The sequence below is a fragment of the Pecten maximus genome, chromosome 7, assembly GCF_902652985.1.
Source record: "Pecten maximus chromosome 7, xPecMax1.1, whole genome shotgun sequence".
NCBI lineage: Eukaryota > Metazoa > Mollusca > Bivalvia > Pectinida > Pectinidae > Pecten > Pecten maximus.
This window is the reverse complement of record NC_047021.1, coordinates 13,529,288-13,673,466: the sequence shown is the minus strand read 5'-3', so window position 1 is coordinate 13,673,466 and position 144,179 is coordinate 13,529,288. Positions and strand designations below refer to the sequence as shown.

General features: G+C 36.2%; 4 protein-coding genes across 6 annotated transcripts; 2 read left to right on the top strand and 2 right to left on the bottom strand.

The window, feature by feature from the left end:
* The first annotated feature begins 24,505 nt into the window (after positions 1-24,505).
* On the top strand, positions 24,506-65,569 carry LOC117331673. Of its 2 annotated transcripts, none has more exons than XM_033890504.1 (8): positions 24,506-24,689; positions 40,755-40,897; positions 41,213-41,427; positions 43,755-43,963; positions 44,501-44,644; positions 46,195-46,335; positions 46,832-57,051; positions 63,778-65,569. In XM_033890504.1, the coding sequence occupies exons 1-8, from the start codon at positions 24,579-24,581 to the stop codon at positions 65,015-65,017; spliced, it is 12,423 nt and encodes a 4,140-aa protein (XP_033746395.1). In that variant the 5' UTR covers positions 24,506-24,578; the 3' UTR covers positions 65,018-65,569. The 2 variants fall into 2 exon arrangements, with proteins under 2 accessions (XP_033746395.1, XP_033746396.1); XM_033890505.1 differs by having other exon boundaries at positions 46,832-57,011; positions 63,778-63,913.
* A 15,884-nt stretch (positions 65,570-81,453) lies between these two features.
* LOC117331672 (dolichyl-diphosphooligosaccharide--protein glycosyltransferase subunit 1-like) lies at positions 81,454-90,190 on the bottom strand. Its single transcript, XM_033890503.1, has 10 exons — positions 89,848-90,190; positions 87,722-87,777; positions 87,165-87,477; positions 86,155-86,361; positions 85,806-85,998; positions 85,231-85,330; positions 84,755-84,893; positions 84,265-84,384; positions 83,594-83,839; positions 81,454-81,790 (listed from the first exon to the last, which is right to left on the bottom strand). The coding sequence occupies exons 1-10, from the start codon at positions 90,094-90,096 to the stop codon at positions 81,608-81,610; spliced, it is 1,806 nt and encodes a 601-aa protein (XP_033746394.1). The 5' UTR covers positions 90,097-90,190; the 3' UTR covers positions 81,454-81,607.
* Positions 90,191-90,570: 380 nt separating this feature from the next.
* LOC117331671 (importin-9-like) lies at positions 90,571-122,933 on the top strand. 2 transcript variants are annotated; one of them, XM_033890502.1, is made up of 24 exons: positions 90,571-90,727; positions 94,114-94,262; positions 94,529-94,730; positions 95,439-95,527; positions 96,208-96,294; positions 96,532-96,651; positions 100,982-101,082; positions 102,464-102,522; positions 104,487-104,641; positions 105,003-105,101; positions 105,660-105,766; positions 106,260-106,399; positions 107,252-107,330; positions 109,468-109,696; positions 110,155-110,233; positions 110,505-110,650; positions 110,938-111,066; positions 111,387-111,662; positions 112,037-112,203; positions 112,757-112,833; positions 116,016-116,143; positions 119,226-119,343; positions 119,760-119,836; positions 121,395-122,933. In XM_033890502.1, exons 1-24 carry the CDS (start codon positions 90,580-90,582, stop codon positions 121,509-121,511), a joined length of 3,078 nt encoding a protein of 1,025 aa, XP_033746393.1. In that variant the 5' UTR covers positions 90,571-90,579; the 3' UTR covers positions 121,512-122,933. The 2 variants fall into 2 exon arrangements, with proteins under 2 accessions (XP_033746393.1, XP_033746392.1); XM_033890501.1 differs by having other exon boundaries at positions 90,572-90,727; positions 112,757-112,890.
* A 3,175-nt stretch (positions 122,934-126,108) lies between these two features.
* On the bottom strand, positions 126,109-128,707 carry LOC117331670. The gene is made up of 3 exons (XM_033890500.1): positions 128,498-128,707; positions 127,991-128,197; positions 126,109-127,737 (listed from the first exon to the last, which is right to left on the bottom strand). Exons 1-3 carry the CDS (start codon positions 128,649-128,651, stop codon positions 126,620-126,622), a joined length of 1,479 nt encoding a protein of 492 aa, XP_033746391.1. The 5' UTR covers positions 128,652-128,707; the 3' UTR covers positions 126,109-126,619.
* Positions 128,708-144,179: the final 15,472 nt, after the last annotated feature.

The following is a 144,179-nucleotide window of genomic DNA, read 5'->3' as shown; positions in this document are numbered from 1 at the left end:
TACTGTGACCCTCCATGCCACACAATTCTTATGTAAAAATAGGCCCAAGGGTATTTCCTCCCCCTAAGGGACTAAGGGACACAAGTATGTTGTAAAAATCATCCGTAGGGTCTTTCAGTCCCTTTGAGAGTATATGTATTAACAAATTGAACATGAACATTATTTTGACATTTGGTCAAATCCAACCAGATGAGCGATACAGGCCCCATGGGCCTCTTGTTGTATATTACTTTGAAATGTTAAACTACAAGTACCTACATTTGTATACACATTTCCCGGTATGTGTGTATTGCTCATTCTCAGACATTTTCTAGAGTACATGTGTCCCAGTTATTCACTAAAGTTAACTGTGTGGTTGAAGTTGAAGTAAATTCTATTTAAATTAATCTTAATTTGATGTGGAATTATCAACTGACGGATAACACATAAAACGGTAGGTCAAAACATGACCATTGTCAACACTTGATTCCAGTTACAATGCTTATTCAGAATACTGGTGGATTCTATGGAATTTGGGGGGAATATGATAAGGAGGTGATATATCATGTTATTCTATTATCTCCGTATGAGTTTATAGAATTTAACGGGTTTTGTACATTAGGGTTATTATTTTCAAAAGCACAATGAAAATTTCTATAAGCTATGACTGAATTCCCACTTCCACAGTCGAAAAAGAGAGAACGATCATTCCTGAGGATGACAGGATATCACAGGAAATTTGTCAACAGCTACGCACACATAGCGGAACCTTTGTTGAGCATGTTAAAGTCAAAGGAACCAACAAAAGTCATTTGGACAGAAAATCGCAAAAAACAATGGTGATGAGGAACAATTAGTCGCTTACGTGAGTCTGAAGTTACTTCTGCATGAGAGGAACTATTCCACAATGGAGAAGGAATGCTTTGCTATTGTTTGGAGTGTGAAATAATCGGATATTACGTGAATGGTTTGCAATTCAAGGTGGAGACGGATAAACAACCCTTTAGTTTGGCTAGAGAAAAGAAAACTTCAGATATTGATGCGATGCATCATTTGATAGGAAAGGTTCAAACACGCGGACGGGTTATCGCGGCTTTGAATGAATAAAGATCGCGTACAAGTGAAGCGAGATGGCTTTTAGTTCAGTGTATATATATGCTGTATAAAGAACTCGCGTGTAGTCACATATATAATTAATGGACAGTTGTAAACAGTGTAGTAACATTCTTGCGTAAATTCCTATATATTACAAAAGTTTACATTATAAATGGACATGAACAGCTTATCATGCAGTTGATATGATGCTATAAGAACAGTGTGGGAATTAGCAACTGAACTTCATCTTAGGGGGTGTTAAGAGCAAAAGTTGACCCCTTAGGTTAAGCTCATTTTCATTGATGTTGCATACATCTTTAAAGTTGATGTCTATGCCAACGCAGTCAGTGTGATCAATTTAACAGCTGTCAGGACACCTAGCTTTGTGACCACAGAGGATATCAGATACTTTACCTTATAACTGCTTAGGGATTCCTTTGTGTTGTAAATGGTATATTGAGTAAGTTTTGTATTTCAATTTCAGTTCCATTGTAAACATCTAAGCTAAGCACACGTCTACGTTTACCTTTAAGTCTAACACAAAATATGATTAGAAGATTGGAGTTAATTGTGAAATTTATTCGGGAATTTGAGGGTAACATGCACTATATTGAAGATATTCAATTTCTTCATAATGCTCATATAGGAAATAGTGTGCCTAGTTACTGATAAATCATACAATTTGCTCAGATATAACGTCTTGATGTAATTTCTCTGTATTGTGTGGTTTGTAACAGCCTTACACTTCACTTTCGTACCATAAAATGCCAACAAGGTTTGTATCAAATACAAACAATGGTTCAGGCTACACACATTTATTTCTACCATACATTTGATACTGATCAGAAACCCTATCATGTGCTTTTTCTGAACCATTAGAATTAAATAGAATACCCAAATATTATAGTGTTGGAAATATTCGTGGGGCTGGTGATGGGGGCGGTATTTTCTCTATAGTCATTAAATACCTACGAACTAGGTCAGACAGGGACTACGGCCAAACATTAGCCCTGGGAAAAAAATTGTTCACATTTTCTAGGTTACAACCATTATATGATTAAATTATATGATTATAACTTGGATACGCTCTATTTAACATGCATACTTACTTCTGTATGGTACTATACGCACGCATTGTCATTTAAAAACATATTGCTATATATAAAATTGATTATGAATAACAGAAAATTTCAAAATAGATGCTTCTTACTCATAATCAATATGCGACAATCAAACTTTCATATAATTCAGTGTCAATTGCCAACTTTGCAAAAATCGTATTTCCTTAATTCTTAGTATGAACATTTGAGTTGATATTAGTGGTACACCTCAAATACATTATAAACTTTCCTTCATTACGACTTTGTATGTTATCGCGTTTCGGTTCATATAAGTTTATAAATAGTGAAAATTGATTTGTAGCTTCTATAGCCGACTCAAGTAAGAATGTGTTTACAATTCGAACTGTTCTATGTTAGAGGTATCTGCCATTACTTACCTGAATTCTGCCATGACCTTCGCCAAACCCGAGTGTCTGCATTTGTGTGAACGGTGACTGAACTACCTCTATATTAAAGTATGTTATTCGAGTGATCTGAAGCGTAAAGGAGTTATCGTGTTGAAGGTACATTGATATTCTCCCGATCACTTATTCTTCATTGCGTCTGTATTCAGGGGCGTAGCCAGGCGCACAGGGGCTTGGCACGATTTTCCAAATGATAGTCTATATATATATGTATATAGTATCAAGGGTAGTAACTACAAAGAGGGGGAAGACGAACGTATTTAAAAAAAAAAAAAAATTTGTCGTATTCTGCGGGTCAAAAATCTTAGTGACACATACATTACCTTAAAGAGAAATGTTTTATCTTTCCAATGAGTGTTCGATGAACACAATTGGCCAAGTATTATCCAAGTTATGACCTGACGAATTTGGAAATAGATGCTGAAATGGCTAGGTCGGAATCTCCCTGTCCGGTTGAATAGTCGCCTCGCCTCTAATGGGTACCTCAATAACCATTCAGAAATCGAAAAAATCGACGCTTGCAGCGGTATACAGTAACCATAACTATGTCAATATAGGATGTCGGTTGGTTATGTTATCCGTCATGTGCCGTAGCCAATTCCATATTACATCACCGAGCTTACCGTCTTCAAAAAGAACGGCCATCTTTCCCTAACCTTTCGTGACTTTGTTTATGTCGTTACAGTGGTCGTACAGCCAAGAAGCGTTCCGAATGAAGGGAAAGATGGCCGTTCTTTTTGAAGACGGTAAGCTCGGTGATGTAATATGGAATTGGCCCATTAGAGGCGAGGCGACTATTCAACCGGACAGGGAGATTCCGACCTAGCCATTTCAGCATCTATTTCCGAATTCGTCAGGTCATAACTTGGATAATACTTGGCCAATTTTGTTCATCGAACACTCATTGGAAAGATAAAACATTTCTCTTTAAGGTAATGTATGTGTCACTAAGATTTTTGACCCGCAGAATACGACAAATCTTTTTTTTTTTTAAATACGTTCGTCTTCCCCCTCTTTGTAGTTACTACCCTTGATACTATATACATATATATATAGACTATCATTTGGAAAATCGTGCCAAGCCCCTGTGGCCAGGCGTACGCCAGCACGCCCGGGCTTCCACATAATTTTGTCAAGATAACTTTTTTTTCATTAGATAATTTTCAAACAAATATTGTCTTAATAATATGATATGAAAATGTTGAAATTCCTGTGGATGGTTTCCCATCAAACCCTACATTAACCTGCAATTAATGTAGGCCTATTCATCGGCGTCTGTTTGACACTGTACGTCTCCAGGTGTCTAGATATTCTACATGTATGTGTATGTTACGTCTTCAGCATCATGCGTCGGCTAAAGACATACGAGGACTGATTGATATGTTGTGAGCCTCATATTGAAAGAGGCACTCAAGGATGTTCTTTTTAAGTCCCACTATTCTCTGATTATAGAGGGCCGTGTACTCAAGGACTGGTCTCATTTTGTTAGTTTATATCGACAAGGTAGCACTCTAAATTAAACAAGACAAACGGTTTTTGCAAAATGGACAAAATTGGTTAAAGAGCAGTGATCCAATATTTGCATAAAAATGGTTTAATACCTAAGGATATCCATAATGATATGCAAGCAACACTACGGAAATAAGCCCCTTCATATGCTTCAGTGAAAAGGTGGTTGGCGAAATTTAAGCTCGGCCGACAAAGCCATGTGGGTGACCCGTCCTGGATGGCCTGTCAATGTTGCAACCCCAGAAATGGTCAATAATGTTCATGATATTGTTATGACTGAAAGACGAGTCACAGAAAGATATATAGCTAGTATGATTGGTATTTCACAAAGAGGAGTACATTCCATTCTGACAAGGATCTTGCAATGAAAAAGCTTTCGACCCGAAGGGTACCAAGACTTCTGACAGTTGATCAGAAGCACACCAGACGCATTTCATCGCATGCTAATGTTAACCTTTTCGAGGAAGATCCTGCCAACTTTCTTCAGAGATTTGTCACTATGGATGACACATGGATCCATCATTTTACCCTAGAGGCCAAACAACAATCGAAACAATGGAAACACCCTGGCTCTCCCACCGCCAAAGAAGGCAAAGACTGTTCGATCAGCTGGAAAGGTTATGGCCCCGGTTTTCTTGGATGCGAATGGTATTCTGCTTATATAGTATTTCCGAAATGGACAAACAATCAAAGACACAAACTACGCTTCATTCTGAAGCAGTTACGGGAAAATATTAAACTTAAGTGGCGCGAAAAGCTCACTAAATGTGTGCTATTCCATCAGGACAATGCTCCTGTTCAAAAGTCTGTTATTGCCATGGCTGCCATTGACGATTGTGGCTTTAAATTGATTGAGCATCCGCCTTATTCATCTGATCTCGATTCGTCAAACTTTCATCTATTTCCAAAACTGAAAACAGCTATTTCAGGCACCCACTTTCAGTCCGATGATGACGTTATGCATGCAGTGGATGGTTCTTTCTGAACAGCCAAGAAAATGAGATATATAAAAGTTGCATTGAGGCCCTTAAACACCGCTGGTAAACCTGTATAGATGCAGATGGGGATTTCGTTGAAAAATAATACAATATGAGGCTCACAGCGTATCAATCAGCCCTCGTACCTGAGATCAACCATGGACGGAGAACGAATGCCTCTCTGACATTGTTGCATGTGTGCTGCAATTTTGTAGATTTAGACACAGTGGTGACCATGTTTGTTAATTATTTATGAAAGCTATTAATCCAATATACAATATTAATTGTGCGTATATGTTTCTCGTAAAATATGCTAATCAACTTCTGTCTATCTAGAAATACAATGTACCAAAAAATCCCAGGGGGATATCCCCGTAAGCCTATGTCCTTCCGTCGGACTGTTTGTCCGACTGGGCTTCCACTTTCATTTAGGTCTGGCTACGCGCCTGGTATTCTTCATTCTTCATTTAGGACGAGCAAAATAAACATAGCTGTTATGGTAAGTTAGTCATATGGAAAATTATAAGATCAAGATGTGTGGATATTATCCAATATTATTGTGATACAAATGCGAATATATTTGGTAAGTAAAAAGGTAACCTCATATGACTACCCTCAGGGATGTTATCCTTACAGAGGAACTTGCCAATCTACAAATGAAAAGTTGCAATGTTGACAGTTTCTCTTTCAAATCCAATGATACTGCCAATGATTACATAGTGTATGTTGTGAGTCATGCTATACGAATTGGTAATAGACTTCTGTATATCACGACCATTATCGAATTGTATTCGTAACGTTTCGGTAATGACAATTCTGTCTATTTATAATGAAGGTAACAGAGTGGCCATTACCGCCACACATAACTCCAATACTGACCAGGTTACACGAAAGGCTATTCCTTAGCGAGTGAACTAATCACGAGCATCTACTCAGTCCGTAGAATTTGTCAATATATATCAAAATTTTTTATATGATTTCAATTTCCCGGTTATGAAGTTTCGTTTTCAAAATAAAATACGATATATTGTTCTAAACAATCCGACTGCAACAGTTAACTCGATACATATATTGTTTCAAACATCGAGATTTCTCCACAGTACAAAAAAAAAAGTTGTTGGCTAAAGTTAAAGTTTCAATGAACAATTACTTTATAATATAAAAATATATTAAATAGTTAGAATATTGAGCATAAACAAATGAAGTGAGGAAATGTTTGTAGAATTTGAAATTGGCCCTTTTCCTTATATGGAAAATCTGACCTAAGATGAATCTACAACATCAGCACGTGCTGTAGCACGTGGCAAGTGATTACACATACAGAAGGTCTCACTTACCTTTGACCTGGGCAGTAATTAAATTACAACAGAGTATATCCCAAAATGTGTATTCCAACTTAAAATGTACTAAATGCCCAACACACTACTTGTTTTATATATATTCCATTTATGGCCCATTTATGGTTTACTGTCAAGATTTAGGTACATGTATACATAGTTTTCCCACATGTCACGTAACATTTCTTTTTCTTTCTTTCTGGGACATAGCCATGTTTCTGTAGAAATGATAATTAGGGTATACAAAAACAATGCACACATTCAACATGTTCTAAACCCTCCATTTGCTCCATAAAAGGGATTACATAACACTTCCTGCCAATCCTCTGGAAATAGCAGTGCCAGGGCTACTGCCCTGTACCTGTGGTCAGAATGTGTTCCTCACTGTTTACACTTTCTGATTTATCATCAATGACCCACTGTTTCTCCACAACTGCAAAAACAAAGTTTCTATTGTTTCACTTCCTCTGTAACATTTATCAGTAGATTTTGTTTATAGCCATTCCCTGATTCTTGGTAATCCAAATGGGCAGAAAGCTGCTGACACTGCATGTGGTCATCAAAAATCGGGGATAACATGCCCTAGATCAGATCAGAGGGTACCCACCATATAAAACCGAAAATGTAGGTGTCAGAGGATACTATTACCTTGGACATCACTTCAATAGTCAACATTCTGGAATAATTGAAGTAACAAGAAATTTGTTATCAATTAAAAAAACATTGTATCATTTAAACGTAAAGAAATATGCCTTAAGTGAGCTGTATCTGTATTTTAACCTATTCAGTTACATAACATATACCAGCTTCCCCTATAAAGTGACTATTCCAGAGGAGTCCATCCTTGTAGTATATGAATAGTCAAAGAAGGGTGCAGAAGGATGATATTGCATTACATGCATTTACATTTATAATTTGTTTTGTAAATATTTACAAAATAGTAAAGTTAAATGCAACTCTATAATATGGAGGTGTGAAAATGATATCCATGATAAAACAAAACATTTTTTATTCGTATGTTATATAGGAAATTACTCAACCTACAATCCCTGCCTTTCAAGTAATATTGAAATAACCCAGCCATAATATAGTTAGGTTCAGAAAAGTTGGTCACTTTCAATTTTTTCACAGATAAAGCTGAAACAAATTATATAAGCACTATAATTATTTTATCATTATGGAGGCACAATGTGTATCAAGAATGAGAGATAACCACAGGAAAGACAATATGAGAACCCCAAGGCCATCTGACTCTGGTGACGGAATGAAACAAAGAAATCAGAAAAGATAAGGAAGTACAGGCCATGACGGGGGTAATACGGGTCAGTGCTTATACAGTGCTGACAAAAATGTGTTGTTACACAAAAAGGATTCGATAAAACTATCAATGAAGGGACAACTATATCATGTAAATAAAAGAGAACTTCTAGATGAGGTTTTTGATTTTTACCTTCATTCACACCAGTCAAGTACAATGGATGTAAAGGTTGATGACCATCACGTGACATACTCACCATGTGTGTATTGTGAGAGGGAGCATGCAGCTAATGAACAGTTATACAGGTGTACATTATCTGGATTACGATACATCACCTGTGCAATTCAGAACCACACAAGTCAATGTGAACATTTTCTGGACATCAGTGACCTTACATATGAAGGTCACTGCTGGAAAGATTACTTTTAAATGTGACACCTCACCACATATATCTGGGGGTAGCATGTTGGTCAACATGAGGTTTGCCCACGCTCTTATGGCAACAGGTATGAGGTATGTCCAATACGAAAGGCTCTGTGGTGACATCAATAGGAATACGTGCCTCATCCTTTTCTGAAGGAAAGCATGAGATGTTCTGTGAGGAGACTTGCTGACTCCAGTATCGATGATGCTCTCAATGAAGAAGTTACTGCTACACTGCTGATCATATAAAAATCAGGACAATGGGAATGAGGATGACATCGAAGAACATAATAACTATTACAAAGGGATCTCAGTATTATCAGATACTAGACATGGATGGCGAAAGAATGCTAAGCAGAGTGATGTCATTGCTATTGGATCCAAGACCCACAAAGTTGTTGCTGCTGTGACTGTCACTCGCGCAGATGACCCTGTAAGTCAGCGCCATGAGCTGTTTGCTGCTAAGAAAATATATGAGCATTTTGACTCTAAAAATATCAACATTGATGTTCATGGTCATGACAGAAATTACTCGATAAAAACATATTTGGCAGTAGAACATCCTTTGGTATCTAATGCTAATGACACCTGGCGTGCAACCAAATGAATATCAAAACAATTGAAGGAAATAACAACTGGGCCAAAAATAAATCATTGGCGTTACGTGGCATCCTCAGTTATCAGATAAATTAAAACTCACTGCTATTACGCCATGAAAAACTGTGATGGTTCTTAAAAAGAATTTAGACAATATTGTGAACCACTACAAAGGACTTCATTACAACTGTTCTATTAAATCAAGATGCAGGTATGATGAGCTGTATCAGCCAACGGAAGATCAATTGACTGATTCTGATGCAGTATGTATTTTGGAAAAGGCAATTCATCATTGCAAATATATAAAACTCCACAGGAGTATGTACAATGTTTGGATACTCATTATGTAGAGTCATTTAGCAATGCCATTTTGTTGCACCACGATAAAATAATTGTTTTTTCGGATATTGAATATAAAAGACGTACACATCTTGCAGTATTAGACCACAGGTGCCTGACTCGTTTTATGAAATAATAACATATAAGAGTACATATCAATTTATATGTACTCTTATATGTTATTATTTTATAAAACGAGTCAGGCACCTAGCTGTGATTAGACTGGAACGAAAATGTTGATAGGGAGTAAACATCTGTAAGTGAGTTTGAAGATGCAAGAAATCCCAGAGGAAAAACAGGACATACGAATTTAAAACCAAAAGGACTTTGGAGGAATATCCTGGATCATCTGTACTCTTAAGAAATAAGTGAGTTTTTTCTTAACATCTTTAATAAATTAACTAAACTGAACTTATGTTTCTGAAATAATAATTATTATGTTAATATAACACATCATACGTATATATGAAACTGTGTGTGATGGTCAAGCCCACTGACCAGAGGTCGTTTACATCACAGCAGCAGTGACTTAAAAATATCACTGATAACAGTAATGTCCAGCCTCATCAAGAGGACCAAAGGTCTGCGATAGTAACTAATATCCCGACAGCAAATACGATTTTTTGTTCTAAACATCCCGATTTCCCCACAGCAAATACGATATATTGTCCTTAACATCCTGATTCCCTCACACCAAATACGATATATTGTCCTTAACATCCTGATTCCCCCACAGCAAATACGATATATTGTCCTTAACATCCTGATTCATCCACAGCAAATACGATATATTGTCCTTAACATCCTGATTCCCCCACAGTAAATACGATATATTGTCCTTAAGGACTCACACAACTAAATCAGCCAATCAGCTGGTGTTTCACCTGAACCAAGTCCCTGAGGAAAATGTATTTCTTAGGTTTGTAGCTGTTTTCCTGAGTAAATAACATATGAATGGGTATTTTCTATATACGAGAATAAAGTGTAGGGTCTTGAGGTTTGGAAAATCAAAAATGTACACTCCTACTGAAAATAGAATGGCATAGGATTCGAGGTGTAAAAAGGCGGGAATTCCCCAGGTGGGGGTACCCCAGTGTATTGTTAATGTCAGGGTTACTGTCTTTCGAGTACCCGTGTGCTCTAATATGCCATTAAACCTATACAATAACAACATTTATCCGATAGAAAAAGAACTTCAAACTTTAACTTGATATAAGTTTCACATCATTTGAACTTCAAACGAGCGAACAAATGGATGAGGTCACTAGTAATAACATATAGTAAATTATTTAGTTGTCTGATTCCCCCACAGCAAATACGATATATTGTCCTTAATGATTCCCCCACAGCAAATACGATATATTGTCCTTAATGATTCCCCCACAGCAAATACAATATATTGTCCTTAATGATTCCCCCACAGCAAATACAATATATTGTCCTTAATGATTCCCCCACAGCAAATACAATATATTGTCCTTATCATCCGGGATTTCCCCACTGTAAATACGATATATTGTTCCAACCATCCGGATTTCTCCACAGTAAATACAATATATTGTCCCAACCATCCGGATTTCTCCACAGTAAATACGATATATTGTCCCTAGCATCCGGATTTCTCCACAGTAAATACAATATATTGTTCCAACCATCCGGATTTCTCCACAGTAAATACGATATATTGTCCGAACCATCCGGATTTCTCCACAGTAAATACGATATATTGTCCCTAGCATCAGGATTTCTCCACAGTAAATACAATATATTGTTCCAACCATCCGGATTTCTCCTCAGTAAATACAATATATTGTCCCAACCATCCGGATTTCTCCACAGTAAATACGATATATTGTCCCTAGCATCCGGATTTCTCCACAGTAAATACAATATATTGTTCCAACCATCTGGATTTCTCCACAGTAAATACAATATATAGTCCCTAGCATCCGGATTTCCCCACTGTAAATACAATATATTGTCCCTAGCATCCGGATTTCTCCACAGTAAATACGATATATTGTTCCAACCATCCGGATTTCTCCACAGTAAATACGATATATTGTCCCTAGCATCCGGATTTCTCCACAGTAAATACGATATATTGTCCCTAGCATCCGGATTTCTCTACAGTAAATACAATATATTGTCCCTAGCATCCGAATTTCTCCACAGTAAATACAATATATTATCACTAGCATCCGGATTTCTCCACAGTAAATACGATATATTGTCACTAGTATCCGGATTTCCCCACTGTAAATACAATATATAGTCCCTAGCATCCGGGATTTCCCCACAGTAAATACGATATATTGTCCCAACCATCCGGACTCCTCCACAGTAAATACGATATATTGTCCCTAGCATCCGGGATTTCCCCACAGTAAATACAATATATTGTCCCTAGCATCCGGGATTTCCTCACAGTAAATACAATATATTGTTCCAACCATCCGGATTTCCCCACAGTAAATACGATATATTGTCCCAACCATCCGGATTTCTCCACAGTAAATACAATATATTGTCCCTAGCATCCGGATTTCTCCACAGTAAATACAATATATTGTTCCAACCATCCGGATTTCTCTACAGTAAATACAATATATTGTCCCTAGCATCCGGATTTCCCCACAGTAAATACAATATATTGTTCCAACCATCCGGATTTCCCCACAGTAAATACGATATATTGTCCCAACCATCCGGATTTCCCTACAGTAAATACAATATATTGTCCCTAGCATCCGGGATTTCCCCACAGTAAATACGATATATTGTTCCAACCATCCGGGATTTCCCCACTGTAAATACGATATATTGTCACTAGCATCTGGATTTCCCCACTGTAAATACAATATATTGTCACTAGCATCCGGATTTCTCCACAGTAAATACGATATATTGTTCCAACCATCCGGGATTTCCCCACTGTAAATACAATATATTGTCACTAGCATCCGGATTTCTCCACAGTAAATACGATATATTGTCACTAGCATCCGGATTTCCCCACTGTAAATACAATATATTGTCCCTAGCATCCGGATTTCCCCACTGTAAATACAATATTTTGTCACTAGCATCCGGATTTCCCCACAGTAAATACGATATATTGTCCCAACCATCCGGATTTCCCTACAGTAAATACAATATATTGTCCCTAGCATCCGGGATTTCCCCACAGTAAATACGATATATTGTTCCAACCATCCGGGATTTCCCCACTGTAAATACGATATATTGTCACTAGCATCTGGATTTCCCCACTGTAAATACAATATATTGTCACTAGCATCCGGATTTCTCCACAGTAAATACGATATATTGTTCCAACCATCCGGGATTTCCCCACTGTAAATACAATATATTGTCACTAGCATCCGGATTTCTCCACAGTAAATACGATATATTGTCACTAGCATCCGGATTTCCCCACTGTAAATACAATATATAGTCCCTAGCATCTGAATTTCCCCACTGTAAATACAATATTTGTCCCTAGCATCTGAATTTCCCCACTGTAAATACAATATATAGTCCCTAGCATCCGGGATTTCCCCACAGTAAATACAATATATTGTTCCAACCATCCGGATTTCCCCACTGTAAATACAATATATTGTCACTAGCATCCGGGACTTCTCCACAGTAAATACAATATATTGTTCCAACCATCCGGATTTCTCCACAGTAAATACGATATATTGTCCCTAGCATCCGGATTTCTCCACAGTAAATACGATATATTGTCCCTAGCATCCGGGATTTCCCCACTGTAAATACGATATATTGTCCCTAGCATCCGGATTTCTCCACAGTAAATACAATATATTGTTCCAACCATCCGGATTTCCCCACAGTAAATACGATATATTGTTCCATCCATCCGGATTTCTCCACAGTAAATACGATATATTGTTCCAACCATCCGGATTTCCCCACAGTAAATACGATATATTGTCCCTAGCATCCGGATTTCTCCACAGTAAATACGATATATTGTTCCAACCATCCGGATTTCTCCACAGTAAATACAATATATTGTTCCAACCATCCGGATTTCTCCACAGTAAATACAATATATAGTCCCTAGCATCCGGATTTCCCCACTGTAAATACAATATATTGTTCCAACCATCCGGATTTCTCCACAGTAAATACCATATATTGTTCCAACCATCCGGATTTCTCCACAGTAAATACAATATATAGTCCCTAGCATCCGGATTTCTCCACAGTAAATACAATATATTGTCCCTAGCATCCGGATTTCTCCACAGTAAATACAATATATTGTTCCAACCATCCGGATTTCCCCACAGTAAATACAATATATTGTTCCAACCATCCGGGATTTCCCCACAGTAAATACGATATATTATTCCAACCATCCGGATTTCCCCACAGTAAATACAATATATTGTTCCAACCATCCGGGATTTCCCCACAGTAAATACGATATATTATTCCAACCATCCGGATTTCCCCACAGTAAATACAATATATTGTTCCAACCATCCGGATTTCCCTACAGTAAATACGATATATTGTCCCTAGCATCCGGATTTCCTCACTGTAAATACGATATACACTGTATTGTCCCTAACTTCTTAATTTTTCTCACAATATATGCAAGATATTCTCTCTAACATTAGTATTTCACCTAAGTAGATATGACTTTTGTTCAAACATCCTGATTTCCCAACTTTTAATATGATAGTGTTCCAACAATCCTGATTTCCCCGACAATTAACGCGATTTATAATCTATGTCTTCGCTGTCGTTAAGTTCAGTCCCAATACCACTGGTGCTCAAACAAATCGCAAATCAGCTTCATTCAAGTCAGGTGTTTTCTGTGCGTTTTTACTCGACAGAAAAGACTTGACCGTAGTTACCATGTCACTGGACCATCACTACACCGCTCGAAGAATTAGTAATGTATAGACTGTCGATTTATTTTAACTAAAAGGTTTCCCTATTGACGATGATTTTAGCAGGAATGGGATATTTCCTATATGTGTTCAAAAAACATGTGTTTTATAAAAAAGTCTTTATGGTCCTAGAACTGATAAATACTAGAAGGACGAAACAGCTATATGATGCAGTTAATTTTGCTCTGCTGTATCTAGCTCTTGATTTGTATTGAAATGCTCTAATAACTTGTTAATAACTTGTATGTCTTTAGTATCATTCTTCCCGAGGTGAAGGTCATTGACGTTTGTTGTGAATCAGCGTCAGGTGTTAATGTGATATCCTGTCATGCCTGTCTGGTTACGTACCGGGGGTATTACTCTCGCGCTACAGAGGTCATAAAAGTATACAGTTTTTTAAAGTGAAATTTGATCTATATACCACGAAGATTCTTTTTCTTAGCCTCACTTATAAAGACGCAGCTTAATATATATTTGGCTCTACTGTCTCAATCTCTCAATTTGTTTTGTAGAATTCTAATATCTTGTTTTTGTGTCACAATTAATTAATGTTCTTTTAAGTGGTAATATTGTGTCCGTTTTGATATCAACACTAATTTTATTTGATGATATTAGCTTACGATAATCGTAGTACAGAGTAATATTGGGTCTCATAGTCTACAAAAGCTATGGATAGATTCATCACAAAGAAGCATGCTTTGCCAGCATTAACCAACTATTGCACAGAAGAAATCGAACGTAAACATGATATATCCAAACAGCATACTATTTAAGCATTGAACTGCTTTCAGTTGGAAGTGATGGGCTGATGAATGCCAACTGGACAAAGGCAAATTTAATGTAGCGCGCTTCATGTTGAATTTGCCTTTGTCCAGTTGGCATTCATCATCCCATAATTCCCAATGAAAGCAGTTCAATGCTTATATTTAAAGTTGACAACGATTTTTAAATTTATTATCGTCAAAGACGGAACAGCTTTTCAACAGCCATCTTTCGTTATCGCCGACGTGACAATTATTTGAAAGTTATGGACTCGTAACCTTCAAGTGAGCTTGGTAAAGTTATATAGTGAGGCTGAAGTGTAAAAAATGTAAATATCAACAAATAAACAACGCCTTTGTTTGATATGTATGTGATATATTAAGGTCTGACGTCAGGAATATAGAATTACATCCACAGACGTCTGTGATAGACAACTCTCTATTGTCAATCGGTCTAGGGGAGGTAATGGTAAATCAGGAGATGTTTTAGTGGTGGTTTATGTCTTGTCAATCAGTCTAGGGGAGGTAATGATAAATCGGAAGATGTTTTAGCGGTGGATTATTTCCCTTAATTCGGGTGACTCGTTCTATCTTACCATGTATCAAAGGTAAATGAACAGTGTGTGAACATCTGGAGTTGAGCATGTACAGTGAAATAAAAGTACAGCTGTAATCACGAACCAGTAAACTGAAGAAAGCAATCCCGAATGTTCTTTACCCGGACAATCGTTAAAACAAGACTGAGAGGCTAATACTCTCAGGTAACAATATCTTTAGTAACATATTGAGCCTCCACATGTGTATAACAGTCTCCTGAAGACAGGAGAGGATTCAGCATTTCTTACGTTGTTTATAGACTTTCCCACACCGGACTGCCCCCAGTCAAAATGATCTCTCGTCATACCTAGTTACCTTCACAGGTCTGTGTTTCAGCAGCAGCGAAATGTCGCCAGAAATTGTAAGTTGAAAGTTGAAATTCACTAAAGCTGACATATACTGTAGAGTTTAGATTGGCCACCAGCCCCTAAGGCAAATGCATTTTGTTTACATATTCATTTCTAACATTTTTAACATTATGAATTTTAGAATTTCTCAAATTTTCTTTGCCGAAAACGCCATCCATGCCTAATCCAGTGAGTAATGCAAATTATTTTGAAATTACACATTTATACCAATTTTTAAGGTAATTTATCTTGATTTATCATCCAATAAAGAAGGTATTATAATTAATATTAAGCTTTTAAGCTAATATGGATTTGGCGATAGGAAAAAAGGAATACATTTTACGAAGTTACTAGGTCATTGCACTTCCATAAAATATAGCTTAGTCGGTGAAAGTCAGTCAAATGTTGCTGACCAGGGCCGGAAAAATCCAATTAGGAAATTATGAAGACTTTTTTTTTCGATTTTGAATCTGAAATGGTTGAACTTAACATTATGTTAGAATAACCTTGAGTTATGGAGCGAACTTTTACGGCATAACAGAGCACTGGACAAAAAATCACTAACCTACACAATCTACGTGAAAATAACAACAATTGAGATAGTTTTAACTTCCGGGTTACGTTGGAAACTACAGATTAACGTATATCATGTAAGATGTTATTTAAGCAGCGCGCTTCATGTTGAATTTGCCTCTGTCCAGTTGGCATTCATATTGACTATGAATGCCAACTGAAAGCCGTTCAATGCTTATATTTACCATCTGCGATTTTTTATTTGTCGTGCTGGTGAACTCGCAACTGAATTGGTAGGGTTATATAGTGGCAGTGCCATACAATGGTAAATATTGTGAAATCAAAGATAACGGAGCTGTTTAATACAAAAACGATTTAATAGATAGGGTTAGGTTATGTTGTGGTGTAAATTTCGTGAACGTAAAAATCCCAATGTATAGCGGAGCACTTAGATTATACGGATAATCATGATAGCAGTAATAAAGTCCTACACATGGTATGGTATGAAATTACTTTCATGAAAGCATAACTATAATTACTAGAGATTAATTTGTATACCAAAAAATTTATGAGTAGAACTATATACATTTAATGATATTTACAAACTTAGACAACATAAAATCTCACATCATAAATATGTTGACAAAATTTATAATAGCGCGTGCATGCTAGGGTAACGGGCTACCAAGTATTTTTTCAAATGAATGACCTTGGCCTACATTCAAGTTGACGGGGTTCAAATAGGCTAAAATATTTAAACAACTTCTTCTCGATAACCAAGAGGCCCGGGGACTTAGTGTTGGCTCTGTAGTGTGCTTGGGTGAAGGGCTGCCAGATTTGTTCAAATGAATGACATTGACCTTCATTCAAGATCACATGGATCAAATAGACTAAAATATCGCTATGACTTATTTTCAATAACCAAAAGGTCCAGAGACCTGATATTTTGCTTGTAGCATGATTGGGTGAGGGCTAGGAAGTGTGTTCAAATGAATAACCTTGACCATGATTTAAGTTGGAAAGAGTTAAATTGGTCAAAATGTTTAAAAGACACATTTTCAAATAACTGCGAGACCATGAGATATATCTGGTCTCTGATACACTTGTTCTTAAATGTGTTTATGTGTAAAAGGGATTACTGGATAGCAGGTGAGCGAGTCGAGCTCCTTGGGCCCTTTTTGTTTTACAGTATATATTTTATCAATTGAAGTTTATATACATGTGTATATAAACTGACTGTCTGTTTTCAATTTAATTCTAAATAACTCAACAGTATTGACAGCTCTGACCAGTGCAGATATATGTACGTGGTCTTTTGGTCGATGTCTGTCACAATGTCTGTTCACAATAATCAAATAGTTGCTGTAATTGTACTTCATGTGTATCATGTGTGTGCGACGTGTGAATGTAAATGTGAATGAGTAGTCTCCCTTTGTCTGTTGTATTTTATAATATCTACAAAATAGCAATCCGTTGCTTTAGCCATCGTAGGAGAGAATTTATATAGGGTTTGCCTGCTATTTGATCCTATTGACTTTGATAATTTTGTCAATAAAATTTGTTGAAATGAAAATGACATGAAGTTGCTTAACAAATTATTTCAAGAAAGCATAATTGTAATTACTAGAGATTAATTGTATATACCATGAACTTATGAGTAGAACTATATAATGATATTCATAGATTTAGACAACATAAAATCTAACATTAAAAAATATGTTGACATCACAGCGTGTGCCTAATCCAGTTCCTGTTTGGGGAAGTAAAATATGTTAATAATCAAATCGTAAACAGTTTCAGGTCTTGTTTTTGTGTCCCTTTTATTGTTTATTATATGTAATGCATTTTATTGTGTCACTTCAAAAACACGTATCAGAACACTAACAAGACTTGGGTCATAAATGAGTACACAAAAAAAACAATGATTGTTTATTATTATTGAGTTCTTATTTAACTTTCCAACAAAGTAAATACTAGCCACATGTAACCTGGTAAATACTAGCCACAATATACCGCTCGGCTAGAGAGAATACATTAACCCTGGTAAATACTAACCACAATATACCGCTCGGCTAGAGAGAATACATTAACCCTGGTAAATACTAACCACAATATACCGCTCGGCTAGAGAGAATACATGTAACCCTGGTAAATACATGGCCACAATATACCGCTCGGCTAGAGAGAATACATGTAACCCTGGTAAATACTGGCCACAATATACCGCTCGGCTAGAGAGAATACATGTAACCCTGGTAAATACTTAGCCGCTATACAGAGCGTCATATTATTAAGCAAAAGGTTCCGGATTCGATCTCGAGTTGAGGCATTAAAATAGACATAATTAATAATGACCTTTGTTACAAACATATGACGTCACTGATTGGATGTCATAGACTACAGTGAAGTTTTAATAAGGTTTAAGTTCTTTATTTAGCTTTGGGCTTTTCAGTCCAGTACATGAACTACTTATGACGATAAAGCTTGCAGCAATTACTTTTCAATACATAAATTTACATATTAGATTAATGGCATGCAGTGCTACAGTGCTAGGAACTGGGAAAACAGAAGACATGTATACATAATTCTAGTTTATCAGAGAACAATACATTAGTTGATCTAAATCTAAATGCTTCCGATTTAAATTTACATAACTTATGTATTGCTTTACGATTCCGGCAAGCCTAGTCAGCATAAAAAAACAGATGACATATGACAATAATGTTTTATTTTCTTGATAGCTTGGTACCACTGGACGTATCAGGAATGGATGGTAGTCATCTTCAGTAGAATCCATTGTACAAAACGTGAACAATCTCTGTGATCTTTCAGAGTTTTATACCTTCCTGTCTCCACTGCTACACATCGAGATACCCTACGTAATTTAGTGAATAAAATTCTCCACTTTTTATCATATGTATACATTTTCTTAAATAGATTGTAAACAAAACCATCAACAAAAATTCTCCACAACTCACATTTCGGAGATGGATAAATAATACCAAGAAGACTTTGTTTCGCTTCACCAAAAATAATTCTCTTAATAAACACAATTTGATTTTACATCACTTTTACCCTGGTTCAACCAGAGCTAGCTATCAAGGCCAAACATGGTTAATGTATGTTTAACAATCACAGGTTATCTAGGACAAGCATGGATAAAGCATGTTTATCAATCACATGTTACCTAGGTCAAGCATGGATAATGTATGATTAATAATAATAGGTTACCTAGGCCAAGCATGGATAATGTATGTTTAACAATCACAGGTTACATAGGCCAAGCATGGATCATGTCTTTTTAACAATTACAGGTTACATAGGCCAAGCATGGATAATGTCTGTTTAACAACCATTAGGTTATCTGGGCCAAGCATGGATAATGTCTGTTTAACAATCACAGGTTACATAGACCAAGCATGGATAATGTATGTTTAACAACCATAGGTTACCTGGGCCAAGCATGCATAATGCCTGTTTAACAATCATAGGTTACCTAGGCCAAGCAGTATAATTTCTACTTCACAAAACAACCAAGTTATTTCTGTAAACATTGACATCGCCAGCCATTTAATAAATCCGTGATAGACTGTTTGATAATTACAATACTTATATTTAGACTATATCATCTTAAACCAGTGTTATACGAATTGATATAAAATGTACCTTTAATACAATCGGATATCTGCCAAGTTTATAATACACCATTATGTTACAAGTTGAACTTCTACCACAATAATTTTTACAAGAATCAATATTATTAGAGATTTAACACGGTTTGATCATCTAAACGTAAATTCTTACATTTGAAATAAAATGCAAACAGGGCTTTTCTACCTTGACCAGATAACACTTAGATTATTATTGTATCTAAACAGCACACATATATAACATAATTGGTCCAAAACTTCAATGGAAACACCAAAGTATAACCAGAATCCATTGTTCAATATTTTATGTCCATTGGGAAAGAACAACAATGTTTGTTGGTTATGCCATCTTACTGAGCGTCAGAAAAAGTAGTGTAAGCTTGGCAAAAGTATAGCAATCTTTACAATCTTCTATGGGGAAAAAAGCATTAATAAAGAGTGAAAGTAGAACAATTAGTAAATTTTCGTTAGAAAAATCAGAGCATACACATTTTAAAGAGACAAGGATTTGACACGATAATAAAGAGATTTAACAGTTTTGATTTGTATTGAATTCCATTTTTCACAAGTTAACACCAAAGACCCACTTTATCACATAATCAAATGCCATTCGGAAGTTAACAAAACAACCTACAACTTTTTCTTTAGAGGGTTTACACTATTATGTGGCAAAATAGTTCAACTGTTCTGAGGCCTGGTCGAAAACCAAACTTCGCCTCACACAAAAATAACAAAATGTTCAAAGTTAATTGAATTGCAAAACAATGTTGCAATTGTTTTATGTTAGTAGCATATTTTGCTACAATCTAATTAAACCCAGATGAACACATACGGGGAGTATAACATAGTGCAAATGTATAAACATCTGATTTTAATTAGATCGATTTTGCTACGCATGTTTTCAAGTTTCAAGTTGAATTCATAAGTTTAAGCCGCTGGCCCATCAGACTGTAACAGAGCAAAAAGGCAATAGAAATACTTTGTAAAATAATGTATAGAAAACGAATCTCCTATAACATACAATATAAAGTTCTATCAAATCAAAAAAAAATTCAAGCAGTTACTTTGCGAATTTAGAAGCTGGGTGGACTTATAAACTGAAGTGTCTTTCCAATAATATTTTATATATATATGTCTAACTCTAAGACTCTGAAATTTGCTACACGTCAATAAAAAATGAAATTCGTCTTTCACATCAAGGGTTCTCTCGGAATGTTTCTGTATCTTCCTGTCACAATTTCTAGTGAGTGAGGCGAAATACGTAATTTAGTGAGACATACATTCTATATTTGACAAGTACATGTATATATTTAGATAAAAGAATGTAGGTTCTCGACTATAAGATATAAACATTAAAAAAAATATAAATAGATGAAGTTAATAAAAAGTAGCTCATAGAGTTTGCTCCCCTTGATCAAATAATCTGTTTAAAATCTCTAGCAGAGTATTATTCAAATCATCTCTGATACTATTTCCCCTGTTGAATACGTTTATGTTTCTACTCCAATTTACCAACAATCATAACACCTAGAGATAATACAGTTATCACCGTAAAACACTTAAAACCAGTATTTTACTCTCTTCATATGAACCTTTCTACATAGGACATCATGGCTTAATTACTAAAATCCACATACACAGTTGTTACAGTAACTTACTAGTAAACGTACTTTGGTTGGTTTTATGGAAATGTGAGTAAAGAAAGAGTGGTGCGGGGGTGGGGGTTTCGGTTTGGAACGAGGGGGGAGGGGGAGAGGGGAGGGGAGAGAAGTTGTCCGTGCCAATAAGAATAGAAGAGATAGATGATATGAAGAATAGAGAATGATTTGTTCGATGAAAAGTGCTTATTCAAATCTGTTGTAGAGGATGATGAAATTTTGTACAATTGAAAAAAATTAAAGCCTTTTCATCACTTGAAAGGACGTCGTTCCATAACAAGAGTAAATCTATTGAAAGTGGATAGTTGATATTGTTATGTTCAAGTACGTAGTTGCGAAAATAGACAACAATGTAATAGAAAATGTTCGTTTATAGAGGACTTTCAATAAGGTTTCGTTGGAATAGATAAAACTTTAAGGAGCTACATTCCATTCTTAACCTAGCATGGTAAATTTGCCCCAGTCTTGTGCCATTAAAGTAAAAGATTGGATTATTTTGAGTGGGAGGGCGTAGATAGGTTTTAAGTTTATAAATTGAAGGGTCATTCTTAATAAAATTTGGCAAGGAGCTCCAGATACTGATTACATATGGCAAAATAGAATCTTATATAGACTCGTTTGACACACTGGAGGACGGAAATTACTACCCGTGCGAATATCATGGTTGTGGTTATTTCCATGCCGCTGAGGGAGAATATTGAGAAGATATTGAGGAGTAAGACCATGAACCATTTTGTGGAATAGAATAAGTTTGTGTTATTTCCGTCTTTCCTCGATGGAAGCCAGCCTGTTTCAGTATATAGTTTTACTCTACCGGTTAGTCAGGTACCACCAGTGATAATGCGAGCTGCTTCTAATTGAAGATTTTCTAATAACTGTGATTGAGCTTTAGTAAGACAGTCCCAAATGATATCACCGTAGTCAAATATTGGCCGAATGAGAGTAAATTACACATTTTGAAGACTATACCTGTCCAGAGAGAATTAAAATTTCCTTAACATATTTATTTTCTGCGAAATCTGTGATATTAAGTAGTTAATGTGCTCGTTCCGTTGACCATTTTCAGAGAGAGAGATACCTACATTTGTATATGTTTATGAGAAGTAACTTCAGATATTAGTATTGTTCATGATTAAGGGAGGATGGAAAGGTTTTATGGTTTTATCGCTTGTCTTTTGAAAGTATTAGAAAACATCGAATAATTGAATACTGGATTAAGTTGATTAAGATTCTTTTTAAATGTAATTGACTAATGTGTATGATCTTTTTAAATGTAATTGACTAATGTGTATGATCTTTTTAAATGTAATTGACTAATGTGTATGATCTTTTTAAATGTAATTGACTAATGTATATGATCTTTTTTATCCCAAACAAAGCACAATGAACAGCTTTAATGATTGCGCTGTATAATTGACCTTTCTGTCCTGGGTTTTGGTGATGTAGTTAAAAGCCAATCGTCAACCAATGCTAATTGGATTTTACCACTTAATAGACAGATACTTTCTTACCAAGGTCAACAATATGTAAGTGCTTCATTAAAGTACTATTTGTACAAACACATTGTCGATCGTTTTTCTATCCAATATCATTTAACAAAATATATTTGGAAGAAGTTAAGGATTGTGTTTGACTAAGTTACGTTAATTCTCCACGCTCTCTATAGCTAGGTAGGTAGGTATTGGTCGGGCTCGCTGAAGGTTGATAAATGAACTGAACTGAACTGAACATACAGAATATCATTATTTTCACAAACTTTAAGCAGACGTCTATTCAATACCGTGGTAAACAATTTACTCTTTAAGTGTAGAATTCAATTTGGAAACAATTTTGTTTGGAAACTCGCATCTTACTGTGGACCTGAATTCAAATGTCTTTAGATATGTGCAAACGTTTATTATCAACTCAGAATTAAACCTGTTTTGATTGTAACACATATTTATCACTGTAGAAATATATGCATGTTTTCATTGTGTTACTAGTATTCTAAATGTAAAATGTATACTGCGAGAAGTTGTTATAATCATATAATTTACAAACACATCTAATCAGGCTAATTCCTTTGAAATCGTCTGGGTCTATTAAACTCCCTCGAAACTTAATCAAGATACCATTGCAAATATGTTCAGCCATCGTGAAAATGTATTTAACTTGAATAAAATGTATAAACAAGAGAGTTGACACTTTTGTTTTAAATTTCGTTTCAACACGTTGCACGTGATCACTAGGAAACCGTGATAGAGCGCACTCCCTTAATTAATAGACCAGTTGATTAGTAATGGATGCAGACAAAAATCAATGCCTCTATATCCATATCTAAAGTTACATTATCAGGAGGTTTTTCAATATTATAATTCATACTGTATTTTTTTATGTATCACAATTTACATGCTAATTTTTTGACACAATGCAATGCAATATATGGTGTGACGTAATAAAATAAGTTTTAATCGATTGTTAGCTTAAAAACTATATGTTCCCGACAAAAAAAACACGGAAAATCTTCCTCTTTGACTTTGTTCGATATTGTTCCTATTCAAGTTAGTTTGGATTAATGATGTATTTTTATTTTATTTATCTATTCATTCTTTCTCATATTGACATATGACATATTGTTTGCCACGCATTTATCAAATCAATGTCAGTAGAAGTGGAGATGTTTTATTAATGTTTTGTAGAATTTTATAACGTTTATTGTAAATAATTTGGTAACTGACTATCAAATGCCTGCCGAGAGTCAATTATCGATAGTCAATTATCGATCACATTTTGCTGTATCAGTGACTCCTTCTGGCCTGTTTTTGCAAGTTTGTAATATGTTTACTATCTTTTTAGCCATCAAATATTTTGAATTAATGTATCCATAATTAAAGAAAAGTATCATTGCCCAACTAAGATGGCACTTAATTTAAAAATCAGAATAAAAAAAAGCAAAGTTCTAAATCACCGATTGTTTTGTCATCAAGAGTTGTCTGCTCTTAGTTTCATATCCTTCCGTTGAGGGCGGGGGAAGTTATTGATGGAAGACTGTTTACGTGCAGTACACATGTAGTCGCCAAGTTGATCCGAGTTTGTGATGGATTTTTCGGCTCTTAGTTCCGAATTGCAAAACATTGCAGGAAGATACAATGGACGAGACACCGATCCTGCCTATTCCACCACTATGTACTGCGAAATGTTCCACAAGGTAGGTGTAAAACGCGCCAGAAGTAGGTAGGGGGCTCCTACGATCGGCCATCATTCTCACATTTTATGACATTGCGGCCTTGCAGTTTGGCACGTATGACATGCAAAACTGGACGATAACCGACTCCTTTATTAATATATATTTATAAATATGATCTTTGTTGTATAATAGGCACTCACGCTGCACTGTCACGTGGCATTCGTTGCAATACATTGTTAATCATTCCTATGTCCTGGTGTAAAAGGAAAATTGGGGCACGGGGCACTTCGAATTCACGAATTAAATGCGAAAAGTAGTCTCAAGTGTCTTGCATGGCATGTGCATCCAGCTTTGAAACATTTTTTTGGTAAAAATATTAATTGCTTGTTCTTGATGCGCTCTTGGGTGAAGTTTTTTGAAACGATTTAAATATTGGGACTGGAAATTCTCGAAACAGACGCTTGCTATGAGCAGTCCCTACGTGCAGCTCCCACACAATACACAGCACATAGACGTCGATACACACTGATATAACACACAGTCGCCCTCTACATTGCTGTGGTATGCATGTGTGTTTTGTACCGACTCTGGGTCGGTGTTAGATGGCAGAGTAAGGCATATTATAAACCGACACTGCAACGCATTCATATTACAGGACAAGGGAGGCGAACAACCGGTTGTAGATCTTGCATACTGGATAAAACATTTTGCAGATATGCAATAATATGATAAATAATTTATACTGTTGATGAAATAATGATTTAATGAATCATTTTCACAATGTCTAGTATTGATGAATTTTTTTTAAATTCACTTCAGGGACTTTTTTGTATTTGATTTATTAATGTGAAAGTTATTGATCTAATTAGATTATTATTGATGAGTCACTGTTTATTGTTTGTGGAATATCACTGCAGTAACTCAGTTTTTGTAAACTAGTGAACATGATTTTATGGTTTCTTTTATTGGACATTAATCTTAAGTTCAGTCAGCAGAATTTATTGAGAACATCTGGCTTACCTATATAGATGTGATTTTATCATTAATTTGCATCAGTTGATGACTATGATGTGCATCAGTGCTAGTGGCAGCATTTTATTGTAAATTATATTTGTGATAGACTTCTGTAAGGCTCACAAGATTTGAGATCAGTGGAACATATACATTTCAATTCAGTTATTGTTTAACTATTGACTTTGGTGTTTCATGTATATTATTTGAGAGTATGTTTTTGACACCCCAAAATCATATTTGACTTTATATGTTTACCTTCACATTTGTAAGAAATAGTGATTTGACCTCTGGAATTGCATAATCTCAAGGGTCAACTGGATGCATATACCCTGCCTATCATTATACATATTTTTTTTTCCTTTTAGAAGCAAATATTCATACATTTTCTCCTTGATGAAATCAGATATCTGAAAGATTCCAAACATAGTAGGCATAAAGTAGTAAAAAGAAAAAAAATTGCTGTGAATTGAAAATAATGCTAATACATCATATGTACAGCTGTGTTCAGACCAAAGAAAAGGATAAATGACAGCATTTTATTCTTCACTTTGAAGACCTATATATAGATTTCTATATACATTGTACATTGTAATTTATATTAATTTAGAGAAGAGGTGAAACCTGAGTTTGTTAACCTACCAAGGAAATGAAAGCTCATTAAATGCGCCTTTTAATTTGATCATGAATATTTTAATCACTTGATGCAGCATAACATCAAAGGTAATTGGATATCATTTTCAACTTTGTTCACCATTACAACTTGCAGTATTTAACCACAGGAAAGTGTGATAGAAAAATACACAATGTGTGCACAGTCTGATTTAACCCTCTTGATAAATGTTTTGAAGTTTAGCACTTAGCAAAGCTTAATTTGTTGAGATTTTATTTAGTTTGTAAGTCACCCAGACACATGAGGTACAAAATAATACAATAATACATACTTAATAATTTAAGTTCTTGCACTGGCGTTGAGATTCAGCTCATTTTTACACAATAGTCCAATGCAAGTGCTTTTCAACTGGTCTGTCAGTAACATGACTCTCTACAAGTGTTGGGAATTGGTTGATATTTCAATATCAATAATCTGATAATATTGGTTAGTGTCAACAGATAGATTTTTGATTATTAATCAGTTAGCCTATCGTTACATAACCCTTAAGATTTTTTTTATTATTAATCAGTTAGCCTATCGTTACATAGCCCTTAAAAAATGTTACGTTTTTTTTACCCTGGGATTGAACAGGTCTATTTCCTTTTTTGCTAGCTTTATTCTGTGAACTTCATGTCTTTATTTTCTGTCATACCATTTCAACATTATAATCTTTAATTGACGAAGTTATCATATATATTTTTTTGCAATTAATTATGAAGTTACAGTTAGGAGTATGACATAAAACTCTCGTTATCTCTCTAGTGAAAATGAAAGTAAAATTTGCACTTCCGTAAACTTGCACTTTGTAAACAATCATTGCTGTTGACTTTTAATAATCAATTATTGGGAATCAGTTGCCTTTCCCATTAGATATCGATTATAATTGATAATAGGACCAACTTTACTCACTACTAGTTAGAAGAATCTTGACTGCCGCTAACACAGAATAATAGCACACTTTACATCAATTAAATGGATCACTCAACCATGACAGAGCCTAGCTGTCAAATATGATCAGCTTGCATTCATAATTCTTGTCAGGGAATCAAGTATACCCTTGTGAATATGTTTTTGACTCTTGAGTTTGAAATTACATGTCTATTTGACGTATATTTTGACCCCCTCCTGGGCCTTCACATTTCTGAGAAATAGTGATTTGATTTCTGAAATTGCTACAAGTAAAAGGCCAACTGGCCATGGATACGTATACCCTGCCTGTGTAATTGAACTGGATTGGGCTGAACGCTGGTGGTTAGGTATATATTATATCTAGCTCAAATGGTTAGAGTCTCCATCTGGAGTTTGGAAGTTCCAGGTTCAAGTCCTGGTCTTCTGGTTGCATTTTTCTGTTACACTTGCCAACCAACAAAATACCAACAAAAGGTAGTATGGGGTCTCCTGTGTGTCTTTGGGGTCAAAGAGTTTGTTTAAGGAGGAAGGAATGTAGCAGAAGTAGACTGGAAGCCAGCTTGCTCAAATGGCTAGAGCATCTGTCTAGAATTCATGATCAGAGGCCCCAGATTCAAGTTCCGGTAGATGTAAACTTTATTTATTTTACAAAGATTGCAAAACAAGTTATACTAACTTATATTAATCACTCGAGCTTTCGCTGGCCGAGATGGATGTACCTTATTGGTATAAGGGGTCTTGTAATTACTATGGGATGAAACCGGAGTACCTGGAGAAAATCCATGTGGTCTGGCAGGTGACCCCACATCTTTTTATGTCCGATCGAGGAATGGAACCCCAGCCACCTAGGTGAAAAGCAAGTGTGTAATTACCACTGTGCCACCCGACCACCCGAGTTCGGTTTGGTCATTGCATTTTTCTTCTGTTACATTTGAAATAAATAAATTATATAAAAAAATTGCATATATTAAAAAATCAATCAATATTCACACAATTGTGTGATACTTGCAATGAGACCTGGTGCAGTAAGTCGATCATAAGTACCAAGTAGTCTCCAGAGATTTAATAACCATCATCTTTGTTGAATGCTGATAACCTCAACACATGGTCAGAGAAGCAACTGGATTTGACAAAAAGATAAATGGAGTATTACTCCTACAGGTAAAGAGCATAAAAAATAAATTGTTTCAGTTAGCATGGTAACCATTCTAAGTCAAAGATTTTATGTCTACTGTATCAACATACACAATTTTTAAAAATATAGCCAAAATATGTACTTAACACACCAGCTGTTAAAATCTGGATCAATTGTGTATATAATATACCTGGTAGCTCTAAGAAGATCTTTTCTAAAGCATTTTTGTGACTGCTGATCTTTCACTTTACATTTGAGATTATGTTCTATACTTTCCATGATTATCTAACTCTTGTGTTTGCAAGGATATCTGTATTAAACCTTACTTCCTTTAAGCTTTGACTTTTTTTGGATTTATAATTTGAACTTGGAAAAAGCTTAATGCCAAAGGTCACTGAAAGCCCTGGAAAAAGCTTAATGCCAAAGGTCACTGAAAGCCCTGGTAAATACCTATGCCTTCCATAATTTTGTCAAACAAATAAAAACACAGCGGAAATTTATGAAATTGCATGAACATGATGATTTCCTGTTCAATATCATTTGTATCTTAAGCTTGCATGGTGACAATAATGCCATCACAATTATAAACAAAAAGGAAATATATTCATGTGTTGTTCTTGTCGTGATAATGTTTAAGTAAGTTTCATATCAGTTGATTTTAAAGGATATTAACTCTATATAATATAAAACATATGATATATTAACAAAAAATCTAAAACATGATATATTAACAAAAAAATTAAGTTTTAAACACTGTCAAAGATATTGCACATATATATGACAAGTTTTGTGGTGGCATTCTATTGTATTTATTTATACCGTAAAAGAAGACAGCATAATTGAAGATTTGAAATCATGTCATGTCCTCCACATACTTATAAGTTTATACCTGCTGTTATGAAGTTTAATGTTAGAACATTTACATAAATAGCGTGGTACATGTATAGGGAAACACACACACTCTGAAGTGGTTTGGGTATGAAGTGTTCTACCTTATAAATAGGAAAATACCATAGAATATGCTTACTCTTAAGACTTTGCAATGCTTGTTTGTTGTTAAGTTAATCTCCTCTATAGTCCTATTTAGTTTTCAAAATGGTTAATAGATGAATTATCTGCCTATTATTGCTGCATGTATTAGTATCACAGTGTATAATCGATTTGTACTACTAGCTGCGAAATTTGAGTTTGTACGCGTAGCTGTGAGTTATGAAGCGGTGAAACGATCACATGGCGCTCATTCTGCGTTGGACACAGGCAAGTTCAACACTTATTCATATGTCTTTTTGTGTACCAATTTTTAAAAAGCTAACCATAGTGTAAAGATAGATAATGTATGCATCACTTGCTAATTTCTTAGCAACGTAAGTTATATATTTCACGTAAAATATCTCTTCTGATCCGAAAAAACTCATAGCCAAAAACCACCAACACCAGGGAAGAGATCATATTGATAAAAGAACGAATGGTTTTAGACATCCATAAACATCGGAATCCGTTCCGTAATTATGTTCAGATATATATAGCAAAAATGTGCATGCATGATTGTGACTGAAATATGAATAATACGAGATCAAATACATGCTCATGCGACAGAAAATTGTACGATCAGCTGTAAGGTTTGTGTACGATCAGCTGTTGAAATATTGAGAGTTTTTGTACGATCAGCTGCTGAAATGAGTTATTTTTGTACTATCAGTTGATATTATTTAGAATTAATTTAGTGTATAAATTTGCCCTCTTTAATTTGCAGACATCACACTTGACATTCAAGAACTGATGGCAGCCACATTTGCATGTTATTATTGTGCGGACAAATTCAATATTTTTGCAGAAACAATTGACCACGCCATTATTAACCACAGTAACTCTATACTAAAAGTGAAAATCTTTCATAACCACGGACACAAGCTTATTGAGAACACAAAAAACTACAACATCATTCCTGCAGATTTGGAAGACAAAATTATTGTCCCATACAATGATACATTAACAGTAAAAATTTCTAGGCGCCCTTCAACTTTATCTCCTTGTCAAACGCTGAAAAAATTTAGATGGCAGTCGACCCCTAAGAAATTAGACTTCGAAACTGCAAAAGAATTGGTAGAGGATCAAACCGATGTTCAAGAAAGTAATGATTTAGACCAAACGTTACACAATTCCTTTGCCAACATATCTATCAATGAGGCGTCGAAGGAAGAAACGCCTAATGACGTACACTTTGTGGAAGAAACCGCGACATCGTTCGAATCGGTTTTCTCCGAAAAATCTCAAGTGTTTGAAAATGAACCTTTAACAGTTCTTACTGAAATGCTACCGGATGTTATTGATACTCTGAAAATCTCTGGACATTTAGAAACATACATTAAGTTCAATAAACTAATAGTAGAACAAAAACTACCAATGAGAAATATTGCATACTTGTTATTCCAGGACGTTGTTCAGTGGTACTCTTTGGAAGACACCCGTTTGATGAGATACTCGCCAGCCTTTAAGCAGTTTTGGAGAATTGGCCTAAAACTTTTTAAAGGGAAATTTTTGAGTTTTATGTCGGGTTTGAAAAATAAGGGACAAGAAATAGATACATCAAGTACCATTGACCCAGGTCTTTCAGAGATTAATTTCGCCGTTCCAAACCGAAATTGTCTTGAAGGTACAGATGTATCAAAGGAACTGTCAAATGTCAAGCCTCGAATTATTCATGAAATGATAAAAGTAGTGCATGATGATCAGATGGATCGCTGATGCAAACATACAAAGTGTGTTTTGATGGTAAGAAGGTGAACACCGGCATTGACAGTGGTGATATGGGAGATATCAATTTGTGGGGATACGAAGGTCCTCCGACATTATCACAAAGAAAAACGGCTCTAAATAATGACCTGAAACTTGTTCAAGAATTTGAGACCATCGTTTTATCATGTGAATGTAGGGAATTGTCTAGTTTAACAGATTCACTGGAGGATATAAAAGAAAATATCGTCACAAATGCTCAAAAGGTGATTACAACGCTTAGCCATCGGTTGAAAGAACTAAGACCTATCAAAACTAAAAAAGTTATATCCTTGGAAAAGCTGAAAAAAATGTGGATCAATGACACAACAAAGAATAAGTATTCATTTTCAATAAGTGCTGTCGAAACATACATATACCGGCTGGAATCCTGTTTTGCACGAACACTGAACCTTATTGGCAATTTGGGACGCATAGTTGCCATTCTACATAATGTTTCTTACTATATTGCTCCGGCAGGGTGTGTGACCTAGGAAGTCAAAGCAACTATCAGTGTTTATCGGGAATAAACAAACCAAATATCACAAAAATGGAGTTGAAATCGGCCGACACCTCCGAAATTCACCAACGAACAGATACTTGGTTCAAGGCTCGTTCATTCGCACGTGTGACTGGGAGTACATGTTTTGATGCTCTTGGATAAGGTGGTCTAAAGAAACAGAAGCAGCATTTTGAATATGTATTCAAATCTGTGCCAAAGCCGTCTCCTTCTCCAGAAGTCGCCAGCTTCATGAAACATGGATCTGACAACGAAATAAATGCCATCGCAACACTAGTGTCAAAAGTCATGCCTGTGTATTTGCCAAAATGTTCATACATGTATGTAGAGGAAGGGTGCCGTTGTGTATTTGAAGATGAGGAGTTGCTTCTACTTGTCAGTCCTGATGGTAGCATCAGAAATACAAACGATGAAACATTGGAACCTGCATTGGAAAGTCAGTTTGCCGTAGAAATCAAATGTCCTTGTCCTGGAAACTTGTACAAACCCCGTGCATATTATGAAATACCATACTATTATGTACCCCAAATACTTTGCGAGATGGCAGTACAGGACAATGCACCTATCATTTTCATATGTTATAGTTCTGACACAACCGTGGTAATGGAAGCTGAATTTGATGATGAGTAAAATGATTAATGAAGGACACCTGAACATTTTTTTGAGTGATAAGCCAAACTCGAGCGCCATCTGTAAATGTTCCCACAACTTTTGCAGATGCCTGTTCTCTGCTCGTGCACAACCTGTTGGTGTTCTTTTAAGTTTTTTGAACTAGAAAATTCAGTGGAACAGACTGGGCAGTGATATTTCTCTCTTTCTTCAGTACTACCACACACCTTTACATGATTAATTAAGCTGCTTTTGAACCTGAAAGTTGCCTTGCATTTGGGACAACTTTCTTCTAGTGCCTTATCGTGCTACGCAAGGTGCCCTCTATAGTTCCAAAGACTATTGTAGCCTTTTTCGCAAACCCCGCAAGTAAAACGAAACTGCTGTTTGTGGTCTCGATTGACATGTTGTCGGAGACCTTCACTCGTTTTAAATTGCTTTCCACATTCAGAGCAAATATGGTCCTTTGACGCAGTAGATGATTTAGGAGGCTCAGGCTGAGCAGATGTACTGGTGTGAGTACGTTCATGGCGCTTTATGTTGTACCTTCGCTTACTTGTATAGTTACAATACTTGCAACTTAGCTCTGTTTCTATCGTCTCCTCATGAAAACTTTCATCCACACCTTCTACCTCAAAAGAGTCATCCATTCTACAAGAAATGAAAATGTTTAAGCTAACTGCTGCTCACAACTGGTTGTACACACAGGCGCTTGCATATAGAAAATATCACTTTCGATTTTTTTTTCATATGACAGCGGTATGTGTAATCTGTTAACCTGAAGGTTGGCAACTACGCCACGAGCGAAACGGCACACCATCTCACTTCAACCGGCTAAAAAACACATTTATTCAAACTGACACGGCGCACACTATATGCGACCGTCATCAGAAAACATTCATCTTTAACCTACCGTGCCACTCAATATGAATTGTTACATCCAAAACACAATAATCCGTGAAAACATCGCCGAATTCCTCGCTCAGAACGCCATTTCTCAAACGGCTCCCTGAGCCTGTCCAGATTCTTCATTTACATACGGGGTTTAAAGGTCATGCGATTATATAATCGACTGTCACCAGGTGCACTTTTTGGGGTCATCTCGGCATACTTTACAGGTGCATGCACAGGACGTCGTTTGCGATATCACGGACTAATAAGATAGCATGTTTTAATGCCATGCAGTGATGAGATCGTCCTTTCCTTTTTTTCAACTGCATCATTTCGGTAGTTGCTGAACTTCGTTTTCAATCAAAAAGATTGCATATAACGGTGCTCAATAACTTGTTCAAGACAGGGCCGGGACATTATACGTATACCATGAACAAGCAGTATCAGTTGAAATTAAATTTTTCGAAGTTAAAATTTGGATGGGGTAATAGCTGATAGTTGTTTGATATTTTGATTTTTTATTGTACTTGCCATCTATTTAGGGCTATGCCAATCTTCAATTCTTAAAAAAATTGACCCCTACATGACTAGTTAAAAATGTATACCACACACAATATCGATAAGAATAAGAGGTTGTTCTGGGTATTCTGGCGTTAGCCCTAAAATACTATAAAAGTCTGGCGTTGACACAAAATAACCACTACTTCCCCCTCAAGTATTCTCTTTTCTTTCTCTTTTTAATTCAGTTTCATAATTCTGTAAGCACTTCAGCCAGTTTGATTATTATTAGTGTAGCGTTTGATGCTTACACACTCAATTAATAAGGTAATTCATCAATAACTTAAATTTTATATATGCGAGCGATGTAAAGTGGAATAAATGGATAATGAGTATTACAAAGAATACATTTTACAATGCGTTAAACTCTTTGACATTGTCACTGGTGGATTTAAAGCCCCCCCCCCCCCCCCCCCCCCCTAAAATTGTCAAAGTAAGGGTATCTTAAAAAACGAATTCCCGTATCAATCAGCGAAATAACCATATCAAATCATTAAAAACATCTCTAATATACTTGTTTTTATAAAACACACCAGGTATGAATCTATCGTGAAATACACTAGAATGCAGGATTTTGCATTAACCTGCTATTTTTCAGGGGGAGAACCGGCGGACACCCCCCTCCCCCCTTTTAATTTCGCACGCCCCCTATTTGAAAATCCTGTGTCCGCCCCTGATTGTAGACACTAAAACTAAGGGGCAAACTGATGATATCGAGTGTATTAAAACCGAAATAACGTAAGAAAGTAATACTGTTTCGAAAATTTGAATAAAAAGGGGTTTAAAACAAAATGACTGAAGGAACTCAATATTTCGATAATCATACAGTGATAGATGTACTCATAAAATTTGGATTGAACTCGAAGAACTTCTAGCAAACATTAAATCTAACATTGTGGTAAATGAAAATAAATTGATGATGGATCATCGATCACAACGTACAAATCGTTTGACAGGTCTGAAGTATGATTTTCGTATTTGACGACGACATGATATTTGTAAAATGTGCAGAAATAAATGAACAGGTCTGAAGTAAGTAATGTTGGTACACATGTATACGTTCCAGTAACCTGATGACAGTCTTATTCGTGATTCACTTTTCTTTTTGTTCGTCCAGATTTCAGTAAACTGACAAAAGTTAATCAATAAATAAGCATTTTGTTCTACCTTTGTGACAATTATTTCATTATTTAGAAAACGATACGATAGTGACGTTCTGTGTGAATCAATATATGCCCCCTCCCCCCCCCCCCCCCCCCCCCCCCCCCCCCCCCTTCCACTTATCGAAAATCTTATTCTCGAAAGATTGCAAAATTTGCTATAATCATTTAATCATTTCATTTTTCCGAAATTTTGTTCCGAAATTTTGGCCCCCAGACCCCTCGCCAAAAAAAAATTCGGCTCCCGCCTATGGCGCTCGCATTACCACATTACCACTAAATTACTGGACCCCCCCCCCCCCCCCCCCCCCCCCTTTCCAATTCCTGGATCCGCGCCTGCTGTGTACTGTCATATACGGTGCATGGTAATCAAACGTTCAAAATAACGAATAATTTATAAATCATCGTTCATCGACGAAACTCTTCAAATAATCGTAACTTAGACGAAACTCTTCAGCGAGCCGAAGCATTTTGCGGACAAAATGCATGCGGAGATGACCCCCAAAAGTACACCTGACGACTGACGATCATATAATCGCATGACCCTTGAACCCCGTATGTAAATGAAGAATCTGGACAGGCTCAGGGAGCCGTTTGAGAAATGGCGTTCTGAGCGAGGAATTCGGCGATGTTTTCACGGATTATTGTGTTTTGGATGTAACAATTCATATTGAGTGGCACGGTAGGTTAAAGATGAATGTTTTCTGATGACGGTCGCATATAGTGTGCGCCGTGTCAGTTTGAATAAATGTGTTTTTTAGCCGGTTGAAGTGAGATGGTGTGCCGTTTCGCTCGTGGCGTAGTTGCCAACCTTCAGGTTAACAGATTACACATACCGCTGTCATATGAAAAAAAAATCGAAAGTGATATTTTCTATATGCAAGCGCCTGTGGTTGTACACACAACTCACAGCTAGGATTACAAAACATATTCCCATGTACACATAAACCGGACAGCTGACCGTACAGTTTGCAAATGAACCCACGGGGAAAGAAAGTTATACAATTTCCAATATATAATAGGTCAGCTTTATATAGAACCTAGAATATGTCTACTAATAACTGCAAATGTTATATATATATCCAAACTTCCAATTGATTCGTTAGTTTTAACATAGAATGAAGATTTTCGATTGATGACATTGATTTTACCAGTGAGCATAGCTACTTTCGCTTTCAATAAAAGTGTTGATATGTCGTTTGTTCTAAACATACATTAAGATTGAACATAAACGAAGATGGTAAGTTCTCTAGTGGACCACATGTCAGCATGCATTGCTGGAAATACGTATTGAAATTGTAGAATTTACCTTCTAAACTACCAGCCCTGCTGCCGCCGTGTTCAAAATGTACCGCTTCGCAACTCGCAGCTACACGTACAAAATCAAATTTCACAGCTAGTAGTACAAATCGATTATACACTGTGAGTATGGATTGTAATAAACATTTATTTGTATTTTACATTAGCTGCATGGGGCTGTTATTCAAATTGTACATATGTATATATATTTTTAATGAAATGTATTCAGAGTTTGGGGCAAAATACCTGGTTCTGTTTTTACTCCATTTCTTCCTGTTATTATGTTCTTCTCTTGTCTCTACAGTTAGAAACTACTGTGTGGATCATCATTAAACTACACAGATATACTCTTTAGGGGGGTCTAGGTGGACAACAGGCCAATCAAAATCAAAATGGAGGCTTCTGATCGACAATGATAACACTTTCAGAACAAAAAAGGCTGCCATGGTAATGAAATGGAAGTCTCTTATTGGTCAAACTTATAAGAATAAAGATGTTGTCTGATAAAGTTCTATGAAGTTTGGTCTTTAGGCATATTAATATGTGTTAGAATCCTTATGAATTTGAAACAACATAGTCACTTATAATTAGATTGTCTCTTAGATAGAAAACTTCATCCAAAAAGTGCTGCAAAGGTAATCTGTGGGACAATATATCGCGGTGTAAATAGCATGGATCAGTTCACGGTTTATTTTTCTCGCATCACCATATGACCACAGTTTTCTGGATCAGGCCGTTTCCAGTTTTCTGCATGGTAATTACCGAAAACTACATGGCAGCGAAAATACTTTCGTTGAGTGACTACTTAGAATTGAAAGAACCATCTGCTTCATTTAGATAAAATATTTGGAAAAATTTTGGGTTCCATGTAACCGAAACATATGGTGTTAAATATATTTCATTGATTATTTTGCGAAAAAAATGTACAGTGTGATATACAATATATGTATATATATATGTATTGTATCGTGAGAGAAGTATCGTGATACGTATCGTAATGTGAGGGATGCATATCGTTGCAGTACTAATCCACAACAGGTATTTTTGGGAGTTATATATGTAACAGCCAACTGTTGTAAAGGTTTCCAACACTTTTTCTCAAAAAAACTATAAGTTAGATCCTTTGAGGTAGTATTACTGATGGCATATATAGTATGCAAACACCTTTAGTTTTTCTGACAACCATCAGCCACAGCCTCTGATTGGCTAAACACTTTGAGACATAACTTTTGTCAATAAAGAAATGACTGCCAACAAAATGGCCACCATATCATATTGATGCTTCTGATTGGTTGAAATTCAGATATTGTCCGATTTTGATGAAAATAGGTATAAATGAATGTGATGTATAACACAATAAACTTCATGCTGACCTCCATTTACTGATTCAACAATATGGCTACCGTTTTCTGATTGGCTGAAATTTTGAGTAAGCCATAACTTTTGTTCTATTTGGTCAACTGAAATGAAAATTTGTGGTAAGCATATTGTAGGCCTTGCTGAAAATACAAATAAAAAGTTGTTTGACATTCTCAACAAGATGGCAGCCTTATGGCTTTTAATTGGTAGAAAAGATATTGTTTGATTTTGATTAAAATTTGTTAATGTAAAGTATCATACTGATTCTATGCTCAAGTATCATACTGATTCTATGCTCGGATTGAACAAAATGGCTGCAATTTGCTGGCTTCTAATTGGTATAACTTTAGGGGTCCAATTTCGATCAGATTTGGTGTATTTAGTATCATGAGACAAGTATCACTTACAGAATAATATAGAGCTTCTGTTAGCTCAGTAAGCAACTGCTTGGGTAGTTTGGGGACTTGTGTAACTGGCCCCATTGCAGTTATTGTAACTTGGTTATTACTGTGATGTTAGGAAATTGTGTATCACACACAAAACTATTTCATATAAACAAAGTGATGTACATATATAATAAACCATGTCAGAATTTTTTTTATTAGATCATCTGACCCAAAGGGTCAGGATGACCTAGAGTCATTATTATTTTTTGGGTCAATCTGAAATCCAAGATGGCCACCATGGTTCAGGCTGCCATCTTGAGAAAAACACATTTTAAACTTCTTCTCCAGTTCAACTGGTACCATAGAGCTGAAAATTGGTATGAATGTTAAGGAATATGAGCCAACAAAATGTTGTTATTTTTCGGCCTTGTAAAAACACTGATATGGCAGTCACAGTGCCCTTTTTGCAACATGATTGTGCAATCTTGGGTTTTCCTAAACATTGCCCAGATTAAAGTTCTTCTACCTTAAATGACCCTGAGATAGTCCTGACCAAGTGTTATTATTTTTCGAGTCTGTCCGAAATCCAAGATGACTGCCATCTTAAAAAATACATTTAAACTTTTCCTATTCTACTGGTGCTATTGAGCTGGAAATTGGTGGGGATATTAAGGAAGGGGAGCCAACAAAGTGTTGTTAATTTTCAGCCTCGTTGAAACTTTTACATGGCAGACTTTGTGGCCATTTTGTAACATGATTGCGCAGTCTTGGTTTTCCTGAACAACACCTATTTTAAACTTCTCAAGGTCACGAGTGGGATTAAGCACTAACTTATCTTAAATGATCTTGAGATAGTCCTGACCAAGTGTTATTTTCGAGTCTGTCTGAAATCTAAGACTGCCGCCATGGTTAACAGTACCCATATACGTGCTAATGAGTTTGTATACTGCAATAGTAAAAGGGACTTTAGCAGATGACTGTTAAGGCCCATGGGCCTCTTGTTTGATAGTTAATACAGACCTTGGATTGGTGTAGACTACTGGTATGTATCAGTATTGATTATTACCTGTATCAATAAATGGACTAATTGTATATGCCTATTATATATACATTCATACAGTATGATATACTGGGGTTTGGGGGCATATTGTTGGTCGAGTACGTATGGTAGTTAAAAATTTCTGTTGATAATAATTATATAAATAGTTATGATGAAAATGATGTCTGATTGTTTATTGCCCTGATTGTAGGGAGACATGGGGATTTGCTTACCCAAAGCATGTCATATTCTCCTGAACAGGAAATATGACTTGCCACGGGTAAACAAATTGTCATGTCTCCTCTCCCTACGACCAGGGCAATAAATTGTCTATTATACCAAAATAGACTAAAAAATGACTGTGTACACTTTAGAACTATAAATTTATTCAATAACAATGTAAAAATAAACAGTTAAATTTACATTATTTCATCATTCTTATGTATTAACAGTCTTAAAAACCTGATCTCTTGTCTTTAAATCAGCGTCTTTTATTATGTCCATTTTCATTTTCTCCTTAGTATACCTATTGAGACCATCTGATGTTCTGAAACACTGATTTAATTAAGTCACAAAAATATTTCACCACACTCTTCGTGGCACGTTTAGTGTTAACTGCATCCGTTGCCTGCAGAATATTGTTGATTTCATCGGCGTCTGCCAGATGAAATCATCTATCGTCTGCCATGTTTGTTCATTGGAACACCTCGGAGAGTTCCATACCATGAACGACAACTCTGAAAAAACCCTGCAAGGGGCTCCGCATGGGAGGGACATGAGAAATTTGACGTGAGGGAGACATGACGTGTGACGTTTTTCAACCAATCCCTGATCTCTCAGGGCTCAAATTGGCGCCTATTTTAGTGGCCATGGCACCTTAAATTCACCATTGGCGACCAGTTATTGACCTATAAGATGCCTGCATGGCCACTAAAAAAGATGTGAATATTTGTGATTTGGTTATTTTTCAAAGGCTTCAGTCTTAGCTTCCAATTGGTGCCCAGATTGTATAACTTGGTAGCCAAATATATATAGGCCACCTGGTAAAAATATCCTTTGATCCCTCTCTCTCTATCACAAGTGATCGAAGCTATCCATTTCCATGGAGGGTAACTTCAATCACTTATAACTTATTTGAAATATGGGACTACCAATAACATAAATACAAATATAATTTGTGAGTAGAAGATTTGGTTATTCCATAGGTTATACTTTTTTCCAAAAAATGCTTATTATCTCTGAAAACTCCGATTTAAAATGGGGTAATCAAGCAATCAGAATGCCTTACTTAGTGTCAGTGGATGATTATTCTTTTTATAGTGATGAAATTTACTTGCTTAGTCAATGATTTATCAATACATTATAAAATGTATTATGTTAGATTATAAACGTGTTTCTTTTGTAATGATTTCTACATATCGTTATCACTCATAAGTGTAACAGCTGGAATTAAAACTATACATGTATATGAAATATCTTTCAATCAGATTAGCTAATTACACGTATTACAATTTATTAACTAATGACAAAAAGACTCAGCTCTAATTCTAAAAATTCAGTCTGTAGATAGAATTAACATATTGACATAGGGTATAATGATTTATTCTTCCCGCTCCTTTGCCAAAATTATTGGTGGAATTTGATGCAGACAATGTACGTGCAATTACTTATACCGTATACAAAACAGAATTTCTGGGTTACACACACATGAAATTAGTACTTTGTATAGTATCTGCAAGCTTCATTTACTTACTGCATAACTGATGTTGATTTACATCCTCAGATCCTTCAAAAGACGGAGACTGAAGTACATGACTATGCTGACCAAATTGTGATACTGTGGATGACTTTGTCCCAGCTCTGCAACACGGCTAACACCTTGGCCCCATGTCCAGCCAGGCATGAACTCTACCAGGACATATTCTTGTATGTATTTTGTGTAGCTGCTGTTGCTTAGAATACCACTAAAGCTGCCACATTTTGTTATAAAAAATAATCAGACCTAACATTCAACTTGTGTACATACGTTTAAATGTAGACTTGGCCACTTTGTTTCCCATAGGCCTTACCATCCTTGAGCTTGCAATAGCTTCATAAAAAAAATATGGCAAATGCTACACACTACTGAAAGTCATATCATTCTGAGTAAAATAATTGACAATTTATAGATGAATGTTATATTAAAAATACTTGCTTTCATAGCATATCTTTGAAATTATCATGCTTCTTTCTTATCCACAGGCAATGTGCAAAAACAGTTCTGAATATTAAGTGGCAAAATTTGGCAGAAGATGACCAAAGCAAGGAGAACTTTATAGAGACAGTGAAGGCTACACATGTACAGCTAGTCACTACTGGGTTTGACCGCTTCAGTTTGCTCCTTCATTTGATGGAGAATCCCTGGACTGACCCAACCCTCAGTGAGATTATGTCTGGTGAAGCTGATAATGATGATGGTATGCACAATCGGTTTATTGTTTTCCCCATAAGCATACTTGTGTATAGTGCACAGGTACTTTTTTGAAGTTTATTTTCAGATTTTGTTTTGAGTTTTTATTTTTAGCTTGTCTTTTCAAAGAAGAGATAGAGCTAATGTTGTTACGTCGGCATTGTTGTCGGCGTTGCCGTTCCAACTTTAAGTTTTTGGTGCAAGTGTTGAAAGACATTATCACATAACTTTATAATTGTACTAGGGTACTGATATTTGACATTAGTGTCCCTATTCACTTCCGAAGTCAAACTAAAGGATTTTTGGGATATAAAACATGTTTTATGACATGTTTTGGACTTCAACATTTTTGCATATTTGAAGATATCTGAGATTTTATAGCTATTTATGAATGATGTCAATTAAGTTTGAATATCACAAATTAATTTTATGAAGTACACAATATAAATTTTATTTATCCAATATGCAAAACAATACCAATTTATATATTTCAATTATTTATTGACAAACATTTGCGAGAAGAGCTATGCTGTTCTATAACAGCTCTTGTTTAACTTGAATCGCATGGTAGTTGAATACTTCAGCATAAGATGAAAGAAATCTGTAACTTATCAAAGCTACATTCACAACCTTCAATTGAAATCACCAGTCAGATTAGACACATTTAATTGACAAGGTAATTACACTACACAGCGATAAGCCTAGTCAGCTTGCTAAAAGGAGTGGTTCTATTTATGTTTGTATAAAGAATCTGATTAATCCTACACTGTGTAGTCAGTTGGCTTGTGATTTTTTCAAGTATGATCTTTTATGGTATCTGTACATGGTGTATTGAAAGCTAATTAGGCCTATAGCAAGATAGACTGGAAAGCTGTGTAGGCTACGTAAGGTACATTGTAACACTGGCCGCCAATTTTGTATGGTGGTCACTTCTCCTTTTTATTGTTGAAATAAACATCATGTCGTTGAAATAAACATCATGTCAATAGGTTAAATTTAACAGTGCAGACAATGAATCAGAGCAGTTTCAAAGTCGGGTCGTAATTTATAGGGCCAGTTGGTCAGTGACTTCCACACAAGATCAGGTCATTTGTGTTATATATCCTTGCTGAATCATGCATGCATTCTGTTACAGCTTCCATAAATAAACTAGTTGAATGTTATTAGTTTCTGGCAAAGTTCTGGATTGATGAGGTGATTTATTTAGAATCATGGATAAACTAAATAATTGCAAGTTTTGTTTGATGTTAATTGAGCTATTATAAATCATATTGCACCTGAATACGGCAACTTGCTCATGATCAAGTGAGATCATAGTGTGTGGAACATGTGTACATGTAGCTCAACAGATAAATCCTTGTCATTGCTGATAAATAGATATGCAATTTCACGGAATTAAACGTCAAAATAGCTACATGTATTTATTTTCTTTATTATTTGTTCAATATTTACTTACTAAATGCTTTATATATATAAGTATAAAATCATAATCTTGCTGTCGAGGGAAACGATTGCAAATCTCAGATCACATTCATGCCATCCATACATTTAACTGGAGATGAAAAAAATTAAAACTATGAATAGTGTGTGTGGAGAAAATGCTTATTATGTGGTACTTTGTAAAAAATTCGCTTCTCTCGGTGGTCCATCTATGATACATGTTTGACAGATCACAGTCCCTGTGTGATAGGGTAGAGCTCTGAAAATTACGTCCACCAGCTGTACTTTTATATTACTATATAATTATATGGATTTTGTGATTGAGTAGCTACAACCACTCCCTGGCAATTATCTCATTGCTTCTGATTTAATGGTGCTATGTAATACTGGTATATCCAATACAGATAAAAACACTTAAACATGTGAAATTAATTAGGTAAGGGGATGGTGTGTTGGAATATTACACTTTTAACAAATGACCTTTATTGGATTTAGGAGATCTGTATACATTGACTTTCCTTGTAATAATGAGTAATTTTGTAATTTGTTCATGAATAAGTTTTTATTCTAAATGCCATGATTAATCATCAAAATCATTAATAAGGAAAGTTCTTTGTTGAAATCTATGACTGCCATTAATTAGTCAATTCTGTATTGAGTGGAAACCTATATTTAATGACAAATTCCCTTCAGTGGAATTTTGATGACAAAATTTAAGTACAGTTTATGCAATAGAAATGATGTTTTCCAGCTAAAAATTAAAAATGAATTTTAACACATATAAAAGAGTGATACCAGTTATTGGTCATGTGATAAAAGTGAGGTGTCAATGGTATATTAATTGTCGGTTAACACATTGTTTCGTGTCACTGATATTTGTTCGTTACACTACAGATGCTGTCCAGGAGTACGTAAGAAAGGAGTCGTCACTGATACTTAAGCTACGAGTAGAGATGCTGATGCAGGAGAACTGTGAAGAGTTTGCCCTCAATCTGTGTAACACTCTGATGGGCCATGAGGTGTTCATCAAGGACATGGATCTCCGCGAGACTCAACTTAAACTGCTGCACAAACTTAACCAGATGGACAAGCTACAGGAAGTGGTAGGTCAAACTAGAGTGTCTGAAGGTCACTTCAAATTTCTTTGTCAAGTGTTCAGAGACCTATTACCAAAATATGTTGTGTAGAGTAATAAAGATTTAACGGATTGTACCCATGTTAGGAGTAATCTGAATATTTGATCTAAAGTTTTGCATTTGATATAAAAAATAATGGATCGTTATTCAGAATTGGCCGGGTTTTTCCACTTAAAGTAAAGCAATGTTTAAATTGATCTACTGCTTGATTACCATTTGGTTACTTATTGTGATAAATGGTTACGTAACAATAATGTGTGGAAAATTGTCATACTACAACTACTTTTGATGGTTTGTGGAAAAAACACAAAAATATAAATGCCATATACTATTAAACCATACTTATGTTGCCTTTCTAAATTTCAAATTTATAAGGAATTTTTAAACTCTTGATTGAAAAACTATCACTCAGAAGTAATACATTTACCACTTTGTAGAACTGGTAAAATGGTATAAATGCAGTTTGATACAATTACTGAATGTTGATGTCATTTGTGAAAACAGTGCGAGAAGATTGTGTGTCATGATGGAGTGAAGTTGGTGCTGAGACTGGAACAAAAGGAGAGTAACCAGGCACTGAGTGTCCGTCTCATCCAAATCTTCCTGGTGCAGGACTGGATCAAACCTGAACAGAAGTGCTGTACACAGGTAAGTTATCCCTGAGTGTCCAACTCCTTCAAACCTAAACAGAAGTGCTGTACACAGGTAACTTATCCCTGACTGTCCAACTCCTTCAAACCTAAACAGAAGTGCTGTACACAGGTAAGTTATCCCCGAGTGTCCAACTCCTTCAAACCTAAACAGAAGTGCTGTACACAGGTAAGTTATCCCCGAGTGTCCAACTCCTCCAAACCTGAACAGAAGTGCTGTACACAGGTAAGTTATTGCTGAGTGACCAACTCCTCCAAACCTGAACAGAAGTGCTGTACACAGGTAAGTTATTGCTGAGTGACCAACTCCTCCAAACCTGAACAGAAGTGCTGTACACAGGTAAGTTATCACCGAGTGTCCAACTCCTCCAAACCTGAACAGAAGTGCTGTACACAGGTAAGTTATCCCCGAGTGTCCAACTCCTCCAAACCTGAACAGAAGTGCTGTACACAGGTAAGTTATTGCTGAGTGACCAACTCCTCCAAACCTGAACAGAAGTGCTGTACACAGGTAAGTTATCGCCGAGTGTCCAACTCCTCCAAACCTGAACAGAAGTGCTGTACAAAGGTAGGTTATCGTCAAGTGTCTATCTCATCCAAATCTTCCATGTATTGGGCGACTCAAACCTGAACAGAAGTCCTGTACATAGATCTGAATTGTCTATTCTAAGCTGTATGAACCCGAATGTCTACTGTATATTCCTGTTGTTAGACACTGCAAGGGGATTATATTAAACAAATACCATATTATCCGATTGCCTTGGGCATTTTTGCCTTTTCAATTAGAACCATCAATTTTGATTGAATCTTTTTTAAATATTCCCCTCATGACACAGAGTGTTGTTTGTTTTTTCAAACCTATATATATAATAAAGATGTCTTCCTTTCCTTTGATTAACATAAAATGAGCTTCTTCTCAACTTTCCTCGGACGGAATATATCAAATTTCATCTGAATAAATAGTGCTGTCATTGTTCAAATCAAATGTTGTTATTTTGATTTGAACGTACACTTATTTTAAGTATTTGATTTAGAATGTATTTAGTAAAAGGATTGAAATGAAATGACTAAAAATTCAAACCTGGTATCCTGTTTTCTGCTAGGCCTCGTTTTTTGATTGGGCAAGTTTTTTACAACTAACTGTTGATTCTACCATTAAATTTTATAGCTGTAAACATGTTTCAGTAGGTTTCATGAAATGTGGTAGCACGAAAGAGTTATCTCTCTTGATTCATGCAAGCAAGTCATTTTCGTCATTGCCTACACTTCAGTAAATGTCAATGATCTAGAGATATACATGACACATTATAATGATAACATCATATGTGACATGTATAAGGTACTTGTTCTTTTGGGGATAATAAAAAATCTGTTGAAAACCGAAATAAATAAAGTCTTTAAGATCCATTTGAATAGGTATTAGTTACTATGCATATTTAATACATTTCTGTTAAATCCTCTTAAATACATTTCTGTTAAATCGTAAATGCATAAATTTGCTGCCTTTTCTCTTGGTAGATTAGTAACCGATATTGATTCTATTTGAAGGAATTGCTGAAGTTGTGGATTCGCCACCAGTACATAGCAGACCACAACAAGGAGAAGTTCCTAGATAGTGTGTGGGCCATTGCCAAGGTCTCCCTCAGTACACAACAGATTCTGTTGCTTGTTAGTGGGCTCCAAAGAGAGGTATGTGTTGAAAAATAGATTTTTTATGCCCCGCCATGAAATGGGGGGGGGGGGGGGGGGAGATATAGTGTCACCCATGTCCGTCCCATCCTATCGTGTCCCAATACAATGTAACTAGCTAATCTCAGGAATTGCTAATGTGATCCTCACCAAACTGTGTTTCGGGATATCAAGTGGCAACAGTGGCATTAATGTCTTACAGACATTTCTAATTCTTACATTTCGAAATCTGAATATTACTGATTGTTAATTTTAGCTCACATGGCCAAATTAATCCAAGTGACCATAATTATGTCATAATGCTTACTGAGTAATGATTTTGATGTTCCTCCAATTACCTATGTTTACAAAAAAATGAATAAGTTGAATGTAGTGATCATTTTATAATGTTAACTTGCACTTATATCCATATTGATAATTATCTCGATTCTCAATATTCAGTTAGCTTCTCTATACGATATAAGGGGTTATAACTTGTGTTTTTGGTTAATTGCAGTGTGGCAACGAGATGATTCAGCTGTACACAGACCTGTGTGTATATGCCATCAATGTAGACAAGGGATGTTGTGAGCAACAGATGCTGCAGGGAAACATGGAAGGTGTGAAAGAACGACAGCAAGCCATCGCACAGACCTGTCGCAAGTTATCCGCACTTTACAATGGACTCAACCCAAAAATATCTCGCATCAGTTCGCTAACAGCCTTTTCCCTTGATGCATCACTGGTGAACTTGTGTCTTGTGGAGAGAATGTTCAACAGAAAGTACTGTACTCATTCTAAAAAGGAGTGTGCTGCCTGTATCAAAGTGTTCAGCAGTGTGACCCATTGTGTTGGTGATGTGAAGGTTAATCCAGCTACGCTTTATGAGGTAGAACGGTTACTGAATATGCTGAGGCCATATTACCTTAACCCAGACTTGGCATGGAAGGAGCTGCTACCTGTGTGTCAGAAATTCATGAAGGAAAGAAGCCAATCGGCTGTAGAAACAAAAGAGGAGACAACCCCTCCAAAAACTCCTGCAAAAAAGAAAGAATCGAAACCAAGACCAAAAAAGTCTACAGCTAAAAAGGAGATGAATATTTCACCAGGAAATATTAAATACTACTGTGATGATAATGTGTCGTATTTGCCAAAAGAAAGTGTTCCAAAAATGAAAAATAAAAACTTCAGACTAAAGTCTGCAGCCAGTTCGAATTCTTGCACTCAAACACCAAAACTGGAGGAAACTAAAGCTAAGCAACCTGCAGTTAAAGCAGCGACAACACCATCAAAATCAAGTGCTGTATTTGAGTTTGATAAACAGTTATTCCAGTATAATTTCAAAGGAAAACCAACTGATCAATGTGCACCCGTCCCGGCATCGTCCACTGTTACCAAGGAGCAAATGTCACCAGCAGGATCGGAGCTACCTAACAGTCTTGTCAATAACCTCCCAAAGACACCTACACAGATTGCAAATGTAAAATGTCAGGCTGTAGGGGTGGACAGCCAGGGAAAACCTGTGTTAGTAAAACTGCCAGTTTCTGCTACCACAACTCTTTCCTCTACAGTCAGTAGTATGATTGCACCAGGAGCTGCTAGGCAACAGACTATGTACGTTGGGGATACCACTGCCTTAGGTCTACAGCCTTCTGTAGGGCTTCATGTTCCAGGACAAGGGAAAGTTCAAAAATCAAAAAAGCGTCAGCCACATAGCATTGGAGAACTGTTAGAAGCTACAAAAGTCATGCCTTGTTCAACTTCGTCCAATTTTAATACTGCTGCAACTGTCATGACTACTCCAAAACCTGCTACTCAACAGTCTTTGCCAACATCAGCAGATCTGCTGAGGGCTGCCCGAGATTATAATTTGACAATAGTACAGAAACCTACTACGCCTAAGCCTTTCCAAACACAATACAGTACTGCAGATCTTTTAAGAGCAACGAAGAACATCCCTCAAAAATCTAAACCAGATGTGCCACCAGCCAGCAATCTGAAAAATGCAAAGGAGATGGTGCAAGCAACAAAAGCAGCATTTGCTGCATCAGTTCTCGGTTTCATCCCAAAGCCTCAGTCCGCCATTTTGTCTGAGGTGTCTCAGGGATTGCCTAAGACATTAGATCATCTTGGGAGTTTAGGTGGCTTAGGGTCAGAACGTAAACCAACCAAAAAACCCAAAGCTCCCAGGAAACCTAAAACTGTCCATTCAGTCCCAGGACAAATCCACCCTAAGGCTAATGTTAATGAACTGAATGTTTCTCAGTGCAATAGTGTTCAACCAACCAGCAATAGAACTGTTATAGCACATTCGTACAAGACCGTTGATGGAAGCATATCATTTCTGTCATCCAATGTTGTAGGGGGTTCCAACATTATCCCTTCCATAGTGAACCCTGTCAACACCCAATCTGTGTCTTCTGTCCGTCCACCAGCAAAATCATTCCAAGCAAACGATAAATCAAATCATCGTCCACGTATTATTCCTGTTCGAGCTACTTGCAACACCAAGTATCCGCCATACTGCTCCACAGTGGTAGCTGTTACCAGTGCCACACCATCACCAGGACATGTTGTTGGTGCCAACACTGTGGTGACAACAAGTACCAACCCTTCGTCCCAAACACACATCGAACAAGAAATCTACAATATGTTTACAAAAGAAAAACCAGCAGTTAAACAGACTGCAGCAGCATCGAAAATTGAGGGATTTCGGCGACCCTCTGCTGATGAACTTCAGAGCATTGTTGATTGGTTACAAACTGGTACTGAGGATGATAAGAAAAAGTCTCAGATCAAACCACCTGTGTCCACAATGTCTACACAGCAAGTGGTCACTTCAGTGCCATCTACTGTCCAAAGTACGACACTGCCCTCTATGGTCACTCCTAATGTTACAACAGCGTCTTCGATGGTCATGTCACCTGCTGGAGCATCTCCAAAAGCGGTATCCCTAAGTCACGAACAGCTGCAGAAGATAATGGCAGGATTAAATCAGAGACAGCAGAAAATTAAACAAAAGCCAAATCCCACAAATAAAATGCAGCAGAAGAAAAGTCTAAATAAACAGCTTCAACAGTTGATTGCACAGGATATCAATAAAGGGAATAAGCGATCTACAGGAAGTGAAAACCACTTTGCTCAGCAAAATCCATCCCAGATTTCTGTTTGTGGGGATCAGACAGTTCAACCTTCGTCAACACATATTGGTCAACTATTTCAACCATTAACAACAAACGGAAGTCAACTTGTTCAAGCATCAGTAACACATGTCAGTCAACTAGTCCAACAATCAACAACACATGGGAATCAGCTTGTTCAGCCATTGACATCAAATATCAGTCAGCAAGTTCAGCAATCAACAGCACATGTCGGTCAACTATTTCAACCTTTAACAACACATGTTAGTCAACTAGTCCAGCCATCAGCAACACAAGTTATTCAACTTGTTCAGCAATCAACATCAAATGAAGGTCTTGTGCAGCCAATATCACAATTTCAAAAACAACCACCTTTCAGTCAGGGAGTTGGTTTAGAAAATCTACAGATTCAACCATCACTGACACAAGAAAATCAACCTCTCCATCCGTCATCATCACTTGGGAATCAACCCATCAAACCTTCATCGTCACTTGGAAATCCACCCCTCCACCCATCATCTTCACTTGGGAATCAACCCCTCCACTCCTCATCGTCACTTGGAAATCAACCCCTCCAACCATCATCGTCACTTGGAAATCAACCCCTCCACTCCTCATCGTCACTTGGAAATCAACCCCTCCAACCATCATCGTCACTTGGAAATCAACCCCTCCAACCATCATCGTCACTAGGAAATCAACCCCTCCAACCATCATCGTCACTTGGAAATCAACCTCTCCACTCCTCATCGTCACTTGGAAATCAACCCCTCCACTCCTCATCGTCACTTGGAAATCAACCCCTCCAACCATCATCATCACTTGGAAATCAACCCCTCCACTCCTCATCGTCACTTGGAAATCAACCCCTCCAACCATCATCGTCACTTGGAAATCAACCCCTCCAACCATCATCGTCACTTGGAAAGCAACCCCTCCACCCATCATCGTCACTTGGAAATCACTCCATCCAGTTGTCATCAACATCACTTGCAAATCAACCAGCATTAGGTCAGGCAAGTCAAGTCACTCAACTTCCATTGACACATGGAAATCAAGAAACTCGACCATTATCAACAGTCAGCAATCAACCAATTCAACAGTCACAAAATCAAGGGGTAGTTTCAGGAAATCCACTTCAGCAGGTTCAAACACAGGGTATATATACAGGAAATAAACTGGCACTGACTTCGCAGCAAACCTCTGTGTCTGATTCCTTCATGACATTAAATTCAACCTCTGTCAAACCTCAGCTTATCGCTCCTGCCATGACATTGCCAGTGAGTTCACAAGGGACCATCAATCAATCGCTACTAAGTATAGATCAGCTCACTAATGCTATGCAAACTACCAGTACCCCAGGAATTCAGTCATCACTTAGTTTTCCATCACAGTTTCAAATAAGTGGGTCGAAATCCTTGACATTATCACCAAATCAACCAACTTCTAGAATGTTTGAGCTTCAGTACCTCGGACAAATCAATCCACCATCCAAAATTCTGCATCCAAAACCACCATCAAAAGATGGGCCCTTGGCCCCATCAACAGCTGCACCTGGAGACCCAGTGGGAAAGAGCTCTGAACTTTCACTTGAAACAAATGCCAAAACTTTCAGTGAAATACAGGGTTTAATGAGATCAAAACAACCAACATTCATTCCAAAAACATTATCTTCAGAAGATGAAGTGAACATACCTAAGATGCCTCTGGGAACTTTGAAAGTTGTGGAAAAACCAGATCTCATCTCTACTTTGAACAGGAGTCCGTCAAAGCTTAGTATTGATCATAATCATTCTGCAGCAGCGGGTAGTAGTGTTACAACATTTCTTGGGAATCAACAACACACCAGCGCTGTAACAGCAGTGTCCAGTAGCTCGGACCATGGTGTGTCTTTGAACACCTGGCAAAGTGAAACTTCATCCTCACAAACTGATATACTAACTACATCCGAAGGGTCATATCCCCATAGCAACGGAAGTGATCAAACAACCACATGTTCTTCAATGGGTCAAGTTGAATCAACCTTTAATGAGACTCTGAGATCTGTTGGGACTGTGAAGGAGGTATCCGAAACCTTGGATATTCAAACTACTTATAACACTGATAGTAATTTAGTGGTTGATTCAAAAGCTGTTGGCCTTACTAGGACATCTGAATCAACAATTTCATCTAGCTCAGAGATTGACAAAGAGGTCAATGACAGTGGTGCCACTGTACTTACTCCAGATACTAGAGATCCTGTTAACAGTGAGGAGAATGCTTTGGAAAATAGATGTGAGGATAGTGACAAATCTGTCAAAGAATCGGAAACATCAGAAATAGCTGATAGCTCGACCAGTCCAGATTCAACTGCTCTGACAATGAATAGTGCTGGCGATGCCAATTCTGATTCTACTTCAGTCAACAACAAATACAACAGTAGTGATGGTAATGACAATTGTACAACTGTTCAGTCAGAAGCAAATTGCACTAAAGAGAGTCACGTCTTGGATCCAATACCTGATACGAAACTGCCTTGTACTAGTGATGATGTGCTGCTGACTCCAAAAGGTCATCTGGCAGGAGAAATAACACCAATGATGGAGGAATCAGTCGGGCAAACCACTTCCAGGCTGTCAGAAAAAGAGGAACTGGAGGCAACCAGTGGTTCTAGTTCTGATTGCAAGCCAACAGAACGTTCTGATAGCAGTCCAACAGAACAGGTAGAAACTATAAACACCAAGTCAAGCTTGCTTTTACCAGATACAATGGAGGAAGGCTCTAGTGTAAATGATAAAGAATATGTGGAAGAAGATCAGAATGTCTCAGATTTGACAAAAGCAACTGGATCAGATTCTAACACATCAGAAAAGTTGCAGCCTGTGGATCAGGAGATGGATGAAGAAACCAATTTCATGAATAATTCGTCCCATATAACAACTCCCAGCATTGAACATATTGAGAAAAAATCTATATCAGAGACAACCACAAATGCTGATGATAAACTAACAGTGCCTACTTGTGTTCCTGATTACACTGCTCTGAATGTTGGCAATTCTATTTCAATTGTCACAGATGTTAAAGAAGAGAATGAAGTGTCAAACATTGAACAAAATTGTGTTCAATCCGATGAAGATACTGATAACGCTAAAGCTTCCAATGGTTTTGAATTAGACAAAGCCTTAGCCTTAGATGATGCCTTGGGTGAGTCAGCTGCCTTGTTGTCTTCACCTCTTGTACAATTTGCTGTTGAGCCATCTCAACAATTAGTAGAGGATAACTCAACAACAGAGTTAAGGAATTCACCTGACGTCGGGCATCCATCCTCAGAGGATGCTCAAAGAGCTCAACCTGTGATCAGTATGTTGCCAACACCAGAGTTGAGGAATTCAGTTTTACGTGATGTCAGGCATCCATCCTCAGAGGAAAGTGATGCAAATGCTGAAAGAGCTCACCCTGTGATAAGTATGTTGCCAACACAAGAGTTGACATTTGGATCCAATTTGGACATTAAGGATGATCAAGTTACAGAGAAAATCTCAGTCCAGACAATACCACATTCACAAGGTATTTTTCAAACAAAGAAATCTCCGGAACAGGACAAAGAGGCTTCATTGGATCCTTCAAATATTAAACTGGTTCTAGAAGATATGGGAGCAGAAAACAAACAATATTTGAGCAATGATAATCCCGATTCTCCAGAAAAAGATTCCTTGCCAAACAAGGACTGGGAGAATGCATTTGTTTCTTTCATTGACCATCTGGGTGAGAAGAAGACGGTGAAAACAGACAATAACAAGGTCAGCAGTAAACCAATTTTCTCCCGACAAGACAGCAGTGGAAGTGAATCAAGCTCCAGGTCAGTAGGAAGTAGTCTTGGCAGTCGTGGAAGTTACAAATCTACTCTGGATGAAGACAGTTCAGGAACAAGGATTCTTCCACTCCAAAGGAGAGATAATGATGTGAAAAGATTTGAGTATTTTAACCACCTTACGCCCTCTCACAAATCAAATAAGAGGCGGTCTTCCAATAAGGGCTTGTCAGGGCTCCAAATCCAGGCACTACCAGAAATTAAGTCCAAAAGTAAGAAGCTTGTTCTGACATCAGAACTAACTGAGGTAACCCAACAGAAAGAAGTTGTAAACAAATGTATAATCTGCTCAAAAATATTTCGATCCGTCGACAGTTTAAAATGTCATGTAAGAAACATCTGTCGCCCCATGGATACAAGTCGGCCGGAAGCGAATCTGAAAGACTTTGAATATAAGACTGTGTATTCATGCCGTAAATGTGAGAAAGAAGTCTCAAATAAGGACGAAATAAAGGCACATGTGGCCGAGTGCTGCAGGGATGACGATGTGATCCAAGCTCTCAGTTTCAGTACTAAATATATGTGTCAGATGTGTGGTGAATACTTCACCAATAAAGATGATGTACACAGTCATGTTTCGAGGCTGTGTAGTAAAGTAATGTCATGTCGCCAACAGCAGCAGGAGAGACTGGACAGAAAGGCAGAACTCACAGCCAAACCACTGTCAGACATGGTTGAGAGCTGGTTCGGGAAGGGACAGAAACACACAGAGAATAATATTAAAGAGGAAGTACAGGAGGAGACACCCGAGACAGATGAAAAGCAAAATTCCTTAGGTGTTGATGATTTAGAAGCGGAAATCTTTAGCGAGGCCAATAATCAAGCAGGAGTTGATATCAAAGAAGAGAGTGAAGCAAAACCGCCTAAAGAATGCAAACATCAACACTCCATTAGAAGTTTGCTGCCTGCAAAGCAGTGGTCATTGAGAAACAAGACTAAATTCTCATCAAGGCTGAAAGGATTTGAATTTTTCTCAAACAAACTAAATCCTGCAAGAAGGAGAACAGAACAGCGAAAGTGGCATGAGGATTATCATAGTCTAAGGAACAGAGTTGTCAAAAAAGAAGCAGTGAATCATGCAGAAGACGATAAAGAAGAAAATTCTGCAGAGCATGATGGAAAAACTTACGCAAAACACAAAAAAAATCCTAGGACTGCTGCAAGTGCTGATTCTTCAGTACAGAAAGAACAATGCACAGATGATACAGACATGGAAACCAAAGATAACAAGGACATGGACTTGGATAAAGTGACATCATCAAAATCAGTTTCTGTCAAGTCCGAGAAGAAGGAGAGCAATAATACAGAAATACAGAATCATGTCGCAGCTAAATCTAAGGGGACAGATAAGGATATGGCTAATCTAACCACCATGGATCCCCCCATAAGGCAGAAGCGTGTCATTCAGGTGGGCAGAAAGTTCCTGGAAGATGAGTTTGAAGTTCCAGAATTTCTCAAAATACAAGTGGCCAGTACTAACTTAAAGAGAAAGTCACCACAACACTGTCCTAAGTGTGGACAGTTCTTCTCCAGCAGTTATGTTCTCATCCAGCATATAGTCCGTGTCCATATGTCTCCCTGTAGATCTAAATGGAACAGCTCAGCTCGCAAGTTTCAGTTTGCCTGTTGGTACTGTTCAGATGCCTTTCCAACGTATATTAAGCTTTCAAAACATGTGCCAGTTCACAAAGACAAGATCTTAGCGATGCTCAAGAAGAGCTGCTCCACAAGCAGACGTTTGAGAAAAGAAGGCGCAAATCTAAACAATGCCAATACTAAGGTAGAGAAATCCAGTATCAGCAAAACTAGGAGAAGTGCTAAAGCAGAATCTCTTTCTATACACAAGTCTGTTATGAAAAAGGAACTATCACCAACAAAAGAGACTGAGGCCGACGCACTGTCACAGCATGTGGAAAGTATGCGGTCGAGCCGACGAGCTCGTGGACAGCCTCCTCTTGCTGTAGATGTGTCTGAACTGAAGGTGGATACTGTGAAAAAAGAAAGAAGTCGATCACGCGAAAAAGATGCTACATCTGTCGGTGGAATGATATCTCCCAGTGACTCTTTGTCACCAGGGACATTAGATATGCGTACCACCAGAAGTAGGAGGCGTGACAATGATTCCATGTCAACATCAAGCTTTGACCACGATGATGATTTAGCTAGCAACTGCTCACATGCAACAGACAAGTCATCCCAGTCAAAGGGTAAGAGGGAGTACAACAAGAGGGGCCTGAGTGAAGACCGCGAGTCAATGACAAGTGAAGATTCTTTATGTCATCGTCCAGTTACCCGTCATCAGTTAGCAGCCCAAATTTCCCCAACACTGAAGGACGGTCCATGTACAGCCAAGAAACTGAAGCGACCAAGTGGAGATGGTGCTGAGTCTGAGCTTGGTCAAAGGTCTAGAACCAGATCTGGTAATATATTGTCTAAAACAGCAAGTCAAAAAAGTAGTACTATGGTTCAGGGGACATCAGATAAGAATTCAGCTTGCACTAAACCTGCAAGCAAAATGGCATCATCTGTAAGGAAAGGAGAGCCCAACAAAGCGTCAGGTAGTCCAGTCACACGTAATCAGTCCAAAGTAGATTCAGATTCTACAAAGAATCTAAACGACTCTGTGAGTCAGATGAGACGCACAAGAAAAGATGCAAGAACCAACGAAGAAAGGAAAACATCTGCAAAGGGATTGGAGGTTTCTTCCAAGGATGACAATAATCCTGCATCTAATATGACTACTCGCAGATCAAGGCGACTGAATACCTTGTTGGAGAATGTAAAGGAAGAGAATACAGAAGATGATAACAGCATTAAAACATCAGCTGTTGTGAAATTGCACCGTGCTAATCTGACAAGACACAAAAACAGTGAAGATTATAAAAGCTCTGGATCTACACATAACAACAAAGAAATAAACAAGAGAAAGATGTTCACAAAATCTAAACTAGAAGAGAAAGAGAGGGAATTGAAAAAGATAAAGTTGTCTGCGAGTGATCGAAATGATGATGGTTCTAAAAAGTGTACTGAACAAGAAGACGAAGGTAATACAGAGACATCTCTACACAAGGACACTGTAGATAAAAAGTCTGTACTGGTTATCGGTGAAGAAGATGAGGAGTTTGTGTATGTAAAATCACCACTGCCTAGTCCTACTGGTGAAACAACAGAAAAAGTACCAGAAAACTCATCAACACTGTCTAATAAAACAGCATTTTTAGAGAGCTTTAAAAAGTACATCCATAAACCTGCACCTCGCTGGACAAATTCCTTCCATCTGAGAAGCGTTGTGACAAAGTCTAAGTTTAAACAGAAAGTGTGTCGTGCACAGGCAAAGCTTTTTCAGAAAAGAAAGAGGGAAAATATGAGATCTTCAAGATTTTCTTCTGAGGATGAAGCTGATGATGAATTAGATGAAGATGTTCACAATTTGAACGTGTCTAAAAACAGTAACAAGAAGAAATCCTTCCTGGATTCATTCATAGCCCACTGTGATCATGGCCCAAGTTTAAAAGGGTTTTACTCAGAAGATTTGTCTGTCATTGTGCCAAAGGAAAACAGTACCAAAAAGTCTAAATCAGAGGCATTACCTAAAGGGAAAAAAACAGCGGATAATAAAAAGAAAAGTCTAGGACAGGCATCACAGCCTCATCAGGTGAAGAAGGATGTGATCACTAAATCGGAGAAGATCATTGCGAACACTGAAAGTAAGGTCTCAGGATCATCCACACAGGACACAGGGCAAAGGTGAGACTAATAGAATCTGCAGTGGTTGTGGAGGAGGTGGTAGTATAGGAAAGTTTCCTTATGTCAGCCATTGATAATCAGTTTTTGATAATACTCTTGATTCATTTTAACATAAAAAGTTCTAAATCTAAAATTAACCAAGCATTTATTCGGTAAATTGATTTACCAACTCCTCATACACAACTTTTTACACTTTTACATTTTTCTTCCTCCATATCTGTTATAATGTATTTAAATCAGAAACATTCACGGACAAGTACCATCATAATACACAAAAATCACAGATTTTTATTTTAAATTTTAATGTTGAAATTCAATGTCAAATATGTCTATTTCTTTCTGAAAAGTGATTGGTGAAGGAGAAAAGTGTAAATGTTATTGGGTATCTTTTGTGGCTTCACATTTACTTTCATTCTCATTTTAAAGAAAAGTTCCTACAATAACTTGAATTAACTTTTTTTATACATATTAAGTATATTAATATAGTGCCTGGCACTGTTATAAGCTTAAACAGTTAAGAGGGAAACTTGTGGCTGGTTGTTCCTTATGCAGTAATCAGTATTGAATAAATAACATCAAGTTCATTTAAGCCTGGTCAAAGTAATAAAGATGTGTCAAAAGTCCAGGGCATTTATCCAGATTTTTCAATGATGTCTGCCCAGATTTGTCAACTTAAAGATGTGTCAAAGGTCAAGGGTATTTATCCAGATTTTTCAATGATGTCTGCCCAGATTTGTCAACGATCAGTGATGTCTGTACATCATCTGTACAAGTTTGGTTAAGTGTCAGTCTCAAAAATTTAAGAATATCAAATGATATTAATTAAAAAAGATCTTAATGTGTAGTAGGTGACACACTTATCAACAAGTACGTTTTGATTCACAAATCAGATGTGAAAATAATAGATAATACCATATAAAAGATTTCAGGATATCTGTAACCCTGTATTGCAGTTAGAGCATACTTATATTCATAATTCTGGTATTTTGTCTGATGAACATAAAGTTCTGATGACAAGTGATATCTTCAAAGCTATATATCATGCACGAGTAACACTCAGTCAGAATTAATATAATTTTGTCAAAAGTCATGGAACCTTTATTGCTAAATAGATGTTAAAAGTTTAAGTGTATTCCAGATCTATAGCCCTCTCGCTTTGATACTATGTAAGTGAAGCTTAGTGAAAAACTGATTTCCTTGTGTTTTTTGTAATACGTTGATGTTATATTTTAAATCAGGCACTGGCTGCCAGTCTAATTTCCTGGTGTCACTTAATCTTTGCAAAAGTAATTTCTATCTATATATATGATTCATTAAAACAGAGCCTATCATTTAAATAGAGCTAACATTTCTCAGGAAATATCCTTTCATATTATAATCTGTATACTTAACATAAACTGAAGATTTGATCTAAAAGTTTACAATGAGCTACACTGAAGGTACCTATCAGATTCTATTACTCTATGTATATCACTGCTGATCTAGATAGTGCTTGTATATGTATACAGTGGAATTAAAAATGGGTGGCATGATGAAAATAAAAAGAATAGATAATATTGAAACCAAAGTATTATATATATATATCACTATTCGTATAACAGATTTCAAATTAGAATGATATATTCAGAACTAGACCATCCCACTAATTTTTTTTCCCTTCCCTTCACCATTTTGAAACAATTTAATTGAAAACATTTCTATTTTAACTGGCTTATTTCTTATTTTATTTTTTTTTCATTTTTAGAATTTTGTGAAGTTTTGTAAACTTAATAATTGACATACTTTAGACCAGTGTTTGACAGACATAGGTGCATGGTAGCTTTTCTGTTGGTGTGGTCAACATTTGATTATTTGTTGCTATTATTAAAAAATCTCTTTTATAGTAGCTTATATATATAGTTATCAATAAGCAAGACCATCTCAGCACATGGTTCCTATTATGATTTTAGCCATTTCTCAATAATTGATTGAATTTCGTCATTAATTGATTGTACACTGTTTCTCTGTTTAGTTGGGGTTTTGGCTGAAGTACATGTGCTGTCATAATCAGACTTGGAATAGACTTTAGATATATGACCATATTATACATCCCAACATACATTTTAGATTCTGAATTTCTCTACAGTATTTTAAGAGGATATTTTCTCTTCTAATACTCTTGCTAACATTATGGTCCATTGATATTAAAGTTTAGAGTAAAACATTTTGAATCTATAAGAATGCAGACCCCAAAGAATTTAAGAAGGCAGACCTTTTAAGCTTGATGTTAATTTGTTAACAATTCTTAGCTGAAAAAAGGCTTTAGAATTGTTAGATCAAAGCAACTTTCAAGAACAAGAAATGGTTTTGTTTATGAAGAAAATATTAATTATTTGGTTCCAATGTTCATGTCAGTGCCATGTATCTAATTCCACTGTATAACTACTAATACCTTATCATTTATCTTTCATAACCTATTATACCTGTATATAAGACACATTAGAGATGATTGCTATTTGGTGTTCTATCGAATTAATTCACTAGTACCTAATACAAGCTTCTGTACCTGATACTGTAAATCACTTATATTTCGCGAGTACTTAATTTCGCGAACTCACCTTATTCGACCTATTCGCGAATACATAATTTCGTGAATTCCGACCTCAAAATGACTTTAAATTCGCGAATGACGTTAACAGGTTGGCGATATTTCCATGTTGGTAGCCATTTTGTTTATGAGAGTCATGTGACGGTACAGGAAAAGTCATGTGATATCGATGTCTGTCTATACTGCATTATTTCACCGACATGACCACGCCACAGATCTCCAATTAAAAAAGTGGTAACCAAAGATAATTTGCCGGTCCCAATTACGGAAACAGTGATTAAACATGTAGAATCAAGTGATGTGAAGTATGACATACATGTAAGCTTACATAAACAACAGCGCGGGTAATAAAGTATGACGTCTTCCGGGTGATCATCCGGGATCCTCGGGACCGGACCTTCTGCGCTTAAATTAACTAAATCGTCGTCTATAAGGTATTTCAAAGTTCAACAACTAAAAGATAGAAGAACTACCAAAAATACTGAAATCTGTTTAACAGATGGAAATTTAACCATTTTTTGCACAAATTTGTTTCTGTCTGCACTTTATTATAAGTATAAGAAAGAACATTTTTGCAGCCATACATTAATTTACCACAACGTTTGGCATATAGATTTACTTTGACAATGATGATATAATTAAATGTTTTGTAATAGATAAATTTGGTGAGAAATTGACACGTTAGTAAAATTAATTGTTTGTTAGGTATACTGATGAATGAGCCTGTACCTTTGACATATGTCTAATATGGTTTGTGTGACATATCCTGTCTTTGTAAGTTGAGATGATTATGTTACACCTAAGTATTTCACTATCAGCTACTTTGAACCTTAAAAAGCTCTCTTACTCTCTGAATCGCTGTTTGGGAAGTACACCTTCCGCTGGCTTCGAGTGCCCATTTTTAGCTCACCTGGACCGAAGGTCCGGTGAGCTTATGCCATGATGTGGCGTCCGTCATCCGCCGTCGTTCGTCAACATTTGCTTCAAATCGCTACTAGTCAAAAAGTTCTTATGGGATTTTGACCAAATTTGAGGGGCGGGGTCCAATAGGGGAAATTGAGGTAATTCCTTTGAATCGCTACTAGTCATAAAGTTATGAATGGATTTGAACCCAATTTGGTCAGAAACATTCTTGGGAGAAGGGGAACAGATTTTGCATAAATGGTGACTCTGACCCCTGAGGGGCCAAATGGGCGTGGCCCCATAGGGGAAATAGAGGAAATTTCTTTAAATCGCTACTAGTCATAAAGTTATGAAAGGATTTGAACCTAATTTGGTCATAAACATCATTGGGGGAAGGGGAACAGATTTTGCATAAATGGTGACTCTGACCCCCTAGGGGACAAAGGGGCGGGGCCTAATGGGAAAATAGAGGTAATTCCTTTAAATCGCTACTAGTCATAAAGTTATCAATGGATTTGAACCCAATTTGGTCAGAAACATTCTTGGGGGAAGGGGAACAGATTTTGCATAAATGGTGACTCTGACCCCTGAGGGGCCCATAGGGGAAATAGAGGTAATTCTTTTAAATCGCTACTAGTAATAAAGTTATGAATGGATGTTCTAAAAACAATTCTTGAGGTCTTTCAGACCCTTTAAAGCAGTTGGGATCCCCACACCATAACCATATATAGCATTGTTTGAGATTGACAAATAAAACGAATTGAACATGAACATGAACATTATTTTGACATTTGGTCTAATCCAACCAGGTGAGCGATGCAGGCCCCATGGGCCTCTTGTTGTTAAAATACTTTCTAACTTTCTCATACACCTTTCATCTTTATTAGCATAAACTCTCGAGAATATCATAAGTATTCTAGTTTCATTTTTAGACTTCTAATATATAGCCACGAGCAAGACTGCCTATTGAAAACTCCTCAGTTAGGAAACAACTTTTAATGCATGTATCTTTCATCAGCACGGCATAAAACTAAGGGTTAAGCAAAATTGGAAATTCCAATGCACCAGCTCGGCCCATGAGAGTGTACAAAATACACCATTAATGGCATTATATAATAGAATTATAACGGGGTCATTGATTCAATGGCACCGCCTGGATTAAACAGATAAAATCAATAATTTTGAAACTTGAAAAACACATTACCCATTTTTAGGTGTTGTGCAGTGTATACTATAGACGGGTTCACTCTCTTGGTTCTCTTCTCTCTGCTAGGTCTGCACTCCGCTCATAAAAGACCAGAATTGGGAAACCATGGCAATATTTCATTGATTAATTTCTATATACGGTGATGGATGTATTGCTTATTTAAGATGTAGAAAGCCCCAATACACAAAAAGTGATGAAATTCAGCATCAAGAGGAAATGTAAAATGTTGATTGATAAACAAATGGGGAAGATCTTTAAGTTTCGCTTTTTTAAATAACTTCAGGTAAACAATGTCCTATGTGCTCATTACAATAAGACAATTGATGTTTGTTGATTCAATAAAGATGTGCACATGCTGGAGTAGGAATTCCTACTCATGATAGTTACTCGCAACCAGTCTACTGTATAGCATAAGCAAGGGAGGTAACTGAGGAGGGTACCAGTCTATGCAGTGTACTGTAATCTAGTCATTGCAACCTTCATTTTCAGGTCAAAAGTCAATTGACTGCAAAAATATTCAATGCCTAGTAGGGCTGAAGGGGAGATATATGTTTTTGTTCACAAAAATAAGTCTCGGTTTTTTTTTAATGCCCCTTTTTATCCCTTCGCGACAAGTCTACAAGGTGATATAGAGATATTCATTAATGATCCAATTGTTCTGAAACTTCACACACTTGCTCACAGCCATAGTCTCTTATATTCTAATACATGCTCACATTTCAACCACTTATAGTGAAAAATGAGGTCAGTTACTATAGTTGATTTAGTTGTTCTTGCTCTATCCACTTTCCTTAATTACTTACAACCATCATCTATTGTTTGCATTTCAACCACCTAGGGTCAAAATGAGGTCACTGCTATATTACTATGAATAGAATTTAACTTGAACATATTTATATGATTTTAAACTCAAGTCAAATGAAATAAAATGATAGTATAATGTTTGGCCCTAAACGACCCTAGCTGTCGATGGGCCGTAAAACACAAACAAAATAAGATAGAATTTTGAAGTCCCTGCTCAACAGACTTCATTAATCGCCTGATTTTCCTTAACCTTCATCACTTGCAACCATGCATTATCTCTTGTACAAGTTCAGATTTAACCCACCTCAAAACTTAGGTCACTCTCACTATAAAAAAATTTCATACACTTACATATATTATCTCTTGAATGAACCCCTGGGATCCAAATTGAGGTCCCTATATGTTCACACAAATAAATGGTCCCCAAGACTATGACTTATGCATTGTGATTATGGGTGATAATTGTCAGGGACATGGAGAATCCTTAATAGTTGTCAGTTTCTAACTTGGCACTCAATGGTTTAAAAATTATGTTTTTGCCATCATTTCTGTTGCAGTAAAAAATTAAATACCATGATATGTAACCCTGATATGAAATCCTCTTGACAAGGATCTTAGACTAAACAGTACACACCTGATGTTTCTTTTGTCTTGATTTATTGATGAAAATTCTAGGTTACTGAAGCTTGTACTGTACAGTTGAGTTACTTATTTTGAAGTGTTCTATTGTAGGCAAAATTGTTACAATCTTCATATACATTTGTATATAATGTACATTTTTAATATGCTTGTCCATATGTGAGATAAGTCTTTGACTCAATTTGTAATGAAGTTTAAACACAAACTGTTATTATTACCTGGTATTATTATTAAAATCACCAAAAATAGATACCTTAAAAATGAGATCAATCAATAAAAGTTTGATTTGTTTCTTAAAAAATACATTATTTTTACATTTTAATTCAATCCTTTTTTAAAACAAGAATATCTTTTCAGTGAGATTTTGGATTTTCACCTATAATTTTGAGGAATTTCAAAAATGTACTGTATTATTTTTAATAGAAGAAAAAAAATTCATTCAAAACTCTGAATTTATCCGAAAACATTCCTAACCCAGAATTATCCAGGCAAAACTGCAAATGTTTAAACCAGGTGAAAACAATACTTGATTTAAATGCATTATATGTAATTAGTAATTAACAATTTTTTTGTTTCTAAAATTTAGTGAGTCTAAGTGTGTGAAGGAGAAGACAGACAAAAAACTAGTGGAATTAAAAGACAAGGATATGGATATGGATTGTTCAGAGGAGGTAAAGAGTATCACAGAGAATAAGGAGTGTAAGCCTTGTCCATCTGGTGAGCAAGGTATCAAGTTAGACCCAGCAACAGCCAGACCCACTTCATTTGAAAGTCTGCAGACTTACATTGATAGTATGTCAAACTCAGCATCGCCCACCCCCAGTGTAGACTCCACCACCTCCAAAGAAACACTGTCCAAAAAGTCTTTGAAGATTTCTAAATCCATGGCTTCTACATTCCAGGATAGTTTCATGACTTATCTTGGTTCCAAACCAAAAAAGGGTAGAAAAACTTCTGATGGTTCCTGTTCCTCGTCAGAATGTGGGGATTTGAAATCATGCAACTCATCTGTATGTGATGGAGACCTAGGAGCCAGTCAGAAGTCACGATTGCAAAAACCTGAAAACAGTAAACCTTTTACGTGGGATATGGACTCGGGCGATGAACGGATAGATCTGTTGGTGTCCACACTTGGACGTGTGGTGACTGAAACATCAGAGAGTAGTAGTAAAACAGAGGTGACATATCAAGCAAATTGTTCTGAGGAAGTGCACAGTGAGACCAGCCACAGTGCCAGGTCTTCTGTTGAACGTATTCTACCGCAAAAATACGGCAATTCAAAGGCCAAAGTTCGTCGAATCTACCATGATGGGAAGATCTGGGAAATAGGACCTGGTTCTGTCAAATCTGTTTCAGTTTTGCAGTCAGATATAGTGACTACAGACAAAGTGCCAGACATGGATAGCCCTGTAAGTGAAATGTCTGATTGTGGAGAAAGTGTAGTTTCTGGTAGCATTAAATCTGAATCAGTTAACATTTCAAGATCTGAACTTCCTAAGGGAGATAATCATGTCAGTGCAATAAAACCTGATTATCATCACCTTTCGAAATCATCCAAGTTAGAGCAAACTGCGCAGGCAAGTGTCGAAATGATTCGTGTGGATCGAAAACATGATGGAGACAAATTTGTCCGTCTTGACAAATCAGAAATAGACCAATATGACAAGATGAATACATATACTTCTGTTACCCCAGAGGATATGGCCCTTAAGAAGACAGAAAACATCAGGAAAAGTGCCAAATGGAAAGTCAAAACAGAAAAGCGATCTAAAAGCTCAAATATGAAAGAATTTCCATTTGTTTTCAAAAAGAACAGAAGGATGTAGATTTTGAATAAGTATGAAAATAATTTGAGGAGAAAATTAAAAATGGCCCAAAGAGTTAAAGCAAGATCACTACTGCCGGGGGAAAAAAATGTTTCGTACTTTAAAGTTAAAACATTTATAGCTCTTGTGAATCAAAAGATTCTTGAAACTCAAACACTGCTGTACACTATCTTTAAAAACTAGAACACCAGTGTGTATATGCCATCTTTAAACTTGGCGACCGGTGTACACCATCCTATCAATATGAACATGGTCCAGTGTTTTTGAGATGGGCATCATGCTTTGTTAACCTCTTTTCTGACGAGAGTGTACAAGTTGTGTCCACACTTTCAAATCCAGGAAAATTGAATATTAAATCGGATATTAATATGGTCATTGTTAGTAATATACTACCTCAGTGTAATTGGATTATTTTTGTGATATAATAGAGATTTAGAACTATTTTTATCTAGAGGAGTCAGATACCTTAACACAACTGCAAAACATTGTTTGTTCCAGCTGCTTTGAAATTTACAACTTAATTCACATGAACAAAAACATATTGTTAACATATTAATTAATTGCTTTTATGGTAGATTTGATTATGAAGGCTTAATCTTTTGAAATAATTGAGTTTCACTGGGGTTAATTAGGTAAATTCTATTATCACAAGATTCAACATAGCAGTAGACTTTCAATTAGGAATTAGGGTCCTAGTATTCACACTATGATTTAATTCTTAAAGCCATTCATACTTTTAATTGATATTGTATACAATAATGCAAAATTCAGACTCTGATGATCGAAAATCACTTGGCATAAGATTGACAGGATTTTAAAAATGTAATCTGTAATAGTAAACAAGAAATATCTTTAAAAAAGATAAACGGCATAGTGTTAATGCTGGTGGTTATAATTTAAACTGCTGGTGAAATGAATGAACGAACCAATGTGTTTCAGCACAGATAACAAAATTATATCAGTTTGAATCATTTTTGGTGATAATTAGACTGCATTTGAATCAGGAATATGATTTTATTAATGTGTCATTTGAAAAGATACATCCACTTATTCAGCTTGCATTCAATCTTAACTTTGTTTCGTTTTTAACTGCATATATATATCTGTATTTTGCATTGACCGCTACATTGACCAATCACATACTTCATCTTGACCAGTAATGCCACCTGTCGCGTCATATCCGGGCCAAAAGAATATTATACAGCTATGCCGAAAAACTTGATTTAATGAGTGAACTAGTATTGGTTAGGGAGAATATCTGTATGATCTGACTGAGAGACCTAATACTGATGTAAATCTCACTTGGGATATGGGGTTCCTTTGTGAATTAAACAAGAGATATGTGATCTTGACATGATGGTAATTATTATTGATGTAAATCTGTGATTTAGTATTTGTTTGTATAAAAAGAGATTATGTAAAAAAATTAAGAATTTTTAGATTTTGTGTGTGACATGAAGCTAGAGAGATTTTAAGAGACCTTTTTGTGACATCACCAAGGATTTTTAGAGATTGTTGTGTGACCTGACATCACTGGGGATCTTTAGAGATCATTGTGTGACATCACTGAGGATCTATAGAGATCTTTGTGTGACATCACTGGGGATCTATAGAGATCTTTGTGTGACATCACTGGGGATCTATAGAGATCTTTGTGTGACATCACCAAGGATTTATAGAGATCTTTGTGTGACATCACTGAGTGTCTTGAGGGATATCGTGTGACATCACTGAGGAGTTATAGATATTTGTATTACATCACTGAGGATATATAGAGATCTTTGTGTGACATCACTGAGGATCTATAGAGATCTTTGTGTGACATCACTGAGGATCTATAGAGATCATTGTGACATCACTGGGGATCTATAGAGATCTTTGTGTGACATCACTGGGGATTTATAGAGATCTTTGTGTGACATCACTTGTGATCTATAGAGATCTTAGTGTGATATCATTGGGGATCTATAGAGATCTGTGTGTGACATCACTGGGGATCTATAGAGATCTTTGTGTGACATCACTCGGGATCTATAGAGATCTTTGTGTGACATCACTGAGGATCTTTAGAGATCTTTGTGTGACATCACTGGGGATCTATAGAGATTTTTGTGTGACATCAGTGGGGATCTATAGAGATCTTTGTGTGACATCAGCAAGGATTTATAGAGATCTTTGTGTGACATCACCGAGTGTCTTGAGGGATATCGTGTGACATCACTGAGGAGTTATAGATATTTGTGTTACATCACTGAGGATCTATAGAGATCTTTGCGTGACATCACTGGGGATCTATAGAGATCTTAGTGTGATATCACTGGGGATCTATAGAGATCATTGTGTGACATCACTTAGAAAACTGTGTGACATCACTGAGGATCTATAGAGATCTTTGTGTGACATCACTGAGGATCTATAGAGATCATTGTGACATCACTGAGGATCTATAGAGATCTTAGTGTGATATCACTGGGGATCTATAGAGATCATTGTGTGACATCACTTAGAAAACTGTGTGACATCACTGAGGATCTATAGAGATCTTTGTGACATCACTGAGGATCTATAGAGATCTTTGTGTGACATCACCAAATATTTATAGAGATCTTTGTGTGACATCACTTAGAGATCTGTGTGACATCACCGGGTATTTATAGATATTTTTTGTGATGCTGTTAAGAGGACTGGCCACAGTTTAATCAGTATTCCCTAACTTGACTTGAAATCTTCCGTAGGAAATTAAAGCATTACAGAATTTAAGGTGATTTCATTTAAGATTTTCTTCCTTAAATTCATAAAGGAAATAGCTTTAAAACAAAATTTTCAGTTAAGGAATGTTGATGAAACTGTAGCCTGTTCATGATGTGGATCAGTGATGTATTGAAACTGTAGATTGTGACAATATATTTGACATTTATACCTGTTACTTGAGAGCCTGCAATGGTACTAATTTGTGATGCATCGTTCATTGCATAGTTATCTCTGGGATACCTCAGCTTACCTCCATGGCAACATGGTTATCTCTGCGATACCTCAGCTTTTTAACTCCATGGCAACATGGTTGATGTTTATATTAGCAGTCATCTGTTTCTGGTGAATTTGTTATTATATTTGTGTCATATCCGCTTTGACTCCAACCGCTAGACAAACAATGTGCACCATAGCAGGCTTTTCACTGATTTTTGACACAACATGCTAAATGCCAACTACAGTAGGCCAGTGTTTGTATATCTTGCATTGGGTCTGGTTCCTGCCATACTAGACTTGCCAAAATTGGGTAGATGGTAGCTCATGCCATTCTTTCCAGATGTAAAAATGACACTTTTGGTGACTGGAATTACTTCATTGTCAATTAATGATTGTGAAGACCCATTGGATAGTCATTTGAAGATTTAAGTAATTTATCCCATTCATGATTTTCATTTCAAATCTATATAAACTTCGGTCATAGACTATAGGGCAGCTTTGTGCAATCACTGTTCGGTTTTCAACTGAACGATTACAGTAGTTTCATATTGGAAGTTATGTTTATTGTAATGCATGTGAAATTTATGTAGTTCCTAAAAGTAAACACACTGACAACCCACTTATCACTACGGAAAAAGTGTTTGTGTGTGAGACAATTACTTGCAAGGTGACAACAATATTTTTACAAGAACCCAAGTTTAGTATTTTGTGCTGCGTGTCAGTATTAAAACAGGTATTTTGCCAGGTAAATGTTCATGAGGGATATGAATTGTAAAATTCCTGGAAGTTTCTGTGGTAAATGTAATTGTGTGTGAATACAGACTGCCAGGATAAGAAAGAGAGCACTAGTGTGATAGTGAAGAAGACATAGGTATTTGGCTGGTCATTTGTAGAAAACATTAATAGCAGACAGAGTGAATATGTTAACTATATGAATGGAAGTAGAAATTCCAAATCATCTGTAATATGTAAGCAAAATGTGAATGAACAAGTTATCTCGGAACATCATATGCAAAATACATGTTCTACTTAGTAATTATTAATGTTGAATATTAAAAGATCTGTGAAATCGTTTGATTACACACATGCATAAAAATGTTCTTTATGCAAATTGTAGTTAATGCATATCTCTGTTACATGTCATAACCTATCTTAGCCATATATGCCTTTGTCGCAGTATGTATATACATGCTGTAACCTGTGTTGTAAAAATTAATGTTCATTGAAATGGAGGGAATTTATTGGTATTGCATGAAAACAAAACAAATATGCATTCCATGTTATACTGTTGTGTGTATATATATATATGTTGTAAATATTGTAACTACCGGGTACTTTTTGTTTAATTTGTATTTGTTTTTCAAAAATGGCAATTTCATTTTCACATTTTTACTGTTTTTGTAAATAATATGGTCTTCAGTAATTGTGTGTTAATGGCAAAGCATGTTTTGTGTAATTAGTTTTCATTGGCTTTGCTAACTTTATGTTATCTTGTAAATGAGCATTCATCTTTTTTCGATGAATGTAAAATGTATTTTGCTTTTATGTGAGAGAAAAAATTATGTATGCCATATGCCATTTACTTGAAACTCTTAAGCATTAAAATACAAAAGGACCCATTCATTTCTGGTTTCATTTTTTTTATCACCTTAGAGATTTATAAAAATAATAAAAATATACAATGTTTTGGAACATATCAAACTAACTGGCGTAATACAAATGAAGGAGACTTACTTTGTTTTGGTAGCGGTTCCTCTAGTTAATATAGTCTAGTCAGACTACAGTTTTGGCACAAAGAAATAGCAACAGAAAGAATTTTTGCTTTGAAATAAACAAGATATCATGCTGATCAATGTATAAAAAATCTAAAAAAATCTAAGTTGGGGAAATAGTAAAATTTAGCGATTTAAAATGGTAAAAATTGCAGCAAAATGTATGGCATCTATAGGCCGCCGTAGGACAAAAGAGCTCTCAAAGGGCGGTAACTACGTCGAATCTCCGAACAATGTAACCAGAAATGACGAAATCAAATCAAAGCTTATTGGTTCCATTTGGCGGTTTTCATCAGAAATGGTAAGTGACTTTAATACTCATTGGTCTTATGTTGATAATAGAAATACTGGAATGAATATTTCTTGTTGTTAAAGCCTATTGTTACTCTTTCCCAATTCATCGTCTGCTATCGACACTACCGTGTGTTCCCGCGTATCATACTTTATACGTAATTTTGTTTATTTGATTATAACTTGTTGTTTTTAATAAAACTAATGATAAAAATGAACTATTGTATTTAATATTAGAGGCATTTGTCGGGTTGGGGGGCGTATTGATACTATAAAACCCTCAGTTTGACCAAAAATAAAATCTATGGAAGCCCATATTCCCGTGTTTGAGAAGGTGGTGTCGGTTCATAATTGCAATGTATCTAGTGAAATATTATGCAATTTCCGGGCATTTTCTTCCAAACCAGAAGGCCAACAACAATGTAACTACACAATGTGATGTCTAAATGTACAATAATTTTTCAAAAGTTCGTCCAATTTTCAAGATGGCGGCCATGACCACCATTTTAAAATCCGTTTTTTTGGTATAAAATGTCGTATATATGTATACTATATAATTTAATAGCGGCATTTTTGTGTTTTACCTATGAAAACCATATTTATTCTTACACGACGTCTATTTACGAATTTTTGTAATATAAATGTCATACAACGAGATGCTAGAGATTCCAAAGATAACTCTATTCAGAATACCCCAGGACGTTCACTTCGCTCCACAGAGGAGAGTACATTTCAATTTTCAAACCATTGCTTCTTCTGTGGTAAAACAGCTAAACATTCTGACAAGAAAAGGGGTCCAGATGTATATCCTGTTCGAACACTTGAATTTCAAAAAACTGTAGAGCAGGTTGCCGGAATCAGAAATGACCAATGGGCGAATGATGTAAGAGGTCGACTGGAGTTTATCAGAGATCTGCCGGCTGCAGACGCTGTTTATCATCAAACATGTAGTGTGAATTTCCGAACACATAAACAGATTCCAGCGTTATTTACTCCAGAAAAGCAACAGAGAAAAACGTGTGGTAGACGGAAAAATGAAGGACAATTGGAAGCTTTCAATACAATTGTACAATCCCTCGAGGAACATCCCAAAGACCTACTTACGGTACTCAATCTTGTAGAAAAGATGAAAGGTCTTGTCGGTGATAATGCATACAGTGCTATATACATGAAACCAAAGTTGATTGAACATTTCGGCGAAATAATTTCAATAACGGACATAAACGGTAGTGCGAATGTTGTGACATTTAAATCAACTGCATCTTACATTCTCAGGGATTTTTATAATTCACCACAGACTGATACTGAGACTGAAAAGAAAAAAAATGATTGAAACAGCCGCAAAACTAATACAAACTGACATCAAGGAAATCAATTTAGCCAAAGTAGAATATCCTTCCACGCCAGATATTGCATCGATAAAATCCAATATTGACTTTGTTCCGGCTAGTTTACAGCAGTTTTTGCGTTTGCTATTTAGTGAACATGACGCAGAGTTGAAAATCGCAGCTGTTGGACGAGCAATTATCCAAGCTACCCGACCAAGAACGCTTATCGCTCCACTTCAACATGGGTTAGGAGTACAAACACACCATCAGTTTGGATCTAGGTTTTTGAATGATACATTGTATAGTTTGGGATTTTGCGTGTCCTATGGGGAAATACAGAAGTTTGAGGCAAATGCTGCAAAATCTGGAGGAACTGACATCGACGAGCTCCCGACTGGTCATGTAATACAATACATAGCTGACAACGTCGACCACAATCTACGAACACTGGATGGTCATGATACATTTCATAGGGATCATTGCTGGTATTACCCCCGTTACCTCTAAGCATAGACCGATTCCACGAGGAGACGTATCGTTGGATGAAGTGGCAGAGTTAGGTAGACTTAACATCGACTTTTACAAGCTGCGTTCAAATCCCCTCGAATGTTTAACATACGGAAAACTCAACTTACTTGACGATTCGGAAGCAAGTAGAAACATTGACCTTCTCTCAACCATTGTTTGGCCATTAAAGACTTCTAGACAAGGATGGTCCGCTACAATGCAAGCCGTTCATCATGGTACATTTCCTGGACAATCATCCATTGTATTCTTGCCGATGATCGACATGGATCCCGGAGATCTGTCGTGTATATATTCCACTATGCGTTTTGTCAGTAGAGAAGCCGCTCGACATGTAAGGTAGTCGTTTCCCTTTACAACGGAGAGACAACAGAAGGACTTGACACTCTACGTTACAAGAAATTTGTAGAGAAGGTTACTTGTGGTAAATCTTGTGTACAGGTCCAAACTCTCCTCCCCCCCCCCCCCCCCCCCCATCAGCGGCCGCAACATATCACAGCAAGCGGGTATATCTTCAAACTCAAGTATGGATGGGAAACGATAGACTTTTAGCCCAGGAATGGGGATGGTATCTTAATAATGGTATGCTTTCGCCATCAAAAACGGATTTGCCACCTGCGCCAGAAAACTTGATTAAAATCATCCGTTGCACTTTCAAGACTAATTGCGACTCTAAACGTTGTACATGTCGGAAACATGGCCTGGAATGTTCACAGGCATGCAAAGAATGCCACGGGTTCAGTTGCTCGAATGTACAGGCAATTTTCGAGGTAGACACCGATTGTGACAGTGAAGGATAGTTTTTGTTCCTTTAATACTATTATCACTTAGTTAAGGAACACCATACCGATATATGTGCTTGTCATAAAACGAGCTAGATACTGTATATCACTACACTGCATGTATGATAGTAGTTTTGGAAACGATGAAGTGAGTTGATATTAAGTACAATACTCTGATGATAATGACTTTCTTTACAATGTCATCTCAGTGGTAGACTTATCTACTGTGACTTCGTGTGCTTAACTGTATTGAGTGAGACGTTATCTGATCCGGGTAAAACAAAGCCATTGGACACGGATCTTATAGCAATAGCATTGTTGCAAAACTTCTTTAATGGGTGAGAATGCTTACTTAGTGTATTATTATGGATTATATGACATATACTGTTCTGTGAAGGAACATGACACACTACAAGTTGCTTTAAAGTGTTTTTTAAGATAAATCAACCCTTAAACAATCATTTTGTAATTTATTTGGAAGAGAAGGATGATTGCATATCGTCAATTGGTCAAAATGATTTTTTTTGTTAATTTTAACCTTTGACCTTCACTTGAACTAAATCAACCCTAACCTGTCTGTTGTCTAATTCACGGGACATGTACAAGCTACATAGAAGGTCAAAACCCATATATAACAGTCATGTGAGAAACTGCATTGAACTTCAACAGTGAGTAGGAAACTAACCTTACCAGTTTCCCCTATACCTCCATTATATTTGCAAATTTGGGCATCCCACAAATGACACTAATATATATATACATAAATGTGTATGTATTTTTCCAATTTTATTTTCTTAAATTGTGAATATGTGTTGTTTAAAACATGTTAAAGATGAAAGAACACAAAACAAAAACAAAAATGTGGCATTCTTATTTTTTCCCAATAGATTGAGATAAAATGAGCAGTATCAATTTTCTTTTTTGAACTTTGACCTTCACGTGACCTTGACCTTATTACATACTTTCATGTTTTATAGCTTAAACCTTATGCTTTATTTAACTATTGTGTTATAGATTATAATGAATTACAATATTGATTAGAAAACAAAATACAACGAATTTAGTTTCATTACCCCTATCAATATGATTCAATATTTCTTTGTAAGGGTCATTTCATAAATGAGTAAAAAAAAATATTTTCCCCACATTAGATTTTTTTAGATTTTTTTTATGTTGTACAGAACATATCAAAGGTGACAAAAATGCAAAGATACTTTCTGTTGCTATTTGTTTGTGGTTTGGCGATTTTTTTGCCAGAATGACTAGACTAATATCCCTGTTGTTTGATAATACCATATTGTTTAAGGCAACACTTTTAATTATATATCATGATAAAGCTTGAAACATTTACATGACTCACAGGGTGCTGTGTCGCTTCATTTTAAGGTCAAAAGTCAGTTTAGTTCAAAATTTTCAATACAATCTTGTCCTTGATGAAACTGAAAACATGCATCATCCTCAAGCAGTGTGCTGTAGGCCACTTTGACTCTTAGCTCAAAGGAGGTAAAATGTCCTAACTTCATAAATGCATGTTTGTCTGCTATGCAGTTCAATATATTTCTGTTTGATAGAAGTCTTGAACAATGCTTTGCAGTGTACTATAAGCAGGTAACTGACCAATTCCAGATTAGTGAGTGCAAAGTTTTCAATAATCGTGTTTGTAGCATAACTCTTTAACCTCAAGATATCTTGATGAAACTTCCAACATGTGTGCACCACCAGGTGCTGTCACTGCGACCTTCATTTTTGCAAAATTTTCATTGCTTGCAGAAGGGGAGACTTTGTTTTTTAGCTTACCTGGTACAAAGAACCAAGGTGAGCTTATGCCATACCGTGGCATCTGTCCGTCCATCAACAATTCACGAGTAAATATCAACCAGATTTGATGAAACTTTGTATGCAGCCATATATCGACAAGATATTGTGTGAGTTCGAAAATGGAAATTATTCGACTGCAACCTTCAGAGTTATTGCCCTTTGTAATAATATTATTATTGGACCTTGTGAACACGCTAACTCGAGTAAATATTGACCAAATTTGATAAAACTTTGCATGCTGCCATATATCAACAAGATCTCAGACAAGTTTGAAAAAGGCAAATTATTCAACAATAACTGAAGAGTAATATTGCCCTTCATAATAATATCATTATTAATGTTTTCTTAGTTCGCCTGGCCCAAAGGGTAAATATTTTAAAAACGCTACTAGTCATGAAAAACTTCATGGATTTTGTGGATTTTGATGAAATTTGGTCTTGAGAATTAAATGAAGGATGTGACACCCAACTTAAATTTTACCCTACTTACTGAAATATCCAGGTGAGTGATGCAGGTCCTCTGGGCCTCTTGTTGTTTTCATTGACTTAACATAACATCCAAAATAATCTTTATAGTGTAACACAATGTAAAAAAAAATATGAATGTATATATTGGAAGAAGGGCCTTGTACGACAGGCTGATTGCAAGTTATCATGGAGACTGCATAAAGTTAATCCACCATGCAGGTGCCAGGACACGATCATCTCAAAGTTCTTTGATAAGGAAGGACGATTCTAAACCACTTCAGTTACTTTTTTGGGATCATTCCAGGCTTTAACAGTGGTCTGTCATTGACACATTGGAACCTTTGACATTTTATAATTGTGGTAACATATTAATGGGAGCAGTGCTTCAACACATTGCTTTAGTAAAACCATGTCGTAAGTTGATCAGCTCAAAGGACTTTAATTGGTAGCAAAAGTAATACTCTTGTAAAACTCAACCTGAGTGATATCCTTGATAATCCAGGGGTTATGTTCAGTTTCATTCTTTTCACGCCTGCTCGGTCACCTTGTGGATAAAACTAGAAGACTGGTTGGATCATTGGATGTACATCAGAAGAATATTGAGGTCACCATACTGTTAATTGGCTGGATTTGAATTTGGTTGTCGCTCTTCTGTGATGCCTGTGTGATTGGTGCGTGTCAGAGATGTTAAGCACACTTGTCCACCAAAGATTGAGTATGACATAATAATCAACTGTTATAATTCATCTTGGTAAACCAGCATGCTTAACACCTTTGTTTTAGTCTAGAAAACAACCTACAACACAGACCGATCACTGATTTACCAAAGCCAACACCAGCAACAAAACCAACCAGAGGGATCTTGGCGCCCACCATTGAATGATCCATATCAGTCATATGAAACACTGATCTTTTCTATTCTTTCACTCTTCCTTCAAAGCATTTAATAACTTTATATAACATTATATAGCCATATCGAAGAACAACGCATTAGAAAGGCAATAATTTGTTCCGACTCTCTATCTGTCCTTCAGAATTTACAATCACGAGATCCAAAGAATATACTCATACAAAACCTTGTTTTACGAATATCTCGTATCTTAAAAAAATGCATAATAACATTACTTTGGATTCCGAGCCATGTTGGAATTAAAGGCAACGAACTTGTTGACCGCCAAGCAAAACTTGCTCTAAATCTGCAACAAACAAATATTAAAATACCATATACAGATTTCAAACCTGTAATTAGTTCTGCCATTCAGAGTAAATGGCAGCAACGCTGGTCTCTTGAGACGAGCAACAAACTTTTTAAAGTACAACCAAAACTTAAAACATCAAAACCAAGTCGGAAGGATCATAGAGAGGAAATAGTCCTCTCTCGGCTCCGTACCGGGCACACATATCCTACTCATTCGTTCCTTTTGAAATGAGAGGATCCACCGGTGTGTTTGCATGTGATGCTCAATTCACAGTGGAGCATTTTTTAATAGAATGTTCTGATTTCAAGCACATTCGTGATGAATACTTTCGAGTCCCGGATATGAAAACCCTTTTCAGTTCCGTGGATTCGAAAACAATATCTAGCTACTTAAAAGAAATCGATCTATTTTATAGACTTTGATGTCTTTTACGTTACTGTCTTTGACGTTCTATCTATATAACAAAGTTCACATAATCTATTCGTATATATACATATTTTACCATTTTTAACCAACTTTTTTATCATAATGATCTAAATATACAATACGGATGCTTTTAAAAATGACAAATTTTATCTGATTTTAACTTTAAAAATAAAACATGTTAGTATATTGTTTGGCCCTAAATGACCCTAGTTGTCGATGGGCCGTAAAACATAAACAAACAAACAAACAAATATAGCAGAAACAACCTGCAAGTGTCAAAATCCAAGATGGCTATACTCTTCATCATCCATTTAGTTCTTCCAATCAGACTTGCATGTACAACTTGAGACCAAGTGGAACCTCTACATTCAAATTTGAGAAAGACTCATAATAGCCATTTAGTACTAAAAACTGTTAATGAAGTTTCAATTGTCAAAATCCAAGATGGCTGCCTGTTTGCCATGTTGCTGTCAGGTTGGTCCTATACAGGAATATGCAGAACCAGGGATCAAGGGGAACCTTTTAATATATGAAATTTAAAAACTGGCAGTAATAAACTTCAGTTGTCAAAATCCAAGATGGCCACATGAAATTTGAGAAAGATCCCTCTAGTACTTTCTGAGAAATAGCAAAAAAGTCTTCAATTGTCAAAATATAAGATGGCTACCTGTTGGCCACGTTGCTTTCCGATCTGTCCCAAAATGCAATATGCACAGCTAGAGATCAAGGGGAACTTGCATACGAAATTTAAGAAAGATCCCTACAGTACTTTCTGAGAAATAGCGATACCAAACTTCCAACTGTCAAAATCCAAGATGGCCACCTGTTGGCCATGTTGTTTTCCAATTGTCCCAAAATGCTGGGAAATCTACATATGAAATTTGAGAAAGATCCCTTCTGTGCTTTCTGAGATATAGGGATTACAAGAATTGTTTACAGAGAACGGACAGCCTGACCACGGATGCAGGGCAATTTTAATAGCCCACCATCATCATGGTGGGTTAAAATGTTGATATTGAAAAAACTGTATCACCAAAACAACTCGCTTCACCATCAAAATGGACACTTCCCCATATTTCAAGGTAATCTAACCAACATTCAAAGAGCCTTCAATTCTCATCCTTAATCAATAGATTATTTATCCCAGACTTAGGATTCTGGTCCTGGCCATAACTTCAGCAAGATTGGTCAAGGAAATTTCATAGATTTGCCAGGTACATGCAATATGTATGACTGAGGCACTGACTAGCTGTATTGCCAAGTTCATACTGAAGATAGGTTAATGATAACATCTATACACATATGTACTTTCAGGTTGATATTCCCAGGTAAAAGTTGCATAAAGGGCAAAAGTTGTATGCTCCATACTGTCCGACTTGTTGATGGTCGGTAGTTTGAAATTGATGAATGTATGAAGGATGGAAAGGTGATTTCATATACCATTTTTAGATTTTGCATAAATGGTTACTCTGACCCCCAAGGGGCCAAAGGGGCGGGGCCTAATGGGGAAATAGAGGTAATTCCTTTAAATCGCTACTAGTCATAAAGTTATGAATGGATTTGAACCCAATTTGGTCAGAAACATCCTTTTGGGAAGGGGAACAGATTTTGCATAAATGGTGACTCTGACCCCCAAGGGGCCTGAGGGGCGGGGCCCAATAGGGGAAATTGAGGCAATTCCTTTAAATCGCTACTTGTCATAAAGTTATGAATGGATTTGAACCCAATTTGGTCAGAAACATCCTTTGGGGATGGGGAATAGATTTTGCATAAATGGTGACTCTGACCCCCAAGGGGCCAAAGGGGCGGGGCCTAATGGGGAAATAGAGGTAATTCCTTTAAATCGCTACTAGTCATAAAGTTATGAATGGATTTGAACCCAATTTAGTAAGAAACATCCTTTGGGGAAGGGGAACAGATTTTGCATAAATGGTGACTCTGACCCCCAAGGGGCCAAAGGGGCGGGGCCTAATGGGGAAATAGAAGTAATTCCTTCAAATCGCTACTAGTCATAAAGGTATGAATGGATTTGAACCCAATTTGGTCAGAAACATTCTTATGTGAAGGGGAACAGATTTTGCATAAATGGTTACTCTGACCCCCAAAGGACCAAAGGGGCGGGGCCTAATGGGGAAACAGAGGTAATATCTTTAAATCGCTACTTGTCATAAAATTATGAAAAGATTTGAACCGAATTTGGTCAAAAACATCATTGGGGGAAGGGGAACAGATTTTGCATAAATGGTGACTCTGACCCCCAAGGGGCCAAAGGGGCGGGGCCTAATGGGGAAATAGAGGTAATTCCTTCAAATCGCTACTAGTCATAAAGTTATGAATGGATTTGAACCAAATTTGGTCAGAAACATCCTTTAGGAAAGGGGAACAGATTTTGCATAAATGGTGACTCTGACCCCAAGGGGCCAAAGGGGCAGGGCCTAATGGGGAAATAGAGGTAATTCCTTCAAATCGCTACTAGTCATAAAGTTATGAATGGATTTATACGCAAATTGGTCAGAAACATTCTTATGTGAAGGGGAACAGATTTTGCATAAATGGTGACTCTGACCCCCCGAGGGGCCAAAGAGGCGGGGCCCCATATGGGAAATAGAGGTAATTCCTTTAAATCGCTACTAGTCATAAAGTTATGAATGGATTTGAACCCAATTTAATAAGAAACATCTTTTGGGGAAGGGGAGCAGATTTTGCATAAATGGTGACTCTGACCCCCAAGGGGCCAAAGGGGCGGGGCCTAATGGGGAAATAGAGGTAATTCCTTCAAATCGCTACTAGTCATAAAGTTATGAATGGATTTGAACCCAATTTGGTAAGAAACATTCTTGGGGGAAGGGGAACAGATTTTGCATAAATGGTGACGCTGACCCCCGAGGGGCAAAAGGGGCGGGGCCCCATATAGGAAATAGAGGTAATTCCTTTAAATCACTACTAGTCATAAAGTTATAAATGCATGTTGTAAACTCAGAGAGTCTGGACTTCATTATTTCTTTAAAGCAGTTGGGATCCCCACACTATAACCATAAATAGCATTGTTTGAGGTTAACAAACAAAAGGAATTGAACATGAACATTATTTTGACATTTGGTCAAATCCAACCAGGTGAGCGATACAGGCCCCATGGGCCTCTTGTTTATACGCCTGAGGGAGAGAACTATGGTATGGCATCATCTGGCTAATCGGCATAACCTTTCATTTTTAGGAGATCTAGTATAAATTGTACATTTTTCCGCCGATTTTTTTAAAACTTGGTAGGCTTTATAACAATGATTTATAGTTGTTTTCTGATTCGACTTGTTTTGCAAAAGTTCTTGCCCTTTGTGTATTCCAGTACTCGAGTTATTCTCCTTCATTTGTTTATGTTTTATTTTTGTCTTGATATTCAACATTTTTCTTCTGATTTCTTCGAAACTTGTAAGTTTTATATAATCATGATATCAACTTGTGTTTTATGAGTTGCAGACTGCTTTATTTAAACTCCTGATTACTGGTTCATGTATTCCTCAAACAGAATGAATACCGACATACTTTGTGAAATGAAATTACCTTGACCCATACTCAAGGTCACTGATGTCAAATATGTTGAAACACTTAAATGACTTTTCAATAACCAGAAGCCCTAATCAAGATATTTGCCCGGTAAGTTCCTGATAAAGTTTGCAAAAAAGAAATGACCGACCCATATTCAAGGTCACATGGGTTAAATTTGTTAAAACACTGAAAAATGATTTCTAATGAATGACCTAACAGAATAGAATCAAGATATTTGACTGATAGGTTCCTTGGATCAAGCACAACACATTTTCATATTCTTCATCTGCATTCAAGGACGTGCGTGTCAAATTTGTTGAAACACTTAAAAGACTTCTAAATAAATAAATAAAAAAAACCCACATAGAATCAAGATATTTGGCAGATAAGATTCCTGGGATGATACCCGAAAAATTTGGCGAAAAGAAATGTTTTTGACCAAATTACCAGTCACAGGACCAAATTTTTTGAAATACTAAACATATTCTAATTAAAAGACCTAGAAATGTAATATTTAGCTCTCCAGGTCCCGGTATGACGCCAAAAGTTCTATTCTTTTGTTTTATACCTAAATCATGTTTACTTAATTGATTCATGGAAAATCCAGCATAACTTGTGAAAAAAAAATGACCTTGACCAATACTTATCATTACAGGAGTCAACTTTGTAAGTACACTAGTCATAGAACCTTCTTGTGATTAACTGGAAGGCCTTGAATCATTAAAGTAGTAAATAAAAGGTGAGCGATGCAAGACAATAAAAAAAAAAGGCCTCTTGTTGCATTCCTATGGTCAAAATTACATTTACCACAAGTTAAAGGTGAAATTGATTGTTTTTGATATAACTTCTTACTGAGTGTAGGTCAATAAAATTTTATCAGTATTCAAAATGTGCTACATTACGTACCATTTTTCTTTCAGAGGTCAATTCAAACACTATTTGGAATGAAACATTTGACTCATCGAATCTTACATGTACATACATATGTAAAATAGTATTGTCAAGTATCTTTGTAAGTTTTTACATCCAAGGTTAAAATTAGATCCCAGAAAGTCTATGATGTACAGCAAGTATGTAGCACTTATGAAGTTTGGTGTAGGATTAGTGTTCTGTTTGTTAACCATTTTCTGCCATATCTTCAGACATGTCTTTCATGTTTTGTCATTTCATGTGTTTAAAAAAATCTGGATAACATTAAAACTTTAAAAAATATATATACAAAGTGTATATCTATAAGAAAAAGGTAACTTCTCTGTAACTTCAACAACAATTTAATTGATATCTGTAAACCTGCTGAAAAATATAAAACAAGACCTACTAAAAATACAATGTTTTATTTCAGTAAATAATGTACAGATTGAGATTGGATGAAGATGTACATCAAACATTTAAATATGTTATTCTACGACACTTTTAGTGTACTATAAATGCCAATACTGGAAATGATTAGCACATACAACTGGGCAAACAATTTAAAGCCCATTTCTTAGACTTTCCATTTTATTATAGAGATCCTCGCGTTTAGTGGTGTTAACTTTTTCTGAATCTATGTAGACTTGCTTACTCATCTTGCCTTGCACAAGCTTTTCAGCAGCATTGATGGCCTGCTGTATCTGCTCCTTGTACTGGCTGTCAAGTTTTTGAAGCTCAGCGACCTGGAATGAAACAAATATTTGTACAGATCATAATGTGATCTTAAAATTTTGTATGTGACAAAGATCGACCATAGTGTAGGGCATGTCACATGTGATGATGTAGAAATCACAACTATAAGTTGGGATCAAAAATAGTCATTTATTGATTCCATGCCCTCTAATTCAACAAATGTGATTATTTCTTATTACATTGAATATTCATTCCTAGAGAATTTGTAACAGTCTCAATTATTTGAACCTATCCTGGTATGTGTAGGGCATTTTAGACATTCCATCGTGCTAGATTAATTGTTAAAAATGACTCCTCTCAATCACATGGAGAAGAAAAGAAAGCTCCAATGCTACATAACATCAATTAAGTCAACTGACAAGTTTCAGTGATGCAATATATATTGATTTCATTAACAAGAGGCCCATGGGGCCTGTATCGCTCACCTGGTTGGATCAGACCAAATGTCGAAATAATGTTCATATTCAATTTGTTTTATTTGTAAAACTCTAACAATGCTATATATAGTTATAGTGTGGGAATCCGAACTGCTATAGAGATTAATGAAGTCCAGACTCTCTAAGGTCTGAAAGACCTCAAGAATTGTTTATAGAACATGCATTCATCACTTTATGACTAGTAGCGATTTAAAGGAATTACCTCTATTTCACCTATTGGGCCCAGCCCCTTTGGCCCTTCGGGGGTCAGAGTCACCATTTATGCAAAATCTGTTCCCCTGTTTCTGACCAAATTGGGTTCAAATCCATTCATAACTTTATGACTAGTAGCGATTCAAAGGAATTACCTCTATTTCCCCCACTGGGCCCCGCCCTTTTGGCCCCTTTAGGGTCAGAGTCACCGTTTATGCAAAATCTGTTCCCCTTCCCCCAAGGATGTTTCTGATCAAATTGGGTTCAAATACATTCATAACTTTATGACTAGTAGCAATTTAAAGGAATTACCTCTATTTCCCCTATTGGGCCCCACACCTTTGGCCCCTCTAGGGTCAGAGCCACCATTTATGCAAAATCTGTTCCCCTTCTCCCAAGGATGTTTCTGACCAAATTTGGTTCAAATCCATTCATAACTTTATGACTAATAGCAATTCAAAGGAATTACCTCTATTTCCCCCACTGGGCCCCGCCCTTTTGGCCCCTCCGGGGTCAGAGGCACCATTTATGCAAAATCTCTTTCCCTTCCCCCAAGTATGTTTCTGACCAAATTGGGTTCAAATCCATTCATAACTTTATGACTAGTAGGGATTTAGAGGAATTACCTCTATTTCCCATATTTGGCCCCGCCAGGCCAAAGTTACCATTTATGCAAAATCTGTTCCCCTTTCCCCAAGGATGTTTCTGACCAAATTGGGTTCAAATCCATTCATAACTTTATGACTAGTAGCGATTTAAAGGAATTACCTCTATTTCCCATATTTGGCCCCGCCCCTTTGGCCCCTTTAGGGTCAGAGTCACCATTTATGCACAATCTGTTCCCCTTTCCCCAAGGATGTTTCTGACCAAATTGGGTTAAATCCATTGATAACTTTATGACTAGTAGCGATTTAAAGGAATTACCTCTATTTCCCCTATTGGGCCCCGCCCCTTTGGCCCCTCGGGGGTCAGAGTCACCATTTATGCAAAATCTGTTCCCATTCTGCCAAGGATGTTTCTGGCCAAATTTGGTCAAAATCCAATAAGAACTTTTTTACTAGTAGCGATTTGAAGCAAATGTTGACGGACGGACGGACGACGGACGCCGCGCCATAATCATCTCAAAAAAAAAAACCTACAGACTAGAAGAATATGATGGAGTACCTTATCAGCTAGATCTGACCCCTCGGTCTTGAGCTGACCCTGCAACCCTTGTATCTGCTGAGTGAGTTGACGGTAGTCTCCATCTATTTTCTTTCTGCTTGTAGCAAAGTTGGGGGCTTCTTTAGTACTCTTGAACTTGTTAATAGCATCATCATAGCTCTGATAGAGGGCACTTCGCTTGTCCTGGGCACTCTGGACATCCTCCACCAGGCTAGCCACTCGCATCTTACTCTCCTTAGCTTCATCCTAGGAAATAACACTTTCCTATTTAATCAAGGTATCATTTTCTGAGTTGCAGCTTTTCATTGTCATACATTAGTGCAACAGGTCAAATAGCATTAACTTGTTAAATTATTTATAATCCAAATTCATACAAGCCCTGAATGAAGATGGTAGATTTTCACATCATTCATTATTTCTAAAAATCCCTTCATATAGCCATATGAAAAGATTAAAGAATGGTACATCTATATGGTCAGCACTTGATTATTCCAGTCTGGTCAACCGATCACTAGCATGTCTTCAGACAAACTCTATTCAAAACAACACCATTGTTATGTTCACTGAATAGTACCTGTCTTAAAGAGTGTTCTTTATCTATTTTAAAAAACATACCTTTGTAATGGAGAACATGTTTTAAAGAGTGTTCTTTATTTATGTAAAAAACATACCTTTGTAATGGAGAAGTCCAACCTAACATAAATGATGACGATGAGGAACAAGAGATAGAAAGCACCAACAACTAACAGTGGTTCCTGAAGCAGCATAATTCTCTTGAAGGTATACCTTAGCTACAAAAAAATGAAGATAATTTTTTTTAGACTAATCATTCATCATTTTTCATGCCTGCTGTCATCAAATATTCTTGATAATTTTCATGTTATAATAGTTTAATATCCAAGTTACAAATGAATTTGATTAGCAGCAAATAGAGGTTTGCAAACTATGATTATCTGAACAATCTACTGCTTTAAAAAGAGATAAAAACCTTCATTGGAAATTTTGGGGATTTTTTGGAAGTTTGCAGAAATTAATTTGATACTTAAAAGTGTTCTGAACATCAGATTCATTGCATCAACAAAGTTACATTCATCATCTCTGAAAATTGTTCACAAATTGTTCACATCAAACACTGGGATTTTTTCTTCTGTGAAAACTCACCTCAAAGTCTTGGATGTGCTGCTCTACAAGGTTACTTTTGTATGCCACAATCACGGGTCGCCCCATGGTATCAAGGTAAGTGTAGTGTAATTGGTTATCTCCCCTCACAACATCATATGGAGTGCTCAGCATCATGTTCCTGATGAGTTTTAAGAAAACAAAGTGCAGTGTTTCAAAATATCTATTATACAGTAATAAACAGCATATTTGTACACTGCTAGAAGATTCAGTAAGATTGAGCTGTCTCATTCAATACTTATTGATATAAGTCATTTTGATCATCTTGATTACTTACACAGGATTCAGGAAAGAGAAGGAATTAATCTTTTGCAAAATAGATATGGATTTTTGTTCTAATCAATTCCCGACTTTTGCATGCAATATTGGAAAATTTAGATTTCAGCAATTACTGACACCAACAGATTTCAAACAAGATCAATGTAAAGATGAAGTCCATCTCATCCATCACAACTTACTTTGAACCCTCAGGAAGGATGATCTTAACTGTTATCTGGTCCACAAGGAGGTCGTCAAATACATGGTCAACAAAGCGCATCTTCAAAGCATACTGGTCACCTGAAAACATTGACGGAAGCGCAAGGTTATCAAGTTCTACTAAATAAGTATTTTGTATTATTAGTTTTAATAGTAAACTTCGAAAAATCTTTCTATTAACTATGATATTTTGATATTTTAAATAAACAAGCATACCTAGTATTGCTTTAGCAATAAATGATCCATACCCGCCCCTACTAAGAACAGTAAGTCATCTTTACCCAAAAAGACTTGCAACTCAACTTATCCCAAGATATTTTGGTCCATTATCCTTGTGAGAAGTTCCATTAAAATCTCTCACAGAATGAAGCCATACGAGCACTAACAAACTTTGGCATTATGTACAACACAGATGGTGCCCCTGGATTCACCAGCAGGGGACTAATAATTAACTTATTCAATACAACTTATAATTTGATACAGAACATGTATAATTCATAAATACATTTTCACTGAAGCATTCCACATCACAGGAACACGACAGAGTTTTACCTACCTTCATTGAAAAGATATTGGTAGCTTGGTACATTATAACCAATGTAGTAATGTGTTTTCCATCCTCCAAACAAAGGAAAGCGGGGTCTTAGTTCCAGTTCCACCATGTCATCAAGCTCCTTCAGGTTGCTGGTTGAAATGTTGCCAATTTCATCCCTGTAGTACACATCTTTGGCAGCAGCAGGTAAAACAGTCTAGAAAATGTTAAAATAATGATAAAACAGTACATGATTTCCATTATTTTAAATGCAGTTCATTTTTTTAATTCATACTAACGTTATTTGCTTAAGCACAAAAATTATATAATGCTGACAAGTTCGCATAAAATTGTGAATTTCCTCCGTATATACCTTGAATGATTTCACAGAGGAAACACCATCCTGACTTCGTTGGTAATCATAGCGAGAGAAAGGTCCCTTCAGTTTGGCACCAGAATGACGCAAGTCAATGTGCTCCTCAATAGCAATATTACCCCAATGGGATACCTCGATGATACGTTCCATGCTTGTAACAGCAAGGAAAGGTGAACTGCTCTCGAAGTGTACTTTCAACTCGGCCTACATTGAAAAAAACAAAACAATAAAACAATGGCATTAAGAAATTCTGCTTTAAAATACTGTCCTCAACCTATGAAATACAAGATTTTTTTGGCATATTATAATCAAATGCCATTAATTTTTGTTTAATCTTTGATTAACCTGAATTGTTTTGTTTTAGTATATATAATTTTTGAAGTGATATGGACATTTGAGTCTGGACAATGGGATTCACTATATGTTTGAGTACCCACTACCTCTATTAATCCCAAGTTTCTGATGTTTTATATAATTATCGGCCTTTTAAAAATCTTACATCGGCCGATAAACATGAGAACTTGAAATTGGGGAAAGAAAGCTAACCAGCCTTCGGGTCCACACTTCAGTGCATGTTTTCCACTATTCAATACAATATGCAAGATCTCATCAGGTCACATGAACAAGGCAAGTGCAAAATGTTTAAATTTCTGTTTTTATCATTGTAGTTGTTGGATATTTTCATGCAAATTATTTGCAATAGATGACCCGAGATATTGCATCCCACCCCACCCATTTTTGACTGTTGACAATGGAGGATTACTCAAACCCAACCCATATTCAGGTACTCGGGTACTCATATTGTATGATGTCTTATTTTTTTTATAACAATCACTGATATCTGCTTTTTGAAATTTAATCAACCTTACAACCTGCATTTTAAAAGGACATTATTCCACTGACCTATAAAAAAGCTTCAAAAGAGAAAAAGATCTCTTTTGCTAGCCAACAAGATTTGTTTTCCGTTGCAAGCAAAACAATTTGGACTTCTCTCAAGTATTTCATACCTGGGTGAAAGGTTCACGCTTCTCATATGGTCCATATGTTATGGTTTTGTCACTCTCAGACACAGGCTTTGGAGACTTGCTGTAGGATTCAATAGCAGTGGATGACACAGTCACAACAGTTGTCTGGCTCTTTGTGACGTAAGGAGAATAAAAGTAGACATTTCCTTCTAAAACAACTTGCTGTTTCTCGCTCTGGGCAATTTCTAAGGGGTAAGGGCGCAGTGCATGAGCAAACACTGTGTCAACATCAACTTTCACCATTTTTCCAACCCCCAGATCAGTGCGCAAGTTGATTCTCCAAAACTGCTTGTCACTAAAATGAAATAAAAAAAAACTTGTAAAACATATAAATAAATGAAATCAAAATATGTATAATTTACTTTTTTATTCACAGAATTACAAATAATTTCCCAGTAACCCTTGCCTATCATTTAGTAATTATCCATAAGCACTAATTGACATACTGAAGTCTGAATTGCAGGTGTATTATATCGTTATTTTAACAAACAAATCAAGATTGGATCCGATTCATCTCAGTATATTAATTAACTACTTACGTATGACCCGCAACAGATGTTTGCGCAACCACCAATTTTTCATCATCATCCGATAGCTGAAATGAAATCATGAGTAAATTAAAAAAAATGAATAAATTGATAATTAATTAAAAATGGAAATTACTTCAAACACTACTATTATTATTACATATACATGTATGTACACTCAGTAGGGGAAAATGCCAATGATGTTAACTGTTGTTTCCTATTTGGAACAAACTTTCTTTTTTTTTTTTATCAATTTTTTTTTTTTTTTTTTTAACTGCATCATAACGGTTTTGTGGTTTGTAGCAGATCAAACTGAATATATATGTATATAAACATGAAATAAATACTGGTGTGTTCTTTTGTAAGTATATAATTATAAACATGCCTTTATACACAAAGGCCTTTCAACCTTTATCATTAGACATTTACATAATTACACGAACTACAATAATGTACACAATAAATATATCAGGATTCAAATTCAACAGATTTTTATCTCTGGATTTTCAATTATGTAGCCTAGGTTGCTGTAGTGATGAAATTGCTAAAAGTCAATTGGGTCAACTGGATGCCAAGGATGAGGGCTTCAAGGGCTGTATATATACGGTATACAGGGATCAATCTAGGCATTTTTTACTACTGTTTCCCCTCAGGATTTTGTTCGATTTTTCCCCCTCAGACTTCTTTTAAATTCACTGAAATACTGTATTTTCCCTCATTTGTATGGCAATAATATTCCCAAATACTCCAGATTTGCTTTCCTAATTAACCATTTTCTGTTTTAACTTGGAAAATGTGTTTTTAAAGCAAAAAAAATGAAACTTTGTGATGTTTAAATTCCCCCTTTTCAGAACTGATTTTCCCCTATGGTCCAAAAAGGGTACCGTAGCTTCCACTAAATTCTAGATTAATACCTGGTATATATATACAGTATATAAATGTGCCATGAGGTCCTGTATTGCTGTGCATTGTACAGCTATTAAGGGAAGGAGATTTCATTGGGTTTTTGTGTGTGGAAAGAACAAATATTTTTAGGCGTCATATGTATCAGTTTTCCTGTTTGCATTCATGAGGGTAGAAGTATAATTCTTGTGTAAAAGCAGAGTTTTTGCAGTGTTGGCAATTGTAGTTTGCTAATCATGTCTGTTACTGAGCTGGTGTTGTGGAAGTGCTGTTAGTCGCTATAGTCTGACCGTGGGTGCTTCTAATCGCTTTATTGACTCAGATCAGTAATGATATCATATTATGAGGTGTGCTGATCGAGTGATTTGTAAGCTTTAGATGGCCCATGCAGAGTAAGTCGACGGTATATTTGAAAATTAAATCATCCGTCAATAAAAGCCAGATTTGACATCAAAGGTATCAGACGAAAATTATTACGATTTGTAAAAGTAAACGACATGTCATAATTCATTAACAACGGCAAGTATCTGGATAACTCCCTGTCCTTCGTCATAGTGAACACATCGCTCTCTGATCTAAAAATGTATTTGGAGTGCAAGCACTGGTTTCCAAAATGGATCACTGAGCAGAATTCAAGCATTAGCCCGACTTTGTACGCATGTTCTTTTATTTATGGAGACTTCATTTTTAAGTTGTGTTTTAGAAAAACGAGGGACATATTTTTCTTCTTGATAATATGGGGAGCCATCCATCCTGGTGATTATACCGGTACCCATGGCGCTGGTTAAAATATTTGCAGATATCTTTCGTAGGTATTGGCTGTAATGTTGTTGTTTGTCCATTTGTTGGTTATTTTGTAGTGTTAAGCCTAATGTTTTTGCTATGTTCTACTTGGTATAATCAGAGATGTGTATAGTGTGGTTATGGAGTTTGTACAACAGGGATTGAAATCATGAACTAGCTAGGCAAACGTATAGAAATATTGCATAAACTGTACCCAAACTCTCGTGATACAGCAAAAAATAATCAAAAGTTCTAAACATTTGCTCTATTGTCAAAGAGAAACATACAAAAATACAGAAACAGTTCGATTAAATATTAAAATTGTAACGGGAAAACGAAAGCTTTGACTGTCAGACGACGAGACGTGTCGGCCTACGATTGGTTGCTGTGAAGTGCAGACGATATTAGGAATAGTTGTAGGGAAATTATATTTCGCACAAAACAAAACATACCGTGGCTCCAAAGAACGATAAATGGTCCTTCAACGAGTCGTCAATGACGTATAAAAATGATTTTACAGCCGATTTTCCATTATTTTCGACTGTGAGTGACGCCGACACTTTGACAAGATGAGTTGCTGCATCTACTTTCCGATCAACTTTACTCACGACCAACCCAGAATCAATAGAATCTTGTCCGACTTTGCACCAAACAGATGCAATCGCGGAGACGATAAATACGCATAAAACGAGCTTTTCCATTTTGGAACGAGCCCGATGATACTGGATTTTTTACAAACAGAACAGCCGGCTTCCTCTTCTTCGCCGGTAAACCGGAAGTCGTTGGCAATGTGACAGATCAAATAATTGCCCAGCATTTGTTCCTAGATACATTTTGATATAGATGACAAAATTATCCCACTTGTGTGAAAATGCTTCATATAAGATATATCTAATGAAATGGTTAAACTAATTTACGACGACAGAAGTACTTTTAAGTTATCTATGATAATTTTGTCGCGGACAAATTAGAGAACAATTTATTGGGGCCAAATTTTAGCCTGTCACAAAGCTAGCCATTTATTTCCGATGTTTTGATTTTCTAATCTTGTAATTTTTGACTTTTTTATATCATTAACATTATACAGTATGTATAAAATTACTTATATCCTCATATAGCTTGAAATCATGTTGTCAAATACGACGAATTATGTTGAATTAAATGTTAATTAATTTTCCCGCCAAATGTCCATTTTCAAAATGGCGGGAGTAGGTGATCACAACCGGTCATTGAAAGAGGCTCTTGTTGAAAGTCTTAACTCAATATTATCCCCATTACAAAATGTGCGGGCTTCTGGAGAAGAACAAATCAAAGCCCTTGAGGTTACAGAAGGTAATACTGGCTGAACAGTTCCAATTACAGTCGTATGTAGTATATATATCTGCTGCACGTGTGTTCATTTTTGGGTATGGTCGGCTCAATTACTGTATAGTCCCAATATATCGTAGTGAGTGTCATGGTAGTTATTTTATTATCACGCATTGTGGCATTTTGTGCTTCGGTGTGTGTGGTGGTTGGGGGGGGGGGGGGGGGGCACATTCATGGAATGTTAGTATTCTGACATTTAAAACAACACCAACACCCTGTGACCCAGATGAATGTCAAAATTATAATTGGTGAGGAAAAAAAATCCATGGACGAAATGCCCCGTAGTTATTAATTTCCGTTATACAATTTGCAATGAATGTGTTAAGGAATATAAATATTGCCCAGTGCAATGGCCTACACCATCTGCAGGTGAAGAGGTTCTTCTTCTTTTGTCATTCGGCCTCCGTCAAAAAATGACGATTACGGCTAATGGGAGGCGTTGCCAATGCTCTTAAAAGAAAAAATGTGCAGGGATTTGGGTACAGTGAGAGGGTTTTTTTTTTAAATTTTTTAGTGGAAACTATAAGATAAAAGCATAGAAACGTTTTCATACAAAATAGGGCTGTAACGAGTACCCGGGTGACCCGTCACAGGTCGGTTTTGATCCTGACCCGGGTTTGAAATTGTGTACCCGAACCCCGAAATTTTGTACTAACATAGTAATAACTACTATAGTTCACTGAAATACACATATATTTCAAAGAACACTATAGCTTTGACACACTTGAGTCATCACATATAGATAATTAAACATTGTTTTTAGTGTTCTGTAAACATGTCTCCTGTATGAACATTGTTGCATCGTGGGATCGTCTGTTGACACTTTCTCAGGGCCGCGAAACGTGCAGCCTCGACCATACACAAGCCTTGCACAAGTCATGGACGATAATGATAGTATAAAACTGCTCACTTTCATCATGTCGTAATACAAAATTTGTTATTCACTGATGTTAATAAAGGATAACATAATGGCAAAAGTGAAATTTATCGGTTTCATTATAACTTAAGTTATTACATATTTTGTCTATTTACTGGGCTGCCCCAGTGGGCACAACGTCCGGAATATGTTGCAGTTACGGCGGGATGCAACGTTGCATTAAAATTCACTGTTCACTGTACATGTTATGTAAAACAAAAGAATGTTATTTTTTGTTCTGTTTTTTTTTTTGATGTCACTGTTGCCATGTGTCGACTCCTTCCATCACCCCTCCTCCTGATGTCTCTGTTATCCCTTGGTACATCCAGTTACCCCCTGTAAAATGAAGTTATCAAAAATTATTATATACAGTGGAACTTCGTTAACTCGAAGTCGACGGGACCACGAAAAAACTTCGAGTTATCCGAGTGTTCGAATTAAGCGAGTTATCGTTTTTGGTGAAAAGTTTGGTCAATATTTGTCAACATTATATAATCATAATAACTTCGCTCCGTCGCTCACCAGATCAGTGTAAAGACTGGTCAATACATGTAAATATATATGTAATGTTTCGTTATGTCACTTGTAATTTGGTGTAGTTTTGCCGATATACAGTCACGATAAAGTTTCTTTCACTTAGTCACTTCAATAACGATCTGATGAGCAAGTCATGTTTGCAAAAGGTAAACGATAAAACGGAATTCGACAAAATAACAAGTTATTTATGTCAAAACAAATAACCGTTTAAGTTTAACACAGATTGCATACAAAACGTAACAGAACCATTACCTTTTATTGGACATATATAAAATACTGTTTGATCGGCCTACTTACTTTTTATTGATAACCACGCCATTTCCATGTGTATTAGCACCGGAAGTTCGGCTGCGCATGTGCGTATAAAATGTTACTGTAACTGAGTTGACGTTTTATCCGATTTAATAGACAGGACCGTTACAGTTGTACTCTGAACACCTCGGCAGTAATTACGCTATTGTTTCAACAGTTTAAAGATTTAATAGGCGCCGGTGACTGTGTCATTTCTACACCTGTAAAAACATCAGCCGGGTAGATCTACCGGTGTGTCAGAGATTAGTTCCGCTTGAGCGAACGGGTAGATGAGTTGTTGACTATCGTGTGTACTGATATCGGCGACCGCCTTGGGAAATTACCTGATGTAAGTAAAGCAGTACTTTTTATCACCAAGACTTGTTGTTATAAGATTCAACCGACAATTTCTTTTATGAATTTATGAAACACTTATAATAGCATGTAGGTTAGTAGTGCCGATATGTTCAGTATTACAAACGGAATTTAGCTCTTAAAAAATGTCGGCGTTTGCCACCGATCGACGAAAATTATACTTCGAGTTATTCGAACATTTCAAGTAGGATTTTTATTGTTGGGACCAAATTTTTACTTCGTATTATCCGAGTTTTTCGAGTTATCCGAATTCGAATTATCCGAGTTTTTTTTTACTAAGATAAAGAGAGAATTCGGCCGGGACCGGCGAGGTACTTCGAGTTAAGCGGGGTATTCGAGTTATCCGAGTTCGAATTAACGAAGTTCCACTGTACCATATTACTTTTCGGCAATAGATCATAACATGCACAGTGAATAAATACATGCAGAACGCAAACTCAACTTATAATCGATGTTATGAGAAACGTATACATTGTACATGTAGTTAAATCATGCCCAATCTGTTTGTAAATAAACACATGTTAAACTCAAAACAAAGTGAAACTCAAAACAAAGTGAAATAAAAATATATAAGAATCATATAAATTTTACCTTGAATGACTGATCATGATCTAGATCTGTATTTGGCAAGTTAGCTGATGTTTTGAAAGCAAATACATAATCCAGTACAGCAAATATAGTCAAGTGACCTGTGGTCATGTGTGTTAGGCCCATGTTTGTTGCAGAACAAAGAAGCAGAAGTGAAAGTTACAGCGCAAATATTATGGTCAATGCTTAACATACATTTAAACTAACAGATTCATCATTGATGGATATGATTTAGAGTCCAATTAGGATTTTCAATTTATCGTAAAATTTGAAGTTTTTACTCTGTAATTATTTCCTTACCTTCATGTATGTTATCCTGTACATTTGTATTATGTCTATCAAGTTTTTTTTGGGGGAGAAAACTGACAGTAAATATCACAAAACCACATTCATTTCCATGTCCACAATATCCAAAACAGCAGGTGAGATGACAAGGCTTTGTAAATTGTATGCACTGTGAGTCATTACTACCTGTCAATAGTTGGCGTCTGAGCTAAATGAAGATGCGCTCCTACATGCATGCACATGCTACAGGTATTTCATTCATACCCAGAAAGCCTTGTCACCTCCGATACTATTTTGATTATTTTTCAATGATGATAATTAATTCAATACTAAATGTATTTTAAATATTCCTTTACAGAGTTTGGTGTCCATTTGGCTCAGCTGACAGTTGATCCCCAAGGTCCCCTGGCCATTAGACAGCTGGCTTCTGTGTTGTTGAAGCAGTATGTGGAAGCCCATTGGTCCCAGCACTCGGAGAAATTCCGTACTCCAGAGACTCCAGAAAATGTAAAATGGCTTGATTTTCCTGTTGTTTCAACAAATTTCATTGCAAAAAATGAACACAGAGCATTGGTTCTGAATACTTATATCCAAACTGGCAGCTCCTACAGACATAAAAGAGGACTTTTAAGAACATGATTCAAAATCAGAAATATGAAAGAGTTTGGAAATTTTTCTGTTCATGAAGTGATGAATTTTGTCTGTAATGTAACTGAAGTTAACTACATGGGATTGTCATAAAGTAATGAAAACTTGATTACATTTTATTCAAGGCAAAGCAACAGATTCGTCAAATGCTGCCAATTGGGTTGAAGGAGTCGATCAGTAAGGTTCGCACCAGTGTAGCCTATGCTATATCAGCCATTGCCCATTGGGACTGGCCTGAGGCATGGCCGCAGCTCTTCCAGATCTTGATGGAAGCACTGACTAGTGGTGAACTTAACACTGTCCATGGAGCAATGAGAGTGCTGACAGGTATAACGATAAAACATTATTTGATAACAACTAAGTCACTGAAGCCTTTACATTGCCTTGTTTCAGATTTATATGAATTCATGAACAGTAGGCTTGTGAATATTTAAAACTTTATTACAGCCCCTTTCACTTAATTTCATATTCATAAAAGAGGAACATTTACTGTCATCCAGGGATTAAAAAGATTATTTCTATATTCATTACTGGATGTATTTCATTTGGTTGGTTATAAGTCATGCAACTCTTGGCACCAAAATGGTTATAATGCTTGCAGTTCAGACTATAATTGAAGTAAAACAAGTCAGAGATGCTGTAGAACATATTGCATTAAAGTGTGATTATTGCAATCAATGGGAAGTTCTGCTTGGAGTTGAAAGCAGCAGTGGGAAGATAGATTACAAGTTTGTAGAACTCGAGATATATGCATCATTATCATTATTCATTCAAAGTATCACTATTCATTCAAAGTATCATTTTTCATTCAAAGTATCATTATTCATTCAAAGTCAAAGTTCTTTCCTAATACTTGCTCGGACATTTGCTTCTTGGGTTAAGTTAACATATTTGATGATTTGCAGATACAAAACAAACTTGTGTTTAGGTAGGAACTACTCCTAACATTATGTAAGAAGGAAGGTATGTGCATAGTTCAAAGATTTTATTTCCGATCATCAAGAAAGTCTATAATATAATAGGGTTTTGTTGTAGAATTCACCCAAGATGTGACTGACACACAGATGGGACAGGTTGCACCAGTCATTCTTCCAGAGATGTACAAAATATTCTTACAAGCGGAGGTATAACTTTCTGAACTGGTTTAGTCAAATGCCTGGCATGAAGAAAATATAAATTTTCATAATTAGGTCACCTGAGACAAAGTCTCAAGTGACCTATTCTGATAGCATTTTGTCCTTCATCATGTGTCCATAAACAACTTACATTTTCGAATCTCTTCTCAGAATTTGGTTTGGTTTATTTTGTTTAACGTCCTATTAACAGCCAGGGTCTGAAATTTAAGCCTAGGATGTGCCAGAGGCAACTGACCAAAGTGGGTTACAGACTCGCGACCCAGAGGTGGAGGGCTAATGATGAAAATTTACAGAAACCTTTCATGGACAAAGGCCAACCAAAATTGTGAATTAGATTGAATATGGTCCCCACTCGCCCAAGGGGACTGAGGGGCATAACCAAAAGGTGTCAAATTAACTGAAATTTCGAAAATTTTCTCGAGACCCTAATAAGGTAGAATCAAGTACTCTTCATACTTAAGGTGCTTTAGAAAAATTGCAAATTTCATGACCTGGGATATCAAGTTTGTCCCTTTGGGAGGGGATAAACTATAATATATATAGCTATTGAGCTAGTTAACATTATGCACTTTCCATAGGATATGTATATAGCATATCAAACTGTGCCATGTCCACGTCCTGTGTAGAATTTTGATAATTACATATTAACTTTTTTGGTTTTCTTGCAGGCATTTGGAATACGAACACGAGCGAGAGCTGTCAACATATTTAATGTGTGTGCTGCGATGATCGCTACCATGGCAGAAGTACATAAGGTCAGGTTTTATCAATCTCGGCTTTCAACATATTTAATGTGTGTGCTGCGATGATCGCTACCATGGCAGAAGTACATAAGGTCAGGTTTTATCAATCTCGGCTTTCGGCAAATATTTGTCCATATCTGTCTCACAATGCACAATTAAGAAATTAGCAGATTAAAGTTAATAGATGCAAAAACTTGGATACTTGTATAGTTCAGGTGATTTTATCGCAACTTTTCTTTACCTGTGTAGGGTTGTGCGAAGCAGATGTTGTTCCCCATAGTGCCTCAATTTACAGAGGCCTTGATCCAGGCTTTACAGGTACCTGATGGCCCTACTTCAGACAGTGGACTCAAGATGGAGATTCTTAAGGTACATTCATTCCCATCCACAGGAGAATTCAAAACTCTGGTGATTTCAATTAAAATGTGATACTTCATCTGAACTTGATTTGTCTTAATGCTAGCCTGTTTAGATCAAATGACCTATTCTAATCGCCTTTTGTCTGTCGTGCATCTGTAAACAATTTACATCTTTGACTTCTCAGAAACCCCTGCACTAATTTCAGTGAAATTTTGCAGAAACTTTTCATGGCCAAAAGTCAATGAAAATTGTGAATTATGTGTTCCCCAGCCCCCAGAGACATATTAAAGGGGTGGGGCAAAATTAACTGAAATTATCAAAAATCTTCTTCACAATACCCAAATACTCTTCATAGATAGAAGGGTCCTAAGGTGCTTTACCAAAATTATGAATTTTATGGCCCTGAGGTCGTGTGTTTCCCCTGTGTAGGTGTTAAAATTTAGTATAGTTTATATAGAGAAATGATATTTTCAAGCATCATTTGTTGTTTTGCCATTGGGAATAATTCAAACTTGTTAAAAATTATTAGTAAGGGGTGGCAATTTGATAGTATACACATATTTGCCCTGTCTGACCCCCCAGGGGCTAAAGCCAGAAAGTATCAAAGGGATCTTACTTAAACTCTTGAGACTGAACAGAAAACAAAACTTGTTGAAGTTTTTTTAGCTCACCTGGCCCGAAGGGCCGGTGAGCTTATGCCATGGCGCAGCGTCCGTCGTCCGGCGTCCGGCGTCCGGCGTCCGTCAACTTTTTCTTTAAATTGCTACTAGTCCTAAAGTATTGAATGGATTTTCACAAAATTTGGTCAGGAACATCCTTGGGGGAAGGGGAACAGAGTTTGTATAAATTTTTACTCTGAACCCCCAGGGGCCTGAGGGGCGGGGCCAAATAGGGTTAATAGGGTTACTTTTTTAAATCGCTACTAGTCATAAAGTTATGAATGAATTTGGACCAAATTTAGTCAGGAACATCCTTGGCAGAAAGGGAACAGAGTTTGTATAAATTTTTACACTGAACCCCCAGGGGCCTGAGGGGCGGGGCCAAATAGGGGAAATAGGGTTACTCCTTTAAATCGCTACTAGTCATAAAGTTATGAATGAATTTGAACCAAATTTGGTCAGGAATATCCTTGGCAGAAGGGGAACAGAGTTCGTATAAATTTTTACTCTGAACCCCCAGGGGCCTGAGGGGCGGGGTCAAATAGGGGAAATAGGGTTAATCCTTTAAATCGCTACTAGTCATAAAGTTATGAATGAATTTGGACCAAATTTGGTCAGGAACATCCTTGGCAGAAGGGGAACAGAGTTTGTATAAAGTTTTACACTGAACCCCCAGGGGCCTGAGGGGCGGGGCCAAATAGGGGAAATAGGGTTACTCCTTTAAATCGCTACTAGTCATAAAGTTATGAATGAATTTGGACCAAATTTAGTCAGGAACATCCTTGGCAGAAAGGGAACAGAGTTTGTATAAATTTTTACACTGAACCCCCAGGGGCCTGAGGGGCGGGGCCAAATAGGGGAAATAGGGTTACTCCTTTAAATCGCTACTAGTCATAAAGTTATGAATGAATTTGAACCAAATTTGGTCAGGAACATCCATGGCAGAAGGGGAACATAGTTTGTATAAATTTTTACTCTGAACCCCCAGGGACCTGAGGGGCTGGGCCAAATAGGAGAAATAGGGTTACTCCTTTAAATCGCTACTAGTCATAAAGTTATGAATGAATTTGAACGAAATTTGGTCAGGAACATCCTTGGCAGAAGGTGAACAGAGTTTGTATAAATTTTTACTCTGAACCCCCAGGGGCCTGAGGGGCGGGGCCAAATAGGGGAAATAGGGTTAATCCTTTAAATCGCTACTAGTCATAAAGTTATGAATTAATTTGAACCAAATTTGTTCAGTAACATCCTTGGCAGAAAGGGAACAGAGTTTGTATAAATTTTTACTCTGAACCCCCAGGGGCCTGAGAGGCGGGGCCAAATAGGGGAAATAGGGTTACTCCTTTAAATCGCTACTAGTCATAAAGTTATGAATGAATTTGAACCAAATTTGGTCAGGAACATCCTTGGCAGAAGGGGAACAGAGTTTGTATACATTTTTACTCTGAACCCCCAGGGACCTGAGGGGCGGGGCCAAATAGGGGAAATAGGGTTACTCCTTTAAATCGCTACTAGTCATAAAGTTATTAATGAATTTGAACCAAATTTGGTCAGGAACATCCTTGGCAGAAGGGGAACATAGTTTGTATAAATTTTTACTCTGAACCCCCAGGGGCCTGAGGGGCGGGGCCAAATAGGGGAAATAGGGTTACTCATTTAAATTGCTACTAGTCATAAAGTTATGAATGAATTTGAACCAAATTTGGTCAGGAACATCCTTGGTAGAAGGGGAAGATAGTTTGTATAAATTTTTACTCTGAACCCCCAGGGGCCTGAGGGGCGGGGCCAAATAGGGGAAATAGGGTTAATCCTTTAAATCGCTACTAGTCATAAAGTTATGAATGAATTTGAACCAAATTTGGTCAGAAACATCCTTGGTAGAAGAGGAACAGAGTGTTTAAATCTTTATTCTCAACCCCCAGGGGCCTAAGGGGCGGGGCCAAATAGGGGAAATAGGGTTACTCCTTTAAATCGCTACTAGTCCTAAAGTATTGAATAGCTTTTCACCAAATTTAGTCAGGAACATCCTTGAGGGGAGGGGGAACAGAGTTTATATGAATTTTTACTCTGTACCCCTAGGGGCCTAAGGGGCGGGGCCAAGTAGGGGAAATAGAGATTAGTCTTTTAATTGCTACTAGTCATAAAGTTTTAAATGGATTTTAACCAAATATGGTCAGGAATATTCATTGGAGAAGGGGAACCGAGTTGGTATAAATTTTTACTCTGAATCCCCAGGGGACTGAGGAGTGGCCATGGGGTCCGATAGGGAAAATAGGGGTTAATCCTTTAAATTGCTATTTGCCATAAAGTTTTAAATGGATTTTAACCAAATTTGGTCAAGAGCATCCTTGGGAGAAGGGGAACCGAGTTTGGATAAATTTTTACTTTGTACCCTCAGGGGCCTGAGGGGCGGGGCCAAATAGGGAAATAGGGGTTTATCCTTTAAATCGCTATTATTCATAAAGTTATGAATGGATTTGAACCAAATTTGGTCTGGAATATCCTTAGGTGAAGGGGGAAAGAGAGTTTATATAAATATTGACTCTGACCCCCAAGGGGCCTGAAGGGAGGAGCCAAATAAGGGAAATAGAGATTTGAGTTTTAAATGGATTTGAACCCAATTTGATCAGAAACATCCGTGGTGATGGGGGAACAGATTTTGCATAAATGGTTACTGTGACCCTCAATCCCATAACTATGTATAGTATCGCTGGGCATTAAGGGATAAACACAATCCTTATGTAGAAATAGGCCAAAGGGTTTTCCCCACCCTAAGGGACTTAGTTTCTTTAAACACCATTATGTTGTAAAAATAATCCATATGGTCTTTCAGAGAGTACATTTTTGTATATGTATTAACAAATTGAACATGAACATTATTTTGACATTTGGTCAAATCCAACCAGGTGAGCGATACAGGCCCCATGGGCCTCTTGTTATGCTATTTCTCAGAAAGTACTGAATGGAAGTTTCTCAACTCAAATAAATGAGCCTGTTCAATTTTGAGATTGATCAGAAAACAGAATGATTGACAGGGTGCCATTTATGACTTATAGCTTGCTGGAGTGAAGTCCAGGGAAACTATTGCCTAACCCCCTATGTCAGCAGTATTGTTTGTAGACAGCTAGGTTAAAGTTTTTGTAAAACATTGTTGTGTCAATACTAATGATAATTCAGCTGAGGTATTTAAGACGTGTTCCTGTGACCAGATCTTTTCAGTAGTACTACATTTGAAAACCTGCTAACCTTGAATATGACCTTTGACTACTATCAAAACCTAATTCCTAATTTCAACCCACTGAGCAAGCTTTGTTGTCTTCTGACAACTCTTGTTGTCAGATGTTTGAAATCAGCAATGTCATTGATGGTTTCTTTGTCGCTAGTTGTACATGTTCAATATTGAGACTAAAGTCTAGATGTAAATATGAGGAAAAGTAGAGTAAAGATTAATCCTACCAAGGACCATTGAAGAGCTTTTAATGGTGGGCACTAAGAGATCTCTTGTTTACACTTTTCCAATACCCATGATAAAATTCTCTGGTTTATGCTTCAATGAGTTAAGCTTTGCTTTCTTAGGCAAAGTTCTTGTAAATCTTCAATGTCAGGCAAAGTTCTTGTAAATCTTCAATGTCACAAGTACAATAATACCTTAAAAAATGAACCTGTATGCTTTGTTGTAGGTGATTACAACACTTGTGAAGAGCTTTCCAAAACTGATGTCTCAATGGCTGGCACAGATCCTTCCTCCAATTTGGTCTATATTCACACAAAGTGCTGATTTGTATCCTTGTGACTGTAGCACAATTTCTAGTAGTATAGGGCCTCTGTAATATTTCAGCACTGCCTGAAGTATACCAGTAGATGCATGTGTATTCTACTATTAGTCCCCTATCAGTGAAACCTGGGCGATTATTGGTAGGGGTGAAACGGTACACTTTCAGCATGGTTCGGTACGTATTGCGGTTTAGTGTTGACTTTTCGGTTTGGTTATTTTAAGATATATAACCCAAAATACAAATAGATGAATAGCTGACGTTGAATATATGAGAAAAAAAATAGCTGCCGTCGCATTCTTTATCGGAAACCAAAATGTGTTTATTACAGAAGATCCATAGGAAGCCGGGGAATCTCTTAAGCACTATCGCCATTTTCCCGTTAAAATATCACTTTAATGTAAGGCCTCTTCAGATTGGAGCTCATCAAATACGCTTGACCAATCAGAAACCAGCTTTTGTATATATCGTCGGTCTACCTTCTGCCAGGGCATAGTGAAATAGACATCCATATAAAAAAAATTACCGCTCAAGGTGCATGTACCGTAGTTTGCCGTTGCTTTACCATTACCGAACAGAAAGAAAAGTATTGCGGTTCAGTTACAACGCGGTGAACCGTTTCACCCCTAACTCTAGATTTCCTCACTGTCCTTCTGTCAGTCTGTCCACTCAGTTTTCTGCACTTTTCTCAGTCATGCTTCAAGGTATGTTGGTGAAAGTTGGGATGTAACTTCAGTATGAGAAGCTACAGATTAAGTTCAAGTTTCAGGGTTTTGGGTCAAGGTCACCATTACTGTTTTATTTCCTTTTAAGGATAACTTTGAGTACTGGTCCATCTACTGATCTAGTGCAATTCCAGTTAAAAAAAATAATGATAATCCTACAGGAAAAATAAAGAAATTCTATGCCTGATGGGTTTAGGAGAATGTGCCTTACCATATGGTCCCTTCATATCGGTAGTTCCTGTTTGACAAACATGGGGTAGATATTTTACTGGAATAGCCCTCTAGGTTTTACCTATTTATTTCATATCAATAATTTCATAATTTTGACAGAGTGTGCTAGCCCAGTGTTAGGTTAATGATAGTCAACACTTTTGAAATAGTATACAGGTAATTTAAGATTTTATGGAAAATAATCCTCTTGAAATACTTTACTTCAGTCCCCATACCTACCTGCATTTGTCAAACGTGAGGCAACGAGTAGGAATTGCCTAATGGTTGACTCATGTATGTAGGTATGCTGACCTCGTAAACATGGTTTTACCTATAAAAAAACACCCATTTTCACAAATTTACCTCATTTTGTAAACCATTTCTATTTCAAAGTGAGTGATATATCAATTGAATACTGCCTAGTACATTTTGTTGTTCCTTGACTTTTGTGAAGCTATGTACGGACTGTTGTGAACAATATTGACGATGCAAATGACCCAGTGGATTCGGATGGTAATTGCATTTTTCAAATTAATATAATTTTATATCAAATCTGTTTGCAAGAAATAATAAATATTTATTTATGCATAATTTGTAGCTCTACATTTAATAGTGCAAGTCAGGATGGAAAATAGAAAATATTGGGAAGAAATATTGACAATTCTATTGAAGTTAGGTTTATTTCTCGAGCTTAAAATATTCACTTTCTCCAGAGATATTTTGAAATGAAATATCAAGATGATGCAGATTTAAAACAGTAATGTTAAGCTTACAAAGATCATTGTTTTAGAATAGAAATTGTCAACTTCAGATGATGTGTTGCCTGGTAAGTACATTTGAGTGGATACTGTTTTGTTCAATACACTTTAGAAATTTTTCATGTTAAATCGTTTCCACAAAGGGACATGTAACACGCAGTTCTGTATATTACTATGAATGATGCAAGCAAAATGCCTTAATTGAAAACATGTAGGTTCTGTCTGTATTGTCAAAGAAACTGGAGTTTTAATTACAGATTCAACAGTTTGTAGTATATACCAAATACAGTAAAAGTTTGCAGAGGAAATATCTTGCCTCATTTACTCATTACTATACCAAACTTAACTAATCTACAAAAGATTTTGGAACACTTTTTCTTCTTTGGATACAATTCAAATGTACAAGTACCAGTATGTGTTTCGAAGAAAAGGGGCTAATCTGTCTTTGTTTGCTCCTTTTATCTTCGCAACATCATCTGGCTGAATATACATTATTGACGAATGTAAATTTCAATTGTTAGATTAACCAAAGAGGAATTCTGAAGCATGCTTGATACCATAAATTGGGATCTTTTGGCAGTAACAAAAAGCCGAATTTCTGACATTTACACTGGCTATATTGATATGTATATGAATAGATATGGGAGAATTATTTAATGAATTGTTCGTATTTTATACAAGAGGGGTTGGTCTTTTGTATGGGTCACAGAAGATATTGTGGTCTGAACCATCATAACTTAATATTTTTTAACTGCTAACTGCAAGTGTTATTTTTAATTGAAGATAGATTAATAGAGAAATGTACAGCAGGTCTATACTGAAATATTGGATGTGTGGTATAGGGATGAAAATGATAAAACTTTAACACCGAGGGAAAATACGTTTTGTCTCTGCAACATGGACGTAGGATTGTGCTAAAATTTGACACGAGGCTGATATGAAATATTAAATTTAGATCCAATAACATAAACCACCCTGTTTTGACAAAAAAAAAAAAGACAAACTTTATCAACACCAAAATATCCCAATTTAGGGTAGATATTCAACTACATAACTTGACTGTTGGTTTCTTAACTTTGATCTTGGAAACTGTTTGCCATTTGATTCGGTACTATAGAAACAAGCTGTAGGGAAGTGATTCTGATTTTTTGTGTATTGGGTATCTAGGTGAGGTCATAAAGTGTAACATTAATGTTTTATTTCAAATGCTATTATTTTCAGTTTCAGTATGAAATATGGGAAACTCATTCTAGATCAATTCATCTATATAAAAATATACACAAATTTGATATTTTCCATCTACTATTACTCACAATGTGATTGTAAGATGTTGGGACCTGCAACTGCACTGTGGTATTTTACACACGAACTAATAAAAAAAGGAATATCAGTATTTTCATGTATATTAAAAACCATTTACAGAGCTTGATGAGACCTAGAATACTAGTATTACTGAAAATCTGACTTGGCAATGGAGGAAATAGTTTTGTCAAGATAACATATTAGATCACTATTTTCAGGTGTAACCTACTGCTGTTATAATGACGTGTACTTAATACATTATATAGAAGCTTGTCTATAAGTTTAGGAGATCCTTTTCCGAAATATTAAGGTTAAATGCAATTTATGTCAATATAATGTAATGAATGTCAACATAACAATGAAATTGTAGCAAAAAAGTGTCCGTGTTTTGTATAGATAATTAAATGAATTTTTCAGGTGAAGTGCTTGGGTTTGAAAACTTAGTGTACAGTGTGTTCGAGTTTGTCCATGTGTTGATTGAAGTTCCCCAGTTTAGAAAAACTACGGTGAAGAAGTCTGTTGATGACATCATCTACTATGTCATTTTCTACATGCAAATGACTGAAGATCAGGTAAACAGATCTCTCCCACAAGTGGTGATACTTTGTCTTAAATGGATTATGTTAACTAAATCTACACGCATGAAAAAAACCCACTTATGATATTCTGTGAAATGTTTCTTTCATGCAAGTTACTCTTTGAAAGGAGCGGAAACATGAACATTACATACCATTATAAAAGTTGCAAGCTTCAAAAGATAAAAATACCAGTGTAAGTAATTTTCATGCAGCATAAAATCATGAAATCTAGAAATAGAAATTAAAGACAGGATTATTGTTTATATTCACATATCAGTAGGATTTATTAGTTATGATTAGCAGGCTTGAAATAAAGTAGATAATATAATGATAAATGATTCTCATGTCATCATAGGTACAGCTTTGGACAAATAACCCAGACCAGTTTGTGGAAGATGAGGATGATGATTCATTTTCTTATTCTGTAAGAATATCTGCACAAGACTTGTTGCTGGTAAGTAAACATAGAAATTGTTTTAGAAATCTATCAATATCTAAGAGGACATTTGGACTTCATAAACTTTGAACACTGGGTATATAAGATTTCTGATACTAAGTGGTAACAGTAGTCATTTTCGAAGGAAAGAAGCCAGTGGTCAGTTGACAGCTCACAAACAGGGTAACAATTCAAAGATTATATGGAAAGTATAAGATTTCATGAATCTAGGTTTGATAACAATGCAACTAATTTTGGTACTAAATTTTCCAGTAATGTGAGTTGGAAGGAGAATAGTGTCTTACTTTGTGTACATATACCCGAAATGATGGACCTTTGCATGCATTTATGGATGAACAGTGAAAATGGCATATGTAAGGATGTAATATAACTGATAAAAGTCAGGCTATTTTCATATCTAAACTGGATTTTCTAGGTCTTCTGAACAAGGAAACTCTCATCCATATCACACAATATCAGATGTATGGAAGCAGATAAGATTAACTTTGTGATGTAAAGTAGTTCTAGACCAAACCTGTTTGATCTAGTGCTGACCCTTGTCATTTTACATTTCAGTCGCTGTCAAGTGAATTCAGAACGATCAGTGCCCCGGCTCTATGTAATGCTATCACAAGACATCTACAGAATGCTGAAGTTATCAAAAACTCAGGAAATGAAAACTGGTTTGTTTAATTTGTATTTTACGGGGATGAAAATGACTTGAGAAGGAATTTGCAATAGAATTTCCTCCAGTTTTGTTTTGGGACATATTATTGTGGTTCATTTTACTCAATTCTTAATTCTCAAACCATGGTAAATCCAGAGAGGTTTTCTCATCTTAAAACCAACAGCCTCATCCTCCACCCATCCAATTCCATCCCAGACTGGAAATTTGATTTATTAAGAAAATACATGAATATGCACCACCTTCTTAGCAATCAGTTCTTCATTGGTAATCATGGCATTGTTAGGGGAAACTGTGATGAATATGTTTGTAGTAACTATGCGATACTCCCATATTGTACTTTTATGATTATCTTCACTGAGATGTATGAAATTTACTAGAGTGAAAAACTGGACTTCTATCAGGTGATATTAGTATGTCTGCACATCTAATTGGATGTATTTATGACACTTGAAGAAGTGTCCAATTTTGATTTGTGTTGTTAATTTTAGGTGGAAGCTTCACGAGTCCTGCATGTTAGCTATGGGAAGTGTGATGAGTCTGGTGGTGGACATGGTACAGTCTGGCAAGGTCCAGTTTGACATCACTGGATTCCTACAGTCCGTTGTGCTGACAGATATGAATTACTCAGGTAGATACATCTTGAAATATTACAAAAATATCTGTATATTTTCAACATTTTATCAAATTTCAAATTTATCAAAGTTTTTAGCCCACCATCATCAGTCAAATTACCTTGCATCTGTGGTCAATCGTCTGTCATATGTCCATAAACAATCCTTGTAGTGGCTATTTCTTGACCAACGATGTAAGGATTTTCTTTCTCAAAACTACATATGTACGTTCCCCTTAGTACCTTATTGTGCCCATTTGATTTTGAGTCTTATCCAGGGCTGTGGTGGCCGAGTGGTTAAGGTGTACTGACACGTTATCACTAGCCCTCCACCACTGGGCTGCGAGTTCGAAACCTACGTGGGACAGTTGCCAGGTACTGACCGTAGGCCGGTGGTTTTTCTCCGGGTACTCCGGCTTTCCTCCACCTCCAAAACCTGGCACTTCCTTAAATGACCTTGGCTGTTAATAGGACATAACAAAAACAAACAAAAGAGTCTTATCCAGAAAACAAATTGACTGACAGTTGAAGTTTAGCATTACTATTTTTAATTTCCAGAAAGTTCTTTGATCTCTCTTAAATTTTATACTATCATTCTCCATGTTATTAAATCATTTAAGTAGAGAAAAGATCAGTCTTATATAGAAACTATAAAGATCATTCAATGGTGGGGTAGATCTTTCTTGTTAAAGCATCCAAGCTGGTTTGATAATAGTTTCAGGAACAGATGGTTTTAATTGCAATGGAAGTGAAATTTATGACTGGAATATTTCAAATTTTAATGTATTCTTTGGGGGAGGAGGTGACTTAAGGTTGAAATCATATCTTCACAAGTTTATATCTGCATCAGTATTGATATTTTGCACACAGTTTCATCGTTTTTGGTTGGGAGGTGTTTATGGACAGCCAGTAGATACACAGAGGTCATGACTCCAGATTTGCTACAAAGGTCAGTATGCAGTACAGTCAAACTTGCATAAGCGGACACCCTTATATAGCGGACACCTGTCCATAACGGACACTTCCAGGAATCCCCAATGAAAATCACTATATAAATATCATGTATATAGCGGACACCTTCCTAATGCGGACAGCGGACACTTAGTTTTGTCCGTAAAGTTGTTAAAAATTCTGTATAACGGACACGTGAAACCATATCCGTGTTGATATTTGTGTGTAAAACGTTTCTAAATAACAAGCAGAGCCTTAATTACTCAACTCCCCTGGCAGCAATGCTAACTTGGGAAGCCGCTTCATCAGTCACTAATTGTCCTGTTACCTGTAAGTTGCTGTAACAATGGGCAGTAATTACAAGAGAGTGACCGATCGCCATCGGCAGAGGTGTTTGTTTACTCAACCGATGACAGCTAAGCTTAGCCATTCAACCATAGCCTAGACAACAAGAATAGTCAGGGGGTAATTAAATCATTATCAAGACCAACAAAAGAGGGACAAAGCAATAGTTATGTCTGTCATAATTGTTTTACTTACAAAATCCACCGTATGCAAATCTGACAGGGCAGGCACATGGTTGTCAGCCGCCATTTTCTCACACTCGGAACTCCTCGGAATATGACTGCGTAACCTATTAAGAACAGCCGAAGAGTTCCGAGTGTCTTTGTATACACTATACTTATTTACTGAACCAGAAAACGGTATTTATTAAATTAAATCCCTACATGGATTTCAGAAAATATGTCTCAAAATAAATGCTTAGGGATTATAATTATCAGAGGAAAATGCACTTTCATTTATAAAGAGTTAATGTTGTAATAGAAAAGATATTTCAAACATATTTATTTTCCAAAATATTGAGGATTAATGAAAATTGTTTTACTATGATAAGAATTACCTTTACATTTTTGACTATGTTGAGTATTTGTCTGAATAGATATTCAGTATAGTATGATATTGTGAAGATTGTTTTAAAAACTATAGGCTTAATATAAATTATTAAAAATATCAACTTTCAATTTTTGTGTCAGATGAATGATTGAAAATTAATTAAGCATTTATCTTTAATTATTTGTCTTTTATTCATTTGTTTAAGTGTTTAAATATAATAAATCAGGAGACATATAGTGTACTATAAACAGACTTTGGTTTGTTTCTTCGTTTATAAGGGACATAACTCATTGAACCTCTATATAAAGGACATCTCTCTATAAAGGACAGTTTTGTCTTGTCCCTTAGGTGTCCTTTATAGACAGGTTCGACTGTATACAGCATGGCATCATGGATGAAAATACAATTTGTGATCAGAATTTCAGAATTAATATCTTAAATTTCAATTGATATGATGCTTACACATTGAAAGACAATGTTAACTTTTTTTTATAACAGTTTTGATATAGAGAGGTATATAGTGTTGTCATATCTGTTTATCTATTTAGTTGTATTTTCATCTTAGTCCTTGTTCTGTTGATAAAGGCTGTTCCAGGAAAACATATACAAGACAGGGGGGAAGGTACTTAAATAAATAACATGTAGTCGGATGGGTTCAAATCAAAGTCATATCTATGGGTTGGTGGGTTTTGAAATAAACTGATTCTGTTGTTGGGTGTATTAGATGTGTTTGTACCATCTATTACATTAATATTGCTTCTATACCAGGGTACTGTTTACAAAAGACTGGATATGTGGGAGGGTCATTAAAATTTTAAATCGCTTCTGTAGCTGGCTTCCCTAATTTCAAAGTGCCTTTCCCCACCCCCTGCTTTCCTGGAACAGCCCTACGTGTAATTTGTCAGCGAACTATATAACTATATCATCAGTTCTGTTTTTAATTTGAAAATCAGTAATAATTGTCCTTTATCTTCAAGTTTATCAAATGATTATCATGTCATAGTTTATCAGGTTTGTCAGATCAATAACTAGGTTCTAATTTCTACCTGTAGAATCGTGCATAGAAAATGCTTTTCCTGACTACACTGAATGTAATCTTCACTTAAATGGTCTCTCACATTTATAAAAGCCAGCTGTTTTGCTGAGAATGGCAGCAATAGCCACTTGTGTTGTTGAATTACACACATTGCACATGTATATCTGAAGAAGCATCATTCTCAACTTTTGTTTTCATTTGACAGATTCTTGCAGTCAACCATCGGTGGCCTCCATGCAACCCAGCCTGCCACCGTCCGGATATCTGCGATCCGTGCTATCTTCAGTTACTGCACTCACTTCAAAAACAAGAATGATACACAGCTGTTACTGCCATTCCTTCCTAATATTGTTGAGGGTCTTATATCCATAGCAACGCAATATTCCTCAGATGTGCTCTCCTTGTGTTTAGAAACACTTTCAGTTGTATTGTCGGTAAGATATTGATACTACCACAATTCTTAACCAATGTTCCCTTAAAGCTCTTTGGTATAAACATTGACAGAAAACACATTCAAATATAATGCATCTGTACAAGGTGCTTGTCAGTTATACTTGTCGTCTACATATATGTTTTTATGAAACTGAAGTAAGAACAAAATGATCAACGTGAGGGAATGATATAGGATGGTAAAATTTGTTTAATAAATGTGCACTAAATAAAGTTGATATTTAAATACAACAAATTCAGTTTCATGTCCCAAGACACCAGCAGTAAGAATTTCTAGTGTACCTGACCAGCTGTATGTAAAGATCTCGTACTGTATCTCCTTTGCCTGTTTTCCCCATTGTTTATTGAAATACTTATATTATCTCGTCTAACTTTGAATTTTTTGTGATACTCTGTAGGTCAATTTTTTAGTCTATGATATTAATTTTGATTTCACTATTAGGTGGATAAAGGATTCACAGCAAGTGTTGAAAGCAAAGTGACACCTTTAACTATAGCCGTTTTCCTTAAATATTCTGGTGGTAAGTTTTACCCATATGTTGAGATTTACCGAGTTAAAAGTCTCGATTGTACGTCGGACATAGAAGATAAATTTATTAATAGATACCAAATCATAAATAAAATTCAATCATACACCAGTTTTATCCTTGCACGTTCCTGTCAGTACAAGTATGATTGCATTATGGAAAGATTGTACTACTAATTACATGGCGAAAACAACCATGAAAAACAGATTGAATATTTTCTCTGTTGGAACATCAATGTGAATGTTTGTCATGATATTGATTCCAGATCCTGTGGTTGTCAGCATAGTACACGACATTTTCAAAGTGCTGGCAGCCAATGAGAACTGTATAGGTCCTCTAGAGCAAAGACTACTTCCGACTCTTGTGAGCATATTACAGTCTCCTGACAAAGTCCCAGTTAGTTTACCAGTGGTGAGTTCAATTGTTAATAGCAATTCAGTAATAATTATACTTTAATTAATTGATGTTCAATCTGTTTATCTTATGGTCTCATATGGTTTGCATAAGGAGACTGAATCATGACTCATTAATTTTAAGTAGTCCATGATAAACTGTAACAAAATACATTTATAAACATTTTTAAAAGATTACAGTTTTCAAGATTCGGGTATTTGGCAGCTTTAGATGATAGTACTTTAAAGCTTGTGCTATCATGGATGACCTTTCAAGAGAGCTGTAAAATATGCTGGCCTTTACAGGAATCATTGGATGTGTTAGAGACAATGTTGAGAAGCTGTCCTGGACCTCTTTCTGAAGCCATGATAAAATCTGCATTTCCAGCAGCAGTTCACTGTACCCTTCACTCTGATGACAATGCCACCATGCAGGTCAGACTTGTGTGCTATCATGGGATATATCAACACTTTGGTTATCTTGGGATTCTTCCAGTAAAAATTATACCACATGTTCAATGACTCCAAAAAAATCAGTTTTGTCCAATAGAAGTTGTTAACATATTTCTTTGTGATATTGCTAAAATAGTCCTAGAATGAAATGAGTGATTTTTAAAGGTTAAGGAAATTGTTAGCTGTTCTTCTGAGTCAAACTCCCAACCAAGTACATTATATGAAGATTATCACTTCTAATACAGCCTAGATTATTATCTCCTATGAGGTATTCACTGTACTTTGTATGCCTGTTCAAACAGAGTGGAGGTGAGTGTTTACGTGCATTTGCATCAGTTGCCATGGACCAGGTAATGGGTTGGCATGACGATCAAGGACACAATGGCCTGTATTATATCATACAAGTGATATCTAAGCTGTTGGACCCAAAGACATCAGAACATACTGCATCCTTCATCGGCCGCCTGGTGTCCGTGGTACTGATAGGGGTAGGAGCAAGCCTAGGAGAAAACCTTGACTTAATGTTACGGGCAGTCCTCAGTAAAATGCAACAGACAGAGACGCTGAGTGTCATGATGGTAAGATACTCAAAACTGAAATTTCTTTTTTTCGCAGTTTCCGCTGCTTGATTTTTATGTTTCGATGATTGTGTGTGATGTTGGCTATTATTGTTGGCGATATTCTGAATTTTCAGTTAACATAATTTCCTGACAGCTACATAATATGAAACTCAATTTTCAATGTTTAGCTTTGTGAACAATACAAAATGATTTATTTTCAGTTAGAGGTTGTCTCATAAAAGTGATATTCATAGATTTTAGATACTTTTATGTTATGTTCTTCACAGCAATCAATACATTGGCAGTTTGTGATGCCTTGTACCATACTGTCAGAATTATAGGGCTATAGCTATGAAGTAATGAAGTTTATTGCATAATCAAACAACTTCCAGAGCCTGGTGATGATATTTGCCCAGCTGATGAATACACAGATGGAAGCTGTGTTAGAATTTCTCACCAGTGTTCCAGGCCCAACAGGAAAACCTGCCCTGGAGTTTGTACTAGGAGAGTGGTGTTCTAGACAGCACCTGTTTTATGGTTCTTATGAAAGGAAAGTTTGGTAAGCACCTCATTTTAATTCCCAATTACAATTGTACAGCATTTTCTTCTGAAGGCTCCAAAAGATTAAATCTTTGTTGATAGATGCAAAACCATGTATGCATGGTGTGTGCCTGTGAGATTACGTGTGACACCATGTAACTGAAGACATTTAAACATGGTTGACCTGTGATATCACTTTCGAATTTAAATGCAATTCTTTTTTCTTGATTTTTTCTCTAATGCACATTTTCACAAATGTTTGCCTGAAATATGTCAATCGGTAACATAATTCTGGGTTTTACTTATGTCAAGATGTATCATTATTGAATATTTAGTAGTAAGTTCTCAAACTGAAGTTGTAAACTCACCAGTTACATTTATGCATTAGAATTATGCCTGAATAATGTTTATAAGGAGACATTCCTCAGGAAAATAAGAACTTTAAATTAAAGCAGGATTAAGGTTTCGGATATAAAAGCAATTTCTAGACATCAGTATAAATGTTGTTGCTATGCTATTGAATTGATGTCTTTACAGCCCTTGTATAAAGTGTGTTGCTCTATTCCTTGCAGTTCTGTAGCCCTGTGTAAACTGATGCTGCATGCTATCCAGAACAACGACACTAGGCTACAGGAGATCATGGTTCAAGGTGACCAAATAGACACATCGGCCAAAGGGGTCCGCACTCGTTCTAAAACTGCCAACAGTAAGATTTCACACAAACATGTAGTGCTGTAGCTTTACCAAGTAGCTTGGTATGTTAAAGTTTTGTTATATCACCCCCATTCCCAACTCTAAGTGAAATGGGGACATAGAATTATAACTTTGTCTTTGCTTCCATGCATGTGTCTCTGTCCGCACAAAGCTTGTGTAGAAGATATGTCATGAACTCTTGGACTGGTTTTAGTTATGACCATGACATCACACATCATGTTCTACACTGATTAGAGAATCCATGGACTGGTTTTAATTCTTACTCACACCATCACATCACACTATCATGTTCTACACCTAATTAGAAAACTTGTGGAATGTTTTTAGTTCATACTCACACCATCACATCACACTGTCATGTTCTACACCTGGTTGGAGAATTCAGGGACTGTTTTTAGTTCATACTCACACCATCACATCACACTGTCATGTTCTACACTGATTAGAGAATTCATGGTCTGTTTTAATTCATACTCACACCATCACATCACACTATCATGTTCTACATTGATTAGAGGTTTCATGGTCTGTTTTAGTTCATACTCACACCATCACATAACACTATCATGTTCTACACTGATTAGAGAATCCATGGTCTGTTTTAGTTCATACTCACACCATCACATCACACTGTCATGTTCTACACTGATTAGAGAATCCATGGACTGGTTTTAATTCTTGCTCACACCATCACATCACACTGTCATGTTCTACACTGATTAGAGAATTCATGGACTGTTTTAGTTTATACTCACACCATCACATCACACTGTCATGTTCTACACTGATTAGAGAATTCATTGTCTGTTTTAGTTCATACTCACACCATCACATCACACTGTCATGTTCTACACCTGGTTGGAGAATTCAGGGACTGTTTTTAGTTCATATTCACACCATCACATCACACTGTCATGTTCTACACTGATTAGAGAATCCATGGTCTGTTTTAGTTCATACTCACACCATCACATCACACTATCATGTTCTACACTGATTAGAGAATCCATGGTCTGTTTTAGTTCATACTCACACCATCACATCACACTGTCATGTTCTACACTGATTAGAGAACTCATGGTCTGTTTTAGTTCATACTCACACCATCACATCACACTGTCATGTTCTACACTGATTAGAGAATCCATGGTCTGTTTTAGTTCATACTCACACCATCACATCACACTGTCATGTTCTACACTGATTAGAGAATTCATGGTCTGTTTTAGTTCATACTCACACCATCACATCACACTATCATGTTCTACACTGATTAGAGAACTCGTGGACCGGTTTTAGTTCATACTCACACCATCACATCACACTGTCATGTTCTACACTGATTAGAGAATCCATGGACCGGTTTTAGTTCATACTCACACCATCACATCACACTGTCATGTTCTACATCTGATTAGAGAATCCATGGACCGGTTTTAGTTCATACTCACACCATCACATCACACTGTCATGTTCTACACTGATTAGAGAATCCATGGTCTGTTTTAGTTCATACTCACACCATCACATCACACATCATGTTCTACACTGATTAGAGAACTCATGGTCTGTTTTAGTTCATACTCACACCATCACATCACACTGTCATGTTCTACACTGATTAGAGAATCCATTGTCTGTTTTAGTTCATACTCACACCATCACATCACACTGTCATGTTCTACACTGATTAGAGAATTCATGGTCTGTTTTAGTTCATACTCACACCATCACATCACACTATCATGTTCTACACCTAATTAGAAAACTTGTGGACCGGTTTTAGTTCATGCTCACACCATCACATCACACTGTCATGTTCTACACTGATTAGAGAATTCATGGTCTGTTTTAGTTCATACTCACACCATCACATCACACTGTCATGTTCTACACTGATTAGAGAATCCATGGACCGGTTTTAGTTCATACTCACACCATCACATCACACTGTCATGTTCTACACTGATTAGAGAATCCATGGACCGGTTTTAGTTCATACTCACACCATCACATCACACTATCATGTTCTACACTGATTAGAGAATTCATGGTCTGTTTTAGTTCATACTCACACCATCACATCACACTATCATGTTCTACACTGATTAGAGAATTCATGGTCTGTTTTAGTTCATACTCGCACCATGACATAACACTATCATGTTCTACACTGATTAGAGAATCCATTGTCTGTTTTAGTTCATACTCACACCATCACATCACACTATCATGTTCTACACTGATTAGAGAACTCGTGGACCGGTTTTAGTTCATACTCACACCATCACATCACACTGTCATGTTCTACACTGATTAGAGAATTCATGGTCTGTTTTAGTTCATACTCACACCATCACATCACACTGTCATGTTCTACACTGATTAGAGAATCCATTGTCTGTTTTAGTTCATACTCACACCATCACATCACACTATCATGTTCTACACTGATTAGAGAACTCGTGGACCGGTTTTAGTTCATACTCACACCATCACATCACACTGTCATGTTCTACACTGATTAGAGAATTCATGGTCTGTTTTAGTTCATACTCACACCATCACATCACACTATCATGTTCTACACTGATTAGAGAACTCGTGGACCGGTTTTAGTTCATGTTCTACACTGATTAGAGAATCCATTGTCTGTTTTAGTTCATACTCACACCATCACATCACACTGTCATGTAATGATGTTCTACACTGATTAGAAAACTCTCAGACTGGTTTTAGTTCATACTCACACCATCACATCATACTATCAATTAATCATGTTCTACACTGATTAGATTTTGGTGTTTATTGATCAAGATTAAGGATAGGTCACATTTGACTACTTTTTTAAATAAAAATCTTGTGAACAAAATTTCATTTGAACCCATCAACAGATATAGTTCTCGCTAAAATATTCCACCAAGTTCTACACTTGTTCAGATTCCAGTGGTCATCGGGTCAAAATATTAGTGAAAGGTCATAGGCTACACTTTAGGTGATCTGTATAAAACATAACCTAAGAAATTCTACTTACAGTTTCGTTCTAATGGATATTTCTAAACCTAGAATACAGAACATCGTTGTTAGGATAACATGGTTTCAAATGTTTTTTTACAGCACCAGTTCAGTGGACGACTATCCCCGTGTTGGTGAAAATTTACAAACTTCTTATCAATGAGCTCTCCAATCAGATAGAGGCCAGTTTATCAAATCAGGCATCAGGAGGGGATGATCTAGATGATGATGTAAGTATTATAGTGATAATTTTTCTGTCCCATCAATCACAGATTTCATGTTCAGTGTTTCACAGTCACATAGTAGGGTGTGATTTCTCTTGTCAACCCCTAGGGTATGACGTGTAGGGTGTGATTTCTCTTGTCAACCCCTAGGGTACGACGTGTAGGTTGTGATTTCTCTGTCAACCTCTAAGGTATGACGTGTAGGGTGTGATTTCTCTTGTCAACCCCTAGGGTACAACGTGTAGGGTGTGATTTCTCTTGTCAACCTCTAAGGTATGATGTGTAGGGTGTGATTTCTCTTGTCAACCCCTAGGGTACGACGTGTAGGGTGTGATTTCTCTGTCAACCCCTAGGGTACGATGTGTAGGGTGTGATTTCTCTGTCAACCCCTAGGGTACGACGTGTAGGGTGTGATTTCTCTGTCAACCCCTAGGGTACGACGTGTAGGGTGTGATTTCTCTTGTCAACCTCTAAGGTATGATGTGTAGGGTGTGATTTCTCTTGTCAACCTCTAAGGTATGATGTGTAGGGTGTGATTTCTCTTGTCAACCCCTAGGGTACGATGTGTAGGGTGTGATTTCTCTGTCAACCCCTAGGGTACGACGTGTAGGTTGTGATTTCTCTTGTCAACCCCTAGGGTACGAAGTGTAGGGTGTGATTTCTCTTGTCAACCTCTAAGGTATGACGTGTAGGGTGTGATTTCTCTTGTCAACCCCTAGGGTATGACGTGTAGAATGTGATTTCTCTGTCAACCCCTAGGGTATGACGTGTAGAGTGTGATTTCTCTTGTCAACCTCTAAGGTATGACGTGTAGGGTGTGATTTCTCTTGTCAACCTCTAAGGTATGACGTGTAGCGTGTGATTTCTCTGTCAACCCCTAGGGTACGATGTGTAGGGTGTGATTTCTCTTGTCAACCCCTAGGGTACGACGTGTAGGTTGTGATTTCTCTTGTCAACCCCTAGGGTACGACGTGTAGGGTGTGATTTCTCTTGTCAACACCTAGGGTACAATGTGTAGTGTGTGATTTCTCGTCAACCCCTAGGGTACAACGTGTAGTGTGTGATTTCTCGTCAACCCCTAGGGTATAACGGATAGCACGTGCTGGGAACAATACAATAACACAACAGCAATAATTCAATCACACCAATGCTGTGTTGCGCTGACGCAGCATCAATATTAGATAAATAGGAGACACAGGGTAAGAATAAAATAATCATTATCTCCCTTGGTAGTGAGACAAGGTATCATCCCTTACCTTGGGAATTTGACAAATGTTGATCCTTTTGCAGGGTTGGTATTTCTCTGTCCTGCCCTCGAAGGGGGAGATTTTATTAATGTAACAAATGAAGATTACCAATCAGATGAGTTTTTCTCTCATATCGCGCCATGTAAGATAGGTATGTAAGATAAATCTATCTTACATAGCATTTCACGCGCGCGGAGTAATCTACGTTCAAGGGGGACAACTCTTACAACGTCGTGTGCTTGTATTTACATTTGACAGTCCTTAGATTTATTATATCGTCGGTGTCGGTTGAAACGTTGGATTTAACTATAAAAATACACATTCTGAGATAAATATATATATCATATCAGCTATAAACTAATAGGGCTACACGGTTAAACGATTAGACATTTCATCTGAGCGAAAATATAACTTCGTTACAGTACTGTATAACATAGTAGACTAGGCCTACAGGCCTGTTGTAACAGTTACAGTACAGACTTGCCTACCCTACTGGTTTGTCATTTGCCATTAAAAACATGCAAACACACACAATCACCTGGCAATGATAGGAAGTTGAATAAAAGCCATAAATAAACAAAAGTTTATAAAAAAGAAAATGTCAAACATCATAACCGATGAAATGGTTCCGTTTCCGTCAGCACAGGGGCCTGGATTGTTCACTCTACTGTCAGTAGGCCTACTGAATTCAGTAATATAACCCGTGTATTTGGAACATTCGGTACAAATGACACCCCTCGATATTCATATAAAGAAATATTTATTATATTTTTAACACAGAGTCTAGGACCTACTGTATATTTGTGTAGAGTAACCAGGAAAACTAACTGTTATCCTAGCCTTTCATCGTTATCAATGGACCTACCTTCGTCATTCTATCAAGAAAACTGGTTAAACACATATAATCCTATGTCACAGAAAGGATCGAATACTCGTATCGAGTCACTGTTCGCTGGTTCACACATGAAGTTGCCAAAATCACCGTGAATTTAAAATTACCACCCGAGAAACATCGCCGCGTCATGGCGATCGAGATCAACATCACTCTCAATAGCCTTGAACTACATTTGTATGAATGGAATTCCAATGACAGTCGTGACGTGACGTCACGTAGTGATGTAGTATTTTATAAAAAAAAATGTGGCTTGGCAATACAAAGTACAGTGTGTTCCGTGAAATGATCAAATATGTCGAGGGGCAAATCAAATCATAAGTAAAATTGGAAAAAATCATTTCAGCATTGGATTTTTCAAAATATTGTTGATAGAACTCCTTTTCTCGGATGTTGACAATTTGATCACGGCCACGTCAAAAGTCGGTCAAGTTACGACAATTTTTATTGGCGAATTGTTCATTCGTTTTTCACTTAAGCACAGAAGGAATAAAATTTGTGTGCAAACACAGTTTGCCAAAATCGGGTATGATCTTTCAGAATATCATAAGTATTTTTAGTAAAAACGTCAAATAAAAAAAATTAAAAAAATGAAGAAAATGGATGGCTGAGGGACCCTTTCTCCAGAAATTTGGTAGTGGTATGAGAGAAAAAGACTCTTTCATTATGTGTGTATGTAGGATAGGGATATTCCACCCTCGGGATCACAAAATGTGGTAAAACCCTCGGCAAGCCTCGGGTTTCACCACATTGTGTGACCCCTCGGGTGGAATATCCCTATCATACATACACACATATGAAAGAGTCTTATAATCCTCCAATATTATATAATATGCTGTTGTTGACAGTTTCTAATGAAAAATATATGATACAATATTGATGGAACTATATCGGATAGCTGAAAAGAATTGGATAGCTGTGACATTTGTTGCATGAACCACTGTTACAGGATGAAGGTTGGGATGAAGAAGATGATGATGCTGATGACGATGAGTTGGTTGATGAGTCAGCATTGACTGGTCACACATTATCCAGTCTGATAGACCAGTTCGCTGGAGACTTTGAAGGTAAAGTTGTGTCTATTTGATTAAACAATCATGAAATTGTCTCATTTTGTTGTAGACATTTCAAATTAAATTCTGTATGGATGGAATAGAATATCGATATGGGATAGAATGGATGTTTTGGGGTAAATAAATATCTTGTTTATCGATATATGTAAGGTAGGTGTTATGTCACATCCTCCAATCTGTCGGAGAATTCCATGTTTTCATATTGTAGTGCGCTCTGGCCCTAAATCTAGACATGGTGTTAGGGCCAGAGGAAACTCTGGCTACCTTAGTAAATGTGTGCTGTACTCAATATTGGTGTTAATATTGTAGCCAAATTATGCTGTCGTCATACAAGAAGCAAGTGTCGTGTCCTTAAATATGAATTTAAAAAAAAATATTGAGATCTGATTCAGCATTTCTGGTTTCCACAGGGTATGGAGCCGACGAAGAAGAGGAGGAGGATGACCCAGACCAAGTCAAAGATCCAACTAATCAAATTGATCTGCAGGTATGTATTTAGATTTAATTGTTTTCTATATCTGTGAAATGTTAGAGGTGATTTTTATGGTGAAAATTATTAGAGAAAACCATTTACTGAGAAAATGTCAAAATGGTAATGACTTAAATAAACATTGCTGGACTCGCCTTTAGTTGTCCATGTAGGATCAAGTGTCTCGTGGAATTAAGAGCAGTCCTTAGGTCAAAAAAATATTTACTTTGTTTTCAGGCAGTGTTTTTTCAAAAGAGAGATGTAGAAAGGATGCAATTTTAGGTCTTTAGACCTATTCTAATTGCCTTTTGTCTGTCCATTAAAAAGATATATATATTTTCAACTTCTCAGAAAACCCTGAACCAATTTAAATTAAATTTTGCAGAAATCTCCCATGGCCTAAGACCAACCAAAATGGTGAATTATATGGTCCCCACCCTCTAGGGGACTGAGGGGTGGGACCAAAAAGGGTCAAATTAACTGAAATTTCAAAAATCTTCTCGGGACCCAAATAAGTTAGAATTAAATATTCTTCATAGATGAAAGGGTCTAAGATGCTTTAGCAAAATTGGGAATTTCATGACCCTGTATGCCCTAGGGGAGGTGGTAATTTTTACAATAGTTTATATAGGGAAATAACATTTTTGACTCATTTGTATGATTTCTGTTCAAGTGTTGGAATGTTTTTTTATCTTTGTTCAAATAAGCAGGATGGGCTGGCAGTTTGATGGTATGCTCATGTTGGTCCTGACTGGCCCCCCTGGGGCTGATGGGTGGGGTCAAAAAGGGTCAAATTGACAGAAATATTTTAAAACTTGGGCGACCTTTATATTTATTTATTTTTTCTAATCTATATGGCAAGAATGGGAATAAAGAGAATCGTTTTTATTGTTTTCAATGAAAATCGTTTTCTTTACACATGATTCAAGTATTCTGTTATAAAATCAACGTAGTTCTTGTGATTGCTTTCTAAAATCAAAAGCATTTTGTTTTTGCTTGATGTCTTTGGCCCAAATGTGTGCCTTTTTCTGCAATCGTCACATAGTACATAAATCATTATCATTTAAATGCTTGTCTCTATTTGTCCTTCATTCCATCTTTTTCATAACATTGGTAACTAAATGATACAACTGACATGAAGCAGGCCTATTTCCTGGATTTTGTTTTGATGGCAGCCGATGTATTCCTAAAAAAATTTATATAATTTGTTTGTATGATTTTTACGATAAAATCAGCAATGAGCAGCCTTAAGTTAGATGCACTTTAAAACCTAAAATGTTGCTGACCCTTCCACGTATTCTCTTTTTTGTTGGTACCCTCGTAAAGAAGCAATTTTAGTGTAAAAATGGTACCAACACATCAAATACACCAACATCAGAATATATGTTTTCCTGGAACAACCCTAAGTGAGTAATTCACCCGTATATTAATGTACCAATGAAGAAAATATTCTGGCAAGTTATATTCAGCAAGAAAACAACTTTGACATTGACTGCATTGAGTAGAAATATGTACTGTAGTTAATAGTCTTGCATAGTCCAAGATTGAGGAAGTTGTCTCCCCTTGTTTGTTTTAGGCTTACCTGACGGAGTTCCTCCAGTCGCTGTCACAGCAGCCTTGCTATAGCATGTTTACAGCACATCACTCCGAGTCTGAGAAACAGGTGCTCCGTACTATCAGTGTAAACACGTGACAGGTGCTGGATCTTTGCAGCAATTTTATCTGAAAGTCTTAACAGTTCATTTTCTTGGATTTTGGTGATTGGTTTGGGACAGTGACATTATGGACAAACATCTTGTCAGAACTACAGAATCAATATCATTATTCAAGATATTTGACTGAAATGATAGTTATGGACATGTGCAATGGAATTCAAGGGAAGTTGTTTCCTTTTCTGTGATTTTAGTGTGAATTTTAAGGCTTATCAACAGCATTATAACTTTACAAAAAATATTCTCTTACCAGAGAATCGCTGTTTCCTCCGATTCTACATATTTTATGTATTTCTGTATGGTTGTGGGAACATAATAGCTCAATCATATCTTCCTATGTCAATGTGTAGACTTCAATCTTGATCCATGAACAAAACTCCTTGAGTGTGTGATTTTAAGACATTTTATTTTGTGGTGATTTTTGTGCTCGAGTTCAGCTTGCAAAATACAGTAATCTGCAGTAAAATTATGCAATGCTTGAATATCCACTATTACAAAGAAGGCAGTTTCACTTTATCCTATGTTGACAATGTGTCTAAATATCAAAAGATCTTATCTGGAGCTTAAAAAATACTGAAACGGTTTAAAAATAAATTTATTAAATCCTAATAAAGATTGCATAAGATTCGGATTACTGTGCCAAATTATTGTGATGTCATATCAAATATATTGTCACCTTTAATATACACCAATGGCTACTTGATGCAGTGTGCATATCGTAGTGAATTATAGGATAATGGCAGTCTGAAGTGTGTCGACAGTATTAAACTATATGAAGTAGCCTATTGTGTTAAAATGTCTGGTTTGGTTGATATAGGTAACAGGCTGATGACTAGTCACCAGTCAACACTTATGACAATAATTAGTGCATCACTGGTGCTATTTGGCTCAGTGAATGATCATAAGGGAATATCTTAATTAAAAAAGGAATTGTGACAACATTTTAACATGATTTTAATTGATGTAGGTGTCTTGTACACCGATTATTTACTGGAAATGCTCGGGTTGTACTTTAATTGTTCCATGGCACTTTTTATATAAAGTGCTACAAGATTCATAATAAATGATACCTTTTTATGTTCATTATCCATTTTATTCATGTTGAATTATAATCAATAGCAAATAAACGTTATAAAATTTAATATATATTCAAAAATTGAACTTTTAACTTCACACAAGTTTCCATGGTCATTGTTTTAAAAACACATTTGGAAATATCCGTGTTCAGGGATATTTTCCGAGTTTAAACCCATGTTTTCTTCCCACCTGTGTTTTTTGTCCCTTTACCTCATCCAGATGTATGTACCTCGTTTTATTAGGTCACTGCTGCTGTGTGTCATGTCTTTGTATCTGATGTATGTGTTCAGAGATTTGATTATTTATTAAAAACATGCATCACAATCGACTGTATTCTTTGTCTATAGCATGTCTAGCCTCAGTTTTAGAGGAGAACCAAGAATTGCACACAAAAAGGAATATATTAGCACACCTCAATACAAATTGATAACTACAGTAGAAATTAATTAAAACTATGTCATACATGATATATTACATAAGTCTTCATAGGAATAATAGTGATGCTTAGGGCCTTAAGTGTGGTTACTCAAAACATGTGAAAAGAGATTTTAAAATCTTAACGAGGAGATGTATTAGCCCGTAATTTGGTTAGGATTTAAAATTACTTGACGAGGCATTGTCCTTAGTCCAAATTTCGAACAGAAATTAACAAGGGCCTCAACTATTGTGCTACAATAAAGGGAGACACGCCAAATTTCGGTCTATATGTGATGCTCCTCATCCCAAGACTGATTGTGGGCTATAGAATGTATCGGTCGTCGTAAGAAGTTGATTTGATTTCAAAACCACTGCTAAGAATCGGTACTAAACACAAGCACCTGTTTTAATTTTGAATAGACCAACAGTACCGAAACCAAACAAGAATATCGGTGGAATTGATGAAAGCTCCCCGAAAACAACTTTATCGGAGGATATCAATATTTGGTCGTATAAAAAACATTTCTGTAAAAATACGTTAAAATGGCGAGTTAGGAAGAAGAGGAAAGTAGATGTGTATTAATGTCCGTTACATACTTATGCTTGAGCTATTAAGGGATTCATCGTCAAGGATTCCAACGAAATTTTATCAAAGGACAATAATTCTGTAATGAAGGGATTGTGGGCCCTGACTGGTGCACTGTATATGTCATAGTATAACCAATGTATACACAACGTTTCATTATCCTAGTTTAAATGCAGGCAAAGTTTTGCTCCGGACACGGAACTTTTAATAAGAGGACAATAACTGAAAAGAAGGGGTTTGTCTTGAATCTAGTACACCACACATGCCTTCGTGTAATCATGATCCTTACTTAACTATGGGCAAAGATGTGTCCCGAACATGAAAAGGACGGATCGGAAAAGCAGCTACTATATATGCTCCCCCACCTAATTTTCGGGGGGGGGGGGGGGGTATAAATGGTAGATAATATGAACTACTAACAATACGTACGTTATCCTGTAATATGGTTCTTCACCCGACACATTAATTGTTTAGAGGAACAAAGACGTATCTCCAGCATGGAGTGCTTAGAAGTAAAGGGTCGTATCTCAAATTTATCAATTAAATATCTACAATTCCGAATGAAATTTTCTGATAGAATTTGTACTTTATAGCAATGGAAATTGTCTAATTCTTTTAATTCGCAGTCTTTTAACAGAAATTGACCATTTCAATTGATATAATGTACAAATTCTATAAGAAAATCTCACTCGTAGTTGAAATCTATTAAAATCTAAAAATAAACAAATTTGAGATACGGCTCTTTACTTCTAGGCACTCCTTGTTGGAGATACGTCCTGGTTCCTCTAAACAATCGACATATTGTATCGTGTAAATATTACGGCACAGAAGTTACTGTTTTCGTTAGTAAACTGTTACATGTGCCCTTTTTGAATGATACTCCCGGAATCGTCTGAACACTTCCGATTTCGATCTCTTATACTTCAGCTCTTCTGAATCACTGTCCCGTAACCTCGCAATACCCCTTACCTCCTTTTCGACACGCTTTGATTCCGTTAATTCCAGAGAATCCTTTGTATCTCTGATAGTGATCATTTTCATTTTCATGTTTCCCGGTGGTAAAACCAGCTTTGGGAGTGTATATGGCTGTCTATATTCTGTCTGTGGAGAAGTTTTCCTCTCCGAATGTCTCGCCGGAGACTCTCCCCGACCGACGTTTATAGGAGGAAGCCTCACTTTAAATTTAACATGATTGGTCGTTTTCTTCATACGTTTTGTTGACGTCTGTGATGTTTTAAGCGTGTCTATTGTTATTGAGCCTGTAACAACCTTCTGTGCACATTCCGAACTTGTATAAGAACTCGGCCAAGATAAATCTCTGGTAATAGTATTATTGCTTATTTCTTTCTGGAATGGAGTCATCCCATTGGGATAATTTACGTTCCTAGCAATGTTATTTGCTTCATCCTGAGATACGCTTACCTCTATCGCGTCGCCTTTTATCAACGAGCTATTTGTAGCTATAATTTCCTCATGTTTAACTTTACGTCGACTGCTTCTCAGTCGCGGTTTAGAATGATCTGGATATTCATGGTTTTCATCCCTTTGGGTGTTTCCTTGTGGTCGTTTCTTATAAGTCTTCCTGCTTTTGTTTTTGATGTCCAATCTTCTGATCTTGTGGGTTTTTGTTTTTCCTTGTCCCGAAATTGTATCTGGATTGTCCGCGATATGATATAATTCTTTCACCTTAGCCTTCTCGTTCGTACTTGTCTCTTCCAGCTCTATTTTTGACATCTGAGTTTCAATTTCTTCCGAAATATGTTGCCAGGTAAAGGTGCTCATAGACGGTATCTTCCGTATGGTCCGTAACGTCATTGTATCTAACGCTGTTCGCGAGGCCCTCGTGGTGGCACTCGCATTTGACGTCGAGTGTTTTGAACGCCTGCCTCTTTTGTTTCTTTTAGCTTTTCGATGTCTGGTCAAGCTGTGAACATCATCTATTCTCCGGTTCCATAAACCCGCCATATCATTAGACATCATTGATAACACAATATTTACAACGAAGTTTTGATGTATTTTTCTTCTAATTAGTTAGAGAGGGCTGAATGTCTGTTCGTTGTCTCACCGTCCAAGTTTGTGGTTTAGTCGTGGGATATTCTCCAGAAACATTAAACAAAACGAACCACCTTTAATAATGCAACACAAGCCTCTCAAAATGTGATTATCAAGGACAATTGTAGATATGTTAATTATACTTTCCCAAGCAATCATGGCCAATTATACGCATAACAAAGGTAACAACAACAATAAGTCTTCTCTAGCGCAACGCCTTATATTGGCTTCAGTTTATACCTAGGTTAACAGGGCGTAAAGTTAAAAAGTGTTCACGGAGACTTATAACGTCAGCGACTTGTCTCCTTTGTTTAAAGGCCTAACTAATACGGGCAGTGATGCGTGTGTAAAACTTGACTGTGGAAGTTTCAAATTAATAGCAAATTATATTTTTCTAACTTAATTGTTTATTATATATATTGCATATTTGGCTAATAACAACAGAATGTGGAGTTAAAGAATGATTTTACTCCAACAGTGAATACGATATTTTACAAAGTATTGTGTCCCCACTGGTAACTGGTGTCCCGTTGTAGGTTGATGTTAAAGATAGAAAAAAAAATCAGTGCATGTGACATATTAATGACGTTGTAAACTTCATATAATCGGTAAAGTCATTTATTTCCACCAAAATAAATGTATACTGACCTAAATATGTTTTATGTACAGATACAATATATGTTAAACTGGTGTTTATGATAGAATAACGTAACCCTTTGAAATAACATACATGTGTATGTCTATTAACCTAAGAGAAATAACCGACGTTACTTTATAAAAAAAGGGTTTACTATATCGCTTCCTCCGAAACCAGGTTAAGTGGAAACAAAGGTAATTATTTTGTTCATCCGGGTCTCATCTGCCTGGTAACTCCTCAATCACTTCGCGTCTTTTTGCGTCTCCGTACGGTCAGTATCATGCCAAGTATCATATTAACATACATTTGTTTATTTTTCTTTACATATTTGTCTTTTTACGTCTCCGTACGTTCAGTATCATGCCAAGTATCATTGCGAGTACGGACATCCCGAGGATCACGGCGTGTCCTCCACGGACACACCCCATTCCGTAGCAGTACACTTCCCCAGGGACGGAGATCGCCGCGTCGTAGAGCGCACCAAACGCTTCCTGGGCTGCAAGACCGATTAGAGATGCTGCAAGCAGGGCAATTCCCCAATTACGACCGAGGTTGTTAATGCTGAACATTTCACTCATAACAGCCGGGGCGATGGACCAGATAATGCCCTGTCCAACTCCATTAAACACTGTGGCAACGACAAGGACTGAATATTTGTCAGCCAGTCCCACCACGAGACACTGACAAATAACGAACGTCATAATCCCCGCTGTGAGGATTCCCAGACGGGGCAACCTTTGCTGGAAGTGATCAGAAATCACGCCGATGGCGGTACTGATGACAGCGTTGGTGATGGGAATGACTATGACGATGTCGGCGTTATGGCCGTCTAGATCTAGTGCTGCCGTTGTCTGTGTTAGGGCGATCGTATACACCAGACCAGTTACGGACGCCAGGGTAAATGACCACGTAAGCAGCTGGTAGTCAAGAGAAATGAAGATATTTAATATGGACTTGTCATCAGGACTTCTGCCATCACCCGGAACTGTAGTATCTATAGCCGATACCTTAGCAGTATCAATATTTTCGAAACTTCCGTTATCCTTAGGCACAGACATATCTTCAGATAAATCATATTTTTCATCGTCACCTACGAAAACTTTGTTGTTTACGTATTGACCATCACGGGAGGCGTCTGCCGGAACCTCTGATACTATGTTTTCTGTAGACTCAATACGTGGGTACACTCGCATGAACGCAATACACAGAATGTCAATGACCACAAAACACACGGCGAACACCAACATCAGGGTAGAGAAACTGTCTGCGCTCTTAGGGTCATCCTTCCCAATCACATGGAAATATATCGCGGAGAAAACAGATGGACTGCCTGCGAAGAAAGCGTTGAGGATTCCCACGATTTTACCACGATGTTTTGGGTGGAAGTTAAGAGCGTTAGTGTTGAGAGCGACCATGTACGTAAACACAGATCCGATACCTACATCATGAAAAAGATAATCAGACACACAATGTAATAAGGAAATATTGTCAATATAATCTTAAACATGGGTCTGTCAGGAATCAAATACTTTTGACACAATAGTGTTATTACATTGTGGCATTATTGAGGTCCATCAATCGTGGACATTTCATTAAAAAGACATAGAAAGAAACGATGCCAATACAATTTATCTTACACCACTGGAGTTATTTTTCGCTAATAGAAAGAACGTTCTCTCTATTGTACTCACCACAGAGGAAAAAATAGATCGCCATCAGCCAGCTGTGGGAGCTATAGAACCTGATGTACCGGGTGGTGCTCCATATTAGTAAGTACGCCGACAGGGAGAGGACTAGCCCCACCGCCGAACACCACTGGGGACCAAATCGGTCGTAAAACATCCCCGGTAGGAACCCGATCCCCAGGCCGACGTTTAGGAAGGATGATTGCAGCTGAACTAGAAAACGAAATACCCGATAAAAATTAACTGTATCGTGTCTCCGCATGACAGTAACAGGGCACAATTAAGATCACACAATCATTGTATTGTTTAAAATTGGTACAATGTTACAGAGATAGAAAAAGACGGCACACGAAAGGGGCTAGGAGATTCGGGGAAATAACACCAAACCAGATCAACTTTCAATCAAAGATGTGCATTAAATTTTGATGTGACTAATTTAAATATTCTTCTCACAAAACATGGCCGTCTGCTTTCATTAATATTTATTCTGGATACAAATGTAGCGACTCTTACCCTCCTTGGCGGTGAAGTTGAATGTTGATTTGAGAGCATCCTGATACGCATTAAATACAAATAAGGATCCGGACACGAACTTTGCCGAACATCCGATCACAAGTCCAATCCATTTCATCACAGTAAGGTAGCGTGCCGATCGCTGGTCCACCATGTTGTCGTTCAGAATGAGAATCTACTCAGATAGCACCTCTGATAACTTTACGTGTGTGTGATGTCAGGTATATGCCTGTAGCGATAGCTATGACTGACACCCCTTTCCCCCATCTTTGAAATGTCATGGTCAGTTTTTACTTAGCTACTGAGAAATTGACCTACCGGACAACTTAATACCCTCTGTCAGTAGCTGATAGTCACCACGATGTATCAAATGGTATCTGTTACACGTAGTAACACAAGTAACGCTGCTTATTAAGGTTTTGTTTTTTATCCAAATTACGTAATGTCTAAAACAACAGAGCATTAACAGGTGGACAAGATTATACAAACGATAGCACTGTCCGGTCTCGCTGTATCTTAATTGATACAATAACGTAATTATTGTTGATCAGTACCTAAAGTGCTGACATATGCAACAAAACAGGACCAAAACGATGTTTGCGTCATGGCTGTCCAGACCTTGTGCTGCTGTGGTTTGTGTAGGGGAATCATATACACCGAACCAGCAACGGACGCTAGAGAAATTTCCCATGTCAGCAGCTGATAGTCAATGTTCAACAGGATCGCGGATATCCCTAGAAATTGTCGAATCTGCAACAGACGCCAAGTATTACCAATATTCCCTTAACTTTAAGTGGCGTTCGTTATGCTTTCTTCACCAATGAAGCCCCTGTTGCATACATGTACCATGAATTGGCTTGACAGCATCAAATCCTGTCGCCTCGGCATTCTTACAAGTGTTCATTGGTTAAATTACATAAATACTAACCTAAAAGATACTTCCAGGCACAATAATTTCATTTTAAAAATATATATAATCACCTCTTGTCATAATAATGACATATCGTGTACGGGACCGTGTGTATTCAACCTATTCATATTGTTCAATCGTGACACACATTGATTTCATGATGTAAATCTTAATGTTTATAAATCATGCCGTAGAAAAAAAGAGATATAACCGTTATTTGACATGAGTACCATTCACTTCAGCCTTTGCTACGTCATGCTTGTTTTGATCTTGATAAGCAGTTTATTTTGATAATTTTCACATTTTTTTAAAACGAAAGAATACGATTTGAACGACCTAAAATTTACGAATTTATATATACTATCTAGGTAATGATGTATAGTTAAGATTGTTATTAATTACCATGGGTTACATTACCAAAGCAATCGATGTCAGTGTTATCGACGACTCCGTTTCGTAGTTACCGAGCGATGATCGGGACTGGCACAGTCAAATACCGGGCGTAATGTGGGTTATAACTGTGGAAATAATCAAGTATTCAACAACACTTTTCTATCCCATCGCTATTTAACTAAAAAAATTAACATTTTATAGTATCTAAATATTCGTAAAAAAACACATTGTTATGTTGTTAAATACAGCTCATGTTATCTCAACAATAAAGGTTGTCATAAGAACACCATATACTGTCACAATACAGATATGATGTGTATTACGCCTGTGATTGACAGAATCGCGGAATGATACACTCTATACCTAATTTAACACGTAAAAGTACCTTATTCGCGTCACCGATCAATGCGTCAAGGTTTTATTTTACTTAATTGATCGACATATGATAGATAATCACTAAATCCATATTTAAAGATGCTATTGGCTGTGATTATTGTACAGGTGATATGGTGTCATATGTAAGTTATAGATGTGTATACATAATAACTAGAAAACTGTTGCTTTAATTGTTAGTTCATGTTACTAAGTAAAAGTCTATTTCTATACCAATTCCTACTTTATGGCATTTAAATAAATAAATTAAAAAAATAGCGTTACAACTTCCTTCAATCGATGAAAGCTAAAAGGGTGTCTATTATCCTTCGTTAGATAAAACATCCGTAGCGTTGGTAAGAGTTATATATCAACATTTCTCCTGTTTTAGTTATCGATCATATACCGGTTATTTATCGTTTCTTTACATCTTATTAACGATATTATTTTCAAGGTAAAAATCGTTCAAAAGTTTACCGTAAAGAACATATAAAAAAGAACATCGACGTAAAATGTTTTCCGAAAATTATTCAATAAAATGGGAAAGCTGTCATGAAAATTGTATACGAGATCTTATTACAGACGGTCTTCAGTGAGGAAATGTATGACCTTACGGTATATTTTCCATAGAGGACAGTTTGCTGACAGGGTTATCAAACTCAATAAACGAAACCGCAATACTGATTTAACGTGATAAACGAAACCAGTATGCTGATTTAACGTGATAAACGAAACCGTTTTACTGATTTAACTTGATAAACGAAACCGTTTTACTGATTTAACATGATAAACGAAACCGTTTTACTGGTTTAACATGATAAACGAAACCGTTTTACTGATTTAACGTGATAAACGAAACCGTTTTACTGATTTAACATGATAAACGAAACCGTTTTACTGATTTAACATGATAAACGAAACCGTTTTACTGATTTAACGTGATAAACAAAACCGTTATACTGATTTAACTTGATAAACGAAACCGTTATACTGATTTAACATGATAAACGAAACCGTTATACTGATTTAACGTGATAAACGACACCGTTGTACTGATTTAACATGATAAACAAAACTGTTATATTGATTTAACGTGATAAACAAAACTGTTATATTGATTTAACGTGATAAACGAAACCGTTTTACTGATTTAACGTGATAAACAAAACTGTTATATTGATTTAACGTGATAAACAAAACTGTTATACTGATTTAACGTGATAAACGAAACCGTTTTACTGATTTAACGTGATAAACAAAACTGTTATATTGATTTAACGTGATAAACGAAACCGTTTTACTGATTTAACGTGTTAACGAAACCGTTTTACTGATTTAACGTGATAAACAAAACCGTTATACTGATTTAACGTGATAAATGACACCGTTTTACTGGTTTAACATGATAAACGAAACCGTTTTACTGATTTAACATGAGAAACGAAACCGTTATACTGATTTAACGTGATAAACAAAACCGTTTTACTGATTTAACGTGATAAACAAAACCGTTTTACTGATTTAACGTGATAAACGAAACCGTTATATTGATTTAACGTGATAAAAGAAACCGTTTTACTGATTTAACGTGATAAACGAAACCGTTTTACTGATTTAACGTGATAAACGAAACCGTTATATTGATTTAACGTGATAAATGACACCGTTATACTGATTTAACGTGATAAAAGAAACCGTTTTACTGATTTAACGTGATAAACAAAACCGTTATACTGATTTAACATGATAAACGAAACCGTTTTACTGATTTAACGTGATAAACAAAACCGTTTTACTGATTTAACGTGATAAACAAAACCGTTATACTGATTTAACGTGATAAACAAAACCGTTTTACAAATTTAACGTGATAAACGAAACCGTTATACTGATTTAACGTGATAAACAAAACCGTTATACTGATTTAACTTGATAAACGCAACCGTTATATTGATTGAACGTGATAAGCGAAACCGTTATATTGATTTAACGTGATAAACGAGACCGTTATATTGATTTAACGTGATAAGCGAAACCGTTATATTGATTTAACGTGATAAACGAGACCGTTATATTGATTTAACAAGATAAACGAAACCGTTATACTGATTTAACGTGATAAAAGAAACCGTTATACTGATTTAACTTGATAAACGAAACCGTTATACTGATTTAACGTGATAAACAAAACGTTATACTGATTTAACGTGATAAACCAAACCGTTATACTGATTTAACGTGATAAACGAAACCGTTATACTGATTTAACGTGATAAACGAAACCGTTATACTGATTGAACGTGATAAACGACACAGTTATACTGATTGAACGTGATCAACAAAACCGTTATACTGATTTAACTTGATAAACGAAACCGTTATACTGATTTAACGTGATAAACGAAACCGTTATACTGATTTAACGTGATAAACGAAACCGTTATACTGATTTATTGTGATTAACGAAACCGTTATACTGATTTAACATGATAAACGACACAGTTATACTGATTTAACATGATAAACGAAACCGCAATACTGATTTAACGTGATAAACGAAACCGTTATACTGATATAACGTGATAAACAAAACCGTTATACTGATTTAACTTGATAAACGAAACCGTTATATTGATTTAACGTGATAAACGAAACCGTTATATTGATTTAACGTGATAAACGAGACCGTTATATTGATTTAACGTGATAAACAAAACCGTTATACTGATTTAACGTGATAAAAGAAACCGTTTTACTGATTTAACTTGATAAACGAAACCGTTATACTGATTTAACGTGATAAACAAAACCGTTATACTGATTTAACGTGATAAACAAAACCGTTATACTGATTTAACGTGATAAACGAAACCGTTATACTGATTTAGCTTGATAAACGATACCGTTATACTGATTGAACGTGATAAACGACACAGTTATACTGATTGAACGTGATAAACAAAACCGTTTTACTGATTTAACGTGATAAACAAAACCGTTTTACTGATTTAACGTGATAAACGAAACCGTTATACTGATTTAACGTGATAAAAGAAACCGTTTTACTGATTTAACGTGATAAACGAAACCGTTTTACTGATTTAACGTGATAAACGAAACCGTTATATTGATTTAACGTGATAAATGACACCGTTATACTGATTTAACGTGATAAAAGAAACCGTTTTACTGATTTAACGTGATAAACAAAACCGTTATACTGATTTAACATGATAAACGAAACCGTTTTACTGATTTAACGTGATAAACAAAACCGTTTTACTGATTTAACGTGATAAACAAAACCGTTATACTGATTTAACGTGATAAACAAAACCGTTTTACTGATTTAACGTGATAAACGAAACCGTTATACTGATTTAACGTGATAAACAAAACCGTTTTACTGATTTAACGTGATAACGAAACCGTTATACTGATTGAACGTAATAAACGAAACCGTTTTACTGATTTAACATGATAAACGAGACCGTTATACTGATTTAACGTGATAAACAAAACCGTTATACTGATTTAACGTGATAAACGAAACCGTTTTACTGATTTAACGTGTTAACAAAACCGTTATACTGATTTAACGTGATAAACGAAACCGTTTTACTGATTTAACGTGTTAACAAAACCGTTATACTGATTTAACTCGATTAACGAATCTATTTTACTGATTTAACTCGATAAATGAACCCGTTTGTTTCATTTAATTACATATTATCTAAAGGCGATATCCAATCGTGTGTCCTTTAATTACAGAATGTATATAAAGGTGTTATTCACTCATGTGTGTCCTTTAATTACAGAATGTATGTAAAGGTGATATCCACTCATGTGTGGCCTTTAATTACAGAATGTAAATAAAGGTGATATTCACTCATGTGTGTCCTTTAATTACAGAATGTAAATAAAGGTGATATTCACTCATGTGTGTCCTTTAATTACAGAATGTAAATAAAGGTGATATTCACTCATGTGTGTCCTTTAATTACAGAATGTATGTAAAGGTGATATCCACTCATGTGCTCTTTTTATCTTTATTACTTTTCTTTTTTCTTTAGAATGATGAAGGGATAAACAATGTTATATGAACGTTTCCTCTGTTCCTCTATAAAAAAAAGTTTGTTTTGAAACCTCCTAACTTATTTCTTGTCGTATCGTATTTATGATATCATTGTCTAACGTTAGTTGTTGTATTCTGTGTTTAAGATAAAGGTTTTAAGGATGTTTTGTGGAAAGTGTATTGGGCTGTATCTCCATTTGCCCACTTTTTAAAATCACAATATGGGGAAAATGTTGTGATAGGGATTATAGTCTATTTCAGAGTAGTTCACCTTGTTTTTACCTGTGATTTACCTGTGATTTTCACCTGTGTTACCTGTGCTACATGGCTCATACCTATAAGGAACTATTATTATTTCTTTATTTCCTCCAAGATTTGAAGAGTATACAGAAATGATTTACAAATTAGAACAAAATTCATTCACGCTCATTATCACCTCTCGCATAAGGATTCACGCGTTACACAATAAACTACAGATATAATAATGATAACATGATGTTAGTAAAGGAAATTTCTTCGCATGTTTCTTAAGTTAATTAAGACACATTTGATTCTTAATTAGCACATATATACGTACTTCATTTTTAAAATGAATAGCAGTCATTTCATTCTGTGGTCTAACGTGAGATAATATAATTTAAGTGCCTACATGTGTTATGTAGGCTTGCAAATGCATTTTATATACATGTATGAATATCTATAAAACAACATCAATAATAATTACAAGTTCTCTTTTTCATATGAAATAATTACAAAATACCACTGCATTGAAGAATCTTGAATACAATAACGATTGAATTAACTCTGAAGTCCTCGAGTTCGTATGAGGATAAGTCATAATTGACGATACCCCCAAGAAGAACATGGAGAAGATGGTAATTTGACAACGTGTTAAGGTAACATACAAAATCGACATCTTTTATAGTACAGAGAACACACCACAGTTGGTCACGCAAAGACTCTGTATGAGAACATTCAAGCACGCTATGTAAGATTACATCATTGTAAATTAAACCACAGTATTGACACAAAAATACATTTTCGTCATCTCGCATTTCAACACAAAGTTTAACAATTTGTTTAAAACATGAACTGTATTGGGGGAAATGTAGAGCTAATTTCCATATTGAATATGGTTGTATTTTATTATGCAAGAGACCGAAACGAGAAAATTCTTTATCAGTTTCCATTCTTTCACATAGATTAAACTCCTCACAATTTCTTACATGGTCATTCACTAATCGTTTCCATTGGCATCTGTTTGGAAACAAGCCACTCTTCAAGAATTCACCAAGAACATAATTCAAATTATATTTTAATTGTCAAAATATTGACAATGTCGGGAATAAAACCTCTGGAGAAAGTACACAGTTTGTAATCAAATATGCGCTTTATAAAAATTTCGCGAGTCAAAACTCCAACATCCATGGAACATATTCTATCAAGGAATAGTAATTTTTTCACACTGATATATACTTCTATTGAAAACCAACCGATCAATGACGTACACATGTCTGTTCTTGTTCTTACATTAAAACCCTGAATTGATTTTATAATGAAGTTCTGTGCTTTTTCAAGCATGTACATTTCATTTTTCTTTAACTGCCACAATTCGCAACCATAGAGTGCGGAAGGATATACTTTACATTTAATAATTTTAGCAATGGTTAAAGGATTGAGGGCACATTGGTGTGCTCCAGAACGAATTAAGGACATTACACCACATTTTAATTTGGAGCAGGCATGTTCTGTACGTTCGACATTGTTGTTTCTATTGTTTAATAAAACACAACATACTCAAATGTTACCAATAAGTGGATTATACTTTTATTGTCCAATAGATTTGGCCCTGTTGCAGGATAAGGAACTATAAGATATAAGTAGCTACATGTATAATTTCATGGAGTACTTTATATAGGAAAAATACACATTGATTACAGTATTATTATTTTGTTGTTATTTATGATGCGCAATGTACCTGTTTATAAGTATTTATATTTAAATATACAGTACTTTATATGAAAAAAAAAAATATTGTTTAAAAGCTATATATATATATTAATGTTTAATATTAAAAGTAATAAGATGTATTTTCATTTGATGTTGTACAATTCAAAATATATGTCAGCATTTAAATTTCGTTTACCTATCTACTATCTATGTTTATGTAAAGAGAATTCCGGTCGTTATCCAAGCTGATGTTAATTAATTACTATGGGGGGAGGGTGGAGGATTATAGGTGACCATTGGTCAATTATGATCCAAGCTGCTGCTGATGATTAGAGGTCTCTATTATGTTGTTGACCATTGGTCAATTATGATCCAAGCTGCTGCTGATGATTAAGTGGAGGACGTCTGGTTTAATGCGCTAGAGGAGCTGGAGGATGCTGACCTACCCGTGGACACCCTACCCTTCGCCGACTATGTTGTATCCCAGTGGATGGAAGGAGACCGACAGACCTGGAACCACTACGCAACAGAAGGACACCGGACCACCAACAACCTGGAAGCTTGGCACGGGAAGCTGAAGAAGAAAGTCCGTCATTCCCACCCTAACATATACACAATCATCAGAGTGTTCCAGGAGATTCAGGCGAGCAACGAGATCGACAGGATACAGAAGGACGCAGGAGGACCAACCAGACCAAGATGCAAGAAGTACAGAAACATCGACCGCCGACTGACGCAACTGAAGGAACGCCTGGAGAACAACACATTGAGCCTGATGGAGTATGCTGATGCATCTTCACACCTTCTGCACCTGGAGTAGATTTTGACTATGTACTTGATATACATGCATGTACAGATACATGCATATAAAGATAGAGAGATATATCTTTTTTCTGAAATGTTACGTAAATTGTATTATATTATGCAAGTGTAATGAAAAAATGCAATATGTTACTGCTAATGTATTACTAGTGCTTAATGTATAATGTGCTATATATGATTGTAAATATGTTATGTATCTAATATTATATATATGTGTGAATATGATGTTCTTTTTTAACTGAAGAATGTAATATAAAATGTATGAAAAATGTTTTTAGTATATATATTATAATGTATTACCACTGTGCTTATGTATAATGTTTGTGGATATGTTAACTATCTAATGTGTGTTCTTTCTTATATATATATATTTATATTTCCACTCAATTCAGACTCAATGAACCTACCACAGTTAACTCGAGTCATTTTTCAATGAACTATATCAAGTCCGGCGTAGGAATACATTTGTTGAGCTTAGACTATAACTTAGTGTTATTTTCCCCACTTCTCAGGTACATAAATATACCTCTCTTTTTGTCCACTTTTTAGCACAGGTAAATCATACAGGTAAACACAGGTAAAATTATTATAGAACTGACTATAATTGGTTTTCCATTGTTCTCCTATGTATACACTTTTCTTTGTTCTAAAAAAAAGTGGGCAAATGGAGAACACACCGTGTATTGGTAGATCAACCTTCAACGTATCTTGTAGAAAGCCTTGTCATATTCGTCAGCTGTTTCCGTCATCAACATTGATACTGTGATGTTATCTGTTTTCAGTGTATAGTAACATTATTTTATTGATCATTAATGTCTGTTGGACTAAAGCAAATGATAATTAACAAATGATAAAACAAATAAGAACGTAAAAATAATAGAATACAACAAATAAATAAACACATAAGTGCTTATGAAATTAATATAACAACAGGAACGAGCTTTGTCACTGACCGGTTAAACAGACAAACAAAACTCTAAAACTTACCATGAACTTAGATGAAACTGGTCATAAATAGAGGTATGCATTAATAAAGAGCTGGTCATATCTCCATCTGTTTCCCAGTGGTCACTATTTATACCCCGGTTCTAGGTCCCGTCGTCAGTTCCTCGGAAGATTCCACCCGTGTCGGTAAGTTTGCCTGTATAACTGATAGAGCGCTGTGTTTAGATAATTGTGTGTTTTAACTGTTAATTGGTTCCGTTTTATGTTAATGTGTGTTGTCACACAAAAATACGTTTCTTTCTAGATAAGTGTACTTTTATTTCTTGATATGGCAGCAATGTTTACTATATTTTATAAGAATGGTTAAACAAGAAAGGAAATTTTTAACAAAATTAAAAAATGTTCCTCGTTGAATTGCGCATATTCTCGCTACGTAATAATATAGCAAAGCTTCGACTAATTAACTTTAGTTTTAAAAAAAATATCAGCTACTATTTACCATGCAAAGAGGAGGATACATTTTCGTTTTGCTTCCGTAAATCTTTTCACAGCGTTACCAATTTTCATCATGTTGACGTTACTCGCTATCCTGTTGGTGCTGGGCTCGGCACAGATGTCATATTGCCTGTGTGTTCCTGAAGTGCTCCACCCACAAACTGCATTGTGTGAGCAACCATTTGGTAAGACACTTCTAACATATATTTGTACATGTATATTTAAAAGTGTATATCATATACACTTGTTAATTAAGTAATAAGTGTACAGTAAAAAGTGTACAGTATATAAGTTGTTAATTAAGTAATAAGTGTACAGTATATAAATTGTTAATTAAGTAATAAGTGTATAGTATATACAATTGTTGATTGAGTACTTGGTGTATACTATTTACAATTGTTTATTAAGTATTTCTTGTATATCACATACAATTGTTAATCCTTATCTACTTTATTGTTAATTCCACGCTCTGGTCTTACAGCTGCTGTTTTTCTCCACTGACCTTCCTCAGATTTACATTATCTTATCAGATAATAGTTCTCTTGTTTACATTATTTTATCTGCCTGTTAATAAGATATTATTTCTCTTCTTTACAATATTTATGCGCCAGTGTATCAGATTTTATTTCTCTTTATTAGCATTCAAGGGAAAGATTACAGAACGTAGCGAGGGCGAAATTGGAGTGTCCTATCAAGTGGAGGTGTTGAAGGTCTTCAAGGTGAGTGGCTGTCTCTATAATATAATTAAGTAAGAATGATTGTGACATTGTTTTCATATCACAAATGTTTAATAATAGTCTTATCAATCTGCATGATCAGAGCCATGGATACCAATTTTGTTGGTCAGCATCTGGATGTTAAGTTTTAATAATGAAGTGAGTTTTTGTGGGAGCATAACTTACTTCATTCAAAACAGCCGATTACCTTTATCTTTACCTACAACGTAAACAGCAGCGGCAGCTTATAACTAAGCTGCTTGATTAAAATGAGGATTTCCCAATCGTTAATTTTCCATTTTACAAATAGTAACATCAGTGCTTCCCCTACCTGCGTTGTTCAAGGACTTGTTCCTATTATCGTGATTTTTGTGGCAGATGTCGATGAAGCTTGATGAAGATCTTGGTTGAATGGTTCACATCATAATCTTTTTGAGTAACATTTCCTTGCGCGATATAACGCAAAATGTACTCGATTCTCGTTTATTTGCCGAGTCGTTCTTTTGTAACATTTAGTTATCATTGTCATGAGAAAATAACACAACCCGGATTTGACCTAGATTTGTATTGCGATTGTCGTCGATTTGACCTAGATTTGTATTGCGGGTGTCTTCGATTTGGCCTAGATTTCTATTGCGAGTGTCGTCCATTTGACCTAGATTTATATTGCGGGTGTCGTTGATGAAGCAGCTTATCATTCCGGAACATCTGGTTCAAGTATTTGTCACGACTCTCCCTGGAAGTCTATATCTGTTCATATTTTACACTCGTTTTATCGACTTTGAGTTACAATATATATTTGATATCGATATTCTCTTTTGTATCAATAATGATAGAATTATAGGTCGTAGTATTTTCTTGCATTTATTTGAACTTTTTTGTAACTTTGTTCATTGAACTTCCAAAACTGTGCAGGACAGTGATTATACATTCATTTATAAGCATAACAAATGTTGTAAGCGGTAATATGAAGATGTAACTGCCAAATAGTTTGTTTCTGTGAAATATTTGAAATGGTAAATTACAGTATTTGTAAATTATATTTTTTTCAGGATACGGAATCTAATCTGGTTTTGAATGAAGTGATAACTATTTCAACACTCGGTTCGTTTCAAAACGGCATTACATGGCTGACTGAAGGAAACCGAATATTTTATGACAGGTAGATAATAATATATTATTTCGTCAACTTTCCACAACAGTAAGTCATCATTACATAGGTTACTAGAGTTATTAATAGGCAGTGGATTATTATTATACACATAATACAACTAATAAGACAACTAATGACACCGATTTAAGCTATACGTAGTGGTAGGTAATAATTGACTTTCGTCATAATTAATATTTATATAGATGGCTCACTATGAGGCTGACTACAAACAGTTGTAGATATAGTTCTGTGGTCGTTATGGACAGGTAATTAATATGTATACAGTGGTAATTATAGACAGGTGGTTATACATACAGTAATGATAATAGACAGTTGGTTATACATACAGTTATAATAATAGACAGTTATACATACAGTTATAATTATAGACAGTTATACCTACAGTTATAATTATAGACAGTTATACATACAGTTATAATTATAGACAGTTATACATACAGTTATAATTATAGACAGGTGGTTATCCATACAGTTATAATTATAGACAGTTATACATACAGTTATAATCATAGACAGTTATACATACAGTCATACTTATAGACAGTTATACATACAGTTATAATTATAGACAGGAGGTTATACATACAGTTATAATTATACAGTTATACATACAGTTATAATCATAGATAGGTGGTTTCCACACCCAAGTGGTTGTTATACACGGGCTATATACACTTGTGCTATGCACTGTTTGTATCTATAAACAGGTGTATGCTAATAGTGGATTCGAGAGTTTAACTTATTTACTTTTATTAATTCCATGCATCATAACAGCCAGCAGCACCAAATCGATTAGCGTGTGCCAAAGCTATGTAGTAGAGTGGGCCAGATTGCCGCTACCGGAGAGTGTGTATGACTGGCGAGTCGCAGACGATACCTACAGGCCGACCAGAAACTGCAAGAAATGCAAGGTAATAGCAGTATCTTCAATATGCTCCAAAGTACCACACTGTATTTTGATAAGCACACTGCTGCTCTGTGTTGTTTCCATATCTCTCCACCATCTAAAAAACTTCATTTCCCCAATCAATTTCCATTTCTATTTCCATATCTGTCCAATTTTGACATGTGATCTCCGCTTTCTTAATAAAGCTCCTCGTTTCGATAGCTTACCGTGTTATACCATTCAAAATGTCCTCTCTAAGAAAGTGGAATAAAGTACATTTCCGAATTGAATAATATGTTCATTATTTACAGATAAATTACGGGACTCCGAAAGTGAAACCAAAGGTGTGCAACTTTAATAGTAACAGTCGATGTCACCTCTTTGAGAGGTGCTACTTCATTTCAAAGGAGGAAGGATGTGCATGGGGCAAACTTCCTCAAAATGAAATCAGTCTGGACTGTGAGGAAGGAGAATATGAGGAGGCTGAATAATTGTGGAAGGACTGGCAACAACTCCGAAGAACCCAGGAGAGGGAATGTCCTCATCAGAAATAAGGACATCTTTGAAAGAAGAGATTGTTGCCTTTTTTCACAATATGGTTTAATATGTTTAAACAGACATATAAACAGAAATGTTGCATTTACCAAATCTCCGATATCATTGTCGTTTGAAAAAAACAACACCGAATACCGATACACCAAGACTATTGTATGTTTTATACAATATACAACATTTTACACTATTACCACCCTCCAAACGTTACAAACTTTACACTATTATCACCCTACAAAAGTTACATTCTTTACACTACTACCACCCTCCAAACATTACATATTTTACACAATTACCACCATCCAAACATTACATACTTTACATTATTACCACCCTCCAAACATTACATACTGTAACTCTTACCACCCTCCAAATATTACATACTTTACACTATTACCACCCTCCAAAAGTTGCATACTTAACACTATTACCACCCTCCCAACATTACATACTTTACACTAATACCACCCTCCATAAGTTACGAAATAACTCGGAAGACATTATATCAAATTTTAATTGTCGTATGTAACTTCCGGTGTTATAAGTAATCACTTTCATCTTGCTATAACTACATTTGTATTGTAATCAGATATATTCCAATGTCGGGATGCATTTTGTTGACAAGCAGTGTATACGCTGTCGGGTATGTAACGTCATCAAGTATATACATTTACCTACATAGAGACATATGGAACAAAGATATTCCTTGACATACACATGGACATTTATATAACTGAATAAAGTATAACTATGGTTACTGGTCTTCGTGTGTTTTATTGACATGAAATATATACATACACAAATCAAATGTATACCATTTCCATCAGTGTTATCGTTCGAAATAATGAAATATGGTTTGTGATGAATTCAAATATCTAGGAAATAACTATATTTGTAGTTACAAAAATAATAGATTTGTGTTCTATGGTGGAAAGATGCCACAGGTAATGCAATATCAAGAGGTAGACAAGTGAAGGACAACTTGAGACAAGCTAAAGATCGTGAATCTCCGTCAGGAGACGAGTGATAAAATTGTATTCCGTCGTCATTTTAGTTACTATGCTGTACAGTGTATATACAAAAAGCAATTATGTTTCAGAATATTCATGAAGAAGTCAATGACTAAGTCAAAGATTCCATTTTGTTTTTAAGCATGATCAAAATATTTCATGCAATATTCACTTTCCATACGTTACTTAAGCCATATACAGTTCTATGCTCCAATTTTACTATCAGAACGTGGGGTTACATTGTATTTGTATTATTGAAATCATCGATGAAACATCAATGCGTATTGGCGGAATAATAAGGTTTTAAACTCATTCCTTCTACGGGAATTTATCATCCCGTCTTGTTTAGTTAGTCGCTATATCGTTGTGTTCATGGCGTCATTATGAACACTTCAGGAACACAGGTATGTGGTTTTGGTTTTATTTGGAATAATATAATATTGCATGCGGTCCATGCCGAAAACCATTTGATTTAATGTCACTTTTCAGACAAACTACCAATTTTTAATGAAATAGTTTCACCAATGCCCACTTTTTACCATATTTACCTTTTTTTTTTTTATTAATGACTACCTACCTAGCCATTGCCTACGAATGTTTTTGACGCATAACTACAAACAGACCACTACCACGAACGTGTTTAACGCTTGGTTACCAAACTGATTCCAGCCTTAAATTTGATGAAACATGATGAGACCAAAGCAATTTTCTAACACTGAAACGTGTCCAGAAGAAACATTGAACATATATCATATGTACTTTAACGCTGATGTCAGTTAAATAGAACGTGTTAATATTACAGTTGATTTATCTTATACCCAGCTTATAAGAAAACAGTTTAAATGTTATATATATATAATGCGTACTTATAACGCTGAGGTCAGCCAAAGACAACGTATTGATATTACAGTTGATTTATCATGTACTCAGCTTATAAAAATGTGATCTTTCTGATCTTTAAAATGTTAGAAGTAATGCGGCGTTGTCCGAGGGAAGTAATGTCCTAACCTATAAGTACTCGATTTATTATTATCCGACACATCTGCTACACTATATGTGACCATATAAATGCACGACAAGTCTAAAGGCTGCACTCATAGAACAAAAAATAGGTAAGTATTTCCTGAACAGATATGTGTCAGTGTCAGAATTTCTATCCGTGTCTGTCACTGTAAACATGGTTTTACCATATTTAATACGATAATGTTGCATTCGAGGGATATCCTTTGCTTCTCATATTCCAAGCATATCCTTATCTTCCTGATTTATTTTATAATTAATCAAATGCAAGAGCAATGCCAAGATTTCCTGAATGCACATAATAATATTATAACGATGTTAAACTGAATGGCATGCGGCATTGATGCCATATTTTGTTGACG

Bases quoted from the DNA above. Each gene is read 5' to 3' on its own strand.
- LOC117331673 (XM_033890504.1), top strand. From the start codon at position 24,579: ATGGATTTTTCGGCTCTTAGTTCCGAATTGCAAAACATTGCAGGAAGA. The intron at 40,898-41,212 runs GTATGTATTTTG...TCTTATCCACAG, and splicing joins CTCTACCAGGACATATTCTT to GCAATGTGCAAAAACAGTTC. The intron at 41,428-43,754 runs GTATGCACAATC...GTTACACTACAG, and splicing joins TGAAGCTGATAATGATGATG to ATGCTGTCCAGGAGTACGTA.
- LOC117331672 (XM_033890503.1), bottom strand. From the start codon at position 90,096: ATGGAAAAGCTCGTTTTATGCGTATTTATCGTCTCCGCGATTGCATCT. The intron at 85,331-85,805 runs GTAGGTAAAACT...CAATGTTTTCAG, and splicing joins CCAATATCTTTTCAATGAAG to GTGACCAGTATGCTTTGAAG. The intron at 84,385-84,754 runs GTGAGTTTTCAC...ATTTTTTTGTAG, and splicing joins AGCACATCCAAGACTTTGAG to CTAAGGTATACCTTCAAGAG.
- LOC117331671 (XM_033890501.1), top strand. From the start codon at position 90,580: ATGTCCATTTTCAAAATGGCGGGAGTAGGTGATCACAACCGGTCATTG. The intron at 102,523-104,486 runs GTAATTGCATTT...TGAATTTTTCAG, and splicing joins TGACCCAGTGGATTCGGATG to GTGAAGTGCTTGGGTTTGAA. The intron at 106,400-107,251 runs GTAGATACATCT...TTTTGCACACAG, and splicing joins GACAGATATGAATTACTCAG to TTTCATCGTTTTTGGTTGGG.
- LOC117331670 (XM_033890500.1), bottom strand. From the start codon at position 128,651: ATGGTGGACCAGCGATCGGCACGCTACCTTACTGTGATGAAATGGATT. The intron at 128,198-128,497 runs GTAAGAGTCGCT...TTCGTTTTCTAG, and splicing joins CAACTTCACCGCCAAGGAGG to TTCAGCTGCAATCATCCTTC. The intron at 127,738-127,990 runs GTGAGTACAATA...TTCATGATGTAG, and splicing joins GATCTATTTTTTCCTCTGTG to GTATCGGATCTGTGTTTACG.